General features: G+C 42.2%; 2 protein-coding genes and 1 long non-coding RNA gene across 6 annotated transcripts; all 3 read left to right on the plus strand.

The window, feature by feature from the left end:
- The first annotated feature begins 274 nt into the window (after nt 1-274).
- On the plus strand, nt 275-25,277 carry gareml (GRB2 associated, regulator of MAPK1-like). 3 transcript variants are annotated; one of them, XM_011492021.4, is made up of 7 exons: nt 275-3,239; nt 5,929-6,069; nt 14,983-15,113; nt 15,218-15,383; nt 16,223-17,073; nt 23,144-23,313; nt 24,227-25,277. In XM_011492021.4, exons 1-7 carry the CDS (start codon nt 3,128-3,130, stop codon nt 24,825-24,827), a joined length of 2,172 nt encoding a protein of 723 aa, XP_011490323.1. In that variant the 5' UTR covers nt 275-3,127; the 3' UTR covers nt 24,828-25,277. The 3 variants fall into 3 exon arrangements, with proteins under 3 accessions (XP_011490323.1, XP_004083940.1, XP_011490324.1); XM_004083892.5 differs by having other exon boundaries at nt 16,223-16,437; XM_011492022.4 differs by having other exon boundaries at nt 16,223-16,350.
- Nucleotides 25,278-28,337: 3,060 nt separating this feature from the next.
- Nucleotides 28,338-38,098, plus strand: hadhb (hydroxyacyl-CoA dehydrogenase trifunctional multienzyme complex subunit beta). 2 transcript variants are annotated; one of them, XM_023953103.2, is made up of 16 exons: nt 28,338-28,490; nt 29,992-30,055; nt 30,135-30,176; nt 30,252-30,348; nt 30,469-30,513; nt 31,560-31,659; nt 31,730-31,817; nt 31,890-32,077; nt 32,149-32,329; nt 32,953-33,074; nt 33,151-33,230; nt 33,307-33,354; nt 33,440-33,527; nt 33,625-33,699; nt 37,535-37,699; nt 37,770-38,098. In XM_023953103.2, exons 1-16 carry the CDS (start codon nt 28,353-28,355, stop codon nt 37,803-37,805), a joined length of 1,557 nt encoding a protein of 518 aa, XP_023808871.1. In that variant the 5' UTR covers nt 28,338-28,352; the 3' UTR covers nt 37,806-38,098. The 2 variants fall into 2 exon arrangements, with proteins under 2 accessions (XP_023808871.1, XP_023808872.1); XM_023953104.2 differs by having other exon boundaries at nt 28,382-28,490; nt 29,978-30,055.
- Nucleotides 38,099-45,928: 7,830 nt separating this feature from the next.
- LOC144990128 (uncharacterized) lies at nt 45,929-92,783 on the plus strand. Its single transcript, XR_013654086.1, has 4 exons — nt 45,929-46,144; nt 46,266-46,404; nt 82,352-82,478; nt 92,647-92,783. It is a non-coding gene; the product is annotated as an uncharacterized LOC144990128 (long non-coding RNA).
- Nucleotides 92,784-144,179: the final 51,396 nt, after the last annotated feature.

The raw sequence follows: 144,179 nt of genomic DNA on the forward strand, positions 1-144,179 counted from the left end.
CCTTAGCTTTAGTCAAAGGACTTCTGGATGCTCAACACACCAACAGATTTCTGGAGAGTTCTATACTTCCAAATGTTTTAACATGAAACAGCACAGGTCCATGAAGATTAGCTTGGTGGAGGGAGAATCATGATGTGGGGTTGTTTTTCAAGAGCTTAGTTCCAAGTGACACCAAAACACACAGAGATTTTGGAGCAGTGAACGTATCTTTTTTGGTTTCGTCTTGTGTTGAATTTTATTGCAACATTTCATTTTGATTTCTAGAAATTACTTTTCTTTTACAATTTTTTTTAAATATTTTTTTGTGGAAACATGAAAAGGTATATAGATATTATGGGATGTTGCTGATTGGATGAAATTTGTCTATAATTACACCCAAAAACTATGAAAATACTGGATAAAGTCTGTATTAATCATAAAACGTACAGTGCAGACCTAAAGTTTGGACACACATTCTCATTCAAAGAGTTTTATTTATTTTCTTGACTATAATAATTGTAGATTCACACTGAAGGCATCAAAACTGTGAATTAACACATGTGGAATTATATACATAACAAAAAAGTGTGAAACAACTGAAAATATGTCATATTGTTCTTCATAGTAGCCACCTTTTGATTTGATTACTGCTTTGCACACTCTTGGCATTGACTCTTGATGAGCTTCCAGAGGTCGTCACCTGAAATGGTCTTCCAACAGTCATGAAGGAGTTCCCAGAATGCTTAGCACTTGTTGGCCCTTTTGCCTTCACTCTGCGGTCCAGCTCACCCCAAACCATCTCCATTGGGTTCAGGTCCGGTGACTGTGGAGGCCAGGTCCTCTGGCGCAGCCCCCATCACTCTCCTTCTTGGTCAAATAGCCCTTACACAGCCTGGAAGTGGGTTTGGGGTCATTGTCCTGTTGAAATATAAATGATGGTCCAACTAAACGCAAACAGAATAGCATGCCACTGCAAGATGCTGTGGTAGCCATGCTGGTTCAGAATGCCTTCAATTTGGAATAAATCCCCAACAGTGTCACCAGCAAAGCACCCCCACACCATCACACCTCCTCCTCCATGCTTCACAGTTGGAAACAGGTATGTAGAGTCCATCCGTTCACCTTTTCTGCTCAAAGACGCGGTGGTTGGAACCAAACATCTCCAATTTGGACTCATCAGACCAAAGCACAGATTTCCATGGTCTCATGTCCATTCCTTGTGTTCTTTAGCCCAAACAAGTCTCTTCTGCTTGTTGCCTTTCTGTAGCAGTGGTTTCCTAGCAGATATTCTAGCATGAAGGCCTGATTCACACAGTCTCCTTTTAACAGTTGTTGTAGAGATGTGTCTGCTGCTAGAACTCTGTGTGCCATTGACCTGCTCTCTAATCTGAGCTGCTGTTAACCTGCCATTTCTGAGGCTGGTGACTCAGATGAACTTATCCTCCACAGCAGAGATGACTCTTGGTCTTCCTTTCCTGGGGCGGTCCACATGTGAGCCAGTTTCTTTGTAGCGCTTGATGGTTTTTGTGACACTTGGGGACACTTTCAAAGTTTTCCCAATGTTTTGGACTGACTGACCTTCATTTCTTAAAGTAATGATGGTCACTCGTTTTTCTGTACTTAGCTGCTTTTTTTCTTGCCGTAATACAAATTCTAACAGTCTAATCAGTAGGACTATCAGCTGTGTATCTACCTGACTTCTGCACAACACAACTGATGGTCCCAACCCCAATTATAAGACAAGAAATCACACTTATTAAAGCTGACAGGGCACACCTGTGAAGTGAAAAACATTTCAGGTGACTACCTCTAGAAGCTCATCAAGAGAATCCCAAGAGTGTGCAAAGCAGTAATCAAAACAAAAGGTGGCTACTATGAAGAGCCTACAATATGACATATTTTCAGTTGTTTCACACTTTTTTGTTATGTATATAACTCCACATGTGTTAATTCATAGTTTTGATGCAATTAGTGTGAATGTACAATTTTCATTGTCCAAACTTTTGGTCTGTACTGTACGTATTATAAGTAACGTAACAATAAGTATGGGGACATCAAAGACGTAAACGTCAAAACTCATCATCATCCAATCAACGACGTCCCTGTGGTACCTACCTTTTCCAAATTTTATTTTGATTTCTGGAAGTTGCTTTTGTTTTCCTAAACATTTCATTTTTATATTTTTTCGTTTTTTAATAGTGTTTTGGTTTCTGGAATTTTGATTCCTAAAAAGTAATGTTTTTATTTCAGTTATTTTTTTAAACAGTTGAGGTCTTTAAAATGTATTTTTGTGGAGTGATTTATTTGATGGTGTAATTTGTGTTTCAGGGCCACCGTAGAAAGAACCTCTTTAATATGTCAAAGGATTTTTGGAGCACTCCTCGCTGCAGATTGTTCCTAGATGACTGAGCATACTAAACAAAGTCCATGAAGATGAAGAATTTGGTGGGGGGAGAGTCATGGTATGGGAATGTTCTCAATAGCTGGACTTGACCCTTTTGTTTTTACTGACAGATTTTCTGGACCCTTTCACATTCCAGGAGATTTTTTGAGCATTCCATGCTTCAAACTGTTCCAAGTCCATGCAGATGAGCAGTTTGGGGTGGAAGACATGACTGACATGCTTCGGGATGAAGGAAGAGTGACTCCTGTGATCCAGACCTTCATGTCTGAGCTGCACATGAGCATTCAGAAGAAAAGAAAAAAAACACTTCAAACCTCTGGAAAGCCTTCCTAAAAGTCAATGTTGTTGCAGCTGCAATATTTTTGGAAATGTTTTGAATATTTTCTTCTCTATGTGTTTCTTTTCGTCTTTGTTGTTCAAAAAAATCGTTTTCATTGATCGATTTTCTTTTGTTACGATAAAACTAAATATTCTTTAAATATTTAACAATATTTCGGGTTTCTCATGTGTTCTACAAGACACTGAAAATGAACGTCTGGACTTTCTCCCCGGACTCACGTGCACGCGCGTGGATGTACAAAACCTGCTCGCGCTCCTCTCTGCGCGCTCGCACCGAACATGGCGAAAGTCTCCGCCGTCTTCATCCTCTTCATCATCAACCCGCCGCCGCCGTCACCCTCCTCTGCCCCTGCGTCCTCCTCCTCCTCCTCAGCGGTGTCCCCGCGAGCGTGATGCCCCGGCGGGATGGAGAAACTGCCCGCGTGCCTGTCGGAGATCAGCTGGAGCCACGCGGCGCTGCCGCTGGACGCGGTGGTCAGCAAGTTCCGTCTGCCCGCGCTGGTGCGGCTCGCGCACGGTAAGAGCCCAACTCTGCGCTGCAGAATCATGGACCGGAGAACTTTTTTATTACCGTGTCCTCCATTTAAACGCTTTATAATCCAACTCAGGTCAACAAGTGGCGTAAAATTATGTTTTAAAATCACTTTTTTGAAGAAACAATTAGGGAAAAGTTCATTCAGAGACATGTTTGTTGTTATTTATGTTTTTTAGGACATTTTTTGTGACTTCAAGTGCAGGAATTATTTTGACTACTATGTGAAGCGCTTTTTTTAAAATGTCAAAGCCGACAGGAAGTGAGAATTTCAAAATAAAATAACACTCCTTAACCCACATAACCAAAGTTTTGGGTAAGATTCTATTTTATTATGAATGTAGAAGCTTTACACACTTAAGTGGTCTTTCCCCTCAGTTGAAATGAGTCAGAGGTGATCACTTTTCTTTGATTAGGTCTCAAATTTTTTTTTTAAAGTGTTTCCATCACTGACATGTCTCAGACCAAAGCATTTAGGAGTGGTCTCCTCTGTTATGTGGTGTTTGAGTCCATATAACCTCTTTAAAGAACGAATTTCCTTTAGTGAAGACGGTGTAATAGTTGCAATCCTTGTAGGGATTAGGGGTCAGTTTGGCCCAAACATCACTCAAGGTTTAAGTGGAAAAAGAGGCAGTTATTTGGGGCTAATGAACCCATTCAGATCCTAGTGATAAAACATTAGTTTATCTGCAGTCTAGAAGAATATATGGAGCTTGTTTACATTTCTGTCAGTCGATGGGTTAGCTCTTCTCTCTCATCTGTTATGTATTTTCCTGACTTTTGCAGTATTGTAAATGAAAATGAATGGATTTGTTTTTGTGCTTTTATTTTGAAACCAGCCGTCCTCTGTTTCCTTTTATGGCATGAAAATTGTTCACAGCTATTGCATGTGCATCACATTCCCTAATACAAATAATTTAAAGACTTCCTAATGTCTGTCTTCGTGGGGTGCTCCCGTAGCCTCTCCTCTCCAGGTTCGGTGTTGTGTCCGAAGTCGTTCCCATCTAGAAAAACGGAGCCGGAAAGCCACAAAGTGTCTGTTGTTGCTGCTGAAGTGCTGCTCAATCCTTTCATATGTAAATGCTGTAATCTGTCGGTGAATGCAGGGAATACTAACAAGCAGCAGGCGGACCTCCAGTTCTGCCCTTCTGGACCGAAGCGCGCACCCACCCTCTCCAAAATCTGCACTTTTGGGGAGGTGTGTCACGCACACAAAGTAGCTGTGGGTGTTTATTAACTCCACTTTATCACCCCACACTCACTAATACATCCTACCAGCAGGAGGTCAGACTGTGCACTCAGCATCCAGCGCTCTTCTGCCCACATCTACACAGAAAGCATCAGGAGCTGCATGATGGGGACTTTCCTAAAACTCTCTAAATGCTCAGACTCTCTTTATCAGATTTGTTTGGTGGAAAACACAATTCCCCTGCCGCACATTTTGGCCCACAGCGTACGGGCAGCAGGCAGGGACACAGTTCACAGGGAAGACGGCTGATGTCAGAGTGTGGGAATTATTGGGAATAACTGGAATGCTGTTCCTTTACATGATACATGTTGGTTATATTGGAGCGTGTACATTCTGTGTTATTTTACCTATAACATGTCCTGTGTCTGCTCCTGATCTGGCCCTACTGTCACATTTTTGAAAAAGTGTGTTTACTTGTTCATCGGTTTTAAACCCGCAGATGCAAACCTGGATTTGGTTCTTTTCCACTCTGGGATCCTGGAACACAGCGGGCCCGTTGCCAGTTTGGCAGAGCTTCCAGGTCGCCTCATTGAAAGTCAGTTGAAAGCAGTCACAGACTGTAAATAGGAGAGACAGCCTGTGGTCATGTGATCAGCTTTTCAGCTGCATTTTGGCCAAGTCTTCCCTTTTAAGAAATGGACAAACGTTGAGGAGAAACATGACAGTGGGTTGGAACACTGAGGCAGTTCCGGACGATCTTCAACACAGTTTTTCTCCTGATTCTAAAATTAAAGAAATATGATAAAAATCTGTCACTATAATGCGCTTATCTTGGACATTTAATCTGCAGACAGAAGTGGAAATCAAACAGTTTGATTACTTAAAGTGAATGGAGACAGATTTGACTAGTGGTGACGTGATGAAGTGCATTAGCTCCACTTACCTTCTATTTTAATTGAGATTCAAAGTAGCTTTTTGTTCTTTTTCCTCAAATCCTTCTTGTTAGTTTGTATATTTTGTAGTTTTCTGCACTACTGTTAGATTAGCTTTAAGGCAGAGAAGTGTCTGAGCTGTCTTGACTTTAGTATTCAACAATGAACCAACAAAACCAGCTCTCCGGTCCTTAATGGTTCTTCCATGTGACTCAATGTTTACTGTGCTGCGCTTAGATTGCTGTTTAAATCTTGTGTGACATGTTCTCATTTGAATTCCGGCATCTATTAACACGTTAGCAGCTTCACGGCATTCTGACCAACGTCTGTGTCTAGGATTGAACTGTTCCACTGCAGAAATCAATGTCCTGGAGCTCCTGTGGAAGCTGCAGTGTGTGGTAATAGTAGTTTGCCAGCTGCAGCCCTGATGAGTATAGGTTAGGGGTGGTGAACCGTCACTAATGGTGGTAATTATAAACATCCCGTTACTGTGTCAGAGCACGGCGCTTCGGCGTGACCGTGAAGAGCTGACTTCCTGCTGCTTCTGTCACAGGTGAGTGTGTGGAGGGCCTCTCGGAGGAGGACGTGGTGCTGCTGCACTCCTGCCGCCAGTGGACCACAGTGACGGCCCACAGCTTGGAGGAGGGCCACTACGTCATCGGACCCAAGATCGACATTCCCCTGCAGTACCAGGGTGAGCGCACGCCGTCCCGGTTGTGGTTACTTATTGACACGCAGAGTAAATACGCACAAAACACACCAACGGCTACACCAAAACATACCAGAGTTCCCTTCAAAGACCCACTCCAGGCTCCCTGCTTTGCTCTATTCTGTCGCATCCACTTACTGACAGATACTGCAAGTACTCAGACTCACAAACAGCTGGACCATACAAATGCTTAACACCCTCAAATGACTCCACTGTAAATAGTCACAATTAGCACAAAAACTGCACACTTCACTTTAACCATATTTATTATTGTTTCCTGTTTTTTTATTGTTATGTCTATTGCATTTTATTTTTTCTAACTGCCTATCCCTTTTTTAATTATTATTTTTTTTACTTTGTATTGTCTTGTGCATGCTGTTGATGGACCACCCACAATTTAACTGCTGCTGACAGTTACAATACAGTCTATTCTATTCTGTTCCATTCTATTCTAAATAGATCCATGAAAGTCTTAGTTTTCCTCGTCTGAGCTGAAATCTGGATTTAAACTGCACGGCTGGATAGCTCTGATCAACATTTTGTTGCACCGCTAATGTTAGGTTGGGGTTGTGAGGGGCTGTAAACTAGCAGGAGAGCATGTAAACAGAAAGCTCTCACCAAAGGGAAAGGGCGAGGGGGGCAGGGTTGCTCTGCACCAACAGTCCACAACTCCGAGTTGAATTTTATATTGAACTCTTGCCCCTCTGCAGAAACGATGTCCTTGAAAAAGGTGCAGGTTTTTTCCCCAACTTTGTTTATTGAACATTTTCAAACATACATTCAAAAAACAATCAAAGAATCTCACCAAACCCCTTTAACCCTTTCTCCCTCCCAGTCTATCCATCCCCCATCCCAATCTACATAACCCAACCAGCCCTCCCATCTTCCCTTCCCAACACCCTTCCTTCTTTGCTTGGCCAAAAAAAAAAAACAATAAAATAAAGAAAATAAAATAGAACGGAAAAAACAATAATAATAATAATAATAATAATAAAATTGGTAAATTTGAGTAAAAGTATGAATTTGAAACTAACATGCCTTTTATACAATGACCATAATACCAGTGGAATCAGATGGATTATATTGAATGCATAAACACTTCAAACTGTAAAGTGTTGCATATCGGCATAAAGCTGCTTTACAGAATCCCCTGGAAAGGCTTTTATTGCATTAGCAATTAAAGAATTATGGTATTAGAAAGAACGTAAATACTGAAGCTAAAACTCTGATGTTAAAGGATTACAGACCAGCAGCAGAGATTTCTCTGTGGGAAATGTCTATGAAGACTCTCATTCATCCAGGTAGATTACATCATAGTAGTAGGTTTAAATGTTGTCATCTGGACTTGGTTTTTAAAGTTGAAGACGTTTCACCTCTTATCCAAAAGGGTTTGTCAATTCTGGTAGCTGGTAAAAGAGCTGGTATATATGTGCTCATGGAGGGGGGTTATCAGACCTGAAACTGGATAGTATTGTCTACATAGACTATATGGTTTCGGGTGCTTTGGAGTCGTTTGTCTTCAGCTGGGGTTGGGGAGCCAGTGACTCCCTCCCTAACCTGGTCATCTCTTTCAGTTGTTAACGACCAAGGTGGAACTGGTTCGGTTTGTTTGGGTTTCAGAACACTGCCGTTAGTGGATGGGAGAATAAACCTGAGACCACCATTCTTATTAAGAGAAGGTTTATCCTTCTTGAAAAAGATGGGCTTCTTTCACTTCTTGCTCAAACCATCCTTTCTCTCTGACTAAAATTTGGACTTCACTGTCCTCGTGGTTTGTGGCCTTCAGGTGGAGGTGCACTGCAGACTCAGGTCCACTTGGGTTGGCTCTGCGATGTTGGTAAAGCCGCTTATGTAGATGTTGTTTGGTTTCTCCTATGTACTGTTCATTGCAGTTCTCAGTGGATAGAGTACACAGTCCTTAGGATGAACCAGTTTTTGTCTGAGAGTATTAACAGGTTTGAGATGAACTGGGATGTTGTGTTGTCTGAAAATCCTTTTTAGTTTTTCAGTTCCTTATATCTCAGGCCCGTCTGAAATCTTTTGGATAAAAGGTGAAACATTTTCAACTTTAAAAATCAAGTCCAGGTGACCACCTTTAAACCTACTACTCTCAGTGGGATGTTCTTGTTTCACACCAGTGTCTCTAAAATGGGAAAGTTCATAAAGGTGGATGGTTGCTTCAGCATTTCAGTTACTTTGTTCTTGCTTAACAAGGCAGAACATTGGATAAATGTTTTTGGTCCAAACTGCTGAAGCAACTTTCCACAGAGCACTAGAAGCACAAATGCATTTTATTTTGTGTCATTGATTTAATTTAGACCATTTGCTTTGTAACTGTAGTTAGAAGTGCTGGGAATTCTGAGATCTGGTTTTTAATTGGGTTTGGTTGACGAAAAGGTTGTTCTTGGCTGATCAGTGATCTGGCTATGTGTTCACAGTTGTGCTAATAAGTTTACATTCCCTGAAATAAATGATGATTTCTTGGTCATTTTTCCGAAAATATGAATGATAACACACCCAAAAATTGTTTTTCCACTCACAGTTTGGGGTTGGGTGGAAATGATAATGACAACAGGAACTTCCCAGATGACCCTGTTGAAAGGTTTACATACCTCGATGACTCTGTTCTGAAAACACAATAGGGTTTGAATGGCAGCTAAAGGTAACCATCCTCACCTGTGACTTGTGTGTCTGTAATCAATGTGTGCACAAAAGGTCTTGGAGTTTCTGAGCTCCCATCATTCCTTCAACCAGTGCTACACTGACATGTCTGGATCCTGAGTCATGGGGAAAGCTAAAGAGCTGTCTAAAGATCTACGGGAAAAGGTAACTGAACTGTACCAAACAGGAAAGGGATATAAGAAGATATCCAAGGAACTGAGGATGCCAGTCAACAGTGTTCAAATGTGAGGGGTTCTGTTGACAGGGTTCTGTTCTTTTTGGCTACAACCATAAACGCTACATTTGCAGAGGAGTCAACAATGAAAAAGAACACTATTCCCACTGTGAAACACAGAGGTGGGTCACTGATGGTTTGGGATGTGTGAGCTACAAAGCCACAGTGATGGCAGATGAATGCAGCACATTATCAGAGGATACTGGAGGAAACCTGCACTTTTCAGCTCAGAGGCTGCACATGGGACACATTTGGACATTTCAACATGACAACAATCCAGAACACAAGCCCACCAAGCCCACCTGTCATTGGTTCCAACAGAATAAAGGAGAAGGTTCTGGAGCAGCCGTCTCAGTCTGCTGACCTCAATATTATTGAGCCACTCTGGGGAGATCTCAAACGGGCAAATAAAGGAAAACTCTCCACATTTGTCAAAATTCCCAGAACAGGTTTTGGTTCTGACCTGCACAAGACCCACTCCAATGAATATTGTGTTTTTGATGTTTTAACATGTTTTTTTTTTTTGTTGCATTTTTTAATGAATTTTTAAAGAAATTAAGATGTTTTCATGAATATGTTTTTATTTAAATCCAGAAGAATCAGGAGCTGATGAAAAAAATGCAGATAAAAAAGCTTGTTAAGTGTGATGTACAGGTTACTACGACAAGCCACAAGCTCCCTGCTCCATTCTGATCATCCACCTGCAGACAAATAAATCCATGAACGTCTTTCTTTTCCTCGTCTGAGCTCCACGACAACAGTCACACCCAAAACTTAAAACTGTAGGAGACTCACGTGTTGGTTGTGAAGAACTCAGTTGTTGAATTCTGCGATTATTGAATCAGTTAATTGGTCCTAGTAATGTAACTAAAATAGCTCTTTAAATTGGGGTTGAAAGATGTTCACAAATGGCATACAGATGCTTTTCTAGTGCTTTACAGTAACAGTTCCATTCTCATCATTCATATAGTGATGGTGGGCAGCTCTGCCGACCTCTCTACTGTTGCCAGTTGGCTGTTTGGTTTTACATTGTGGTCTAATTGGCTGCAGGTCAGTTGGTTGTTTGCTGGCCAATTTTTCTGGTTGGTTGAATCAGTTACAATGTTTTGTTTGAGTGACAAACAAACATGAGTTCAGGATTCATTCAGTTGAAACATAAAGCTCTGTCTGAACTCTTCATGTCCGTACATTTTACCATCGGTTGGAGGTCGACTGTGTTCAGCTGCAGCAAAGCACAGAGAAGGTCAGACTTACAGACGCACAACCTGGTTCAAAATCATCAACATCATCTAGTTCAGGCAGCAAAACACAGTTTAAGAGTGAGGAACAGGCGATTAAAATACATCTGTTCATATTTTACAAAAGTATCACTGCCAAACCACAAAATCTGTTTCATTAAGTTTTCAGTTAGATTCTCTTTCAGATTCCAGTGGATTCACATTTCCACCCTGAAGGCGGAACAACGTTAACATGACAAGTGATTTAAACGGAACTTTGAATAACAATAATAAATCCCTTTACAATCTAACAAAAAGGCTAAAATAATGTATAAAAAGTTGCTTTAAAAGAAAACAGGTTGATGGATTTCATGAATTGATACTGAATTTTCCAAATGAAGTTTGATTCAAATAATTTAATAAACCGATGTAAAGAATTTGCTTCTGTCCAGGTCATAGTTACTTAAAACATGTTTTTCATTTTAAAGACCAAGTGATCTTAGTAGCTTTGATCCTCTGAACAGATTGGTCCCTTCACAATAAAACAAACTACAACAACAAGAAAATAAAATGACGAGTTGTCGTACTGTCCCAGACTGCAACAGACACCCGCGGTTTTATGAAAGGAGAGTAAACTGTAGCTTTAGCATCCACACATCCCACCTGCTACCATGTGACCTTCATTGAGTCGTCCCCCCCCCCCCCCCCCCCCCCCCCCCCCCCGACTAGCGGTCTTCCGGCTGAATGAGTCCATTCAGCATGACCTCACCAGGGCTCATCTGCTCAACCGCACTGTCCTGCCTCCATTCAGCCTCATCCTTCACTCTGTAACTGGATCTTAATGCCTCCTGTCCGCTCGCTTCCTCCGCTGAGCGAGCGCTGATGTCATCTCGCACTCCTGTCGCCTTTCTGGCTCCTTATTTAGACGAAAACGCGTTTGTATGAAAGGGTGGGGGGGGGGCTGATGTCATAACTGTCAGAGATTCTAGTATTTTAGTTGGAACAGTAATGATTACATCTATATGTCACATAGAAAAACATGGTTGGAACGTATATGTACAGAATGAATAGACGGGGTCTTTTTTTCTCTCTATCCTTAGATTAAAGCAGAGTTTCATCCACACCCGGTCCAATTTGACCAAAATGTGGTTTGGTTTGGCCAAAGCCGCTTTAGTTTGATGTTAAAGCTTTCAGACTAATCTGGATGAGCCACATTTTCTTGTCTGCGGTTTGGGTTGTCCTTCTCAGAGTTGACCAAACCTGAAAGGTGTGCTGAATTTGTACAAACCACAGATGAAAGAGTATTCATGTATGAATGTGTTCAGGTTTAAACCCTGTGTGGTTCTGACAATCAAACAAAAAAGTTATTTACCTTGGCTGAGTGAAAAAAAACATTTGATGGTTTAAACTGTAATATCTAAAGGCTTCAGTTCTGTCTCCTTTTTGAAGCTGGTTTAAAACCAAAAGTGAAGCCCAAGCATTTCATCCTGCAACCACTAGGTGGCTTGTTACAATATTAAATCTGCCTGTTCACCACAAAGTAAAACAACGTAACCCTTTAACACTGGAGCTTTAGGTACAGTGTTGACATTCTTTCGACAACCATAACAGTTTACGCAATGAACGGAATTCCAGCCCATTCTGAAAAAGAGAAGTGTTACTTCGGTAAAGCCGATTTTTCTTTGCAACAGAATTACGTTAAATGTTGAAGTGTTACAACAGTCCAAAGAATATGTGTTATTTATTTGTTATTGGTGTACATCTCTGATAGTAAAGGGTTAAAAATTTGTCGTAATGAGCATGCGCACAGGTGGATATCGATTCCATTTTTTACTTTCTTTTTTGTGATCAAAAATGGAAGTTTTTTTATTTTTGATTGACAGGTTTTCAAATTACTTGCTAAAAGATGAAAAGTTACAGGCCATGCTCCAACTACTGACATGTACACTATATTACCAAAATGATTGGCTCCCCTTCCTTGACTCACATATGAACTGAAGTATCATCCCATCCTTGACCCATAGAGTTCAATATGATGTGGGTCCACCTTTTGCAGCTTTTACATCTTCAGCTCTTCTGAGAAGGCTGTCCACAACGTTCAGGAGTGTTTCTAGGAATTTTTTTACCATTCTTCCAAAAGCTCATTGGTGAACTCACACACTGATGTTGGTGAAAGGCCTGGCTCTCAGTCTCTGCTCTACTTTATCCCAAAGGTGTTCTATGGTGTTCAGGTCAGAGTCTGCGCAGACCAGAAGTTCATCCACACCAGACTCTGTCATCATTGTCTTCATGGACTTTGCTTTGTGCACTGGTGAACAGTCATGTTGGAGAAAGGGGCCCGCTCCAAACTGATCCCACAAGGTTGGGAGCATGGAACTGTCCAAAATGTTTTGGTATCCTGAAGCATTCAGAGTTCCTTTCACTGGAACTGGAACTCAAATGTGTCCATTTTGCATCCGATTACGGAGCCAGCTCTTCTGATTAGTTTGTTAAGTCTATTAGTGTCCCTGGCAGATATGCTGCCCCCCCAGCAGACCACCAAGAAGAACAGAGTGCTGGCCACAACAGACTGGTAGAAAATCTCAAGCATCCTTCTGCACACGTTAAAGGACATCCAACGCTTTGCATTGCACTTGGTGATTTGTGGCTTGGATGCAGCTGCTCGGCCATGGAAACCCGTTCCATGAAGCTCTCTGCGTTCTGTACTTGAGCTAATCTGAAGGTCACATGACGTTTGGAGCTCTGCAGCAATTGACTGTACAGAAAGACAGTGACCTCTTTGCACTCTGTGCTTCAGCATCCGCTGACCCCTCTCCATCATTTTACATGGTCTACCACTTGGTGGCTGAGTTGCCGTTGTTCCTAAACTCTTCTATTTTGTTCTGATAGAGCTGACAGTTGACCGTGGAATATTTAGGAGAACAGAAATTTCACCGCGTCAAAGACCCACATCAATCACCTTTTGATCTATTTTCCAAGAATTCACCTTTGAGTTGTGGGCTGGATTGTTTATGCAGAGCAATTGCTGAGAGCTCGATCTTCAGCTAGCTTACAGCCCCTCACACCTCCAACCTAACGTTAATGGTGCAGCAAAAATGGCGAGCAATGCTTGAGCTATCCAGTCCTACAGTTTAGATCCAGATTCCAGCTCAGGCGAGGAAAGCAAAGACGTACATGGATCTATTTTTCTGACATTGGATGCATCAAAATGGAGCGGAGCAGGATGCTTGTGGCCCGCCCAGCGTATTTTTTACGTCACAAATAAGATGTCCGTCAAACAGCATTTTTCCATCTGCTCCTGATTCCCTATAATTTGAATACACATTTATGCAGAAATGCAGTTTTTAGCTTATTATCTGTCCTCCATGATCAGAAAATGTCCACAAGAACATGTCAAAAACACCAAGAACACCAGTTTCCTCAGAGTGGGTCTTTATATTTACCAACTACAAAAACCTTTTGACTTTATTCTATAGATTATGGAGTTTCTCATTTTGGCCTCCCTTTGGTTTCATCCTTTTTCTTTTGTTTATTTTATTTTTTTTAAATAAACAACAAAGTTTTCTACAGATAAATCTCTTAGCAAACAGAGTGCTTTTACTTTTCATCTTAACGGACGAGGGGCACATCCCTGACATGTCTGTTGTACTGCATAACTCTGGTGAAGTAACAAAACCATGTTTTTAATTACACAAAGTGTTTCCATGCAGAGATGAGCTAATGTCTCTGGGATGACTTCATACAGGAAGTCTAAACAGGCTTAGGATGGGAGAGATATAGGTTGACTCCTTGGGATGGACAACAGGATGCATCCCTGTTTCTCATTCTGACTCTTCATCCTGCCTCACTGGGAGGAGTGTGAAGGTCGAAAAAGCTGAATGATAATGAAGGAAACCCACCCTGTACTGTGCTGTGGATTGTGAAGCTGAACTCCAATTTGTTGTCAAACTTTGTTTGCTTTTTAAAGCAGGGTGGGTGGGTTTTGGTTGAGCTGAAAGGTGGATCCTGTTTGGATTGGGAGGGGTTTGATATTCTGCCCTAAACACTTTGACAGTACAAGAAAAGACCGGCTTTTGTTGCAACTTGTGAACTTGGGTGAATCAATCCTTTTGTCAGGACTCGTTTGCGGTCGATAAAAGCCAACCATAATTAACAGCTTTGACAAAACAGTCTGAGCTTAAGGAAAAGTAAAGAGATGGTAAAAGAAGAGAGTTGAGGATGTGAGTGTCTCCATGGTGACAGGCCTCTGCTCAGCGTGAGAATAAAGGTCTTTTATTGGTTGCCATGCCAACTCTTTCGGCTGTCGATCGGCTAAGAGGCGTTGCCAGGTCAGAGGTCAAATAAGTGTCAGTGTTTTCACGTCCAAACTGTTTCCAATTAGTTGCTATTTTGAAAGACCCACTCCAAAGAAAATGGTCTTTTTAGTGTTTTAAAATGTTCTTGTAGCATTTTTCTGATGATGGAGGAAATATATTAGGAAAATTATGATTGAAATTGCCTTTCTGAGTATTTCTGTATTCTAATTGTTGTCAACCAGGAGCAGACAAAGAATGTTGTTTGAAAAAGCCTGTAAATGTGACATAAAAAATTATGCTGGGCGGGCCACAATCTCCCTATATGAGGCCCTCAGAATTATAAGGTGTGTTTTGGGGGGAAAAATGAAGGCCTTTTAGTGCAGCTTAGGTGGTAGAAAATACGGTAATTAAAAGACCACTGGAAAACTTTTAAAATGACTCAAAAGATGATCAGATTGGGTCTTTAAATTTTCGGTCTTCTTCTTTGCAGGCAAGTTCAAGCTGCTGGATGAAGACCGGGACGTCAGCGATCCTGTACAGTATTTCTCCAGCGTAGAGGAAGTTGCCGCCATCTTCCCCGACCGTGTCTTTGTCCTGGAGACGATCACTTTCAGCGTGAAGGTCAGTCGAATCCAAAAAAACGCTGACCAGCAGCAGGTTGATTTACGACATTTCCCTGAAAAGTCCTTCCGCAGTTCCACATCTCCCGTGTTCACGTTTTCCAGGTGGTTTCAGGAGAGTTCAGTGAGGACAGTGAGCCCTACAGTTTCACTCTGCAGGCTGGAGATGAGCTGTCACTCATGGGGAAGGCGGAGCTTCTTTGCGCCACTTCTCCAAAGGAAAAGATCGGATTGAGCATGCTTCTCCGACGTTTAGGCAAGACTCCCAGAAGTAGGTCGAAAATCCTCAGAAATTCTGTTATTTCCATGTCTTCTCTTAATATTTGAGTCTATAGGCCTCACAAACACACATATACACACTCTGGTGCTTTGTAACGTCTATTAAAACAACCATGGATATTATTTCAAATATAAGAACTCACACTGGCTACAATTTGTGGACGCTAACTTAATAATTTATGGGGTTCATGTATTTTTCTTCTCTTGATCCACATCCAACCTGCCACTAAACATTTGATGATTGAAACATTTTGTCCCATCCTTCTTCCTTCTCGTCAGTAGAAGCATTTCACAGTATTGTCTGCACTATAGAGCGCAGCTGGACCATAAGACGCATCGTCAATGAATGGTCTAACTTTGTCATGTGGCTCACCAAACTAAAAGGCGAATTAAGCGAGACAAAAGAGTCAGCCATAGGTCTGTCAGTCTTTATTAACTCTCAAACTTGTTTGCAATGTGCTACATGTTAGCCACATAAGTAGAATTAGCCTCGTTAGCATATTCCCACTACCATTACTCTCAAACTTGTTTGAAACCTGTATTAAAACAGTCTGAAACCACTAAAATAAACGTTCCTGACTTTGCTGACTCCCAACCTTCCTAGCAACATGTAAAAAAAACAGTCCGACAGCTAGCATTAGCATATTAACAATAACACCCAACCTTGTTTGACTGACAGACCGCCATGTACCAATTCAAAATCCCTTCTTCCTGATTGGAAGAAGGCATTTGCTGTAACAACAAACCATCCTTAAAAAATGTACCATTAATAATCTGGCATTACTGAAGGTTCAGTGTCCTAAAACGTTTGTTTGATTTTCGGAATTTCAGGTAAAACTCCCTGCCTGGTCTGCATGAACCATCGCACCAATCAGAGTGTCAGCTTGCCCTTTGGCTGCCGGGGACGCTTCTGCACACGTTCTCCCCTGGAGCAAGGCATGCTGGGAGGAGAGCACACAGTACGGAGCATCATAGAGAGAGTTCGCCTCCCAGTCAATGTCTCTGTTCCATCTCGACCACCACAGAACCCCTTTGATCGCCATGCGGTACGCGAGGGCCACCGCTACAAGCTACTAAACATTGTCAGCAAGACTGTGGTGATCTGTTTGGTACTTCGTCGGCAGGAAGTGTCCCCCTCCCACTTCCTTTTGCTGCGCTGCATGCCCTGTTTTAATGTGGCTGTGGCCTCTGTTCACACGGCGGCCCTGGAGAGCCTTCTGCTGCGTCATGCCTTCGATCCGGACGCCTACTCCCGAGCTGTCAGAGAAACCCGACCAGAGTTAGAGTGTATGACCGAGGAGTGTGTTAGCCCAAGACGTTCTCGCGTGTGCGTATCGGGTCAGGACACGCTAGCTCCGGCACTGCAACGCCTGTCAATGTGTGGGTACGTCGGTGGGGTTTCACAAAGCATTTCGGAGCGATGCCGAGACTCTTTTGGAGAGCGTCTAGAGGAGGTACCCGGTGAGGAGAGGGAGTATGTGACTCCAGAGTGGACCGAAAATGAAATGAGGACCAGCGATGAGATCCCTTACGAAGAACTTTGGACCAGTCAGAACACCGAGAGCTTAGGAAAGGAGCCCAATCTTATATCCTTCCATTCTTCATCTGCGATGGATGGTTCCATTGGTACCCTGGTCGCAAAAGTGTCCACCCCACCACCTGTACCTCCAAAATCTGATGCTGTAAGTTCAGGTTTAGAAAGTTATTCATCCATTTTTGTTCTTTTCTCCATAAAAAACTCCACTCCTTGGTTTGAATTATTCATTAGTTACCCACTCTCATACAAAATTAGTTTTTTTCTGCAAAAACAGTACCTATTTCCCCCGTACTTTCACCGTACTGCAAGACATATTGTAAGACAGTGTTCCACGAGGTTCTAGGTAACCAGTGTTTCATTGGAGCCGACGTTTTTAAAGAATTCTCACTGACACAGGGTCAGTTTAGCTTCAAAACGGATGCTAGCTCCAGACTTTTTTTAGCTAAAAAGCACCTTACCAAAATTAGTTCTCATTGCTTCTGCATCATATGGTGCCTAAAAGAACCCACAGAAAAAGAAAAACTTGTTAAAAATGCAAAGTGTACTCAAATGTGTGAGCATGAAGAAAAAACCCCACAAATATCACATTTTGGAGCTTTGGTTAATGTTTTTTTGAGGAAGACTACCCAGATTAAATAATAGAATATTGTTACAACAGGAATAAGCTGATTGTCAGAGGCAGGGCTTCAAGAATTAAATGGTTGCTTTTTTTTACATGGGAAGATTGAATTATAAATGAAAAGTCACCAGTTTATACGTTGAGTCCATAGAAAGGACTGAAGCCCAGTTCGTATTCATCTTGTCACAAAAGCACGAGGAGTACCAGGGATGGAGTGCGTTGCCGGTTCCCTGGGATTCATAGTTCTGTTTTTATATCTTTTGTTCCACAGAATATCATGCAGAAGGGAAAAGATCATCTCCCATTTAGGATTTAATAGTATGTTATATTATCCATATGCTTACATGGATGGGTAAGGTAGTGCTGGCTGATAAAGGAAAAGCTTGTTGTCTGGAATTGTATAGCTGAAGCGTGTCTGGAGCCGAGGTTTCGTTATTCAGAAATTCGGGTGGTAATATAAGTACTTTAAAGTCAATCAGAAATTTAACCAGTACCCAGTACTAGGACTTGAGACGAAGAGTGATGTGATCAGTTCTTCTCCAGGGAATGATGGCATTAATCAGTTTCTCCGAATCTTGTCTGGACATGAGATCTCTGTATCTTTATGACTTGGAGATGGGGAAAATAAACTCAAGCCATAGTCAAAACTGCCCTTATGGGTGGATGTAGGCTGCCTGTGGGAGAGAAATGGCTAACCTGTATGGGGCATACAGGTAATGTCAAGGTCGTAGACCACTCTGGGTATGTAGAGAAAAGAAAGGTTTGCAGATTTTTTTCTAGCATGTGAACAATTATACAACAAGCAAGTAAGGGTGAAGTAGGTGAGATGCAGGCATATCATGGATTTTCCATGTTTTCATGTTGTTCAAGTAGTATGTGCTTGCTCCTTGTGCACTCCTTGCCTGCAGCCTACCTGTTAAAAATGATGAAATACGACATTCAGTGTAATCCTACAGTATTTGCGTAAGGTTTTAAGGACCAATACTCGCACCTTATTAATGACTAGAGTGTGGTGTAAGGGCACTGTATGACAGCAACACACCGGCCACTCCTCTCTACAACCCTCCATGGGCCTGGACAAACAAAAAATCTGCAGCACCCGCACAGGTGCAGGTGACGGAGCTCTTTACACGAGTTTGAAACTCAAATCTGAGTCTATCGCGATGTGAAATGTGCATTTCCTAATAGGGTAGGGCGGTCGATCTCTGATCGGAAGATTGCAGGTTCGATTCCCGCCTTGCCTCTCCCTATGTAAAAGTGTCCTTGGGCAAGACACTGAACCCCACCTTGCCTCTGGTGGAAGGTTGGCGCCAGTGTTTGGCTGCGGAGCCGCCATCAGTGTGTGAAAGGTTGAATGGGACTGTAAAGCGCTTTGGGCCTTCAAGGAAGGTAAAGTGCAATACAAATATATGGCATTTACAATTTTTACCATTTACCATATGGTGTTCGCACAGGTTTGTCACTACCCGGTTCTAACGCATGTGCTCACAGTTAGAGGAGAGTTGGTGCGATATGTTGAAGCAGAATCTTGCTCCAGGCTTTTTCTTTCCCAGCTCTATTCCAATATATAAAAGACTTGGTATCATAGCAGTCCAGCTGAGCACAAATCGCAATCATTAATTTCTCCTTCATAATTAATTTTTAAACCGATTGCAGTACCATGTTTTGAAAAGGATGCTATCAAGACGTCACTTCCAAAGATTAGTCCCAGATTGGTCAAAGTTCAACTGGTTCAACCTTCAGTGCTCCTTCAATTGCCACGCTTTTATACGTAGAGCCCAAAAATAGACTTGAAAAGCGAAAGTTTTGAAAGCCCAAAATACGCCAATGTGTGTGTTTACTTAGACTTTTCATTGGAAGCAGCTCGAGCACGTGTTTCTGAGCCCTGTGTGTATGTAGCATCACATATCATACATGCATAAAGCAAAGTGTCATCTGCATAACTGGGATATCAAACACTATTGGTGTGCATGGTCTGACCCAGAGGGAGCAGGTTATACAGCAGAGATCCAAGAACCGTACCCTGAGGTACTCCCTTTACATTTTACTATCACTTATGGAAGTAAAACAACTGAATAAAGCCACTTGACTTTCCACAATGTCAAGGATTTAAACGTCCCCATTTCAATGGTTGCACTCAGATCAAGAAACCCTAAAATTGATTAGGTTTTTCAATGTCAATGTTGCTCAACACAAGAGTAGTTTTTAGTATGGGCTGCATGGTGGGGTAGTAGTTAGCTCTCTCACCTCTAAGGTAGAAGGCCTTGATTTAAATCCCAGCTGAGGTCCTTCTGTGTGGAGTTTGCATGTTCTCCTGGCACTTCCTTCCAGTCCAAAAATATGCGTCATAGGCTATTGGTGAATATGAATGTGTCCCTTTGGTGTGCATGTGTGAGTGTGTGTTGGTGTCTCTATGTGACCATGTGATGGATAGGTAAACTGTCCAGGGTGTGCTCTGTACAAAAGTAGATCATAGACCTCCTCTCTTTACTGTCCTCATGCACTGATATATATTTTAATAAAATATTCAAAGCAAGCTTATTAGCAGTGAGAAGATCATTCATCAAAAGAGCTTATTGCTTAGATATATTAAAAGAGACCAAATTTTCTGCTTAATCTAAAGATTGAGCAGGTTTCTGCCTTTCAGTCATTATTTCAGTCACTTTATTTATTTATTTATTTTTTACTATTTTCATAGTAATCATTATTACAATTGAAACATACTTTGTCGTTGTACAGCAGCTCTTTTAACGTCTCTTGTCCAGGCACTGAGGAAACAGAAACAAAGAACCTTTAGTGTAAAACAAAAATTTTGAACAGCTAAAATATGTTGGGCTTTTTAAACACAAGGCGTATAAACCCCTTCTGAGTTTGAAAATAATTCCACATCCTGTTGCATATTCAGTTTAGGTTTTAGACTATACTGAAGAGAGAGGGTGAGGGGCATTTAAGCAGATGGGGGGCACGGTTTACAGAAAAGGGAGGGATAAAACGGAGAAGGGGATCAGAGGAAAAACATTAAAAGACAAAACAGATTGGGGATTTAAAAAAGAAACAGCAGGATGAGCAATCTTCGATGTCCATAGTTTTAACATTAGTAAATATTTTGAAAAAAGAAGATTTTGGTGCACAAATACACACTTCCAGACACTCACACAAACAGCTAGGCAGAGCCCCCAAGGTCCCCCCATATGAGGAATCTGACCGGGGCACAACTGAGATTCTGTTTGTCTTTTAAGTCCCACTCTGATCATCTTTAGATCTATTGTCAAAGCGTTCGCAGTGGTCTTTTACTTATGATTATGCCGTTTTTAGCAAAAATCCCCAAACCTGAGTTGTTTTCTAGAACAGCCCCTCACACCCCAACCTTAATATTAGTGGTGAAACAAAAATTGTCGTACAGTTTGAACCAGATTCCAGTTCAGACAGAGAAAACAAAGAAGCACATGGTTCTATTTGTCTGCAATTGGATTAATCAGAATGGTGTGGAGCTGGGAGACTGTGGTCTGGCCAGCGTATTTCCTGCTTCGCAAATAAGATCTTTTTCAAACGGCATTCTTTTGTTAGCTTTTGTTGGAATAGGTCTTCAATCTTCTTTTAAATTCCTGTTAGTCTATAAAATACAGTCATTAATTCACTTTGGGATCATTTCACTGGTTTTTCTTTTCTTTGTTTTGGAAGGAAGTGCAAAGTGGCCAAATACTCCTTAATTTTTTTTTCTTTCCCTCCTCTCTTTGTTGTTGGTTCTCTAACAGAAAAAGTTTTTATTGCAAATTGTTAACAAATATTTTCTTAACCTCACGTTTATTCCAAGACCTTTGCACAACTCACGCCACACACATGAGGGGAACTGGGAACCACGGTCTGACACGATGTCCTGCGGTAGACCATAGTACACGAAAAAGTGGTCAATGAGAAAGAGTGTCCAGTTAGGGATGGTGTGATGGCCAAACCTGGGTGTCTGGCTACAGGCAAGTCATGCACAAGGTGACGAACTTGTTTCCGATGGGATGGAGGGATGTACACCCTGTCAGCCGGCCACGATGGAGCACCAGAGCCTCAGTAGCATTGAGTTCAGACAACTCTGTCGTTATGTTCCACTGTACCGGAGCCAGGATCCGCGACGTGGGCGCGATGGGTTTTGGTTCGACTGGTCCTTCCACAGAGGTTTCAAAGAGACGAAACAGTGCATCGGCCTTTCCATTCTTGCAGCCAGGGCAATATGTGACCTGGAACTGAAAGCATGAAAAGAACAGTGACCGATTGGCTGACTTGATAAATTCCAGGTTCTTTAGAACCAGGAAGGGCTGAGCCAACCCTTTGAGCCAGTGCTTCGACTCAGAGAACACCTCCTTCATTGCTTGCAGTTCCCGGTCGCCACATAGTAATTCCACTCTGCGTAGTTAAGCTTTTATGAAAAGTAGACGCACTGGAAAGTCTTGGCTGGCTGACCATGCTATTGAGAGAGCACGGCTCCAACCCCTGTGTTAGAGGCATCCACCTCCACAATAAACTGACTGGCTTGGTCCAGGTGATGGAGGATGGGCACCTGGGTAAAGCATTGCTTTAGTGTCCAGAATGCCCCCATGGCTGCCGAGTCCAGAGCAGACATTTGGGAGCGCCCTTCAGCAGAAAGGTGAGAGGGGCTGCCACTGTGCTGAAGCCATGGATGAAACGCTGGTAGAAGTTGGCAAACCTGAGGAATCGCTGCGTCTCTGTTACTGTGGTTGGTTGGGGCCACTGCAGCACCGCCTCCACCTTGCCCTGGTCCATCGCCACGCCCCCCGCACTGATCACATGACCCAGAAAAGAAACAGAGGTTTTATGGAATTCACACTTCTCTCACTTGGCGTACATGGATCAGCCGTTGTAACACCTGCCGAACATGTGCAACGTGCTCCTCCAATGTGTCAGAGTAGATCAGAATGTCGTCTATGTAGACGACAACGAAGTGTTATAGCATGTCTTGAAGGATGCCATTAACAAAACCCTGGAACACCAAGGCGGCATTACAGAGACCAAAGGGCATGACCAGATATTTATAGTGTCCGGTGGTGGTTGAAAATTAAAATTCAAAGGAACACTTTAAAATAGTTTTTTGTATGTTTAGTTGTTTTAAGATCAAGCTGAGATGAATGTTTTTTAAACTTTTCTCCTCCAATTTTGTAATCCCTTCAGTGTTCCACTGTTTGAGTTGAAGACACAGGATTAAAAATAAAGAAAATATCTCAGAAAAAAAACTTTAAAAACATACGTGGAGCCATGTTTTTGTGACTTTAGTGCATGAGTTGCCCACGTTTGAAATATTTAGTTGTTCCCCAGCATTAGTGTCAGTGTGTTTAAAGGGTTCATTAACAAGCTTTTGTTGTGTTTGCATAACTCTTTGTGTGGGTGTGACACCAGCTGAACGGCTGGATTATGGCCTGTCACACAGTCTTCTCCTTTTCCTGATATTTAGCCCGCCAACACACACTGCTGGATATGTGATGCTTGTTCGCTTTGACATGTAACAAACACATCAGGCGCTCAGAGAAAGCCTCCCAGGAATGGAGACTCGGCCAACCCTGTTGATGCCTTTGTTTTATTTTTTTTATAGGTGAGAGAGGAATGTCGGTACTTGATTGCTCCTCCTGTGCCTCCTCGCTGCTCCAAAGGTGGCTCCATCTCCAGTCCGGCCCCAAGCCCTCCGGTTCCTCCTCGATTCCCCAAAACCTCTGCCTCCCCAAGACCAAACCTCTCCTTTTACTCCTCTGGACTGCATGATAGGTACCATCATTTCTTCTCTTTTTTTGGATCAAATTTCATTGACCTTTTTAGTCAATTAACCAAAATAAACATAAATAAGAAAAAGCATAAAGCAGTCTAAGCTAAGACGAATACAAGTAAAATGGTTTTAGTGCATAAACTCCATTTTGAGGAAATGAAATGAAATACTTCACACATTTGTCGTTGTTTACCATCCTTACATTTTTTAAATAATGCTTAAATAACACAAACTGGTATTGATGTGATTGAAGCAATCCCCAAATGAAGTGTGTGCCATGAATAATTCAGCACCATCATTTCTTTGCAGAATGTTTAATAAATGTAATATTTATTATTAACTTTGACATTTGCCAACATTTATTAATGTTCCTTTATTTTGTTAATGTTACCAATGATCTTAATATGACACTTTCACAGCAAATGTAACATCTGGTCATTTATTTTAGTGTTTTTTTTAATGGAAATATTTTTAATTGATTTTTCTTGGTCAGCTGATCTCATTTTTGGCAGAGATTTAACTATTTTTTTTAAATCTTTTCATTTGGTTTCAATAATTCTTTTGACATATTATAATTTTGCCTTTTTTACCTTAATTTTCAACTTTAAAAAGTGCAAACTTAAAAACTGAATGACTAAAGGTGCTGTCTTAAATTCCAAGCTTGACAAAAACAAATCTAACTCTTAAATTGATGCACGCTTCCCAGCATCACTTCCTTTTTTGAAGTAAGAAAATTAGTAGTTCTATTTAAATATTTTCCTTAGAATCAAACTGATTTCCAAACCTTTATGAAAAATGTTTAATACGTTTGGAACAGCTTTTTTGTCAAATTGTGATTTCGCTAAAGTGGATTGATCCTTTTTAAACACCGTCCAAATTTAAATGATGATGTCACTTCCTTCTGTTGTCCCCCAGCTGCTCGCCCTCCCCAGACGCCACCATCTACTGTTATCCCTGCTCTTGGGGTGACTGTCCTGCTCCGAATCCGGCTAGTCCTGAGCCTGCATCCTCCATCCCTGCAGAAAGCTCCACCAATCCCAAGCCGGCGCAGGCCACCTGGGCGGAGCCATGGGCGGACTCCTTCCCCTCCTCCGTACCCAGACTCAGACCTCCACCTCCACAGAGTCGATTCGCTCCTTTTGGTGCCTTGAACCCCTTCAACCGTCAGTCCCCCTGCCCTTCACCTGAGCCGGCGGTCAGCCCCGCAACAGATTTTTCCAGAGGTGCTGAGGGGGGTGGGACACCCTCCGGGGTCACGGAGGGACCGTCCCTGCCGCCTGACCCCACCTGGCGGCCGCCGGCCGACCTTTCCGCTTTGTCCCTGGAGGAGGTCTCTGCGTGCTTGCGGTTCATCGGCCTTCCCGAGGCAGCGGTGGGCGTTTTCCAGAGGGAGCGGATTGACGGCAGCCTGCTGGTTCAGCTGACGGAGGACATCCTGTCGCACGATTTCCACCTGAGCCGACTTCACGTGACCAAAATCACACAGTTCATCCAGGGCTGGAGGCCCAAAATCTGAAAGCCCTGCTTAATGTGCCTTCTACTGTGACCCACTGACTGCTGAGCCCCAAACAAAGGGAAAGAACGCCCCCTTGTGGGCAAACAAAAGAAGTGACTCTTGACTCCCAGACTGGAAAAAAAAAAGCATCTTAGTCAGATTTTACACACAATTTTAAGTTTTTTAATTTCCTATTATTTGCACCTCAGTAGATGTTCATTTATTTCAAATTAAATAAAGTTATAATGTGAGTTTGACGGGCATTTAAAACACGCAGTGCTGTTTATTTAAGCCATTCTGTGCTTTGGAGCAGAGTTTTTATCAGAGCCCCCTTTTATGGGTTTTAGGTATCCAATACACTAAAACGCTGACATGAAGTAACACATAGATTTCTCCGGATGTACCTCAGACAGCTTGTTCAGAAATACTTGATTTAGGAATGCATAAAAATAAATGTAATCCAACTGAAAACAGTCTTCTTTCCTCGGTTTTTTTCTTCATTTATTTTTATTTCATACACTAAATAATAAACGGGTTTATAAAAAAAATCTCTCCAAAATAGAGAAAGAATCAATAAAAAATTGCTAACCATTTAAAAAAGTGTTTAGACACTTATGATCATGTAGTTTGTTCTTTAAGTCTCTCACACTGTGAGTGTAAGTGTTCCCAGTGGTCTTTTTAATCATGATGGTGTCGTTTTTAGCCAAAAAGAAAGGAGGACGTCGTTTCTGGACATAGTTTTTGATATTTCTAGCACTGTCTGGTTTCATCAACCCCACTTCCTTTGAGTGTGGAATGTATTAGTACCCGGCCATTAACATTTATTCACTTCCTCTGTTTATGTCTCTGCTTTGGAACATCTTTGCCTTGTGATGTTAATGTGTGAAACCCGACTGGACCCAACAGGTCTGACATTAGGAGAAGATAATCCCTTGGTTCCTTTGTTTCTTTGTTTCTATACTGAAGGAAAACATGTTAATGCCAAGCGGTGCCCACCCAAGCCTAATTTGAAATCAACACTCCTCAATTCTCCCAAAGGAACCTGGACTCAAAGATCCGAGCGAAACATAAAAACGAGTTTTTTAGATGGCTGAAGGCTGAAATCCCTCCACTTTTTGTCCAATAGCTAAACATCACTGCTTCTTTCAAAAAAGCAGAACGTGAATAAGATCATAGCCAGAGGGTGCACCAGCTGTTGTTGGAGCCACCATCTTGACTTCATGTTGACATTATCAGCTCATGAAAGCCCAGAAATGACTGTCTTGACCTTCTTATACTCAACTGAAGCTTGGCAGCCACTTGCTAAAGACTGTAGGGGTTTCACGCCTTTGTGTTAGGCCCTGATTAGTAATAGAGAGCATGTCCGCACCATTTCAAACAGTCTCTGAGACTTACCTGCTCCAGGCAGCAAGACCTCAGGTGCGGAGGTCACATGCTGGACACCATCCTTCCAAACTAAGGAGTGCTGCTGGAACCACCTCCTGAACGTCTGAGGAAGAATGCGGCTTGGTCTCTGTGAAACGAGCTCTGCAGTCCTTCCTGCATATTCAAAGATGAAAGCTGTCGCGCGATCACGAAAGCAGTGGGTGGGAGGAGCTCGCCAGGTGGGTCACAGGTTCAAATCCCACAGAGATTGTGTCCTTCATCAAGATACATTACCCATTATGCCAGTTGACTGTAAGCAACTTGAAAAGTTACTGTAAAAATATATCAAAAAAGTAAGTAAAAAGCAGACACGATTTAAAGTGTGCAGAGGTTTGGACGCATCCAACCCTCAGATCAACCAGAGGCTTTCATGTTTGGACCAAAAGCCTTGGTCAACTGAACTCATATATATATATATATATATATATATATATATATATATATATATATATATATATATATATATATATAAACATAAACATATAACAAAACCCCACGGCTTTTGTACAGGTCAGCCCCATATGAGTTCAGTTGACCAAGGCTTTTGGTCCAAACATGAAAGCCTCTGGTTGATCTGAGGGTTGGATGCGTCCAAACCTCTGCACACTTTAAATCGTGTCTGCTTTTTACTTACTTTTTTGATATATTTTTACAGTAACTTTTCAAGTTGCTTACAGTCAACTGGCATAATGGGTAATGTATCTTGATGAAGGACACAATCTCTGTATATATATATATATATATATATATATATATATATATATATATATATATATATATATTCATAGATTTCCTTTTACATGATATGTTGAAATTATATTCTTGGATTGTTTCCTAACTCCAGTTTTTCTTTTCTTTTCTTACATTTAAAAACAGCTGATTTGAATAAAACAACAACCCAAAAACTACTTTTGTCATCATCATTTCCAGCAGGCTCTGCTGCATCCACTCGGAAACATGCTCGCATTCTGATTAATCACAGGTGTCAGCGTGAAGGCTGAGACAAGCAGTCAGGGCTGTCATAAACATAATGTGTGACGCCCCGTTTGTGCATACGTCTCCCACAAACACACACTTTTGGCAGCTGGAGTCCTACAACTGCCACATCATCCTGAGCCAGCAGCTGACGGGAGTTCTGGCTGGATGGAGAGAGGGGTAAAAAAATGGAAGAGTCAGTCTGTCAGAAGGCCAGAGATGTGGCTGGTTTATGCTGATTTCGGCTGGTTTAACGCCGTCCCCAGAGAATGTAAACACCATGGCACAACTGCACTTTAAAGTGAGGAAAGGTCTTCCCTTTCTCTGAGCTTAAGAGCAGAAAATATGATCGCTTGAAGGAAAAAACAACAGAAAAACATGTTTTCACTGCACAAAAATAAAAGTAACATTTGAGTTTCCTTCATAATCTGACTCGGACAATCAGCAAAATGCATTTATCATAACTTATTACATTTTGATTTATAATAAGCAGATGAATAAGAGTAGTCTAAAAGTGTTCTTCAAAATAAAATAGGCATAACTAAACATCACATTTCAAGAAAAGATTAAATCAATTATAATAATAATAGTTATTATTATTATTACAGTAGTAATGTGGAGTTTGCATGTTCTCCCCGTGTATGTGTGGCTTTTCTCTGGGGGCTCCGTCTTCCTCCCACCGTCCTAAAACATGCTAGGTTCATTGGTTACTCTATGGGTGTGTGATTGTGGCCCTGTGACAGACTGGCCATCTGACCAGGGCGTCCCCTGCCTTCCCCCGCAAGTGGCAGGGATAGACTTCGGCCGCCCTGTGACCCCAAAAGGGATAAAAATGGATTAGAAGATGAATTATTTTTTTTAAATCATTTTTAAGCAAAAAACATTAGACGACTCAAAACATTTGTACAACGCTTTTTGCAAGTAGTGTTGAAATACAGCTAAGTTATATTTTAAAAATACGTTTTTGGTAATTTAAGAATAAGAGTTGTTTAATATTTTTATCCCCATAGAAAATTGTTATAATAATATTATGATTTTTTTAAATATTATTATTATTATTAGTAGTAGTAGTAGTAGTGGTAGTAACAGCAGAAGTAGTATACAAGTCATGGGTATTTACTTTTTTATAGTATTTTTTGATCAGACATGTATTTAAGCAGATATGGATTTCTGTTCAGGCACATGTTTGGACAGCTTAGGCATTGGTTGGGTCCTGTTCAGGAGTGTAGTCCTCTTGGATCACCGACAGGGAAGCAGAAGCTCCGTCATTCAGCACAAATAAAGGTAAGCGTAAAAGCAGCAGACTCTTTTAGCGTTTAAACTGAATAAAGCAACAATTTGAATTATTTTATCGTTTTACTTTTCTAAGTTTTCCGTTACCGAACCTGCCTGACACATACTTTAGCCACTATGCTAGCCTCCATCATGCAGCACACAACGACACCGCCGTCTATTTTATTTCACCAAAATATTTACATTTGGGTTAAAATGGCTGCTTCAGTCAATAAAGGTATCATAACTATTGATTGCGGTCGTATTTTTGGTCATTTTTGCAGCTGTCATTCCACAGGAGAGCAAAGTGGGTGAAGGGTCACAGTATGAAAGGGTGACCGTCAGACTGATGCGACGTTCACTTACATCAGGAAAATAAACTTTATACATTTCTTTTAGAAATAATCAGATTGTAATGTTTGATACTTACTGTACTGTGATCTAGTCCTCTACTTTGATCAGTTAACCAATATTGACTCATCAGCTATCATTTTTATGATTTAAGGTGGAAAGTTCTGGCTACCTTTCGTTAATTAGCTCTGAACGCAGCAGTGGCCGTGAACGCACCACAAACAATAGTTCACATAGGGGTTCTAGCATTTTTGGGGGGTAAGCTTGAGCTTTATGGGTCAAAGGAGAACAGAGCAGAGATTCAGAAGGAGACTAACTACTTTCTTTAACACAATAAATAGATAAATATGACTTTTCAACGAATATGTCAAAAATGATCTACAAAAATCACTGCGGAAACTCTGCCATAAAAAACATGTAGATAAATTATCTTAATACTAATAATCTAACATACTGGAATCCTAATTCAGCTATGATTACCGGATATATTAACATCTGCTAAATTCACCCCCAGAATGATGGTGGATTGTTAATCAGGTTTTTCTAGCATCAAGTCCAACGTTTGTTATTTCAATGTCATCGGCGACATCTATGGTGTTTAAAGGTTAGCAACAAAAGCAAATTATTTTTATGAACTTTATTCCTTTAATTCGGTTTAAATGCTGCCCATAACAATTTCTCCAAATTCTCTGATATCTGCAATCAGCTCCTGAAAATTTGAGTACAAATATTTATGTCCATTGATTTTCAATCTTTATTACTAGAGTACAGTGTAGCCAAATGCAGTTCAGGAAATGTAAATGTTACCCTAAAATTGCAGAATAATATAGGATTTTATTGGATAAACTAATCTGTGTACGCTACTGTCACAGGAAGTAAATAGATTTTCAAAGTAAAGTATCGTTGAAGGTCCTCATTTTTAAAGTACATCTATCAAGTGTTTTTCATAACGGTGATGTTTACATTCTGAAGTTAATCTGGAAGTTGACAGAAAAATCTTTGATTTTGTCATATTTGGAATTGACAGTTACCGTTTCTAGTATAATACGTTGAATTTAAAATCCGTTTTCAATAAAGTCCAAAAATCGGAGAGTTCCCGAAAACCCAGATGAGTCCGAACTTCTCCGTTGTTTCCTTCACGGCTGCAGGTTTTTCCTTTCAGAGTAAAATGGCTTCCATGCTGCTGCGGCCCACTGCCGCCGCCTCCTCCTGGGCGTCGCGACTCGGTGAGTTTTGTCACAGCCTGGTGATCGGGTCTTCTTGCTCTGGTTTCTCCTTAAATCTGTGAATCACCGTGTCTCCCAGGAGCCCGCCCCCTCAGTGTGACGGCCCCTCTTCAGGCTCAGGGTAAACATATTCACACTACTGAATGTGACTGTCCCTTGGTTGGATCTGAAGTCGCACTTGTTCATTTGTTTTTAGCCCAGACAAAGAGCAAGAAAACCCTGGCCCGTCCCGGAGTGAAGAACATCGTTCTGGTGGAAGGAGTCCGAACGCCGTTCCTCTTGTCTGGAACCACGTACGTTCCTTCTTCAGGATGAAGCTCTTTACCCTGCAGATAACATTGCTTTCACGATGTGTTCAACGTTTTTCAAAACGATATTCATCAGGTTTGAAAAACATTGTCTTTTGTTTCCAGGTATGCTGACATGATGCCTCATGACCTGGCCAGAGCCGCTCTGCAGTAAGTTCCTGCTTAGGTTTAGGCTTTTCCTGGTATCAAGAAGCTAGGTTGGGTAGTTCGGTTTTAATGTATTTTGAATCAGAAACACCCTAAAGATTAGTTTTACATAATAATATATAATCATGATTGCAAATGAGCTTTCATTTTTTATTTGGGAACAAACAAACTTCTTCCAGGTCTTACAAACTTGTCAGAAACGATTGAATGACTGGACTGTTTCCTGCGATGTTACGATCGTGTTCACCTCTGGGAATATCCCTTCAGGGGTCGCCACAGCCAATCAGCTTTCACAGACTCGGACCGGTGGTTTGGCTGAGAGTTTCTACGCCAGATACCCTTCCTGACACAACCCTGTATTTTCAAGGCACAGGGAGACCCAGATAGGCAGAAGCATGAAGGATCTTGTCTAAGGACCCACACTGGATTTTTTTTTAGCTCATTGCACGCCCCGGGAAGTAAACCCAGGTTTCCTGCGTGCCAGCCAATTGCCCCAAAAATACCATCCAGGCCGAGATGTTACGATTAGAATATAGAATTATATGTACTGAAATACCTATAAGTAATAAACTAAACACACTTGTATGTCAGTCAATGTTATCAGGGAACAAATGAAATCCTGGAAAGGAAAAACAGGTTGCTAAGGAAAAGTTTCCGAATGAAAATCCCTTCAGATCTTCATCAGACCCAGACATTAAAAAACCACTACGGTTGCTATGGTGAACCACTTTCATAGAAGTTGCCAAGCTGAATCAAAGTTGACCTTATCTCTCATTGTGTCGTACAGAGATTGAACAAAGTTTGTTTTTTATGTCGCTTGATTTTTTTTTGGGTTGTGATGCTGTATGTTACCATGGAAACCACTCAGAGTTAGACTTGTCAGTGTATGTAAAGTTAGTAATGGAAAAATCAGAGCGTTTTTTTCTTAGAGACCAAGTACCTGTTAGTTTTTAGACGAAACATTTCGAGGAATGATGGGTAATGATGGTATAAGAAGACAGACGTTTAAATAATGACCGAATAAATGGAGAACTTTTTTTTGGTTTCAGGGGTCTGCTGAACAGAACCGGGATCCCCAAAGACGCCGTGGATTACATCATTTATGGAACGGTCATTCAGGAAGTGAAAACCAGCAACGTGGCCAGAGAGGTAGGACACTTCCATGCGGGCGTCAGCTGCTCGCCGTTTTTCCTTTGACCATTTTTGCCGTTTCCTGCAGGCAGCTCTGGGGGCAGGCTTCTCGGACAAGATTCCAGCTCACACCGTCACCATGGCCTGCATCTCCTCCAACCAGGCCATGACTTCAGGTGAGCTCCAGGTCAGCGGGAGAGCCGCTGTCGTTGGGATTCAGCGGGACTTGAACCTTTTTTTCTGTGCAGCTGTCGGGCTGATTGCTGCAGGTCAGTGTGACGCCGTCGTCGCAGGCGGGGTGGAGTTCATGTCCGATGTTCCCATCCGGCACAGCCGCAAGATGAGGAAGACCATGCTGTCCCTGAACAAGGCCAAAACTCTGGGGCAGCGGCTTAGCCTGATCGGCAGCATCCGACTGGCTCACCTGTCCCCTGAGGTAAACCCAGCTCTGACTCTGCAAATCTCACCTGCGACTCTTCCTAAACCCGGAATCTCCCCCGTTTGCAGCTTCCCGCCGTGGCGGAATTCTCCACGGCAGAAACCATGGGCCACAGCGCTGACCGGCTGGCCGCTGCGTTCGGCGTCACTAGGCTGGAGCAGGACGAGTTCGCTCTGCGCTCCCACAGCCTGGCCCAAAAGGCTCAGGACGGCGGGCTGCTGGAGGACGTGGTCTCCTTCAAAGTACCAGGTGAAGCTGAGCTGTTGGGAATGTGTTTACTTGAAACACTCAAAAGATTTAGGAAAAACATCTGAACTTTGGATTTATTTGTTTATTTTTAAGGTAATTTCCAGTACTTATTAGTGATAATAAATAAATAGATAAAAATGTAATAAGATAAATGAGACTATATTTTTTAGCTTTAACATTAAAGCTTTATCTTTCATAAGTGTTCCTCCCAGTGGTCTTTTCATTATTGCCATTTTGACCCAAAATCCAAAAACCTGACTTGTTTTCTAGGCCATCGTTCCTGCAGAGCAGCAGGAGTTCATTAGACCATTCCCCTTTGAGTTGTGGGCGGGACCAGTTTTTCTTTATATATTTCCTCCATCATCAGAAAATTAGCACACAAACGTGATAAAAACACAAAATTTTCATCGGAGAGGGTCTATAAGCTTTTGTCTGACATAAATGGCTTGTAGGTCTTTTTTTTTTCCTCCCATTTATTCACTTTCTCCTCTATTTTTAAAATTCTTTTAAAAATGAATGAAAATCTTAACAACTAGAATCTTTATTTGTGTCATCTAACCGTTGTTGATCGTGTGGATCATTTGGTCAAAGGTTACGTCTGTAAACGGGCTTTCCTCCTCCAGGTCGGGACATCGTTTCAAAGGACAACGGCATCCGGCCGTCCTCCATGGAGCAACTGGGAAAACTGAAGCCAGCCTTCATCAAGCCTCACGGCACAGTCACCGCTGCCAACTCCTCCTTCCTGGTAACAGCTTCATCTGAAGGATTTCATTTGATTGTCCTCCTCATCCTCACCTGTCCATGTATGTGCTGGTCGGCAGACGGACGGGGCCTCCGCTGTGCTCATCATGTCTGAGGAGAAAGCCTTGGCCATGGGCTTCAAGCCCAAAGCCTACCTCAGGTACCCGAGTCCTCTCAGTGAAGCAGAGCAGCAGGACCGCTTCAGAACCACCGACTCACAGCGTTGTGTTTTTCAGAGACTTCGTCTACGTCTCCCAGGACCCCAAAGATCAGCTGCTACTGGGGTGAGTGAGTGTGTCACCGTCTCCACTCACGGCTGGACAGTTTGTTTGTTTGTGTGGAGTCCATAAGGATCTGTTTGACTTACAGGCCGACCTACGCCACGCCAAAAGTTCTTGAGCGGTCCGGCTTGTCATTGAGCGACATCGACGTGTTTGAGTTTCACGAAGCATTCGCCGTAAGATTTTTGTCTAGATCCAAACTTTTCAGTTTTTCTTTTAGGTAGTTTCTTTTTCAGCCTGGTTTCTATAGCAACATCCTTGTTTGTTCCTCAGGGTCAGATCATGGCGAATTTGAAGGCGATGGACTCTGACTGGTTTGCTCAGACGTACATGGGCAGGAAGTCAAAGGTGAAAATTTATGTGGTGCTTTTATTTTTTGTTCAAGAAAACATTTTCTAAACATTTTAGGTGAGGATTAGTTTCAAATTTTTTATTCAAAATGTAAAATATTCTCTTTTGGTGGCTTTTATTGAATAACTTCTATATTTTCACAAGTAAAAAAGAGAATTTTTGCGATGATAAGGGAGAAAATCACTTTTCAAAATGAAGACAGAATGTCAAAAAAGACTTCTTTTGTCCTTTTTTGTTTAGGCATTAACATATTTCTAAATGAAAATTTTACTGATGAAGACTTGGGACTAGATGAGTTACAGCTGTAGACTTGGGACTAGACATGAAGTTATAGCTGGAGATTAGGGACAAGACGAGTTACAGCTGGAGACATGGGACTAGACATGATCTTATAGCTGTAGACTTGGGACTAGACATGAAGTTATAGCTGTAGACTTGGGACTAGACATGAGGTTATAGCTGTAGAAATGGGACTATAAATGATGTTATAGCTGCAGACATGGGACTAGGCATGAGGTTACATCTGTATACTTGGGACTAGACATGAAGTTATAGCTGTAGACTTGGGACTAGACGAGTTGCAGCTGTAGACTTGGGACTAGACATAAGGTTATAGCTGTATACTTGGGACTAGACATGACGTTATAACTGTAAACTTGGGACTAGACGAGTTACAGCTGTAGACTTGGGACTAGACATGAGGTTATAGCTGGAGACTTGGGAGTAGACATGACGTTATAGCTGTAGATTTGGGACTAGACATGAAGTTATAGCTGTAGACTTGGGACTAGACATGAAGTTATAGCTGTAGACTTGGGACTAGACATGAGGTTAAAGCTGTAGACCTGGGACTAGACATGAGGTTATAGCTGTAGAAATGGGACTATAAATGATGTTATAGCTGCAGACTTGGGACTAGACATGAGGTTATAGCTGGAGACTTGGGAGTAGACATGACGTTATAGCTGGAGACTTGGGACTAGACATGAAGTTATAGCTGTAGACTTGGGACTAGACATGAAGTTATAGCTGGAGACTTGGGACTAGACATGAGGTTATAGTTGTAGACCTGGGACTAGACATGAGGTTATAGTTGTAGACCTGGGACTAGACATGAGGTTATAGCTGTAGAAATGGGACTATAAATGATGTTATAGCTGCAGACTTGGGACTAGGCATGAGGTTACATCTGTATACTTGGGACTAGACATGAAGTTATAGCTGGAGACTTCGGACTAGACGAGTTGCAGCTGTAGACTTGGGACTAGACATAAGGTTATAGCTGTAGACATGGGACTAGACATGACGTTATAACTGTAAACTTGGGACTAGACGAGTTACAGCTGTAGACTTGGGACTAGACATGAGGTTATAGCTGGAGATTTGGGACTAGACATGACGTTATAGCTGGAGACTTGGGACTAGACATGACGTTATAGCTGGAGACTTGGGACTAGATATGAGGTTATAGCTGTAGACTTGGGACTAAACGTAAAGTTATAGCCATAGACTTGGGACTAGAAATGAAATTATAGCTGGAGACTTGGGACTAGATCAGTTACAGCTGTAGACTTGTAACTAGACATGAAGTTAAAGCTGTAGACTTGGGACTAGACATGAAGTTATAGCTGGAGATTAGGGACAAGACGAGTTATAGCTGGAGACTTGGGACTAGATCAGTTACAGCTGTAGACTTGTAACTAGACATGATCTTATAGCTGTAGACTTGGGACTAGACATGAGGTCATAGCTGTAGACTTGGGACTAGATATGAGGTTATAGCTGTAGAAATTGGACTATAAATGATGTTATAGCTGCAGACGTGGGACTAGGCATGAGGTTACATCTGTATACTTGGGACTAGACATGAAGTTATAGCTGGAGACTTGGGACTAGACGAGTTGCAGCTGTAGACTTGGGACTAGACATAAGGTTATAGCTGTAGACTTGGGACTAGACATGACGTTATAACTGTCAACTTGGGACTAGACGAGTTACAGCTGTAGACTTGGGACTAGACATGAGGTTATAGCTGTCGAAATGGGATTTTAAATGAAATTATAGCTGTAGACTTGGGACTAAACGTAAAGTTATAGCCATAGACTTGGGACTAGAAATGAAATTATAGCTGGAGACTTGGGACTAGATCAGTTACAGCTGTAGACTTGTAACTAGACATGATCTTATAGCTGTAGACTTGGGACTAGACATGAGGTCATAGCTGTAGACTTGGGACTAGATATGAGGTTATAGCTGTAGAAATTGGACTATAAATGATGTTATAGCTGCAGACGTGGGACTAGGCATGAGGTTACATCTGTATACTTGGGACTAGACATGAAGTTATAGCTGGAGACTTGGGACTAGACGAGTTGCAGCTGTAGACTTGGGACTAGACATAAGGTTATAGCTGTAGACTTGGGACTAGACATGACGTTATAACTGTCAACTTGGGACTAGACGAGTTACAGCTGTAGACTTGGGACTAGACATGAGGTTATAGCTGTCGAAATGGGATTTTAAATGAAATTATAGCTGTAGACTTGGGACTAGACAGGAAATTGCCTTACCTTAATCCAGTGCTTCTCAATTATTTTTTGCCAGGCCCCCCCTAGGAAAAGAAAATGTTTCGCGCCCCCCCTGACCCCCCCCCCCCCCCATAACCCCCCCCCCCACACACACACACAGACACACTCGCGCGGTGACAATACATCAGGTCAGTATCTATAAAATTTGTATACCTAAAATTGTATCTTTTAACACTAACAAAAGAAAAAAGCAAAATAAATCCACTTTCAACAAATATTAACTTTATTTAGCCACAGAAACCCTGTTCTAGTCTAAAACAGAAAAGAAGCTGAAAGTACCTGAAATAAAAAAAATCTGTCATTCCTTATTTAAACTAGAAACATTTTGACCAACTGAACCATTTGATGCTGAAAAAAATAATTCAATCAATAAATAATATTAAATCTAAATTGATCTGAAACATTAACACAGCAGCACCAATATATTTAACGTTTTTAGTCTGAAGAAATAGGTAAAAACGTGCTGATTTTTTTTTTCTAAATGACGGATTGTTTATTTCTGATCTCATAAAAGTGCAGCTGTTTTCCTGCATTACCTGCTGTCTTTATGTCTGTCTGACACTAACTAAACCACAGGCAGACAAAGAAAACATGGATGGAAAATAAAGACACGTCATCAAAATGTCTACAATAGTTCATAAAGAATGACATTGTTAGCATGAGCTTAGGAATCTAAGGGCAGCGGTGATCTTGGGCAACAGGCAGCGGTAGCAGTGGTCCGCGTGCCCCGATTCCCCTGGCAGACAGGGCCCACACCACCCCTCCCCTTTCGTTCTCACTCGCGCAGCCGCGGACAGACAGAACAGACAATAGGAACCGAATAGTGGACCAGATTATTTTCCAAGCACTGAGCCGCTGTCACCGCTGCCCCCACGTTAAATTTGCGCACCGGACAAACCTGTGCCTAAAACCGCCACCACCGCGCGCCCCCCCTGGCATCGCTTCGTGCCCCCCCCTGGGGGCGCGCCCCACTATTTGAGAAGCACTGCCTTAATCGGACGGGGATGTAGAAGGATGTGAATGTTTGTAAATGAAGTGCTGTAGACTTGGGACTAGACATGAAGTCACACCTTAAGACTTGACCAGAGCTTTAGAAAAGGGGACTTGTGAGCATCTGCCAGCAGAACAGAAGAAGTCTTTTTTATTTTTATTTCCATGCCTCTAAGTCTGATTGTCAGAAATCAAGACACTTTCTAATGTTAAATCCTCATCTCGGTCTGATGTCTGTGTCTTGGTGTTTGCAGGTTGGGGCTCCTCCCATGGAGAAGTTCAACACGTGGGGGGGCTCTCTGTCTCTGGGACACCCCTTCGGTGCCACCGGCTGCAGGCTGGTGACCACAGTGGCTCATCGACTGAAGAGGGAGGGGGGGCAGTACGGGCTGGTGGCAGCCTGTGCCGCAGGAGGACAGGTAACTAGGAAACACCTTCTTTTTTTCTTAAGCTTCAGGATGTCTGTCTCACGTCTTTCTTGGATTTCAGGGTCACGCCATGGTGGTGGAGGCTTATCCACAATAACTCTGTTAGATCTTCATCCTCGTCACGCCTGCAGTCCATGCTGACTAACATGTTTGTAGACGCTGGAGGGTCCACAAACGCACCGCCTTGCCTTGATCGGACGGGGATGTAGAAGGATGTGAATGTTTGTAAATGAAATGCTGTTAGGAGGTTGAAGAAAGTGCAGAAGATTGACTTGATGAACTTCCTGTCTGCAGTTTAATATTACCATGGTGACTCTAATGTTTATAAATGCTGTAATATTTTTTTTTGTTACAAATGAAATGGTGTCAAAATAAAAATAATTGGAACAACGTTTCTGGATCTGCTGCCTTTATACTTCTTTCAGAATTTTCTCGGTCCTCCACTTGCTACCAGTATGAAAGCCACCTGTCCACATCCTTAAAGAGTGTGTAACCTCTCCACCAAGGCCAAAGAGCTGTCAAAGGATACTAAGGAGGATTACACTGCATTCCAAATTATTATGCGAATTGTATTGTCAAAATAACAAAATTCTTTAATTAAACTCACGGATAATTTTTTGTCTCTGGGCTCTTTGGGTCACTGACAACAGACACCTGTCATAATTAGCTTGTCAGGTGAGTTTAATTCAAAGAAAAACAACTAAAGTAAGACGTTCCACATTAAGCAATTTGGGAAAGAAAAAGTGTGAAACAGCTAAATGCCTTGGACAAGGTATAAAAAAAAAACTTGGATATTTCACAAAACCTTAACCGTGATCATTATACTATTACGAGGTTTGTGGCTGATTCAGAGCACACATGGGTTTGTGCAGATTGAGGCAGAATGAGGAAGGCTTCTGCCAGACAAATACATCAGATTAAAAGATCAACCGCTATATAATATTTATAATATAATTATTTTATAAATAACTCAGTTACTCCAAGACATGTTTAATTAAAAAGTCCAATTAGTATCTGGACACTGACTGACAATTTGACATGTTTTTGTGCAAGTGGAATAGACAACAGGTGGAAATAACAGGCGATCAGCACAACACCGCCAATAATGGTTCTGCTAGTGGGTACCACAGACAACGTCTCCGTCCTGATGTTTTCTGGCTGATTTTTGGTGACTTTTGAATGCTGACAGAGCTCTCACTACAGTGGTACCTTGAGACACAAGACACAAGTGGTCCAGGTAGTGGAACTCATCCAGGACGGCACATCAATGTGAGCTTTGGCAAGGTATACTGTGTCTGTCAGCGTAGTGTCCATAGCATGGAGGCGCTACCAGGAGACAGGCCAGTACACCGGAGGATGTAGAAGGGCAGCAACCCTGCATCAGGACCACTAGCTCCTCCTTTGTGGAAGGAGAATCAGGAGGACTGCCAGAGCCCTGTCAAAGGACCTCCAGCAGGCCACACATGTGCATGTATCTGCTCAGATAGAAACAGACTCCATGAGGGGGTACGAGGGTCAGAAATTCATAGGTGGGATGAAACAGATGAAAGCAGGATCACACTGAGCAGGTTTGACAGATGTGACAGAGTCTGGAGACGCCGTGGAGAATGTTCTGCTGCCTGAAACACGATTGGTTTGACACTGGGTCAAGGATGGTTTGGGGTGGCATTTCTTTTGAGCTCTCCATGTGCTCACCAGAGGTAGTCTGACTGCCATTAGGCACTGAGATGAGATTCTCAGACTCCTTTTGAGACTGTTTGCTGGTGCGACTGGGCCTGGGTTTTCTCCTACTGTTAGGCAATGCTAGACCTCATGTTGCTGTAGTGTGTCAGCAGTTTCTGATAGACAAAAGTATTGATGGAATGGACCGGCCCACGAATTCTCCAGGCCTGAATCCAACTGAGCACATCTAGGACATCCTGTCTCAGTCCATCCAACAACATCAGGCAGCACCACAGACTGTCCAGGAGTTGGCGGATGCTTTGGTCCAGGTGTTGGAGGAGATCCTCCAGGAAACCATCCCCCGCCACCGCCTGTCTGCTGTAGGTTTTTGATTGTATGTCCTGCCTCATTTTGAAAGAATCAGGGTTTGATGAAGTTCTTATTGAACGTACCAGTATTGAAACCATGAAATATCTGACCAGTACTTGTTTACTTATTGCTGATTTTCTCTGTAGACCACAGGCTCATTGGGGATTTAAATATCAAAGTTTTATATTTGTAACAGCTTTTCTCCTGTAACAAAGTACTCTTGTTTTGATTTGACAGATACTATGAACACGTTTTACACCTTTGTATTTTTGATTGATATTTCCTAGAAAAAATCTCGGCCCAGGAATTAAATAAACATGAAGAAACCCAGCCAGGTCCTCCAACAAGACAATCTCCAGCCGTGAAAAAACACCTTATGGTCCAGACCAAACAGCCCAGTGTGAAAGTGCCCTAAGACAGTGACTTAGTGGTCTCAAGTTCAAAACCCAAAGAAAAAGTCAATGAAATGTAGCTAAATTTGTCAATCCAAGTCTTTAGCTTTGATTTCCACGGTGGCCCTGAAGGTCAAATCACTCCATGCAAAAACCTATTTAAAATCACATCAACAATTAAAAAAGCTAAATAAATAGATTAAATAAAATAACATTACATTTTAGAAATTAAAACAAAATTCCAAAAAACAAAACACAAAAGTACAATTCCAAAGATAGAAGAGAAAAAAAATTCCAAAAAACAATAACTCTTCCATCACTGATTGGATGTTGACGTTTGTTTGCCTTATCAACTGGAAGTTATTTGGCATGAAGCTTCTCAAACAAATTATGAACGAATGAATGAATGAATGAATGAATGAAGGAATGAATGAATGAATGAATGAATGAATGAATGAAGGAATGAATGAATGAATGAATGAATGAATGAATGAAGGAATGAATGAATGAATGAATGAATGAATGAATGAATGAATGAATGAAGGAAGGAATGAAGGAATGAATGAATGTTACTGGTGCATAGCTGCGCCTATTTTTCTGCTGTCTTTATTCTTCAAAACTCTAACGTCATCATCCAATCAGTAACGTCACATAATGCCTACCGTGTTTTTCTAACCATTATTTAAAATCCTTGAAGCCCCACTCTGACCATATATTTTGAAAGGGTTCCCAATGGTCTTTTATTTAGGATTATGCTGTTTTTTACTCAAATGTGTCTGTTGTTTTCTAGAACATAGTTTCTGCAGGTTTATTATTGTCCAGATATTGTGAATACGCCAACACAGCTAATGTGGCTTATGTGTAGGGAGTTACTGTGAGCACAGTTAAGAAACACTGACAGATGGATTTACAGTATCTTTGACTCTTTTGTCTTGCTTATTGCATCTTACAGTTCGGTGCAACTTTTATATGACATCGTTTCGAAAATAGACCGTTCATTGACAGTGTACGCTGTAATGTGGAAAATACTGAACCTTTTCCCACATTTTGTTTCACTTTTTTAACATTTCATTTTGATTTCTGAAAATGGCTTTTTATATATTTTGGTTTTATGCAATTCTGTTTTCATTTCTAAAAAGTAATGTTTTACTTTTTTCCTTTCCTAATTGTCCTGATCTTTTGTACGGTTTTGCGTTGAGTGATTTGTTGATGGGATTTACACTTCAGGGCCACCGGCCGTAGTTTCCATGCTAGTAAACTAAGAGAAAATCCAAATGCGTAGTTTTTTTTATCTTCTTTAAACTCAAAAAAGTTTGTGTTTTAAACAAGAAACCCAAACTCGTGTAGTCTTTAACCTGCAACAAACCGAGGAACGCGGCGGGATGGAACATTTAAACAGCGATGAAGTGTAGATTGGTGCATCTGCGTGTAAATTCTCTGTTTCCTGTAATAAAGCTTCAGCGAATGTGCAATCACATCACCATCTTGTGTAGCTACAGAGTTGAAAGGCTCCACAGCCTTCGCTGATGGAAGGGCCTTGATGCATGGACAACTTCAAGCACCGTTGATGGTCCATGTTTTATTCAGCAGGGGTGGAAACTTCTTGGAAGAAGAAAAGAAAGATCAATGTATGGAAAAGCTTTATGCCACAAGAAGAAGAAAAAAACACAAAAAAATGGGAGTTTAGGGAGGGAAGATGTGGAGTCTACTGTTAAAAGTGTAAACACCTTCCCAAATTTGCATTGCCAAATGTTTTTTGTCACATTTGCATCCAGTCCTTGCGTGGAGATGTGTCAGCTGCAAAGCTGATGGTGAGGAATGGCGTCTGCGTCTGATGTTAATGAGCCGGTAAAGAGGGATGCTCGGGCTTCCCAGTGATTTAAAACAACATGAATATGGAAAGCCGAGAGTGTGACTGGCAGCCGGCTTAAAGTTCACACTGCCTCTCATGTCTGAGCTGGAAAAGCCGAACTTTTACTCTCGCTAAAAGGTTTGTCTAATTGACAGCGGATGTGTAAATTTTTATCAACACATCCCCTCTTTTTTGGGCTTTTGGTGTGCGCATCCCTTCAGCGCTCTCCGGGGAACATCTTCTCAACATGAACCCTACTCCGTTCCTCTTTTATTCGGATGGAAGGGGAGGGGGGGGGGGGTGTTGTTAGCTTCAGTCAGACACACCCTTTTTAAATGTATTTAAAGATTTAATTCTTCCAGTTTAACAAACCCTTGACTGGGAGCGCGAGACACTGATTAATGCAGCCGAGGCTGTCACGCGGGCTGCGGGCGGAGGGAATAAAACCAATGTTTTACAGCCGAGGCAAAACGGAGCTCAAATGTAAATAGCGAGGAGACAGACAGAGAAGGTTTCTGTGTTTATAAAGCTTCAAAACCCGCCTCAACCCTGCGAGACGCCAGAGACACGCAGACACACGCCGACACGGCAAGCCGCCTCCCCTGCCTCAGCGGGCCTTTGATCAGGCGGAACCTTTTATGGGGAATGACTAGCGAGCGCACCCGCTGCTGTCACTACAAATCTGCCTCACCGCGCGCGCGGGGAGGGAGGGAGGAGCAGGATGCGGGGTTTTTGTTCGGAGTGTTCACACGCAGGAGGTGAAGGAAAGCGGCGGCTTTTATCTCCTCCTAGCCGGCTCACGTGGGGCGGCACCTGCTGAAAGCTGCACTTGACTCACGCTTACTGTGTGTGTTTGCGTGTGTGTGTGGAAGAATGTGCACTGAAAGCCGTAATGAGGCTTTATTATCGTCTCAGTTTCACCCCACACCAGTTAAGAGCCACAGATCATTTAGAGAAAACATCTGCCTATAAGTACAATTAACAGCTTTGCTGTAGTAATAAAAAAATTCAACTAAACACAGTTTCTGTTTTCTTAACCCTTGTGCTATCTTGTGGGGTCCAGATGACCCCACCCTTACATTGACGTGTTCTTCCTACCATGACAGAGGTGGATAAAGGTGAAGGGGGATTTCATGTAATCCATGGACACCAGTGAAGATCACAAATCATTAAAGAAAAAAGCTTCAGCGCACTGTCTGGTGGGGTCCAGATGACCCCTCAACGTGCCCGTTAGGAGCCTTGGAGGCACAATAACGTTGGAAGTGGGGTCCTCTGGACCCCACAAGATAGCACAAGGGTTAAGGTATGTACACGCCAGGCATGTGATGGTATTCAAAAATCCAGACCGACATTCTTAAACATGCTTTAAGCATATGGTGTTTGCACTAGACTGTCGCTTCTTGATACATTGGCCGATGTTAGCACATGTACCTACGTTTGGAAGAGTCTTGGTGCAAAATGTCAAAGCGGTGTAGATCTGGTGGATCTTGCTCCAGGCTTTTTCTTTCACAGCTATTCCGATTTATGTAAGACTCCATGTCACAGAATTCCAGCTGGGTACAAACCGCAAGTAACAATTTTTCCTTCGTGATCAATTTTCAAACATTTGGCACTCGAATTAAAAAGGACACCATCCGTACCTCACTACCAACTACGAGTCCCTGATTGGCTAAAGTTCAACCAGTACTCTCAACATGCGTTCAATGGCGGAGCGTCTCATACGTAGAAGCCAAAAACGTGCACATTTATGCGCGTTTACATAGACTTTTTAATTGGAAGTGGTCACTTGAATGCACATTGCCGAGTTCAGTGTGAATTACAAAGAGAATGTTGTCACTGAAAATTAACATTATGCGTATTAATATACATTTCACTCCCATAAAAAAGGCCTAATATGTCTGAAAGTTGTAGGGTTTAATCACAATGTTCTTTGAATTTCAACTGTTTTTGTTAAAGGTCCCGGCCACAAGGTCAATACCAACCTGCAGTATCTCTAGGGACCATTTCCTGCAAACGTTAACTCTTCAACACTGGAGATTTTACCTACGACACACATAAAACACACTTTTTGACACACTGTAACTGTTAATGCAATCAACGGAATCTGACACAGAGAGAAGCAGCTTTTCATATTGGCTTAGCATGGAAATGCAATGCTTGAGGTTATTGAAGTGTTGCGTAACAGTGTAAAGCCACATTTCTCAGTGACAGAATCAGCTGAATTACGCTAAACACGTCACTTCCGTAAAGTGTTGCAAATCAGCACAAAGCTGCTTTTCTCTAATTCAGAATCTGCTGAATTACGGCAATTTAAAGAATGTTAACCCTTCAACACCAGAGATGTTGCCCGCTCTTTGAACTATGTTTGAACTCTTTGACCATCTACAGAATTAACCATTGACATAGATGGACAAAGCGCCTGTGACGTCATGCAATGAAAATGCCTCCCCTCCAGTTCCAACAAAATCAAATCAATTCACGCACCATTTTTTCAGACAAAACTAATAAGCAGGAATTGGTCCGAGTCGGTCTGAGTCATAATTCGTATGACAACCACTTTTGCTAGTCTGGAGTGAGCTTGTTGGTAAGCCACACCCCTTCCAATGAAAGCAGGCTCGGGAGAATCTGTCAATCTTTGTCCTCATGAGTGGCTGCTCTGCAAATCTGAAGAAAAGAATTGAAATGTTTGTGTAGCTAAATGGTTTTAGGTGTTTCCTTCCTCTCCTTATTAGATTTTCTTTATCAGTCAGCACTTTGGGAACCCAGTTTAAGGAGAAATCTAGATGTTTTTGCCTTCCATATTGTATTAATAGTATTTTTTCTTTTTATGCCAAAGCTAATGTAGGTTGAGGTTGATGTTTACCTCACTGCCGGCCCTAAATAAGCTAAATATCATCTTTCTATTACATTTGTCTGAAGCTCAGACAAAACAAGAACTAGATGATAATGGTTTGGAGGTTGGTTGACCACAGGCGCACTTAGGTCATACTTGTCTGTCATATATGAGTCTTTTCTGGAAAAGGACTGAATGTGATTCACGCTTCGGAGAATAAAGACGGATGTCGCTGGTGAAACTGATGCTGGCTGGAGACGTCGAACAGATTCTTCCAGGTGAGCTGTGGAAAACTCTCACAGCTGATAGGATTCTGGGCTCGTTCTGGAGGGAACTTTGCAACAAACCAACACACACACACTGTGTATGTGTTTGTGTGTGTGGAGCAAGTGGATTATGAGCAGCGGTAATTGGCTGTCCAGAGAAGGTACCCTGGAAGTGTGTGTGTGAGTTTGTGAGTTCATCATGTTCTGCTAACGGTCAGTTAGGTCTTGTCCGCGAGCCTCAATCTCCTGTCGGGATTGTAAATGTTATTGATCAGACGCACACGAGACGCCTCGCACACACAGGTGGTTAGAGGCCACACACACTATTTACACGGATCCTCGTTAATGGCGCCTCGCCACACACCTTTTCCTGCCTCGCACACACACACACACACACACACACACGTTCTCCAGCACTGATTCAGGGGCATGAGGGAAGAGTCAAGGTGTGTGTTTGTGACATTTGTGTTGGCGTGCGGCGTGCACGCGCCCGTGCACTCCGGTGTCTCGTGTCAGGGCGAGAGGCAAGACATTAACGACTTCTGTCATTCTGCTGACAAAATGGTGGCAGAAGATTTCCCATGGTGCCCTGATGACTGCTGGCGTTTGTCAACAAGCCCTGTCACCGCAGCGATGAGGGGGAGGGGGGCGGTTGGTGACAGGCCCCGGACCCGTTCCCATGAGCACAGGGGAAACAGGCGAGGGGGGGGGGGGGGGGGGGGGTAGAGAGTGGGAAAGTTGGGAAGGCAAGAGGAGGGAGCTTTCATATAGAAACTGTGAAGAAAAAAACCAAAATGAGCTGTCACTGCAATTCCCAGGATGCCTTGCTGTTTAGCATGAGCATTCTGTGTGTGTGTGTGGGCCGGGGAGCTGATAAGCTAACTCACACACTCTAAGATAATTAAGCAGAGCAGAAGCTCCCCCTGACGCCAGGCAGAGCTCATCTGCATTTTGGCCTCCGGCACGCAGTTAGGAGCAACGCCTGATGGAGGGAGGAGGAGAGGGCAAGAGAGGGAGGGATGCAGGGAGGCAGAGAGAGACAGAATGGTGAAGAGAGAGAGGGTAAGGAGCCAATTAGCCAGCCGGATGGATGAGTGAGTGACAGCGCTCTCGAAACGCTCTGCTTCCTCCCATTCTCTCCATCTTTCCATCCATCCATCTCTCTCTCTCTCTCCCTCTGCAGCCTCTTGCTCTGCCGGTGTCTCTGGCTGAGTCTCAGACTCCTAATGTCCCGCGACTTTGTCCAATGAGAGGGCTCTGGCAGAAATCGGAAATCGGAGTCAGAGGTTGCTGTCTTCCCGTTGTGAAAACTCCTCTGAGAGGTAAAGTTGCGTCAACACTCCAACCCTGCTGGTTCTTTGAGTGGATCTTTGCAGTGAAATGGAGAAGGATTCTGGGTTGTTCCTTGAACGTTGCCTTTGGAAGATGACATTCAACCGACCGGCTTTGTGCGTTAGCATTCCTCAAATGGTGCTGCATTCCCACCATTATGCCATTCACACATCCGGCATCTGTTGCAAGTTCAAGAACACACTGGATGCAGGTTCTAAATGGGTTTTTAGTATATTGTGTTCTGTCGCTACCTGATACTAGAGCAGGTACCTACAGTTGGAATAGGCTTGGTGTGAAATGTCAGTGGGTTGCAGATCTCCTGAATCTTGCTCCAGGCTTTTTCTTTCACAGTTCTATTCCGATAAATGAAAGAGCTGGTGTCACAGAATTCCAGGCGGACACAAACAGCTGTTTTTAATTTTTCCTCCATGTTCAGTTTTCAAATGGTTGGCACCTCTGTGAGAAGGAAAAAGTATGCCATCCAAATGTCACTACCAAATCCGAGTCTGGTTTGGTCAAAGTTCAAGGGTTTTACTTTCAACATGTGTTTCATGGCCGCAGAGCCCAAAACTGGACTTAAAAAACATGCGTTTCAACATGTTAACACCTGAGTTTTGAACGTGGAAGCCCGAAACAGACATTTAATCACGTTTACAGAGACGTTTCATTGGAATTGGATTGCTTGAACGTGCTTTGCCCGATGCTGGTGTGAACGTAGTGTGAGGTGCGTCTGCCAGTTATTGACTAATATCCTGTCTGCTAAACTTCTTCACAACTTAAAAACAACATTTAAGATCGCTCACTTTAACAGTAACCATAAACTCAGGCAGCGCAGGAACAAACAGGAATGACCTGTTAGCCGAATGCTAACACACGTTAACATGCTTGGTAATGCACAATTAGCACAAAATAAAAGTGTGGTGTCCAACCCAGTGACCCCAAAAGGGATATAGTGGGTTAAGAAAATGTATGCATGGATGGATGTGACCAAACTATTGACTGTATATGAGCACTGGACTGAGTCATCCCTCCCCCAAACATTCCAAACAGGAAGTACCTGCTGGTTCCAAGAAGCCAAAATCCCATAGACTTCTATAGAGAAATAAACTGCTATAACTCAGCCATTCTATTGGTCAGAATAACTATTCTTGCTCTGCTACCTTTAAAACATGGTCTTGATAATCTTCTTTTTTCCTATTTTTTCTTTTTCACAAGTTATTTAAGTTATAAACTGACCAATCAGGCACCTTCACAATAGTACAATGGAAATCCCTCAACGCAAAAACATATTAAATATCACAATAAAAAATAAACAAAAACACAGACACAAAAAATGAAACAAAATATAAATGAAATGTTTCAGAAAGCAATTTCCAGAAATCAAAATGAAATGTTAATTGAAAAACTAGAAAAGGCTGGTACTATGGGACATCGTTGATGTTTTTGCGCTTAGTGATTTGTTGATTTGATTTGCACTTCAGGGCCACCGTACAAGAAAGACAAAGATGTTACTGCAGCAGCTGAGGTGGAGGTCGAGGATTCTTTCACTTTACGTCTGTGGTTTTCCTAATTTCATTTCATTTTGTTGAACCAAACCGGTCTAAAGTTTAAGCTTTCATTGCTCTTGTTTTCCCTAAAGTGAACCCATTTTAAAGTCCTCTTCAGTTTTCACATTTATTTGGGTCGGAACCAGACTAAAACATGCAGCGATTGTCAGAGAGTGGTTTCCCAGCGTCCGTGTTTTAAGAACTTCATTATTTCAAAGTAAAAGCATTTCAGAGACTTAAATCCATGAGAACAATAAAAAACTGGATGAAGTCTAACAACAGCCACCCCACAGGGGAATGCATGTAGGCAGTTGTAAACGAGTGATCAGAACTTCTATATGGTTGAGATGTCATAACTCTACAGACATCGCCCAGAGCCGTGCCCCCAGCAATGCTGCCAATGTGGAGACTTCGCTAGATTTCACTGCTTTCAGACCTTTTCTGGCTGCGTTGTTTAATAAAATAAAATAAAAACTCTATAACAAACATAATGACTTTTCAGACAATCTTGGTTTTCGTGTTTGTTGAGTCGCAGGAACTCCTCTTCGGTCTTTTCGACAGGTGACAGGGAGCGTGACGGGTTTTCAGGTGACGGCGAGGAGCTGCATGTGTGAGGCTTGAAACCCAGAGGCTCTTCTAGAAAAAAGGTAAAAAGAGGGCTACGTCTCTTAACCCTTGTGCTATCTTGTGGGTCCAGATGACCCCACAAGATAGCACAGGGGTAACCCTTGTGCTATCCTAGGCACTTTAACGTTGGGAGTTGGGTCATCTAGACCCTCTAGACAGTGCTCTGAACCTTTTTTCTTCAATGATTTGTGATCTTCACTGGTGTCCATGGATTACATGAAATCTTTCCACCTTTATCCACCTTTGTCATGGTAGGGAGAACACATCAATGTAAGGGGGGGGGGTTAAAGTGTGGCCACTTAACCTTAAGAGTTTAATTGGCCACACTTTAACACTAAAACAAAGCACCTTTACTGCCCTTGAACACAAAGCTACTAGACTCCAGCTGCTTTGCTCAGAGACACGGTTCGCTTGTGTGGAGCAGCAGGTTCATTCTAAAAGCCACAGATCTTTTTACAAAGTGGGTTGTGGCAAAATCTCTCTATAAACATGACAAAGAATAATGTCAGACACAGCTTATGAAGGAAAATAACTTTAAGTTACAAAAGGAAACGTGAAATGAAAATATGTAGAGCCCGAGCAGATCTCCACGCCACGTAGATGGCCAAGTTGGGTTTCCGTAGTGTGACGCTATCCTCAGTCGAAAGAAACCCGAACGCTTATGCAGGCCGAATGGTTCTGGTACCTACAGGATGGGGAGGCAGCTGCTCAGGCTTCCTGAATCTGATTGTGTTTTTCTTATTTTTGAGACAACAATAAAAAAATCATCTAATTCCTCAAGCTAATCTCACAGTCAATCACAGATCAAGACCATACCTCCCCGACCAGCCCGCCTCCCCTAGGCTCACCCTTTTATTTTATCTTTTTCACTTTTCAAATCTGGGCTGAGAGTGGAGTCAGCCTCCAACTGTCCTGTTGTGTTACCGTTTGAAAAATGGTGCCAATTGATCTCCATGGAAACCAAATGTCCATGTTTGGATTTTTACCTGCTGTCTCCAGGTGGCGACCCTCGCTTTTGCATCATTTCTTTTTTTTTTCTCTGCTGTAGATCCGATGTGCTTTAAATTCTTAAGTCAGTGACGTCCAGGATACATAGTCCAGCCCCGATCATTGACACTCCACCACCGTGCTTGACAATGGAGATGAACTTTTAACATGTCAAAGACAAAACGTTTCTGCTTTAGTTTGGAAAATTGTCGCATAAACTCCTTTAGTTGATGTGCAAAAACTGTTGCTTGTATAGAAAGGTTGCATCTGTAATTTTTCTTCTCGATGTTTAGGTTGAAACGTCAGTTAGTTGTAACCATAACGCTAGTATCTGTTTTCATCTCAGAGCCTGAAAGTAACCATATGTTTACTGAAATTAACTGTAATCTCAAGGAACCCCATCTCACCAGTTTCTAGGGTTACACTTCGGAACTTGACATGTTTCAAACCTGTTGTATTGGTCTAATATTAATACGTTCTTTTATCATTTCTCCTGTGAAAAGTTTTAGTCACATCCTGTTTTCGGTGACTCTAATGACAACAGACCAGATAAAGATGCAGTTTTCAGTTTCTGTTCAAACAAATCCCACAAATAAGTGACAGACAGCCAACAGGAGATACGATTCTGTTTCTGCAAACTGTGTACATTTTTATTTTATAATGACACCAAACAGCAAGAAGCAGATGCTGGAGGAGTGTGGGTGGAAGGGAGTGTTTGGGAGCGGGAGGAACTGCTGTTGAGAGACAGGAACAGGAGCATGAGTGGAAAAATGCTGGAGTTTCCTGACAGAAGGAGAAGCAGGTGGAGGCTGAAGCAAAGAGAGTTCATTTGTCATTAACCTCAAGGAACCGATGCTCCATGAACTTTACATTTAGGCTCACTTTTTTCCTGAAATACCTAATATATTACTGTAACCCTGTAACGCCCACTACATACAAGAAAATTCATATTTTGGAGAATTGAGATGTTTGTTGAACCCTTCAATAAAATCCATTTCTTTTGAGATAGTATCAGTTAAGCCACTGTCAATGAATTTTATCAGCTTTTTATAAATAAAGAAATAAGTTGAGCACCTGAATTGAGTATTGCATGGAATATTGCCTTTCTTCGTTGGTGAGTGAGGTCAGATGCACAAATGCTTTTTTGACCCTAAATCTGACCACAAAAACATTTTTTGATTGTCAATGTGACACTTGTTATCAGATTGAGGGGAAAACGCCTCCTTTTCCTCCTTGGTTCTGGTTTTATTACAAAAAAACTGAAGCCAGGTTAAAAACTCAGCTAACTATTACCTAGCTTGTAAAACGAGCAAGTCAGTTCCCATCATTGACTGTACATGAGATGTGGACTGAGTGAGTGTGATGGTCTACTTTGGGCTCCAACCAAATCAAGTCAACTCAGTTGCCATTTTTTTGCAATACAGACGTCGCCATGTTGGACACCAGAAAGCAGTGACCGGTCAGAGTTAGTCTGAGTCAATGTGTCTATGGTAAACATTCTCCCCAATCAGGAATGAGCTTGATGGAAGGCCACACCCCTACCACTTGAAAGTGGGCTGAGGATAGTCTGTCCCGTTTCCAACGTGGGATATAAGACCGCCTACTTTTATTGAGGCGTCTGATTGGTTAGTTTATAACTTGAATAACCTGGAATACAGTAAAAATGTCATTAAAATAGAAGGTTAGTTATTCTGACCAATAAAATGACTGAGTAACAGCTGTTTATTTCTCTATGGAAGTCTATGGGATTTTGGCTTCTCGGAAACAGCGGCTACTTCCTGTTGGAATGCAAGGGGGGGAGGGGTCACTCACTCCAGTTCCCATATACAGCCAATGGTTCCCATTCACTCCAAACTACAACAAATGTATCCCTTCTGCTATCCTAGGCACTTTAACGTTGGGAGTTGGGTCATCTAGACCCACTAGACAGTGCTCTGAACCTTTTTTCTTCAATGATTTGTGATCTTCACTGGTGTCCATGGATTACATGAAATCTTTCCACCTTTATCCACCTTTGTCATGGTAGGGAGAACACGTCAATGGAAGGGTGGGGTCATCTAAGATAGCAGAAGGGATAAATCAGTGGCACAGCTCTTTGGTCATCATGTTGCAGTAGTGACAAAAAGTCATGTTGCACCAAAAGGAAATCCATCCTTTAATCTGTGGCACCAAAACATTTTTTCTTCAACGGATTAGGATTTAAAATCCAAAACATTTCAGTTTGCATTTTATTTCTCAATTAAAACAAAAAAAAAGTTGAGATTGAAATGGGGTTCTTGTTTTTGGATTAGCCTGCCAAAACTGCAACAATGCACTTACAATGCACAACTACAGGTTTGTCCAACCTGTAGTTGGGAATACTAAACCACCTGATGGTTTCTTGGTGAAGGACCTGCCTTAATTTAATTGGTCTCACTCTAATCATCTTTTGATCTGTTGTCAAAGTGTTCCCAGTGGTCTTTTAACTACTGTATGGTTATGTTATGGTTATGGTTTTTATCCAAATGTAAAGAAACCTGTGCCATTTTCCAGAACACTTTCTGCATCAGGAGTTCATTAGAAATTCACCTCTACGTTGTGGGCGGAACTGTTGGCGGACTAAGACTGCCGCCCCCCCCCCCTCCTTCCTGCCACCCATAACTGAGAACTCTCTGTTTATCCTAACATTAGTGGCTAGAAATATCTGCCGTTTGGTTCCAGCTCGGACGAAGAAAACAAAGACCTTCTCGGATCTATATGTCCAACAGTGGATGATCAGAATAGAGCAGAGCACGAAGACTGTGAGCAGCCCAGCGTGTTTTTCTATCACAAATGAGATCTTTATGAAATGGCATTTTTTCCATCTGCCCCGGATTTAAAACAAATTAAATACAGAAGTACTCATTTTCAACTATTTGATATAAGGCAACAAGAACAAACAGAAAAACCCAAATGAGTTCTTTTAACGTCATCTTCATGATGATCTACAAAACAGTTGTGTTTGTCTTGTAGCTGCTTGAATATGATGATAATTCTTCAACTTTTTTTCAGTTTCCTATTCAGACAGAGAGTTTAAAACTTTACTTTAAAAAAAAAAACCCCGAGCACTCTTCAGTCGGTGTTTGAGGAGCTTCATTTATCTGGTCTGGAGATGAAACTGGAGGACAAGAGGATGGCAGGCGGGTGGTGGAGGAAGTGTGTGTGTGTGTGTGTGTGTGTGTGTGTGTGGGGGGGGGGGGGGGTTGGACAGGGAATGAGGTGGTGATGGAAGGTGTAAATCCTTTTCTTCATCATTACCTCGTCTCTGCCACTGCCCTCACCTTAATTAGTCTCAGAGCAGCTCGGCCGGCCAGAATCTGCCTCTTCCCTCCATCACCCCCTGCCCCTCTTCAAGCCCTTCACCTCCTCTCCTCCTCTCACTCCTTTCTCCCCCAGCACATTTCCCTCTCTTCCTCCTCATTCTCGTCTCGGTGGAAATTGACTGAAATACCAAACACCCCCCATTTCCTCCCCCAACACAATATCAACAGCTGTGCAGCACAAAGATGTGCTTAATGTTGGTAAATACCGCTCGTGCACGCGCGCCGCCGTGCGCACGGCTGCTCCAGGCTCGGCTGCTATAAATACAGAGAGGAGGAAAGTCAGTTAAAAAGTTAAGCGAGGGAAAAAAAGCGGCACGCCAAGATTGACACCCCGACGCCTCAGCTCTCTGGAGGCTAAATTAGGAGATCTGCAAATCCACGCACACCGAGCCCTCAGTCACACCGTCGTACGTGCGTGAGGGCGCGTTCCTGACACAGACACCGAAGGCCTCTCTGCCGCCAACCGGCATGCGCCTGCTGCATGCTGATGGCCGATGGGACGGCGCAGAGGGGCAACGCTGCTGCACAGGACTCCATGCATTATTCTGCACTGTTACTGCAGCGTCAAATGAAAGCAAAAGAAGACAAATGAGAGCAGATGATGGAGTTTTTCCTTGTCGTTTGTAAAGTGGACTCGACCAACAATCAGGTTTTTCCTCCTGAGACGCTTTTGCCACGAGTTGGGTTCTACCTCTGACTCATGTAGTATAGTTCACACTGGACCAGAAGGGAGGGGCTTCTTCTTCCTCCTGTTTACTAGCAAATGTTCACCACCCACAGTTGGAAGAGGTTGGTGTGAAATGCCAAAGCGGTGCAAATCTGGTAAATGTTGCTCCAGGCTTTTTCTTTCACAGCTCTATTCTGATTTATGAGAGACTTGGTGTCATAGAATATCGTTTTTCCATGATCAATTTTGAAACAGTTGGCGCTCCCGCCAATTTAAAGGAACGCCATCAATACGTCACCATCAAACCTGAGACCCTGATTGTTTGACCTGGTTAAACTTTCAACACGCATTCAATGGCCGGCGTTTTGTACAACGAGCACGAAAAAAGTCCTGAACGTGAGAGTTTTGAACGCAGAAGCCTGAAACATGCATGTATGCGCGTTTACAAAGACTTTTCAATGGAAGTGGTCGCTTTTTACATTCCATCATCCACCCCAGAAGAACATAAATACTCACTGGAGCACAGGTGCTATCTCACCTTTGAACAAACAGTTTGCGTGACTGAATGAAATGTTTCACATGTGTTGGTCTGAATGCATAAGTAGGCGTGTGTGAATGTTAGTGGTAGTATGTCCAGGTAGACTTGTTTGTGTGTGAACACTTTAGGAGCCAACAGGTGTGTTTGTAACGTTTGAGTGTGTGTGTGGACAGGCCCCGCCCATTTTAGTTTTCATGCATCTTAACCTGTCAGTTATGATTATAAAGCTCCAGCAACTTGTCGCTTTCTGACGCTTCATGATCTTACCCTCGCATCCCCCCCCCCCCCATCTGTCATCTCTCTCTCTTCTTCCCTCCTTTTCTTTTCAGTCCGGTCCAACAAAAAATATTTACAAAAATAATTAACATGAATAAAGTTTAGCTGAAATTACAAAGGGGTTTATTTAAATATGCATCTGGTGTATCATAAGATTCATAACCCCTGTTGTTAAAGTAACATATGTCCAACACAAAAGGCTTTCAGCTCTCATCTGTCTGCTTAGCTGTTGGACAGGACAGGTTTGAAGAAAAAAATGTTAATGATGAATGTAAAGGATTTTGCTTTTTTTGTGGTTTGGATGGGAAGTTTCAATAAAAAAAAGTTTTGTTCACTAAAATGCAACTCGTCCTTCCATTTCTTTGTAAAGTTGCATTGACAAAATTTAGCGACCCATCTGCTGGCCTGGATTTATTGTAGGGGAACAACAGTCAAAATCTACAGGGGAGTTTGAAGAAATTAAGCCACACATGTCACAATTACGTTTTTTTTTATGATTATAAAATATTTAGATATTTTTTGTGTGTTTTTAAACTGATTTTAATAGTTGATTTACAGTAGACAGTCAAATTAAACGTATAGATTTGAATCAATAAAATGAAAAAATACGGTGAAACGTTCCTCCTTGGAGGCTTAATATTTCAAAATAAAAAAAGTTCTAGCTGAAGACAAACAAAGACATCAGCAGTTTGAATCCAGCGGAGCATTTCTGGCTTCAGCCTGCAGGGGGTGCTGTTGACATAGAAGTGGCACATCAGTGACCTCTGCTCCTGTTGCTTGGTGACCTCTCTGTGCCTGGCCTCCTGCTGCAGCCGCTAGATGGCATTGGGGCTCCTGCTTGCGTTCAGCCCAGCTCGTGGAGGTAAATCTGCGTCGTGGAGCTGTGGCGTCAGTCTGCACTCGGCTCTGCACTCGTCCGGCTTCACTGCAGATTAAGAAATGTATCATGTGCAACAGAAACTTCAATCTGTTATATAAAAAATGCTCATAAAACTATTTTTTCAAAGTTATTTTCACAGGAAGTGATAGAATTTTAAAAGTTCAGCTTTGAGTTTGGTTGTTTTATTTTTAGGTGAAGCTAAGAAAACATGTTTTTTTTTGAAAATCTGTCAATCATTTTTCTGTATTGCAATGTCCGGGTTTCAACAGGGAAGCACACGCCCACATTGACACACACTCCTGCAGACAGAGACAGAAACGGTTCAGCCTATTCTTGCGTAAATCACTTGGCCTCGGGGCTCTTTTAACCCTTTCTCTGTGTGAGTGGGTGTGTGCTTGTGTGTGCTGGCATGTGTGTGTGAGGTATTAGATGTCCCTTTGAAAACTGTAATGTTGGTGGACTGCACGACCGCTTGTTCTGCTGATGCTGCACAGAGAATCCGCGTGGAGTTTAACGCTCCATTTGAGCAGTTTAGGCAAATATGTGAAACTCTGAGGGGAAGAGCGGCGGCAGGAACACTCGCTTTGCCGCATGAAGTCGCCTCGCAGTGACCTTTATCATGTGACCTTTTTAGTCATGGAAACAGAATAATCTGTCCACTAATGGGAAAACCTGTTATAATAGAAGTTCATTTTGAGCAAAGATGCTTTAAAAAATTATTTTTTTATCCTCAGAATACAATTCCCTCACTTTAGTGACATTACCACATTAGCCACATTACCATTCAACATTACTATTTTAAATTATAGGTCATTTTATGTTAAACTACGTGAGGATTCTGTCATTGTGTGTGTTTTAAATTAAAAGGTCTTTCATTTGTTTTTTTAAGTTTAAAAGATATTTTTATTCTGTGACTTTGTGTTGTAATGAATGTTTAAAAAAGCTTTATGAATAAAGTTTGATTTGATTTTGAAGGGGTTACATTTATACCATACATTTTTATTATTTTGAAGTAAAAGCTACAGAAATACATTCATATAAAAAGAAAGATTATAACGTTGGTAAATCCAGTTGTCTGCTTGTAAAGTTAATTTTCTACAAAATAATGTAAAGAAAACCCAAAGAATTTATGGAAGGCTGTGTAAAACTAAACTTTTTAAAACAATAAAATAAAATAAAATGCTAAATGAAGATGGATAAACTCAATTTGTTAAAAGCTACAACGTCAGTTTTAATTGTTTACTGAGAATCAGTCAATAAATCGGCAGGTTAACAAAAAACGTTTACTGAACAATGCTGAATATCAAAAATGACGTGAAATGAAAAATTATTTTGTTATTCTTAATGTTAATTTACTTGTTGAAAGAAAAATGTAAAAAAAATGAAGCATAAAAATACAGAATACCTGCTAAAACCCACATTTTCTGTGGGTGGTAGTGTCAATCAATTAAACTAATCAGTGCTAAAATTACTAGATAATTTTTCCAAATTCTAAACTATCTTTTACATGTTTGAAGTAATTTAAAGTAGAAAACATGAAACAAAAAACATATCAACATGTTTGTCCAAATGCTAGCTTAAAGAATGCTAACATCAATGAAAAGGAGCTAATTAATCAAGCTACAAAAAAAATCTTAAATATCTTCTTAACAGTAAAATGATTTTAAAAGAGACTTTCCTTCCTTATTGTGTACTGGAAATGCTTTAGTACGTAAATGAGATGTAAACATGTATTTTCTTGTGATGCACTAATCACAACGAGGTTACAGGGAAAAAGGTCACAGAAAGAGTTCTCAATGTGCTGCCATTTATAAAAGAAACGTATATTAAAGCAAAGCTTTACCATAAGAAAAAGATCATATTTTTTCCCATTTCCTCTTGTCCACAGGTGGAATCTGGTGTTAACTCATTTAAATGAATCAAATATAATAAGTCATCCTTATTGTTCTGTATTGACATTTTAAACATTTTTAATCAAAGAGATCTTGATTTAAGCTCCCCAAATCTTATCTTTTGTGTCTTTAGTGTTTAGGATGCTTCTCCATCACCAAGAGTGCTTTATTGCATGGAGCATGATTTGATGTGAGCTTCGGTTAATGACCTGTTTATGTTGAATGCACCGGATCTTATAGAAGGTTTTTGTTCAGCAACAACGCGCACATTAGAGCCGGCTTCCGTCTGAGATCTGAAACGTCTGCTGTCAAGTTGGGGAAGATGAAACCTCCAACCACGACGTTTTCATTCATTGTCTGTGCAGGAGGGAAAACCCGTCTGGCTCTCAGCTCGGCGTCGTGTGTCATATGTTGCAGGAGGTTTTGATAAAAAAAGGAAGCGCCGCTGTTCCAAGCGCTCACACAGACCTCACCGGCAGCGAGTTGTCTCCGGCTCGCACAGCTCCAGTAATGCTCCTATTAGCAGCTTCAGTTAAAATGGCATTTCATCAGGCAGATGACAAGTGAATTATGGCTCCTTTTTTCCTCCTGTTTCCCTCCCTCTTTCCCTCTCTCTCCTTCTGTCTGCCTGCCTTGGTCTCCCACTCTCCCCCCGGCTCGGTGACAGTAGCCTTAGGCCTGAGATAAAGAGGAGGCGCGGCGCTCGGCGCTCTCACACACACTCGGCAGAACTGAAGTGACATCCTGTCAAAACAATAGTTTACTAAAACAGGAACTTGTGTGTTCTGTCAGACAGAGGCTGAACTTCAACTTTGGGATATATGGATTCCTCTTTCATATCGATCCCTCCTGCCCCTCCCTGAGCGTGTGCGCGCCGGCACGTGCTTCGTTTGGGCCTCGAATCAGAGTGATTGTGCTCCTAAAAAACTCAGAGGACAGTTTAGATCCTGTAGAGCCCCGGGGAGGAGTTGCCATCATCCACAAATCTCCTCCGCAGCTGGCGAAGATTTATCCGTCATTTCTTTTCTGAGTTTCTGAGAGAGAGAAAAAGATTCTGCGTTTCTGCAGTGAAGCTGCAGGCTGCACACGCGGGCTCTAACTCTCCCGCCACATGTTGCGCACCAACTTTCAAACCCGAGGCGGACGCGATCAGGGATGTAGAGACAGCCGCAAAAAACGACAATATTTCTGTCCGTCTGATGGCAAACGGGGAGATTTACGCAGGAAAGTCACGTCCTAAATCCAGAACTATTGGCGTTGTGAAACTGACAGGTTCAATGCTGCTGTTGTCTAAAACAGGGCTGATAAAGATGGGGTGAATATCTGCTTTTGCTGCACTCGTCTTGTGTTGATCAGTCAAAAACGTGTCTGGCCTGTGTCTCTTTTGGTCTGGAAAAGGGTTTTGAGTGGCTCTCAAGGCCAAATCCTGCAGATGAAGCAGCAGGAGGGAGTTAGTCAGTTACTTTTTGGTTTGTAGGTCTTTAGTTTGGGTCAAAGGTCAGTTCTATTCAACACTCAGAAACATTGCCCCTTTCGATTGCGGGTAGTAATTTTTGCTCTTTTGTTCTGTTCAAGATTTCTTTTCTGTGTTCTGCTTGTTCCGAGTTGTGTTACGGTTGGTTGTTGCTCTGTTCACCGTTGTGAATCTGATGTTAGGTTGTGTGCTTGCACCACTAATGACTGAGTTCCTGTGACATTGTAATTGCCGGTACATTGTTGTGTTGGCATATACAGTACGTCTAAAACACATTATAGAACGTGTGCGCTAAAGATTTGGCCATATTGTTCCACCCTATTTTGTGACTGCTTAGGAGCCTTGAGGTGTTGGCATGGGTCAGCACAAAACCCTGCCTTGTAGAGTGGTTAAGCCGGGGGAATGTAGGGGGGCACAGGAAACATCGAAAATGTAGACCAGGGCTGGGAAACACTCAGGGCACACTGTCCTGCATTTTTTCAATCCAACCCTATTAAACCCTTGTGCTATCCTAGGCACTTTAACATTGGGAGTTGGGTCATCTAGACCCACTAGACAGTGCTCTGAACCTTTTTTCTTCAATGATTTGGGATCTTCACTGGTGTCCATGGATTACATGAAATCTTTCCACCTTTATCCACCTTTGTCATGGTGGGGAGAACACGTCAATGTAAGGGGGGGGTCATTTATGATAGCACAAGGGTTAAACACACCTCCCTTTGATGAATGTCACACAGAGCCTGACGATGAGCTGAATCAGGTGTGCATAAGCGGGTTAACATGGAAAACATGCAGCACAGTGTGGCACAAGGACCAGGGTTGGGCAACACTGATGTAAACCAATCGATAAGCCTGTTGGGCAAAATTCTTAATGCACATATTTCCTGCGGGTGACGGGTTGTAGTGTGCACTTAGACAACACGTAAGGGTAAAGTAGGTGAGACGCAGGCACATGGTACATATTTTTCTCTGTTGGTGCTGTTCACGTGACAGGGTCAGTGCTTCTTGCGTTAAGCTTGACTGGTAGAAATGAGGAAATTAGACAATGAAAATGTAGTTTGGCGCTTGCAGCATTTGCGGTCAGTAAGGCAGCAGTGCGCTAAGGCTCAACCCTTGTGCTATGGGATCCAGATAACCCGATCCTTACATTGACGTGTTCTCCCTGCCATGATAGCGGTGGATTAAGGTGAAGAGGATTTCATGTAATCCATGGACACCAGTGAAGATCACAAATCATTGAAGAAGAAAGGTTTAGCGGACTGTCTAGTGGGTCTAGATGACCCAACTCCCAATGTTAAAGTGCCTAGGATAGCACAAGGGTTACGTTGAGCTCTGCTCCATCCCATTAACGCCTGTCCAGCCACAGCAGCCATGACAGTACTACCTAAACCTAATCCCTTTCTGGCTTTAAACTGAACTTGTTGGAGCAACAGAAGTTACTTAAATGTATTATTTGAAGAAGTATTAGGTAGAAGAATTAGGTAGCTCCTATCTTTAAAATTCCAGTTGAGACGACCCAAGAAGATCCAGTCAGGCCTCAATTTGGTTTTTTATATGTACCTATATAAATCAGTGGCACAGGTCTTTGGTCATCATGTTGCCATAGTGCCAAAAATTCATGTTGCACCAAAGGAAATCCATCCTTTATCTACCACAAGGGTGGACAAAGTTTTTGACTAGTGGGCCACAGAGGGTTCTAAAATTTGACCCAAGAGTTGGACCAGGAGCAGATGTGTGGAGCGTTTTGGTTGTCCACCTCATCAGTGAAAGAAATAACATGGAATCTGGATGAAAACATGCTTGAACGGATGAAAAATTGATGTATATATTTTAAAAGTGAACATTTTGGATTTTGTTTTCATTTTAGAGCCAATTGCACCGATGGATTGACGTTGCTCAGGGAAAACGCAAAATTAGAGAAATGCTGCGTTCATGTGCGGATGGAATGATCAGAAACATCAGGAAAACAACAAATCTTCCAACACCACGTACGTGCTGATTAACTTTGTACATCTAAGCAAAGGTCACTTTATTTGCAGTGCATCATTTATGAGTGGACTCCAGAATTAAAGGGAAAATAAAGCCTTTATAAGGATTATCATTATAATTTTTTTCCAGTTTGGCGGGCCAGATAAAATCATTTAACATGTGGCCCCCGGGCCGGTGTTTGCCCACCCCGGATCTACCATATAAGTACAAATAGTAAAATGATAATCAGTAATGCAAATGAATTTGTTTTTTTCAGCAAATAAAACACATTAGGCCTTTTAAATTGTGTTCTTTTTATGAAAGCAGAAGCTTCTTTTTTCCAAAAAACTTTAAAAAACTAGTTTTAGGATATCAAACACAGAAAATTATGTTTATTCTTCCAGATGAGACATTGAGAATGTGAGCGATAAATGCTTCACTATTGCCCTCCTGCCTGAAAGGTTCAGACTGCAGCCAGCAGGGGGAGCTGAAGAGCGGCGTGCAGAAGGGGGCACCTTTCTCACATGAATGCAGGAGAGGGGGAATCTGCAAGACAATTATTTTGGCCAAAGAACTTTTAATTTATGGCAGGAAGTTGATATTTCCACTGATGGCCTTCCTTCAAAATAAGAGTCTAGAGTGTTTTTTTTAGGCAGGAGTGTGAATCAGATGAGAGGCAAGCGTGGCTCCGGACCCGAGCTGCACCTTTCACAACAATGAGTTGTGCAGTATTGTGCAACTCTCGGTTTACAGTTGCACAATCTGATGAAATCGCACAAAGAGATCCTCCCCCCACACGGACAGACACGAGCAGACAGAGAGACGGACACATGGATCCATATATAATATATTCCTGTGTGTCTGCGCGCCGGTGTGTGTCTGCGTGGAGTGTGTGTTTGTGTGCGATACCTGGCCAGCAGTGGTAACAGGCTCTGAGGCCTTTAATGGGATTTAGCCCGAGGCTGTTTTATTAAGATGTCGGCTTTCCCTGCTGCCTCTGCAGCTGACACCATTCCCCACTGATGCCCCCCCCCCCCCCCCCAACACACACACAACACCTTCCAACCAGCCCCCGCCCGCACACCAGCCTCCAAGCTGCACCCTCCGCATCAACTGTCACCCCCGCCGTCCTCGCGCACCCTCCCTTCCACACCCTGGGATGACCCCGCCCCTCGTGCGCCTCTCGCGCGTTCCCTCCTGCTGTTTTGATTCATCTTATTTCTGATGTGAGGAGGAATGATCAGTAATTATCAGGGGGTAAAAAAAAAAGCCCCTAAAAAAGAAAAAAAGAAAAACTCCCTCGGTTCGTCCGTGTTTACCTCTGCTGCTGATGTAACGCGCGCGGGGCCTTGAGAGCAGCCGCGAGGCGCGGATCGAAGCGCGCGCGGCTGACCCGGACGGCGCACGCGGACTTCCAAATGTCCGAAAAGTCAGGTTTCCGTCCTAATGTTTACCTGGAACCTAGTCCGGATCCAGCAGAAAAACGCCTCCAGTAAGTTAGTGACAATAAAAACTCTATTGTTAAAATGTCTTTTCAATATTTAAAAAAAAATATAAATATACATATCTCTGTAAATAAAGTGTTTCTCCTAAGAGTTTATTCAAGGTCACCAAACACAAGGACATTAGAGCAACAATTTGTCCTAATTTGATAAATTATGACAAATTCCTGATGTAATCAAATGTAGCCTATATTAAGGCTGACATTTGTAATTTGTTTAAAATAAAAAAGGGAAACTAGGGTTTACTGCAAAACTGAACAAAACTTTTCCTTCACAGATGAGAGCTCAGCAGGTGACAAAAGAAGGAAAAAATAAATAAAAAATCAACCCACAAAGTAATCAAATTTGGTTAATAAATAGATTTATATATAGTAAATTTGCCTATTCAAAAGGCAAAAGAAATATTTTAAACAGAAAAACATTTATTTAGCTGAATAAAATAATCATGCTAATGAAAACAATCATTTTTACACTAAAACTACTTTTTTCTTTTCTGTGGGTTTGTCTAATATCCCAATACGGCAAATTGAAACAAAATAAAATACTTTAAATTAAAATATTGTATTTGATTAACTGCATTTACTTTTCTGAAAAATATGTTAAATACACTATTTAAAAAATATAGTCTGAGCTTTTTTTTGGAGAAAATAATTTTATACAAGCACTTCTTAGACTATTTTAGAGTAAAAATGTGTTTTTTTTGTTTACTTGTTATTTTGGTTTCCGTTTTTATAAAAAAAGAAAGTTTGAATCGTAAAATGAAACGGATAAAACAACAAAACGTTTCTGGAAAAAATGTAAAACAAATGAAGGAACATGAACATTTGGAGGTTTAATAGAGACAGTTTATAATGTAGTTGGCTGATCCCCCCCCCCCCCACACACACACACACAGACATATTTTGCAAAAAGCCCTCTAAGAATATATGTGTGTGTGTGGGGGGGGCAATGCCTGGTGAAAAACAGAAAGTCTTCATTTTTTTTGTGTTCTCCATCATTAAAACCCTCCTAACTACACTCCTACCCCCCTACCAAACTGAGCCCCCAGCGGCCAACGTGTCTAATCCTGGACCTGTAGGCGCTTCCCCTGCCTGCCGCCCCCCCCAGGTGCCTACTTCCTGTGTTCGGCCCCCCCGGCTCCCACCTGCAGCAGACGCCGTCTAGGTGCTAATATTCTGAGGACAGGCTGGCGGATGGGACAGTGTGTGTTTGTGCGTTTTCCTTCTTGAGTGCTTCTGCTGCAGATCCCCGGCAGGCTGCTCTGATTGGCCGGCCCCGGGGAGAGAACATATCATGTTTCGCCCCAAACCAACATGCATCCCTCATCCACCATGCTCAGTGGCGGCGGCGGCGGCGGCGCGGTGGTGGCAGCAGAGTCAGAGGGAGGTCTGCGCTTTCAGGCGACCGCACTCTCTGGTCCGTCTAAAGTGCTCCTCGTCTGCTGCTGGACGGCTGATGAGGGACGACATCGCAGCACTTTGTTTTATCTTTTAAAGATGAGCGGGGAGGCCTTCACATCCCCTTAATGAGGCCGAGGTGCTCCTCAGCCAACAGGAAGTATGTGCGCCCCGCGCAGATCGCGCTCTGTGGGGCTTTTTTGGCTTTCTGCACCCATTTTACCCATAACCCCTGGCGTTTCCTGTCCTGGAGCCATTTGTCAGACCTCATCGGCTTCAATAACACCTTCCTTGCTCGGCTTCCGCCAGCGTTTCCAGCCACAGCGCTCCTGTGGTGGTTGTGGGGTTTTTGGCGGTTTGTGTTTATTTGTTCCTTTATCAGACTTGCACTGAAACATTTCTTAACCAACGAGCAAAAGGTAGATGGAAAAAAACAGAAACAACGCACAGCAAAATAGCCAAAAACAAACACTCAGAAAAAACAAACAAATCACAACAACCCAAAAAGAAGACAACAACTCTGTTATGTCTTTGGCCTGTTGTTTGTGTCTTGTTGTTTTGTAAAGTTTGTGTTTACGCTGTATGTTTTCTAGATGTTTTTTTTTGGGATGTTTTTAAAGAGTGTTTTTTTCTAAATCACCGATCTCATTGATGTCTTTTGATCTCATGTTTGTTTCATAAATGTTTTGTGTTTTTGCAAAAGTCTCTGTTTTGTGGTTGTTTCTACGTGTGTTGTTGTTTCCTTCAAAGACGTTGTGTCTCATTTGTCCGTTTGTCTTTTTGTTGCTCTTTTGTTACGGTTGTGTTTGCGGTTGTGTCTGCTGTTTTTCTTTTCCCTAAATGTTTAAAAAGTTAATTTCAGTGCAACCGCATAACACAGGGACTGAAAAATGTTATTCCACCCTTTTTTTTGGTGGATTTCACTGATGGAACTTTAAATTTGAAGGAAAATCTTCCAAAATACAGATTAAAAAAGGATTTTATTCAAAAAAAGGAAAACAAAATCTGATTAAATTGGCTCGATTCCACAAATGAAAAGCATTACTGTTACAATTAAACCTTTTTTAAGCGTTCATTTAATTTTATATGAAGATTTTGTGCATTTCATGTTTTTTTTCTAACCACATTTTACCCTGAAAACTTTAGAAAAACCTTCCAATTATTCTTAACCCGAGGGACAACAGCATCAGTGACCAAACTGTGACATCCTGGCAACCAAAGGACGGAAAATCTGCTGCTGGCTGGCAGAGATGCACACTCCAAACTCGGCCCGTTCCTAATCCTCATGGGAAGCTGCAGCTTGCTGGCTTCCCTGATGTGTGTGCCATGTTGCCAGACGTGGCCGTGGCTGGCCAACGCGGCTGTGTTTGCGATTATCCTGTGTTAGCTGTCATTAGCCTCCCTGCACCAACGCAGCAGCGGACTCCAATTAACCCGCTAATCCGGCTAATCCGGCTAATCCACTAATAGAGCTAATCTGATGAAGTGGAGAAAGGCTTCTCGGCGGGCTTTCTCCGGGAGTGCACGTATGCATGCACGCAGAAGTGCTGGTTCTCTCGCGGTGTCTAGCGCAAAGCCATGGACAGTGCGGGTTAAATCCAGCATGTCCACCAGCAGTGAATTAGAAGAACAGATCCGTTCCCAGGACATCTCGCCCAGAGCCATTAACCAGCCCGAGGCCTCTGGAACTCTGCTGCTCCAGCTAGAGCCCAGTGTGTAACAAGAGCTGAGCCTCCCAGGACAAATGTAGACTGAAATATTATGGGATTTAAATCACAGGTTGTGTGAAAAGATCTTCGTATACTAAAGTCTATTCACGCTGCAACAATTTGACCAATTAGACTCATCAAATTTTTGAGAAATCTGCCATTTTTGTCATATTAATTCAAATATCTCACCAAGTTTGCTGATTACAACAAAACTGTATAATACTTAAGTATTTTTTCTTATTTTTAAGGGACATGGTATTTACTATCTATAGAGATTAATATCAATCTAATTTCCTCCCCCCATGTTTGAAGCTTAGACTCTTTCCCCTCCTTGGGGAAAGTTTGCTGAAACTTTATCTTCCAGCTTTTTAAAAAAAATCTCACTGACGTTTAATCAGACGTATGGCTCATGGTCTGTCCCCTTGTTTATTCCGAAAAGTTTTCTTTTTGAGGTTAAACTGATGTGGTGTGTAGATGAGGTTCCTCTGCCATGGAAGCCCATTCCACGGAGATCTCTAAGTGATTATTCAGCTAAAATCAAGCATCCTGATGCAACACCTGATGAAACACCTGATTAAACACCTGCTGAGACATATAATGTAACACCTGATGAAACACCTGTTGAAACACCTGATAAAACACCTGTTGAGACACACAATGTAACACCTGATGAAACACCTGCCGAAACCCCTGAGGAAGCACCTGCAGAAACACCTGCTAAACCCCTGAAGAAACACCTGCTAAAACACCTGAAGAAACACCTGATGAAATACCCGATTAAACACCCGATGAAACACCTGCTGAATCAAAATATGAAACACCTGCCGAAACACCTGCTGAAACACCTGCTAAAACACCTGCTAAAACACCTGCTGAAACACATGAAGAAACACCCGATGAAAGACCCAAGGAAACACCTGAAGAAACAACTGAAAAAACACCTGCTAAAACACCTGATGAAACATCTCAAGAAACACCTGCTGAAACACCTGAAGAAACACCTGCTTAAACAGTTGCTAAAACACCTGCTGAAACACATAATGAAATACCTTCTGAAACACCTGCTAAAACACTTGATGAAACACCTGATGAAATACCTGCTGAAACACACAATATAACACCTGAAGAAACACCTGCTGAAACACATAATAAAAGACCTGATAAAACATCTGATGAAACAGCTGATGAAAGACATGGAGAAACACCTGCTTAAAATACCTGCTGCAACACCTGATGAAACACCTGAAGAAACACCCGATGAAACTGCTGGTGAAACGCCTGAAGAAACACCTGCTAAAACACCTGATAAAACACATAATGAAACACTTGATGAAACACCTGCTGAACACCTGCTGAAATACCTGCTGAAACACCTGCTAAAACATCTGATGAAACACCTGCTGAAAAACATTGTGAAACACCAGCTGAAACACCTGATGAAAAACATAATGCAATACCTGGTGAAACACCTGCTGAAACACATAATGAAACACCTGATGAAACACCTGCTTAAACACCTGATGAAACATCTGAAGAAACACCTGCTGAAACACCTGCTGAACCACCTGCTGAAACACATAATGAAAGCCCTAATAAAACATCTGATGAAACGCCTGCTAAAACACCTGATGAAACACCTGCTAAAACACCTGATGAAACATCTGAAGAAACACCTGCTGAAACACATAATGAAAGACCTGATAAAACATCTGATGAAACGCATGATGAAACACCTGAAGAAACATCTGAAAAAACACCTCCTGAAACACCTGCTGAAACACATGATAAAACACCTGAAGAAACACCTGCTGAAACACATAATAAAACACCTGCTGAAACACCTGCTAAAACACTAATGAAGTACCTGCTGAAACACTTGCTGAAACACTAATGAAGTACCTGCTGAAACACTTGCTGAAACACCTGATGAAACACCTGCTAAAATGCCTGCTGACATACCTGCTGATACACCTGCTAAAACACCCGATGAAACATCTGAAGAAACACCTGCTGAAACACATAATGAAAGACCTGATAAAACATCTGATGAAACGCATGATGAAACACCTGAAGAAACATCTGAAAAAACACCTCCTGAAACACCTGCTGAAACACATGATAAAACACCTGCTAAAACACTAATGAAGTACCTGCTGAAACACTTGCTGAAACACTAATGAAGTACCTGCTGAAACACTTGCTGAAACACTAATGAAGTACCTGCTGAAACACTTGCTGAAACACCTGATGAAACACCTGCTAAAATGCCTGCTGACATACCTGCTGATACACCTGCTAAAACACCTGATGAAACATCTGAAAAAACACCTCTTGAAACATCTGCTGAAACACATGATAAAACACCTGCTAAAACACATAATGAAAGACGTGATAAAACATCTGATAAAACACCCCATGAAACAGCTGGTGAAACGCCTGAAGAAACACCTGCTAAAACAGCTGCTGAAACACATGAAGAAACACCCGATGAAACGCCAGAGGAAACACCTGAAGAAAGAACTGAAAAAACACCTGCTAAAACACCTGATGAAACACCTGAAGAAACACCCGATGAAACACCTGTTTTGGTGGCCAAAAAAAGATCATTCTCAAGCAGTAGATTTACCTGCACTTATTTTAAGGGTCCTGCAGCAAAAGATAAGTACATGAGCTTTAAACCTAATCTAATACGAAACAGTTCTGACAATAGATGTATTCACTTTACTTAATCATCTGACATGTGTATTTTGGAGGACTGATAAAACACATAACGCCTCTTAATTTAGTGTCATGTCAGGAGTGGTGAAAAACACATTTTATTTTACTATTTTAAGATCATCTCATTTAAAAAAAACCTTAAACTCAGTGACAAAATGTATGGTCACACCGGTGCGCTCAGGCATTCTGAGAAGAAAAAAAACAGAAACATCATCTCAGCAACGTTTGTGTGTGGATGGAGGTGGGAGGCGGGACATCTCCAGCATCCAGAAGCTCATTGGCTACCGAATAACTCAGAGTCTTACGTTAACATACCATCAGAAGGTGCTGGTAAGTTTATCATGTTTTTCAAATCTTTTATTATATTAAACAATCAAACATGTACTTTATGTAACTGGTGGACGCCTGCACAGTCAGATAAGCTCCACCAGTAGCTGCTAGTGAAAAAAAGATGTTAGAAAGTAAGATGTTGCATGAAAAACTATCATCATTGTTCTCCTGTGTTAGCCATGCTAGCTAGCTCAATGCTAGCGGGGTTTCCAGCTCATTTCAGGACTTTTACGGATTAAACAAAGTCCATTTTGGACGACAGTGTCAGGGTCGGTCATGTCAAACCTGGGAACAATTACCAGTGAATTTTCACTAGGATTAACCAAATATGATGCGCAATACTTTAGGCACTGAATTGACACCATACTCCACCTCTGCATGTCACCAGTCTCGCTTTTTCTTTCACAGCTCTTTTCCATATATAAGAAAGACTTGGTGTTCTATAATTCCAGCCAGACTCAAACCGCAATTCTTAATTTCTCCTTCAGAATCAATTCTTAAATGGTTGACATTTCCTTGAATAAAAAAGGACATCACCCATATGACTCTACCACATCAGAGTCCCTGATTGGTCAACTAGTTTAACTGTCAACAATTCAGTGGCTTCACGTTTTGAACGTAGAGCTGGAAAATGGACTCAAAACTTGCACAGTGATGCCTGGACGCAAGAGTTTTGATCGTGGAATCCCAAAAAAGAATAGAAGGTGTTCGCTTGAATGCGTGTTGCTGATGCCGGTGTGAACGTAGCATAAGGGGAGACTGAGGTGCAAACAACACAGAGCAGTGGAGGTTGGTCAACAGAAATCTGGTGCATAACACAACTTGAAGAATTTAAAATGATGAGGTGAAACAAATGCTGAAAGGAAACTCAGCTGAACTTACGAATCGTCTCAATAAAAATGGGTTTCAGGCTCCCTAAAAAAAGAAGGACTTTATGATATTTTTTGGACAGGATCAACACCAAAAATATCCAACAGTCCTGTGTCATCTGTGTGTTTACGCTCCACATAAGATTTGCCATATTACTAAACTATAAATGACAGAACAAAGAGGAAGCTTGTAAGTGCCATGGCAGCAGCTTCCACCTGTGTGTTTGTTCCTTTTTCACACAATAGAAATAACCTGCACACATAGACATTTCATGACTCCTGGCTTTATTTTTATCCACTCTTACATGTGTGTGTGTCAGAAAAGCTCTGTTTAACAAAGTCAACAAAATAGTGAGGTGAAAAAATACTCAAAAACTAGATTGAAGGTGCGAATAAATTCATATTTAGAGAAACTAAATGAAGAATTCATAAAATATGAAACATGCACCATGATTGTTTTTAAATGACTGACTTGCATAAATTGAAGTCAACAGAAATCCATACATTTTTGTTGAGGATAAAACAACTCAATGGTTACTTTCAATTCTTTCTTACAAAAGTCATTATATAACTAAGAAAAAGCAACCATTTCCTAAAGTGATCATTTCAAGCAGTTTCTCTTTTTTTTTTTTTTTTTTTTTTAACTTGTCCTGTCCAACAGCTGGGCAGACAGGCGAGAGCTGAGGGCCTCTTGTGTTGGACATATTTTGCTTTAACAAGAGGGGTTATTAATCTTCTGACAAACCAAAGGTATGTCTGAATAAACCCCTTTTGTAATTGAGGCCAAACTTTATTAATTTCAATCATGTCTGAAAATCTTTGGTGTTGGACCGGACGGAAAAGGAAAGAGGGGAAGAAGAGAGACGGACGCTAGAGAGAGGGGGGGGGTAGGGGGTGATAATAGGAGGGGAAGGGGGATAAGACCATGAAGCAGTATAAAGCAACAAGTTTACTGGTTGTTAATCATTATGGTAAGGTTCAAATGCAGTACAAAAAGGGCGGGGCCCGTCCACACACACACTCAAATGTTATAAACACACCTGCTAGCTGCAAAAATGTCCACCTGTCGACATGTACACAAAACAGATAGTGTTCACACACGCATACTTATGCCTTAAAACCAACTAGTGTGAAATTTTTCGGTCATTCAGTCATGCAAGCTATTAGTGCAAAGGTGAACTAACACCAGTGCTCAGGTGAGGTTTTATGTTCTTCTAAAATTGATGGTGGAACGTGAAAAGAAGGAGGGAGAGTGCCCAGCCATCCCCACCCCAAGACCCCCACCGCAGCAGCAGCGGCAGCCGGAATCCCCCCAACGCCACACGGGAACCGGCAGGGAACAACCGCCGCCCGGGCGACCAAGCCCGCCACCCAGGCCAGGGCCAGCAGGGCCGCCGCAAGGCCCCCAGAGCCAGAGGCCAGTGAAGCACGGAGGGAAAGAGAGCGCCGCCCCAGCCCAACCAGGAGAGCAGCCCCCCCGCCGCGCCGGGAGAACCCAACGCAGAGCCCCACCGGAGAAGGACGCCCACAGCCCCAAACGAGCACCCCACCACCACCCAGGAGTTCCGGGCATCCCCCCGCCCCAACCCCAGGTACGAGCCAGGACCCCCCAAGGGAGACCCGCTCCGCACTCCAGGCAGCCATCCGCCCGGCCCACGGTTGGTCCAGGGAGGAGCGAGGCAGGGGGCCCGCCGCCCCCGCCCAGGAGGGGGGAACCCCGGGGAAAAAAAGAGGGCCCACAAGGGGTGTTATAAATATGGCCCGACCAGGCTCGGCCACAGTTGGAAATTTGGCGGGGCCCAGCACTCAGGAGCAAGGACCAGAACCCACCCCCCAGGGACCAGACACCCCCGGCTCAGATGTAATGTGAACTCCCCCACCGTGCGGAGAGAGCACCGCCGGGCCCAGGAAGCCGGCACCCCGGGGACACGGCCGCCGTTGCAAAGGGGCCCGCACCCCCCACCAGGGAAGAGGCAGGGGACAGACGGACCCAGGTCCCACCTTCCTTGCAAATTGTGTGTGCGTGTATGTGTGTTTGAGATGGTGTGTGTGTGCATGTGTGTGTGTTTATGTTGGGATGTATATATTGAGGGGGGAGGGGTGTGTGTACTAAGGGGGGTGCAGTTAAAATTGGCGGGTAGGGCACTAAGGGGACATCTCCTTATTACTCACAGTGACGTCCCCTCACCCTCCCCACCAAGGGGCCCTAAATGTCTAAGGTGCGGTTAAAATTGGCGGGTAGGGTGCTAGGAGGACATCCGCTGCTTGCTGGCAGTGATGTCCAAGCACCCCCCCTACCAAGGGCCCTACATGACTAAGGTGCAAATAAAACCGAAAGAGGGGGGGCCCACTCCATACGGCAACCATAGGAGGGGGGCCACTGCCTAGTAAACCCCCCCCCAAGGCTCATCGCAGGCTAAGCCCCCCACCCCCTCACCCTATTATGAGGTTATATGAGGAAGGGGGTAAGTTTCTCCTTTTTTAATGATCACAAGGCAAAGCCATTTTGGTTTTACATAGTTGTTGCTTTACGTTTTTTTGGGGTCATCCACCACCTGCTCCTGACAATATAAAACATTGGATGCTGTTAGTTCTATTACTAGGGTTCTTTCTGCTTTTAGTTAGTTACTTTAAGTTACTTCTATATAGATAAGGAAAAAGAAAGCAATAATTCGGGATAGAGAACCAAACCCGGATCACTTGGGTTTTTGAAAGACTGCTGTTATAGTCAATAAAACTGGTGATGTTTTAATTCAATCCCATGATTTTGAGCATTTTAGTTCTATATTCATAAAAAACTGATAAAAACCTGAAGACTCTGGTCAGTGAGTTGGAGGGAGCTAAGTTCATCTCCCCAGGGCGGTGTCTAGGAGGCATCCTGACTGGATGCTTGAGCTACTTCGGCTGGTTCCTCCTAATGTAGAGAAGCTGTGGCTTTACTTTGAGTTCTCTCTGGTTGACCGAGCTCCTCACTCTCTTTAAGGGAGCGCTCAGCCATCCTGTGGAGGAAACTCCTTCTGACTGCTTGTATTTGGGACCTTGTAGACCAATGTTATTGTATTGGAACAACGATCGTCCACTTAACTGAGAGATTTGCTTTCTGACTCAGTTCTCTTTCAATCTGAAAACAGCAGAGGGCACCACACCAACCTGTTGAGCTCACACGGCAATCAAAGTCAAAGTCAAAGTCAACTTTATTGTCAATTCTTCACATGTGCATCACATACAATGAATCGAAAATCCGTTTCTTACTCTCTCGTGTCTGTTCAGGGGAAGAAAAATAAAAACAAAGTATACGTTTAAAATAAAATAAATAAGTAAAAAGAAAGAAAAAGATACAATTTACAATATACAACATAGGCAATTTGCTATAAAAGTGCGAGTGCACTTAAGGCAGTGTCTCAAGGCAGCGGGGGGGGGGGGGGGGGGGGGGGTTCGTTTGAGCACTGTTCATGGGGGGATATGGGTGGTGGGTAGGTGGAGAGGGGAGAGGGTGTTTAGCATCCTGATGGCCTGGTGTGTGAAACTGTTTCTGAGTCTAGTGGTCCGGGAGCAGAGGCTCCTGTACCTCCTCCCTGAGGGCAGAAGGCTGAACAGGTTGTGTGCAGGGTGGTGTGCATCCTTGATTATTGTTAGTGTTTTGCGGGTGAGGCGGGTGGTGTATAAGTCCTGCAGGGAGAGGAGTGGTGTTCCAATGATTCTCCTGGCTGTGTTGACTATGCGCTGCAGGGCTTTCTTTCCTCACTTCTGAAAAAGTCCCAATGAAACTTACAATTCTCCACCTGGGGCAGGAGCCCACACAATGAGGACAAACTGCCTTTCTCCAGTTGAGCACCATGGCCTCAAACTTGGTTGTATTGACCCGCATCCCGGCTCCATCACACTTGGCTAGGAACTGCCAAAGAACCCTCTAAAGGACACAACAGGGGTGAAACATTTAACCACCCACTCCAAATTCACATCAACACATTTGGGTTGAGTAAGTGAACTCCCACTAACCTGGAAGGACCTTATGGAAAATTTAAAACTGGTCCACTGTTCCACAATAGAAACTGGACTGTAGTTTCTTAATCCGAGGTTGGACTACAGGCCAAATTCTTCTCTCCAGTGGCCTGGAATAGCTTTTCCCAGGGAGGCTGAGGAGTGTGATTCCCAAGTAGATAGAATACACCTGCCAATACCCCATCTGAAAAATGGGTACTCACAACCTCAGTCCGGCAATCCAGTGGGACTGTCCCCAACTACAACGCAATGCTGCAGAGACGTGTCAAGACAGGCCCACAGCCTCTAAAGACTGGAGGGACCCAAGGCAGATTTAATCCAACATAGCACCTTACCATCGAGAAGCTCCTTGACTACCTTGGTGACCTCTGCCTGGGTGATGGACAGCTCCACCCCAGCTTCTGCTTCCTTGACCAGCCACCATGCCACCATTTTTAAGGAAATCCTTGAAGTATTCCCTTACCTGTCTGACAATGTCTCCAGTTGAAGTCAACAGCTCCCCAAATGGTGTTAGCAGAAAATTGCTTCGGGGCCTGGGTGGTTTTCCATAATCTCTTCAAGGCTGTCAAGGGCTCACCAAACTCCTCCCAGTTTTTGGCTCCACAACAACTTTGGCTGGAACTTGTTCCAACTGCTGGGACCTATCAGCTGCCCCAGCAGTCCCACAACCCAGCCAGGCTTGATAGGACTTCTTCATCTTGACGACCTCTCTTACTTCTGGTGTTCACCACCAAGTTTGGAGATTGGCACTTAGCCACCAGAAATGTTAAAGCCACAGCTTTAAACAGCCTCAGAGACAATCAAGGTGGAGAACTTGACTCACTTGGACTCAATACCCCCAGCCTTCCCTGTTACCTGTTGGAAGTTTTTCAAGATGTGGGAGTTAAAGACCTCTCTGATGAAAGGCTCAGTTAGACATTCCCAGTAACCCTTCATAGTACGCTTAGGCCTTCGAAGTCTTGGCCTCTTCCCCCACCAGCAGATTAAACTCACCAACAGCTCTATCCCTTTCTTAATCAAAGAGTCCAAGACCCAGGGCTGAAGGTCACCTAAAATGACCGCAATGTTGATCATTGATCTCCTACCTAGAGTGTTATGGTCTCACTTGGACTGACGGACACCTTTTTGATTGAAGATTGTGTTCCTTATGAACAAACTATGTGGAGCACAGAAGTCCAACAACAGAACACAAGTTGGGCTCTGATCAAGGAGGCCTTTCCACCAAATCCCACCCGTCTAGGTGCAACATGGACATTAAAGTCAATTCAATTCAATTCCATTTTATTTATAAAGCCCAATATTTACAACAATAGTCATCTCAATGGGCTTCATACTGGTAATTGTATAATTACCATGAATCATAAAGAACATAAAGTCATAGAATTCAGCAGCTGATTGCTAAACTAAACTAAACAGACTAAAATAAACGGGGCATCCCTGCCCTTAAACCCTCCTTCGCGGCAAGGAAAAACTCCTAAAAAAACAACCTTGTCCTTTGAGATGTCAACAGAGTCTTCTGTTGGGGCGATTTTTAGTACCTGAAAAGGCACAAAGACAGGGTGACTCCAAACTACTGTAGGCGCAAACCAGAGTCAGACATTGATACCCCACCTGAGGGCGCAAGGACACTATCCTCTCATCCACTGACGTAAACCCTAACATTAGGGGGCCGAGCTAAGGGCTCTTGAGGAAGCCTATCCAAGCCTGCCACCTCTTACCTTGAGAAACATCGGAATGGTAGAGTCCAACCTACCTCAAAGGATTGAGTTTCAAAGCCGTAGATCATGTGCAGAAGTGAGCCCAACCATATCTGGCTGGTATCTCTCAATGCCAAATGAAAAGAATTACAGTACAGCAGGAAAGATAGCGCAAATAAATAGTTCAAAAACAACCAAAAACACAGTTTTTACGGATAGTCTAAAACAGGGGTCGGGAACCTTTTTGGCCAAGAGAGCCATAAACGCCACATATTTTGAAATGTAATTTCGAAAGAGCCATACAATAATGTAGTGTCCCTTTCCCACACTGAGGCACGGAGACTTAACCTCTTTTAAGGTTCTTTATTCGGGTTACTGCAGACCGCGACAAACGCCGAACAATTAATTCAGCAACTCCTGAGTCTCTCCCGCCGAGACGAGACGAGAGCGCGTCTCCCAACTTTATATTCCCCTGCTCCCGCTGCAGCCCTCCCATTTCCCTTATTCGGCCCATAGCTGAACCCCATTGGTCCAAACTACCCAACAACAGGCTGAGCGACAGAACTGAGAGCCAATCAGCTCTCTGCTTGATGCGGTCAATGAACTCCAGAACTTTTAACGCGGCCCAACAGCCACCCAACTCAGTCCGCGACAATATGTTTAAAACTAAAATACAAGTGAATGTGTGCATTTGATGTAATTTCAACCTTTTTAAAGTACAATAAGTCTGTGGATTCTTTTTAATAACATTGTTATGCTGTTTCTAATAAATGATGAGTATTTCTCGTGGTAGTTTTGCTGATGGTCTAGTCTGGTTTACGTGGTGAGTTTCTGCTTCATGCAGGCGTTGAGACTTTAAACGTGATCTTAGGTTGGTATGAATGTTTTGTAGATGTGAGACAGACTGCTCACATGCGGACCTGGAGCCAAACACACACTCACACGCTGCAGTGAGTGACAGGCAGTGGGTTTTACCTATTTACAATCCCTGCGCGATTCACCTGCTGCCTGTCCCCACAACACCTCAGCCCCACCCTCTGCTTTCTCCCTCACACATCCCGTCCCCGCAACTGCGCGCTCTTTCTCAGAGACGGGAGCGCGCAGTTTTAGGCACGGCAATTCACAGGTTTCCGGGTGGTACAAACTCTGTGAATTAATAGACAATTTTAAACTTATACTAGTGCTGGCGCAGATTTGTCTCTCTAAGCACCGCTACTACTGCGCGCCTCTGCCATCGCATCGCGCACGAGAAGGACTGGTCTAATGAAGAAAAAAAATTTGAATTAAAGATTTGTCTGCGAGCCACATGTGACCATCAAAAGAGCCATATATGGCTCGCGAGCCTTAGGTTCCCGACCCCTGGTCTAAAACATGCATAATTTACAAGCATCTAATGTTGTCCCAAGCCAGGCAGAAAACAGCATTGTTTTTCTCTACTAAACATTTGTAAAAGCAGCATTCAATCATCTTCCAGAAGTATTGCAATATGTCCTCTTGTCGGCTGCCACTAATTTCAGTATATTCGTTTATTTTTGCTGTGGGCTTTTCCCACTTTGTTTGGTGAGTTTTTTGTTAAATGTTTTTTGAGACTCTCATGCTTTCCATAACCTGAGACAACAATTAGCATCCAAGTGGTTTCATCATAATAGAGCTTCACATCAAATGCTGTGATCACTATCTTTAAAGTCAACAAAAAGAAACGAACAATTAAACATTTTCCACCTTCATTAATTTTTAAACATGAGTGGAAGTTTTAGGAATCCAGATAGCAATTGAGATTGAACTTTTTTTTGCAAAAAAAAAAGTTTCTACAAAAGCTCCCAATGTTCCTTTCAGTGTGATAACATCTAACTCTGCAGATCCTCTCTGTCATGTTAATTACAATACCCATGGTTTGTTCAGTAGAAGTGACAGAAATGCAGCAAACTTTTTATCAAACACAAAGTAATTTGAATTTTACAGGAAATACCTGCACAGATTAATTTGCTAATCCGAGTGCTGTTTTCCTTACGAAAGGGGGGAGTAAGGAAGAGATTTTAACATTGAAGGAGGACGTCTGTCTCTGGCTTCAAACACTGACCTTGACTGCTGGCAGTGCTTATCCTGCTAACTGCGCTAATGACAGCCCTGCGTGTGAGTGAGACTGTGTCAAAGCAAAAGATTTTTTTTTTTTTAAATGTGGGAAAAGCCAGACAGCTGCAATAATGGAGTGTGTGCATGTGCACGTGGATGAGTGAGTGCATGAAGATAGCATTAATAAGTATCATAATCAGAGCTGCTAACACTAATGAGCTGGGCCTTTGAAGAGAACCGCCCGGCGAGGGCTCCACTCATGCCAACTCATTAGCTGACCTGAGGAGGGCCCGATTAGAATGCTTTTGATGTAATTTTCAAGGATTTTCCTTAAAAAAAATGAAAAAAGGAGAAAACTTAAAAATATTAAGAAGTGAGATAAATATTGCACTAGACTTTTTTTTTCTTCCAGATGATGCTGGGGGTTGCAGTTGGTGGGGAAAGTGGGAGGTCATTCACAAAGAAGACTTCAAAGAATCCTCTGAAGAGCTCTGGATGAGATTGATTTGCTGTTTTTATTGCCCATGAAATGTAAAAATATGTTTAATGGGAGGAGAGAGCAGGAGAATGTTTCCTTTCGCTCTTCAAACTCCCACGCGTCATGGCTGTCTCTCCCTCAAACAGGGCTGTGCACACGCATCCGTCATGCACACGCCTGCCCGCCTCTGCAGAAGTCAGCAGCTCCTTTGGTGAAGTATGCAAGTGTCACCGACATGTGAGGCAGTGCTGGTAAATTAGTTTTCTGCTGAAAGCGAACAGGACAGGTTGCTAAAGCTCAGACACAACCTGCACAAACAGAGAACAACGACGCCGTCGCGTTGCCTTTCACTTCACAGCGTGAGCGAAGAGTCGGGATCAAAGTGAGAACATGTCAGGCCTTCACGCAACAACAAGGAGAGTGATCTTTTGAGTGTTTCAGTCAAAGGAGAGCTACACACTCAGACTTTGGTTTTCTTGACCATTTTTTATTAGCTGATTATGTTCTCTTTACTTTTAATTTCAGGAATAAAACGGTTGCACTTGAAGATCTTGCACAGATGCGCTTGAGAGAGCATCATCAGATTTTTAGGATTTAGTCTCCAAAGCTGCAGATAGAGCGTCAGCTCATTGTTCCTCTCATTCTAGAAAAGCGTTTTTGCATCCCTAATGGGGACCTTCTACTAATGCCATAGTCACAACTGCCCTTACAAGTGGATACGGCCCGTCTGCATGCGAAAAATTGGAACATTTGTATGGAGCATGCAGATGGCTTTCACGAAATTTCAAGGTCGTAGTCCACTCAGTAAGTCCGTAGAGCGAAAATGTTCATTTACATTTTTGTCCACGGCAGGTTGTAGCGAGCACTTATACAACAAGTAAGTGTGAAATAGATGAGATACAGGAATGTTGTACAGAATTTTCATTTCTTCAAAACGCGAAATCCTGCGCACTGAACAAGAATTCACAAAAGACCAGTGGCCTCATTGATAAAAACTTTGCATTGGATTTGCGTCAGAAGTGGCGTACGGATGAAACATAGGACGTGCGTACGCACAGAAATATTCGGATTTATAAAACCGTGCGCACGCACATCCTACGGATTTTTCCCTTAATAAATAACAACCAATTCTAAATGTAGCGCAGCTTTTGCAACTTCATGACACGCCCATAGTCCGGCACGTCGTGGTTCCTCCGAGTCCTCCTCTGTAACGCCGGGCCCAAAAGCTCGCAGAGGTCCAACAGGACGGCTCGAGGGAGTCGGAACCGGCTCATAAGCCACTCGTCCTCGTTTGCCAGCAAGTCTTGTTGCTGTCTAAAGATGCGTTCACTCTGAATTCTTCCATTTGCCACATCTTCTAAGAGCACAAGATCAGCCATTGTGCGTCATTACGCATTGTGATGGGGAATTTTATTTCCATCCATTTAATTACATCTGACAAGCTACAGATGTCGGGAATAATCGACGTGGAAATGGGAAATTGTTCAGCGCAAATGTAATTTCTTGTTGCTTTCTGAATGGTTGAGACATACGCCATACATTGTTTTATCAAAAATAAAACAAACTAAAGGCATATGCATGAATACCATAATTCCATAGCTTATGAAGAAATGTTTTACTATGAAAACAACTTTCCCCAGTGGACAATTAATACATCTATCCATCCATCCATCCATCCATCCATCCATCCATCCATCCATCCATCCATCCATCCATCCATCCATCCATCCATCCATCCATCCATCCATCCATCCATCCATCCATCCATCCATCTATCTATCTATCTATCTATCTATCTATCTATCTATCTATCTATCTATCTATCTATCTATCTATCTATCTATCTATCTATCTATCTATCTATCTATCTATCTATCTATCTATCTATCTATCTATCTATCTATCTATCTATCTATCTATCTATCTATCTATCCATCCATCCATCCATCCATCCATCCATCCATCCATCCATCCATCCATCCATCCATCCATCCATCCATCCATCCATCCATCTGTCTGTCTGTCTCTAATTGCACCTATATCTGCTCCGCCAGACAGACATCTGCCGACGCTGTCGCCATTTCTCATTTCACTCGTTTTTGTGCGTACGTCTGGGTCAGAGCTTGCATGAAGGACCGCACATTTTCCCGTCAAGTTTGCTTTTTATAAATATCAATTATTGCTTAGAGAGTGGCGTACGCCTTCTTTTGTGCGTACGTTTATAAATGTGGCCCCAGAGCTTTAGCTCCGGTGATTCAATTTCTAAATCCTGAAATTATTTCTGAACTCATCAAAAATAGGGAATAAAAATAATGTTTTTGCCAAATACGTTGTTGCCACTAAAATTTCTGCTTCATTAGAAAAGCAGGAGCCTTTCAACTATGTTGAGTTGTAAAAATCTAACTGAAAAACTGAGGAATGATTAGGAAAATCTGCTGTCATGGCCTGCAGGACAGCAGCCGGTTATGACTTTTACTAAATGATGAGGCTTTTTTTCCCTCCCTATCAGGTTGTAAACAGTGTTTTTTTTTTTTTTTGTAAACACCCAGTGGTCTCCTTAATAATTTCCCATCTGAAGTCTAAAGGAGACAGCAGGATGTTTGAGTGCAGGTAGAAACTTCCCCAGAACTTCTGCAGGCTAACGCTAAGGTGCTGCGATTTTCCGCGTGTTTTCCATCCTTGTTTGTGCATGAGCTGCGTGTTTGTCTGTGTGTTTCTTCTTCCCTTTGAGCTGCAGTGGTTGAGGCAGGCAGAGAGCTGCGTCTCTCAGAGTGAATTTGGACAGACTGGAGTCTGAGAGGCAGTTCAAAGACCACAGGCCCACAGGCAAAAGCCAACCCTGGGACCACTGTGTGCGTGTGCGAGAAAACGGAGAGTATGTTGTGGTTTGTGGGTGCATGCACTTGTCCAGACGTGCACCCTTTTTTTTTTTCTCTGAACATATCTGAGCTCTAAATCCTAATGTTCTTTTATTTTGAAAGAGCCTCACATATTGCATTTGCATTGGCGACAGCCTCTGCAGCTGTCCTGGGCTTTGACCCTGCTCTGAGTCACGCGGCACCACAGAAACAGCAAATAATTAATTATATAAAAACACTTCCTGCTAATTGTTGGGCTGTAATTAATGAGCTAACCTTTGGAGAGCAGAGGAAGAAGGTGGAGAGGGAGATTATTCATGTCATGTTTGCATAAATGAATATGCAAAAGATAATTATTCCCTCCGAGGAGAGACTGAAAATAGCCAAACGTCTCTATCCGAACCTCTTTTTCTGTCACACACAAACACACTCACCTCTTTCCTTTATCCTCCCATCAGCCACCGCTGCTTTCTCTTTGTCTGTCACTCTCCATATCCCCCCGTCTTTATCCTTCAACGCAATGTGGTCTGATGATAGGTGGCTCTGAGCGATGCATCGTGTTAAATGGATGAGTTTTCCTTTCAGTGAGCCTGGATATAACCTCTGGCTAATTGCTACTGGAAATGGTTTCGATTTGTCAAGAGTTTATCCCAACAGTGTGGGGGCTGACATGTTTCACGCACTGACAAGCAGGTCAGTGTCAAAAAAATGGGATTTGATGAGCAACTTGTTTGCTCTGAACTTGTTGGGGAGTAACAAGATTTTATTTTGCCTCAGATGTGCAATAAAAGACACTGAAGTACAGTTGTATTTTTTTTAAAATATGTTATGAACTAGTTTACTCTATAAAAGAAAAAAGTAGGACTGGTCCCTTCTGGCACCAAACAAAAGCTTAAATAATGTTTACTGTTGACCTTTTTAAACACTGTAGCCTTTGACATTTTCATTTGAATTAGCTATTGGTTTGTAATCGTTACATCTCCATGCTCTTCATGTAAAGCTTTCCACAGATGCAAAGAGGATATAACTTCATTTAAGTATAAAAAATAAGAGTACAATTCTATTTTTTAGTTTACCTTATAGTTTGGAAGTTTCTTTTTTACTTTAATTACAATGATTTAAGATTACTTCTATGAACTCTGATCCACTTTCTAAACTTTTCTGATTGACATTTGTGCAATAAAAGATGATTAGGATGGATTACAAATCCTCTAATGAATGTTTAACATTATAACATGGTAGCAATCATAGCATTGATTTAGAATTTCTTTCTTTTAACCCCTTCAGGATAAGCATCACGGCTGAAGTTTTTTTCAGTTTTCTCAGAAATCCAAAGTATAAAATGTTTGGAGTTGGTTTATTTTTAAGGAAACAAAACAAAAAACTAAAGAATACCAACAAAAGAACATAAACTCATTGAACACTTTTTTAGGCATATCCAGCTGCTCATTAACAGAAAAGTTCTTATCAGCCTATCAAGTGGGAGCAACCAAACATCAGAATGGAAAAGAAAGGTCAGAGGAGAATGACCAGACTGGTTCCAGCTGATAGAAAGACAACAGGAACTCAAAGAACCACTGGTTCCAACTGAGGTCTGCAGAAGAACATCTCTGAAAACACAACACGTCCAACCTTGATGCAGATGGACTACAGCAGCAGAAGACCGCACCGGGTGTCATTCCTGTCAGCTAAGAACAAGAAACTGTCCACCCCTTGTATCAGTGGTTCAGGCTGGTGGTGGTGGTGTCATGGTGTGGGGGATTTTTTCTTGGCACACTTAGGACCCTTTAGTACCAATACAGCATGGTTCCAATGCCACAGCCTATCCCATGTCCATCCTTTTATGACCACAGTGTACCATCTTCTGATGGTACTTCCAGCAGGATAATGTTCCATGTCATAAAGCTAGAATCATCTCAGACTGGTTTCTAGAACATGACGGTGAGTTCTGGACTCAAATGGTCTCCACAGTCACCAGATCTCAACCCAATAGAGAACCTTTGGGATGTGGTGGAACAGGAGAGGGAAGAGCACACTATAGATGTTGAATGTATGGATGTCGCCTGTTCTAAGCACGACTTCTGCTCTGCTACTGTCCTGGATTTAGCCGGAGTAAAAGAAAAAGAGCTGAACCAGCAAGGTTTTGGAGTCAAATGGAGAAGACGGCATCAGCAACAAGATTCCTTTGGAGCGGTTTGCTTCCTCTGATGATGACATCAGGCTTTTTACACAAGGTAAGCCATGAATCTGTAAGTGTTTCATTAAACAGAACCACAAACCATTAGCCATTGGCTCGCTCTGGGTGAATGTATGGTATGTGTTTTAGCTCTGGGGAGTAGAAGCTTTCAAGATCCAGAAAAGTTAAGAAAAGAGAAAAACAGGAGTTGAACCTTTAGACAGACTGAAGCAGTCCGACGTCAAAACTGAGGGAGCATGACTTTGTCTGACACGCTGAAGATGCAGCGAAGAACCTGTCCCTGAAATGTCATGAAGGTTTCGCCGGCTTCCTCTCTGCTCTTTGTCTGCACAGACCGGCGGCGGGAGCATGCGTGCTGCTGCCGGCCTCAGCCCCGCAGCTTCCTTTACCCATTCCAGTCACAGCCTCACCACTCCCCATGTGTGTGTGTGTGTGTATTTGTTTGTTTGTGAGTCAGAAAACAAACTGTGCATATCATATCCAGTGGCCACATTGATTCTTTAGGTTGGATGAGGAATATAGCAGCTAATTGAATAGATGAATAAAATATTTCTGAATACTAAATGAATGTTTTGTTCTGTTGCCTCTCAGCACAAGAAAGAAATGACCTCTCAAGTGGGATGAACTATGCTTGTGTGTGCGGTCTCATTAGCTTTAATGAATTACCATACAAAACAGATAAGGTGCTCTGTGATCAATGTGTATTGATGAGCGGCAGACTGGCGGGCGCATCGATCTCCCACATTGTTCTCTGGTCTTGCAGCTACAAAACCCGGCACATCCAGATGAAAGCTCCGGTGCCTTTAGGCGTCCTAACCGATCTAAATGAGCGCGTACGGTCTTCAGAACGCCTTCGTCTGCTGCCGAACCTCCTTCCTTCCTCCCCCTTCCCTTTTGCGGTGCTGCCACCTCACCGCAAACTCTGCCCACCCACTGCAAACCTCTCATCAATAAGACATCGACCAGCATACCTCACTGACCTCGACTCGCTGCCTCTCCATGCATGAACACCGCGCCCACGTACACACAACACCAGCAGCCATTGTTGTGGAGGCACCCATCCCAGGTGGGGTTGATTAAGTTTTCATGGATGTCCTCGGGGCGAAACACTTAAGGGTTAACCAGCTTCCTCCAGCAGAATTAAAAGAGTTAAAAGTCTGGCCTTTTTCGTTTCCACGCACCCCATCTATGCAGGGTCCTGGTCAGAAACAAAGTAATAGAAAGACTCCCACGCAGAACATACATCACAGAAGCTTTGTATGTTAAATAACATGAAAACTCATTTGACATGAACATTTGTGCTTCTTAGGAGTCTTCTATGGTTGACATAGTGATCAGGTTAAGATTGATAGGAAGGTATTCTGATTGTCCGCCATCTTACTGAGGTAATGATGAGAATAAAACTGCAAAGCCTCCCATCTGTGTTTCAACTGTTTTGCCACATATTGTACTATTTTGTATTGTTTACGATAAAATAACTAACGTTTTAATTGGTTTGATCATTTTAGAAAATGGTGTGAAACGCATTTTAATTTGGTCATCTAAAGTTTAAAGTTAGCCAAATTCCTTCGTGTTTGCTCAAGCTGCACAGTGTCTGTCTATCGTACGACAGCCCCAAATATCAGGAATAAATAAAAAAAAAAAAGTATAATAAAACTGAAATGATGTTATTTGAAAAACTGCAACTATTGGAAAAAAAGAAAATATATTAAAGCAGTTAGATTTGTGTTGATATGCAGCAGTAAGTTGCTGTTCTCTACTGCTGAATCTGTTGGAATTACGTCATTAATCCTTGAAAGTTCCCCTATGATCATCTTTTGATTTATTTTCAAAGCATTTCCAGTTGTTCTTTTCATTATGATTGGGCCATTTTCAGACAGAATCCACAAACCTCTGTCCTTTTCTACGACATCGTCAGCAGGAATTCAACAAAAATTCCCCTCTTAGTTGTGGGCGGGGCTGTTGGTGCAGACCAATCTCTCGCATGCTTTCCCGCAAGCTTACAGCCCCTCCAAAACGTTACTCCTTACTATCCACAGTCGCTTCATTTGATTAACAGAAATCTTTAAAAAAAAAAAAAAAACAGCTTCCACATGTTGTTGATGGTAAGAATTTTTGCATGGTTAATATATGTTACTATGAAAATTACTTTGAAATTAAGACCATAAAAAAAAAATCTCAATGGTTGCTATGGACCAACACCTTAATCAAAGGCTACCATGTACCATTTACCTGTTAGTTGTTCTTCCTTTATTGTTTAGGGAAACATCACATTCAACAGTTTTCTTTGAGAGTCTGCTCTAATAAAACCAAACGTTTGGGCTTTGTGTGTGGTGATTCTGGCCTTGGAATTTTTGAGATATTTCTGTTTTACCTGTTAGTATCATTCGGTTAAGGTTGATCATCCACAGCTGTCTTCCTTTAACTAAATAACCCTAAGTGTATTTTAGTATCTGGCATTCATCTGTTCTGCTTTGCTAAAATTTGGTTTCTCCATGTTGTTTTTGGTCATATTTCAGTTTATTTATGAAACGCTTTAGTTTCTGCCACCACGCCTGGTCTCCTGCATTTTGGGTCCACCACCAGTTCCTGACATTGTTGGACATGAGCAGCAAAGACATGGGTTGTGTCTGAATTCTCTCACTACTCCCTAACCCCCAAAAGACTATCCAGTGTCCTGAATTTTATCACAATTTGGACACATGATTGCTTTTTTTTTAACAGACGCCAAATATTTCATACATTTGCTGAAGTAAAAGCCTAATAAAAATGAGCATTTTACAAAGACTATTAAGAATCCACTCTGTTCTGATGATGAAAACAAAGTAAATTTAAATTTTCAAATGAAAAAAATCCTTTAAGCAGTGCAGTGTGGTCTATTTTTGCCAATTGAGTGAGCATTCATGCCCACTGGTTTCTCATAGAGACTTTTGGGAAATTTCTAGGGCATTAGATTTTACAATTGTACATTTGGACGGCACAGCAAATAGTGAACGCCCCATACAGTGCACTAACCAGGAAGCAGTGAGGGAATTCAGACACAACTTTCAACAAACCTTAAGGTCTTACTGAACATATTTATATTTATAAAAGAGCTATTTTAGAAGCTTTGGTTTGGGTTTTAATTTCATTTGAGGTCAGTTACAACATTTTTTTCCTGTTTTGGAAATAAAGCCAGTTACATCTAAAATTGTCAGAAATCTATTAGATGTCAAAAACTGTCATTAAATCACTCCAACATTGTCCTTTCTGCTGGTTTTTTCTGTGTTTCTTTTGGTGAAATTACCTGAACAGCAAAGCCGTTTAAAAACTGCTTAAGAGAGTGCCGCTTTCTTTTGAGAGATTTCACATCCAGAGCTTGTCAGGGGGAGGCTGACAGCGGCGTGTCGGAGGTGACAGGGCTGGGTTTCGAGGGCCGATTTGGAGTTAACACATCTGTCAGTTGTGGGAAACCTCCTCGCTCTGCGTTGACGTGCCGAATACAGCCAGACATGCCAGGCAGATGGCAGCAGACACACAGCCGCAACCTCACATCAGTCATCTGCTGCCGACGATGAAAACAGGCCAGTGTCTGTCAACGCGATGATATTTTTAATTCAAGCTGTCCAAACACTGAGGAGACTCTCTCATGTCTGCAAATAAACACACGTGCATAAAGCCTCAGCCTGTGATGTTTTTATCCCTAAGAGCAGCAGACACACAATAACATTTACTAATGGTTTTTATCATCTAATGGCAGCAACTGGTGGTGTTTGTTGGTTTTTCAGCAACTCCCTTAATTCAAATAAACCTCAAATAATTTATGTTTTTTGTTTTATACATATGACCTGTAATACTTACAAAAAAAAAGGAAATTCCATCTTTATAAGGCGCATATATACAGTATATATTTATATAAAGGAGTTGACCTGAAGGGTGAAGAACGCTCCCACCCACCCAACCCGCAGTGGTGACAGTTGCGACAGAGGCAGCAAACCCCAGAGACGAGCACCTGAGAGATGTCAGTCAGGCTCGGGTTCCTGAATGCAAAACATTTCTGAGCCCTAATCAGTCAAAAAAAGTCAGCTGTTGGAGGAGCAAGCGTGGACGGCAGCTTCGGTGAAAACAAAACACCCAGAAGTGCTTTGCCATCGGTGACGATTTTTCTTCCATGCCTGGTTTGGGTTTTGGGGGTCGGGAGATTCTTCTGGCTTGAAGGTTTTTGTGCTTTAAGCTTTTTATTGTCAAACTAAAGAAATGTGTTGTCTTTGGATAATGATTCATTGTCTGTCGTTAATATTGTTATTTGAAAACCAGGTCATTTCCTTCATACTTTGTAGGAAATGTTTATAACAGCATTAGTGCATTTACAATAACACACAACCAAACATTTTGACCTCTCAGTTCATCAGTAAACACAACCAGATTGAATCCATATAAAAGGTGCTCTGGATTATAAAACACACTGTTGTTTTTTGAAAAAAAAATAAGGATTTTCAGGGCAGAAAATACAGTTAAGGATTAAATCAGAATGAATTTAAAATTTAAAAATTAATATCCGTCTTCACATTCCCCTGAGTCTCTTTCAACCCAGCTACTGTTGGGAGGAGACGCCGTGAACATGTCGCCATTCAGTCGTAGAGCTTAAAACAACAAAACAAATACAAAAAAAAAAAAAAAGGATTAGAAAAATAATAATAGAAATTTGCAGACACGTTTGGACACCAAAATCATTCCAGACTGAAAGAAATTAAACAAAAGTAGCATTTTGTTTAAAAAATAAAGTAAAGCCTGGATTAGAGGTCCTTCCTGCTGTAGTGTAGAAGCCAGTGCTTTTGGGATGAAATCAGAATAACCGGATTTCCATCCATCCATCCATCCATCCATCCATCCATCCATCCATCCATCCATTTTTTAAACCCACGTTGTCCTGGTTCGGGTCATGAGGTTTCTAGAACCCAACCAGCAACCTCATGACCCAAACCAGTCATGAGTTTGGGTCTTTTCAGAAAAATGTCATTCCCCCAAAAAATAAAGAAGAGGAAAAATGATAAAATGAGAAAAGATGCCACCAAAATAGTGTGAGGTAATTGACTGATGAAAGTACCAGTCAATAGGTTGGTTAACATTTAATTCAAGCTGATGAAGTAGCTTCATCCTTTGTTTTAATCGACAAATTTCAGAATTACACCCTAAAGCAAATATTAACTGAATAAACATGATCACATCCAGATTCTTTCAAAAAACACTTTTTAATTGCACCGCTGCCCCCCCCCCCATCAGTCCCCGGAAATGAGTGAGATGGGCGATCATGGCTGCCTGAGCGATGAGGGGAAGCAGAGAGACACAATGTGGCATGGCAGCTTTTAGCAGCTGACAAAAAGCAGGACTGACACACACACACACACAAAATGGACAAGGCACAGAAAACACTGACTGTGCAGCGCATACACACACACACTCACACACACACACATGCAATGACACAGACACGTACTGACAGCCTCTCTCCTCTGGCTGGGAGTGGCAGGCCTGAAGCCCTCCAGGCGATGCTGCTGCTGCCGAAGTCACAAAATAAAGCCCTCCCTGCCCCCCCATGAGCTCACGTCCCTCTACCTGTCCGCTGACCCACTCCGCTCTCTTCTCCAACCCCCCATATTTAAGATCTGTGCTCGGCTTCTGCTGGAATGACGCTAAATGGACGATGACTTATGCCTCTGAGGCTGCATGTGTCTGCTGTCAGCTGCACTTCTGGCATCCTGTGCGCATTTGTGTGTTGGGGGGGGGGTCAGAGGAGCTGGTCAAAGGCCCGAGGCGAACGTCCCCAACACTCGCTGGAGGGAAGTCAATAATTATTAGTTTTCCAGGTGAACGGTGCTGCAAGCATGAACTGTTGAGCTCTGCCGAGCCTTCATGGTTCTGTGTGCTGCCCTGTTTACTGAGGAGCAACAGCTCTGCAGACCTTCAGGACGCGCACAGAAGACTATTATGGTTGATAGATAAGCTGTTTTCAAGGATCCTTTTGCTTTTGTTCACTGGAGCAGCTTGATGATGAAGCTTTAGGTCTTGTGATTGTCTTTCTTTCAGAAGCTTTTATCCTCATGAAAATGATTCCATGATCTCAGCAGTTTGATCAGTTATTCTTCTTCACATGAGGAACATGTGTATTTACTTTGGAATTAAGCAAGAACACAGGAGCACTCATTCTGAGTCGTAAATCGATTTACGCGTTTTTCATAATTATTTTTTTAATTGTAGTTTCTTATTTTTGAGCTTCGTAAACTTTTATCGAAGAGCTCCAGGATGAGCTGAAATATCTGCTGAAAAACTCAGTTTGAGTTGTTGTACAAGTACATAAATGAATCTAAGGGTTTTGGACCAGTGAGGATTTTCCAAGTATAAGGTTTAGTGACATCACTGCTGCCAGACAAAACAAACAGCTGTTGCTGGAACAGCTATACTCCAGGCTCCAATAAATATGATTTGTGTTCCATTTGCACCTATCTGCTGAATGGTGTGTCTGATGCTAAGGACACACCAGGCATGTTTGGCGTTTTTCAGAATGTGCTGAACAGGGACGTGCACAGGGTTTTAGAGGGGTAGGGGCTCAAAGTCGGAAAAAGAGCAGCAAAAAATACGTTTTTTTTGTCCTTTATACAATATGGGAGTTAAGTCAAATAAAAAAAAACTACTAATAAATAACTACCTACAACTATGCAACCCTTGTAGGTGAAAGTGTCATTTCTTTTATGTAAACAAATTGTCGTCAACACGGGTTCATTGACTTTATCAAAGACGGTGGAAACCCACACATGCACAGGGAGAACATGCAAACTCCACACAGAAAGGCCCCCCATTGGTGTTCTGTTTCAGATCCCCCAGCCGGGACTTGAACTGGGGGCATTCTTGCTGTGAGACAAGAGCGCTAACCACTGCTCCGCTCTGCAGATTTATTAGTATTAATACAAAAAAACAGAGGGCACTGGGGCACTTATTAAGGGCAGGTGATCAAGCACCCATAGGGCCCTATGGGCTGTGGTACAGCGGCAGGACGGTCAACCCATGATCATATTATTGCAGGTTCAATTCCCGCCTTGCACACCCATGTGTCGAAGTGTCCTTGGGCAAGACACTGAACCCCACCTTGCCTCTGATGGGAGGTTGGCGCCAGTGTTTGGCAGCGGAGCCGCCATCAATGTGTGAATTTGTGTGTGCATGGGTGAATGGGTCTGTGACTGTAAAGCACTTTGGGCCTTCGAAAGAGGGTAAAAAGCGCTATATAAGTATACTTCATTTACCCTTTACCATGTGTCCAGCACTGAATGTGGGTTTTGATGTCCCTACCAAATCATAGTCTCTGAGTGATTGAAGTTCAAGTCATTTAACTGTCAGCGCGCGGACCTCTAATCCAAAAAATGGTCTTGAAAACTTGAGTAGCGAGGCATGAACGCGGAAGCCCCAAAAGCCGATATGTACGTCTACGTTGACTTTTCATCGGGAGCAGTCGCTCAAATGCACGTTTCCAAGCCTTGTGTGAATGTAGCATGAGGGATGCACACCTGGCTGTACCCATAAACTCCAGGTAAAAAGGTCCACACATCTCACTGGTGCAAAACAGTCTGGTTTAGCGAGTGAGTCTGTGGGTAAAAAAATGCTTAAACCTGTAGGGGGCAGGAAGGTCGTGAACCTGTAAAGTAAAAATGTTTATGGACAAAATGTTTCTACGGACATGCTGCAAGTGACAGGTCATGGAGAACACTACTACCACACGTATGGGTAAGTAAGGCTAAAAAAGGTGAGACACAGGCGTGTTGTACGGATTTCTCAGTTTTTCAATCACTCCAAATCCTGCACACTGCGCAAGAAACCAGTTAGTGGCGTTCAACAGATAAGTGTGTGTTTCTTGTGAAAATTAGGGTGTAGTTTGTGTGGACATCCTACAGACACTTACATATGATTAGATTAGATTAGATTAGATTCAACTTTATTGTCACTGCTCATGTAGGTACAAGGCAACGAAATGCAGTTAGCATCTAACCAGAAGTGCAATAAGCAGTATGTACAGAATAAAGGTCTATAGTATGTACAATAACTATACAGGTAAGTATTATGGACATAATTTACAGATATTAATACTATAAGCACGATATACAGATAGGTGTACTATGAACATACTATTCAGATGAGCTATGTAAGAGTGTATGAACACTATAGGCAGAACTATGAACATAATTTACATTATTGCAATGGACAGTAAAGTGCATAGAAAATATCACAATGTGCAGATGGATTATACAGTGTTCCCGGATGAACAGACAGTAGTGCAAGTAATAACAAGTTACTGTTTTTGCTTGTTGTGAATAAATAAATAATTCGGAATGTTGAAGAGGGGGGAGGAGTCTATGGTGGTGTGGGGGGTGTTTTAGGTGTGTCAGAGGGAAGAGTTCAGCAAGAAGACAGCTTTAGGGAAAAAGCTGTTCCTGAATCTTGTGGTCCTTGTCCGGAGGCTCCTGAAACGCATTCCGGAGGGGAGGAGGTTAAACAGTCCGTGGTCAGGGTGAGAGGAGTCCTTGAGAATGCTGCGATCTCGACGTAGACAGCGTTTCCTCTGGATGTCCTCAAGAGGAGGAAGTGGTGTCCCTGTGATGCGCTGCGCAGTTTTCACCACCCTCTGCAGTGCCTTGCGGTCAGCCACTGAGCAGTTCCCATACTAGACTGAGATGCAACTCGTTAGGATGCTCTCGATCGCACACCGGTAGAAGTTCACCAGGATGGATGAAGACAGCTGGTTCTTCTTCAGTGTCCTGAGGAAGAAAAGGCGCTGGTGAGCCTTCTTGACCAGGTTGGAGGTGTTTGTGGCCCAGGACAGTTCCTCCGAGATGGTGGTTCCCAGGAACTTGAAGCTGGAAACACGTTCAACAACCATCCCGTTAATGTGGATGGGGTCATGAGTGCTTCCATTCTTCTTCCTGAAGTCCACAATGAGCTCCTTGGTCTTGTTGGTGTTAAGGAGCAGGTTATTGTCAGCGCACCATGTGGCCAGGTGGTGTACCTCTTCCCTGTAGGCAGTCTCATCGTTGTCACTGATGAGGCCAATCACCGTGGTGTCATCTGCAAACTTAATGATGGAGTTGGATCCATGCACGGGCTTGCAGTCATGGGTGTAAAGGGAGTAGAAAAATGGGCTCAGCACACAGCCCTGTGGTACGCCAGTATTAAGTGTGATGGTGGTGGAGTGGGTGTGACCTGACCGAACATGCTGAGGCCTGTTTGTCAGAAAGTCCATAATCCAGTTGCAGAGGGAGGTGTTGATTTCCAGGTCTCCAAGTTTTGTGGTCAGCTTGGAGCGAATGATGGTGTTAAATGCTGAGCTGAAGCGAACAAACAACATCCTAACATATGTGTTGTTATTGTCCAGGTGTGTGAGTGCAGAGTGCAGCACATACTGCATCCTCTGTGCTCCTATTTCTATGATTTCTATTATGACGTGCACAACTTGTGCATGCAGCATTTGTGTGTGGTCGGTAAGGAGCAAGCACTAACTAACGACTCTAGTGTGACATCAGGACATCGCACAACAGCATCACTTGTATAACACAAGTCGTTTTGACTTCCATTAGCCTAACAGATGGTTCATGATACACTTACTACACAACAATGGTACGTTCCATTTTGGCTCCACGAGCTACAGGGGAACTACAAGACAAGAACTGCGCTCCTCTTGAGATGCAGCGGCTCCTCGACAATCCTCCACAGGCCCGGACACCCAAAACCCTGCAGCACCTATACGGGTCAACCCTTCTTATGGGTGACTGTGACTAGGATTAAGGTGAATGCAGGCGTGTCTTGCAGTTCTCTTAAGAAAGTACAAACCTTCTTTTGCCATATTTTGTCGTTTGATGTGTGTTTTGTTTTTGTTTTGCTGATAATGAAGGGCTTTGACAGCAGCGGTCCTCACGTTCAAACGGCTTGTGTTGAAAGAACTGTGGTGATTGTGACATGGTGCCTCTGTCAATTACCTGCCCCCTCCCCCTTCCTGCTCTGCATTGGAGGGGACCAGCTGGTTCCACTCACCTCATCTTCCTCCCCGCCTACTTAGGAGATCCAGGACCTGTTTTCAACGCCAGTTCGTTGTTCCTCCCACGGTGCTTATGTCTGGCCAGCTCATGCTTTGTACCTTGTCTAAGTTCAGCCTCGCTAACTGTTCCTCTCTGCTCCGCTCTCAGGAATCATCATCATCATCACGAGTGAACCTCGGGTCGCAGTCCTCCGCTCTCGCTCCTCATCCATCTCCTCGGATTCAGCCGAAGCCACGCTCTCTGGTTCATCCTGCCACAAACCTCCAGTCAGCCGCCACGCCGCATCACGAATCCTGTTCTATACTCACCTTCTGTGAATTAAATCATCTAAACTCACCTTACGTCTCCAAGTGTTCTTCTGGGTTCCAGCGTTTGGGTCGGTCTGCAAATCCCGCGAGATCATGACAGATTGTGCATTATCCTGCTGGCCTTTGCTTCACTTCCACCTTAAGCAGGAACATTGACTTTCCGTCTTTGGCAAACAAATGATGTACAGTTAAAAAAGCTTAAGGGGGACATATTAAATCCTTCCTCCTTTATTCCCAAATGTTTTTTTTCTTTGGTCCTTCTCAAGGTGTAATTTACTGCTCGCCGCAACCGCCACCTTTAATCAACAGGCCGCCGCGACTTGGCGCCCGTGTTCTGCTTCCAGAATGAAGCATTTGAGGCTTGAATGGGAGTTGGAGAGCGGCTGGCGTGCGGGTGGGCCCGGGTGTGTGTGGGTAAATGTCCATGAGAGTATGAGGTTGATTAGTTCAGGTTTTAATGTGGTGTGGTCGGCATCGCCTCGGGTCATGCAACAGGCCTATTGTGGGAGGCAGAGGAGAGGAAGAACAAGGATGAGGCAAGAGGGTGAAGAGGAGTGTGTGTGCTGGATATGTGTGTGTGTGTGTGTATGTTAATGTGTCTAATTAGAGGAGTAGGGGATCATACTCTGGCTCTGAGCTCGAGCAGCCGCCTGACGCAGATATGACCTCAGGCCATGGTCTAACTTGCACTGACATAGCTGGGCTCACAAACCTGCTGGAGCAGCAACACACTGCTAACCCACACATTAACACACAAGTGTCACCACTTTAACACAAAGCTGCAACGACAAAACCAAACGGTTGAGGTTATGAGCAACTTGGCTTTATTGCTGGTTGGTTTTAATGCCGTCAAAAGCAAAAGCAGCTTTTTCAGCTAAAACTGCACTAAACATGAACTAAAAGATAATTATAAATAAATCCGTTTTTTCCGGACATTCTAGGTTTTTCCAATCCACTTTGATCTAGATTTTTCTAGCGAGATTAGATTGTTTTAGTTGTATTATAACATTGAAGGGATCAAGAGATTATATTGAGGGATTTGTGGCACAATCCTGTACGGAGAAGGCAGAAGGTGACTGTGGGAAGAAATCTTCCAGCAGAACCAGACTCAGGACGGTGGAACCACCAGCCTGGATGGTTTGGAGGATGACAAAGGAACATTCAACAGTTAGTAAACGTCATTTTTAACTGTCTTGGTTGGATGACCGACAATCATTACAAAGATATACATGACTGTTTTTCCTAGTTTAAACAAAAAAATAGTAAAATAGAACATTTCGATTTTTTTTTTACAAGAACGTCATACGATTTATAGTATTGTTACTGTATATTACAGTTTTTTCCATCCTTATTAAAGAGGATGCTGGAGCAAACCCACCATGAAGAACATGTAAACTCTACGAAGATTGGACCCATCCAGGATTCAGACCAGGGCCTTCTTGCTGTGAGGTGAGACTGCTAACCACTACACCACCACGCAGCCCTTTTCAACAAAGACTGTAAAATGTGTTTTAGAGGACAGAATGGTAAATGGGGTATACTTATATAGCGCTTTTCTACCTACAAGGCCCAAAGCGCTTTACAGTCACACACACATTCACACACTGGTGGCCACTCCGCTGCCAAACACAGGCGCCTGCCTACCACCAGAGGCAAGGTGGGGTTCAGTGTCTTGCCCAAGGACACATCGACTCATGGGCGTGCAAGGCGGGAATCGAACCTGCAATCTCACGATCGTCATTTTGCAGTTACCTGAACTGAGAACAGCTTCAAACCGCTCAAATGTTCAACTGTGTCTGTCTCCTGTTGTTATAATGCTAAAGGACACAATACAAGAGGGGAGAAAGCATGGCCGGATCTAGCCAGCCCCTGTTGGGGGAGCAGGCAGAATATTAAGGAAAGTGTGTGTGTGTGTGTGTGGGGGGGGGGGGGGGTGTTTGGGTATACTGAGAGGTTGGAGTGTAGAATCCTTCCAAGGCCCTAAAATGCATAAAAGCTATGCTTACTGTGATGTGACTGTTGTCTTCTGTGTTCCACCTGACTTTTCTTCAAGGTTTATGTAGGGTGAGTGAGAGAGTGATTGATTTATTTATCAGTTTAATTTTTTTAACATTTTATTTATTATTACATACATGTGTCACTTTTATTTATTTATTTTTAAGTTTATCTTTGATTTAGTTTTTTTGTCTTTTTCATTTATTTATATGTATTTTTGGTCACCTTTTTAAACTTATACTAAAGTCTGTCAATAGGTTTACCTATTTATTCTTTTCAGATTTTAGTCTTTTATTTCTCTATTTTTTGGTCACTTTAGTTTATTTAGTTGTGAACACACAGCATGGCTTCTGTCAGTCCTTCCAGCATTAGTCGTCTGTTTTTTGTGTGCAGAAGTCGTAATAAATAAATCCATATCCGGGCTTCTTGTTCTGTCTTCTCATGAGCTAAAATAACCACATGTTGTTTTCTTTCATGTAGAACGGTGCAGCAGAAGAGGCTAAGAACTGGAGACAAAGTGCAGAAAGAGCTTTCACGTATGCAGATGATGCACCAATCACAATGGAGGTCACATCCATACGATGGAACTGAGGAAAGACATTCTTATACCCATGTAGATGTTTGCAAACAGTGCTGAAGTCTATAAACTCAACAATGCCGTCAGTCTTTTTGAACTCTTTTTCCAACATTATTAATATTTTTAACATGGCAACATCCAGAAAAGAGGGAGAGTGTCATTGTCCCCAAAAGAGGGATGTGGTGTCACATCTGGGGGGGGCAGTCCTGGCATTTGGGGGGGGGGGGGGGGGGGTGCATTGCCCTCCTTGCTCATGCCTAGATCCGGGCCCGGGACAAAGTGACCCTTAGAATCAAGATGTGGGACTAAAGAAAACGTTAAACACTGATGGCATTGGCGGAAGACTTTCTCCCACCGTTTTTCCTCTCAAACCCGATGAAGGAACTACTTTCCGAGTTGGAAACAGCTAAAGCGCACAGGCTGAGTGGGAGTCGGGAACAAGATCCGGCGTGACAGTCTGCAGTGCAGCGTGGGTTTTTAGCGCGCTCACCGTCTGGAAGATGGTGTTGGAAGGGCTGGGTGAGCGGGGAGCGAGGAGGGAAGGAGGGAAAATATGGGTGTCAGGGTGCTAGCAGTCTGTCGCCCCAGGCTGTGACATTACTGCACTTCTGCTCCGCTTCAAAAAAACCAAATCTAACTGACGACTGCTGTGATGGCTTTGTGTGTGTGTGTGTGTAAGCAGTACATACTGTATGCGTGCATCTAAATCGTGCTCGCTGTGATCTGAAATTGGGATAATGTGCTGTGACACTCTGCTGAGTAGAAGACTTGAGACAGTGTTACTCCACCAAACCAGCACCCAGGGCCGCGTGTGTGTGTTTCAGTGTGTGTGTCTCAGGCCCAGCATGGACTGATGGATCAGATTGACAGGCAAATATCGAAACCATGATTAGTTTCTGCATCGAGTTTTCAGTCTGCCTAAGCCGAGCACTTTTCTGTGTCAATCGACGAGCTGAGCGCTATTGAGCGCCCTGAATCAGTCTGCAGCTCAACTAATGGAAAACCTATACAGCCCATAATAACTGGTGGGAGAGCTGTTTAGCTGGGGTAATACTCCGGCTCTTATGACTGTCGATATACACAATACAAGCACTAAAAACAGATCACAAATACACTTGCCTAAGACATACATATAACCCGGCAATAACAAGTACAATATATGTTTGTTGTGTGTTTTAAAACACATTTCTTCTTTTTCTATTTGAGGAAAATTTCACTTTTTAAAGCATGAATGACGATGCTTTTTGACCACAACAGGTTTTCAATTGTACAAACCAATAAGTCCCATCACCACAGAGTTTTACTTAGATATTAGGTCAAAGTCTTTCCATTAGAACCAAGGAGAAAACTGGGCCAACTTCCTGTTGGAAGCTGGTTTAGAAACAAAAGTAACTCAAATCAGGTTAGTTTCAGTGTTTAAGGGTTAAAGCCAAGACTATTCAACGGTGGGTGAGTTAAGCTTAATTGAGGTTTTAAATTGCTCTTCTCTCAAAAAGGGGGTGTGGCCCAATAATAAACAGATGCCCAATGAATCCCCTGCTTCAGACAGTCTTGTGCTATCTTGTGGTGTCCAGATGACCCCACCCATACATTGAGGTGTTCTCCCTACCATGACAAAGGTGGATAAAGGTGGAAAGATTTCATGTAATCCATGGACACCAGTGAAGATCACAAATCATTGAAGAAAAAAGGTTTATCAACTCCCAATGTTAAAGTGCCTAGGATAGCACAAGGGCTACACTAACGACGCTAACACAGCTAACATGTAGTGGTATCTGACCATTTTATATAACATGTCCCCAACCAAGTTGGGAGTTGGCGTAGTTACAGTAATGCTTGTTTTAGGTGTGCAAAGTAGAGAGAAGAATGATCATACTGGTTCCAGCTGTTAGAAAGACAAATAACTAATTGATACAACTGAGGTCTGCAGAAGAAAATCTCTGAAGACACAACACGTCCAACCTTAAGACAGATGGGCTACAGCAGCAGAAAATCACACCGGGTGCAGCTCCTGTCAGCTAAGAAAAAGAAACCGGGGCTAAAATTCACACAGACTTACCAAAACTGGACAATAGAAGATTGGAAAAACATTCTCTCGTCTGATAAGTCTCCATTTCTGCCACATTCAGACGGTAGTGTCAGAATTTGGCGTCAACACCATGAAACCTTGGATCCATCCTGCCTTGTCTCAACCGTTCAGGCTGGTGGTGGTGGTGTAATGGTGTGGGGATATTTTCTTGGTACACTCTGGGCCCCTTAGTACCAATAAAGTATGGTTCCAACACCACAGCCTACCGGAGGATTGTTGCTGACCATCTCCATCCCCTTCTGACCACCGTGTACCATCTTCTGATGGGACTTCCAACAGGACAATGTCATCACAGACTGGTTTTTAGAACATGACAATGATTTTACTGGACTCAAATGTTCTCCACAGTCACCAGATCTCAACCCAAAAGAGAACCTTTGGGATGTGGTGGAACTGGAGATCAGCATCATGGACGTACAGCTGACAAATCTGCACCAACTGTGTGAAGCTGTCATGTCGGTATTGACCAAACTCTACACAGAGGAATGTTTCCAGAACCTTGTTGAATCTAAGCCACCAAGGATTAAGGCAGTTCTGAAGGCAAAAGGGGGTCCAACCCGCTACTAGCAAGGTGGACCTAGAAAAATGGCTGATGAGTTTTTATCATCTCACTAATCATCAAACCTGCGCCTAAATTACAATTTTAACATCCACTCTTCCTTGTGATGGTTGACTAGGAGGCAACTTGATAAAAGATACGTAAAAACAACAGCACTAAATCTACAATCTATAGAAATCTAAAATCCTAAAGGGCCCATATCATGCTATTCTTAAGCCTTACAGAGTAAACCACATCCATGTATATATTAAAATATGTTACCTTTAGCACACTAAAGAACTATTTTTAAATGCACTATGAATTATTTTCTCAGCTCATTTTCCTACTCTTAAGTAAGATGACTCAATCACTGAGGCTCCACCTTTTACGCCTTGTGGGTGCCGCCCAAATGTTTTGTCAATCACAACTAGCTCCATGGAGAAAGTGTGCGTGTGTGTGTGTGTTAGCCTGGGGGCGGTGCTGGCAGTGCTGACTTTTCCTGAAAGGGGCTGTTCTTCACTCTGTGACGTCACAATGTGAGGACCCACGCGTTTTCATTGGGAGGGGCTGATGCTCAGGCAGCAGGATTTAATACTCAGAAATGTATGAATGGATCCAAATACTGCTTTGGGGTTGTTTTTAACATTAAAATACAGTTAAAAGCTCCAAATTATGATTTAGCATTATGACGGCCATCTAAAATGACTTTATTAATAGATAGACAGTACAAGTGTTTAGTCCAAGTGATCTTTATAACTTGAACAGTTGTTTTTTTAATAATGTCTCTTTGTATAATGAATTCAGCTTCAAACTCAAAGTATTTTAGAAAATATGAATGGAATATTAGTAACAACAAAATAAAAGAATTTGAGCAAAGTGATCAAAAGTCACATTTAACAAAAAACTAAAGCTGTTTATTTCCTCAGATTTTTAAAAATATTTATTGAAAAAATAATATATATTTTTTAAATATACAATGTTTTTTTCTCTAGATAAAAGTAAACTTAATTTTGGCAATTTTTGTGTAAAATGAACTCTGTAATTCATTGTTCAAGTGTTACAGCTGATTTTGCACAAACATGGAATCAATATATTTTAAAATAAAATACTGTTTAAAATGGAATGTCGACATTGCTGTGTCTGTCTTGTGAGGGTCACACAAAAAAATTGCACTTAAATAAATCTGAAATATAAAAAATGCTTTAAACACAATCTCCTAGACACTTTAGTTCAAAATACTATGAAAAAATATTACAGTTAAAGTTTTAAAAACGACTGCAACTTCAGGCTTTTTGTGTTGCAACAATCATAAGAAAAGCTGCAGATCCTGGTAGTACTGGATAGTAAACAGTAAGGAGCCCAAACCACATTGTTGGTTTGATGTAGGAGTTATGTTAACAAACTGTTTTTTTTCCTGAATTTTTTTATTTAAAATTTAACAAAAAGTTTTTTTGGCTTTTTTTCTGTTAGCCATTACAGCTGAAATGCCCCCCCTTTAGACAGAGAAGGGGCAGTAGTGCAAAACCTGAGCGGATTGTGTCCTTGTGAGTTTAATAAGCCCAGAACAGCAGCCAATGGATTTATTCATGCGTTTTTTTTCTTTAAACGGACACCGCAAACCTCTGCTGTTCTGTCTTTATTTTCTACATCAGCCAAGAAAAAAAAAGGTTTGCTGTCAACAAAGATATTCAACATATCGGGGAGTCCAAAAAAGCCTTGGCACACACAAACACGCAGAGAAGCAGTGGCAGCACTATTAGCACTTCTGAGGAAGTTGCATGTCACTCCACCACGATGCCGCTATCAGCCGTGACGGCTCTGCGCGTGCTGTCATCACACGTGTGCTTGTCTGTTAAGATGTACGGTTGGTGGAGGCGGAGAAGCCCAGGTTTGGTTTTGTGTGTGAGAGTGTGTGTGTAATCATGAAAGAGTGGTAATTTCACGCGTGGTCAGATGGTTGCATTTCAGCTTTCGCCTGGAGTGTAGCAGGAACTCCTTAACTGTTCAATGACTTTAGCTTGAGGCAAGGTCCGCCTACACACACACACTTATGAAATTACATCCGTCTACTGGTTCTGCACACAAACACACACACACACAGGCTTTTGTTGCTGTAAGCTGGATGTAGTCTCTTTACGCCGGAAGGGAAGATCACGGCGTTGTCTGTTTGATAAAGCTGCAACGTCCACATCCTTCAAAGAGTGTTGCGCTGATCTGACGTGAGGTGAGGCCGTTGATGGATCTCGCCGCCCAGGGCGCCGAGCGAGAATCACTGATGGTGTCTCGCTGTAAACCAGGAACCACAAAAGGAACTTGATTACACGAGTTGAAAGGTGAGGACCGTCCTATCAAGGAAATCCACACCTGCTGACACGATTTCCTCACAAAACATGACGCCTTGCCAGTGAGATCGTTCCCTTTTGAAGCACATTATCAGTCATTTAAAAGAAATATGTGCATTAAAGCTTAAAATCTTCAAAAAATAAGGCATAGGATTGGGATTTGTGCTTCAAAATAATGGGTCGAAAGAGCCACTAGCCACTCCTCAAGTTTGAATTTCAAAATAAAATAGTACTAGATGTTTAAATCTGTTGAGTTGGCCTACATATTAAAAGATTATGTCAGTAAAATAAATATTGGAGCTTTATTTTTAAATGAGGTTTCACGTTTAAACAGCAAAAAATAGTTCAAATTTGCATTTCTGGAGACCTTAAATAAGGAAATAAATTCCCACGAAACCTCTATTATTGTGCTTCACTCTTCACTCCGACACCTCCATCGCAGCTCTATCCTCCCGTCCAACTAATCACTTGTCCTGCCTCCAAATCTGTCCCCTCAATCACCGCCGCTACACTTGTCAGTCATTTTGACGAGCTGTCTGATCGACACAGTGGCACAAACCCTAGAATGGGCAGACGATGGTGCAGATTCAAATTAGTCTCAAACCTCTCACTTTTTCCTTTTTTTCTACTTCCGGGGGCATCATTAACAGTCACAGACCAAAATACCTCAGGATGCAGTTGGACAATCCTCCAGCCAATGGGAGCGCTGAGCATTGAACCTCAGTGATGCTCTGCTGTACAGTCTGGAGGCGTTTTACTGGCTCTTCATTAAAAAAAAAAATACTGTTGGAGTTACGCCTCTCAGAGCTGCTGTTAAAGTTAGTAAGAAAAGCTTTTTAGACCTTTTGGAACCAAAACATTTTACTTCCCTTCTTTTTGCTTTAAAAATCTTCAAATTATTTCTGAAAAGAAAAAAAATGAATAATAATTTTGAAATAATTCTATTTGACCTTTTTAAACAGTACGGAGTACCTCAGGATTTGGTTTTGGGCCTTCTACCATTTTCTCTTTCTCTTTAAGTTTTTATTTTTATTGTTGAATAAAAAGTTTTGACCTTAGCTGAGACAAGTGATCCATTCCGGCCTTCATGGAGTCTTGCATGTTTTTTACGGCCTCCTGGAGGAGTTGTTGTTCAGTCTAACCCTTGTGCTATCCTAGGCACTTTAACATTGGGAGTTGGGTCATCTAGACCCACTAGACAGTGCTCTGAACCTTTTTTCTTCAATGATTTGTGATCTTCACTGGTGTCCATGGATTACATGAAATCTTTCCACCTTTGTCCACCTTTGTCATGGTAGGGAGAACACGTCAATGTAAGGCTGGGGTCATCTAAGATAGCACAAGGGTTAAGCATTAGTCACATGCCCCCACACAGCATTTTTTGGGTTTCCTCGGCCCATGGAGGGTCTTAGAGGGGAGTGGCCTCATCTACACCTGTAATATGTTGTGAGGGCCACCAGCGTGACCGTAGAGGTTTGTCCAAAATTCACCCGCAGACAGCTCGTATCCACCCATAAGGGCAGTTGTGACTTAGGCCTCATGGAATCTTGTTTGGTCTGTCACCCTCTGAAAAGTACTCCTCCCCTCTAAGTTTTCTTATGTTTGGATGTTGGTTCTCCAACAAATGTCTGTGGGAACTCCTTCACAATGACACATACTTCTGTTTTTTGACTTACGTTAGACATGCTTCACTCCTTGCATTCCTTCAGCTGCCCAACTTTGTCCGCCAGATTCTTGAGGTCAAAACTTGACAGCTTTTGTGGCTGAAATTTCTAACCCTGTGAGTTTGAGGATCTGAGTTATTTAGTTGTGACAGATTAGCTAAAGAAAACAGGCAAACACATCATGTATGCACTGTAAACCCCGTTCACGGAGAACAAAGAATCCTCTGGACGGCACTACGGCGACGCTGAAGCTCTCTGCTTGTAGGAACCTGAGACGCCGCTAATGAATGTCAGACGGCATCACATGGGGTTTTGCAACCGTCTGAGATAAAGATACAAATAGCTGCAGATTCTGCCACATTTCTTAAGTCCAGTATAAGTTAATTCCAGAGCTACATCCTGTGCATGACAAGCTGTCGTACATTTGCTAAGCTGTAAAGACTGTCAGCGAGTCTGCAGACGGCCCCAGCACTACTTAGCTGGAGGAAGAGGAGCCCATCTGATCTCCAAGGATTACAGTATGTGTGTGTGTGAGAGTTCAGGCCCTGGATAGATGGCTTAAGATGGACTGTATATTAGAGTGGAATGTTAAGAGTCTCTGGAGCTCCACACCTTCCTCCCCTCTATAACGCAGCCGGCTAATGAGAGAGGGAGAGATGTGAAGGAGGCGAAAGAGTACGAGATGGAAAACACAGACAGCCTGTCTCCCCATCTCTCAGGTATTGACATGCAGGCCATGTACGTATGTGTGTGTGTGTGTGTGTGTGTGTGGTGTGTGCGTGAAAATGGGAGTGCATTTGTGCAGCAGTAGGCTGCTGGGTTAGAGGATAATTGCCAAACCGTTGGGACCTGAGCTCTGCCCGGCCTGTCAAAGCAGGCGTGACAAAACCTCCAATCAACCCTGCAGCAACCAGAGAGGGAGAGAAAGATCATGATAAAAAGAGAGAAGGAAAGATAGAGGGACGAAGACAGCAACAGGGAAGCCTCTTTTTACTATTTTTCTTTTTCGTGAAGTAAAATAATTCACATTTCCTGCATATTTGAGTTTATATGCAGATGAAGGCAGCGTCTCGCTGCGGCGCTCTCCTCCAGGCTGTCCGCCTGTCTGACCTTGTCCGGCAGTTTAAGACCTTTCCACCAATTTCTTGACTGTGTGTGTCCGTCAATTTGCTGGACTGACAGAAACAAGGCTATAGATTTGAGCAGGGATTGGTTCAACTGTGCAGGAATCCTTGCATGCAAGCAAAAGAAAATGCAGATTTATTTTGCATGATTCCAAGAGGGGAAAAAAACATAAAGTGCATTACAGGAAGTAGGCAAATGCACATCCACACACAGACAGGGATATTTAGCCTGTGGTAGTGAGTGAACGCTGTGGTTATTACTGTACTGCCGCTAGGCTGATGGTTTAGGGCTAGCCACAGCTTTCTCTACTGGGTGTGTGTGTGTTTGTGTGTAGGTGGGTATGTACACGGTCTACACACACACACAGGGTGTAAATGTCACCCGCTCTCCAGAGACTCAGGCAAATCGCCCGATGCGGTGTTTCTGCAGAGTGCTGCAGGGGAAACCTAAAGACAGAAAGTTTAGGAGCTGCTGTTGTCGGATTGTTACGATGAAATTTAATTTGGCTCGTTTCATCAAAGTTGCATTCATTTACAAAGTTTGTTTTGTGCATCACAGTGCAACAGTTACAGTGAAAGTAGGTTAGGTGCAGAAAGTGTCAACAAAAAAAAGAGAAGCTTTGGACTGCAAGTTCAAAACATCTTACTGCCATCTACAGTTAAATGCTGCAATTACAGTGTTTTTTAGTTTTTTAATTGTTGTAAAGGACCATGAACAGACAAACCACACTAATCTGAATTCTCTCTCGACTCCTTAACCTCTCAAAGACAATATCGTGCGGGACAATCTAGTGTCCTGGATTTTATTGCAATTTGTACAAATACTAACCACTTTTTTGTAAATGTCAAATAGGAAATCACCCATTTGCCAAAGCAAAAACCTAATAAATATGAAGATTTCACAAAGACTATTTATGAATCCAATGGGTTCTGATGGTGAATTTTGGACGGTTTATAAAAAATGAATGCACATAAATTTGTTCAAATGACAAATCCTTCAGTTGTGGTGTATGTTCGCCCATCTAGTAAGCATCAATGCACGCTAATTTTGGCAGTGACTTTTGGGAAATTTCCTGGGCACTGGATTTTGTGATTTTAGATTCAGACACCCCAGCAAATACGCAAATAATGCTAAATATAATGCTTTAACTTAATCAGGGAGTAGTGAGGGAATTCAGACACAACCATGGACATCCATACATTAACCCTTGTGCTATCTTAGATGACCCCACCCTTACTTTGACGTGTTCTCCCTACCATGACAAAGGTGGATAAAGGTGGAAAGATTTCATGTAATCCATGGACACCAGTGAAGATCACAATATATTGAAGAAAAAAGGTTCAGCGCACTGTCTAGTGGGTCTAGACGCCACCAAACTGTTTACATACTGGAAACATTTGAAGGGCTACCATGTTTCCAGTTAGATAATTCGCATCATTAAAGAATTAAGCAGGGAGTCGTGTGCATAACTCATTACAGCATTGATATTCAAAATCTGCCGTTTATAAATGCAAGATAACAAGAAGAGGTTCAGTCCCCAAAACCCTTCAATGCAAAATTTCTGTTTGTTCGTCCAAATCTAACCCGGTGCTCCACCTTAATTTCATTTATAAAGCCTTTTGATCATTTCGTTTCATGATAGAAATCATGTTTCACCTGGAAATCTCATGTTAGAACAATATCAAGGTGGATTCTAAAAAATAGAAAGAGCAGATTCATTTGTGGCTTGAAACACGTGTGCGACTTTGGTGAGTGTGTCTTTGTTGGCTGGTTGGTGGTGCCAGTGTGCGTGTTTGGACCGAGGTCACCTTCTCCTCCTCTCACCCTGGGAGTGAGTGTTCACAGGGTGTCTGTGCTGAGGGGATCTGAGGTGAATACAGAGTGGAGCCTCTCTGGGAATAAGCTGTCAGATGAAACACAGAGGAACTACTAAGAGACCCAAAAAGACAGGAGTGTGCGTGTCTATGTGTGTGCCTGATCAGGTGCGTAGCCATAAGTACCAGTATCCCACATGTGTGCTTATCCTTTTGTGTGCGTGAGCTCATCCCCCGTGTGTTTGTGTGTGCTTTTGTCCATATATGTGTACATCCGTGTGTGCGGTGTCCAGGACAGCTTTAATTGAAAGTGAGAACCCTCAACCGCTGCAGACGGACTTACGACTATCTCTGCTTTCCAGAGAGTTCACCCAGTCTTGGTCCGTGCACACACATTCGTCTAACATCTATCTCGTAATCATCTGTCTCTCACGCATTTTTCGCTTCTCTGGCTGAGCCGTGAACTCCTGAACCCTGTTACTTCCAACTTTCAGTTGTGAAACGGTTGGATGACGTGTTCAGTCCCAAACATGTGAAAAATAATCTGAGGAAGAGGAGGGGGGCTGAAACGAAGCCATGCTCATCCCATCTGTGTTGTTGTCTGCAATTCCACAAAGTTTTCTGTTAAGATTAAGCTGAAGAACACCCAGGATGGGTTACCAGTCCATCACAAGGCGTCCTTTAATATTCAACAGATAAGATTCCTTAATTACATTTACAGAGATTTATTTATTGTCTAATATTGTTTATCAGTAAGAGTAAATGCTGGGTTTCATCCATCCTTTGTCTAGTCTCGCTCTCTCCTCAGCAGGGTCACGAGGATGAAGGTGGGGTTACATCCCAGACAGTTCTCCAGTCCAGGCAGGGCCACATACAACCAAGGAGCATGTTAAAATCACCAATGTTCACGCCATGTTTTTGGACTGTGAGCTGAAACCACACATGCACGAGAAGAGCACGCAAACTCTTTTTGTGTAAGAGTGATTGCTACACCCCCCAGCTGCCTTAATTGTGATTTCAGTAAGAAACAATGGGGCTTCCTTAACCTTCCCTTTAAGTGTCTGTTTAGAAAGTGCACAAACTCTTTGAATCCGCAGTTCTCCACTGCTGCCATGCACGCAATCTTTTCTTTCTTTATTGGGGGGGTAATTTGGTTTAGCAAAAAAAATGCACAAGCTTTACATCAAGAAATCAAACCATCAGTCACTCTTTCTATGATGGAATGACTTGTGTTGGTTGTCTGTAACGAGCACAAAGGTTATTCTAGGTTCTTTAATTTTCCTGGATTTCGAAGCGTCTTTCATTCTGGTCGTACTTTTTAAACTTTGTTGGTATTTCTTTTTTATCGCAGCAATAAAAAGCAACACATTGATTTTACAAGGTGACCTTGACGCAGAAGTAGAGCGTTTGACTTCTGACCGCAGGTTCGGTTCCCGCCTTACTCAGCCATATGTCGAAGTGAACGCCACATTGCTCCTGGTGGGTGAGGTTGTTCATCAGTGTGTGAATGTAGGACTGTGACTGTCACCCTACATTCAGGCATGCGATGCATTCAAGAACACGCTGAACGTAGGCTCCTAAATGCGCTTTGAGCACACAGTGTTGATACTGGACTGTTGCTACCCTATACTACCCCATGGATCTACAGTTGGAAGAGGTTTGGTGTGAATCGTTGAAGTGGTTCAAATCTTTTTCTTTTCTAAACTCTTCTGGCATATGAAAAAAACTCCGGCTGGACACAAACCGCAATCATATATTTTCTCCTTCATGATCAATTTTCTAATGGCTAGTACATTAGTGTTTGGAAAAGAATGCTACTCACACATCACTACCAAATCTGAGTCCCTGATTGGTCAAAGCTCAACTGGTTTAACTTTCAATGAACTTTCAGTGGCGGCGCGCTCAGAGCTTGAAAATGGACGTAAAAACTTGCAAACGTGAGAGTTTTGAATGCAGACCCCCAAAACACGCATCCACATCCTGTTTTTACAGTTTTTACTCATATTCAAGAGACTTAAAGGTAACACAAGTTAATCCGTTTGAAAAGTTTTGTTTGTCTTTTCACCGAAATGTAAAAACTTAAGGTTGAAGCAGATCTGTAGGCTGACGGTAAAAAAGTATATTCCGTCCTGTATAGATGTGGTTTTAAGCTCCTGCAGGTCTCAGAGCTTATAATTCATTTATTTGAACCTGTTTTTATTTTTGGGAAAAAGCAGCAGCACACACACATCAGTGTTGCAGAAATCAAACGTTCGCTTCCTGACTCACTTTTATTTTTAATCATCTTCTTTTTTACTCCTCATTTTTGAGGCCGACTTTCACATTTCAGCAAACATATATCACATCATTTATCTGATTTCAAAGCGTTCTCGGGACGAACGCTGGGAGTGATGAATTTGGAAGAAAACTGAAAATCGGATCACAAAATATGTCTACGGTCCGTCCCTAATGTGCTGCACGGACAGAGATGAAAGAAGGCTTTCATGTTTCCGGCCGCAGCCACTTGAGATACATGTAACACAAAAAAAAGAATGTGATGTCTTTGGCAGATGACATTTTTTTCCCATCAGCAATTAGTAATTAAGTTTTATTAAGTAATTTCTTTCTATTTCGGAATCTGTTGAGATGCTTCCTCTGATTTATTTTGTCCTCGGCTGCAAAAAACAATGCCTTCACTTTTTTTTTTGTGCTTTTTTACGTGGCAATGTATGGTAAGTTTGAAAAATCAAGCTGAATGTTCAGGAACTTCTCCACGCCGTTGAAACGTGGGAAACTACAAAAAAAAAAAAGAAAGAAGAAGAAGAAGAAGCAGGGAAATGGCGCCAAGATGAGAAAACGTGTGAATGCGTCCCTCAGGTAAAAACAGGGGAACATGGAATCAAATCCGAGCCAACATCCTGAGATTGTTCCTGTTGTTAAATTGATATCATTAAAAATAAATGCGGAGCGTTTCATTCCTGACGCCGCGGGCTTGGAGCGCCGAAGAGGAACGCTTTGAATCCAAGGCAGGAAATTTCCCCCAAATCATCAAATCTGACAACAAAGGAAAACTCAAATAGACTGCCTTAATGAGTTAAACACACATGCACACACGTGTGCGTGCACACACTCACGTGTTCTTGATCTAATGAGTCTTTTACCAACACACACTTTCTGCCTGATCAATCCACATCAAACAGGAACTCATTTAAATATTCATCTAGGTGTTGGAAGACGGTTGACCGGTCTCTCCCTCTTTCTCCTGGCTGCTCTTTCTCTCTGCAGGTGTATTAATAATTCCCCCTGTCTATCCACCACACAGAGTTGGAGCTTTTTCCCTTCAGACAAAGTTTCTAGAAGTTTCTATAAATTAATAAGAGTGTGTTCTCTGTGAAGCCGGCAGCTTTGAACCCAGCGTATTGATCTCGCAGGTGAGTCGACTGTGCCCGATCACGACTTCAAACAGAATCCGAGGCTCCTGTGGAGAGGCCAGCCCGGCCCGGAACAATACCCGCACTGATGACCGGTCCGATGACCGGTCCGGTGTGTGTGGGGGGAGGGGGGGGGACAGGAAGTACGGCCATGTGCTGAAGATCCGGCAATGAAGCTGGGAAGGAAGATTAGTCGGATGGGATCCTGAATTATTTGTGGAACTTCCTGAAAACTGGCTGATGAAGAGTTTTTTTCTCTGCTAGTGAAAAAAAGAAGAAGAAAAACTTTTTGTTTTTATTTAACATATTTAACAGCTTCAAATGAAACCTCAGTCACCCACCAATGAGTTCTGTTTAAACATTCCAACAAGCTTTAAAAGATTAGGGAAGCAGCAGTAAGCACTTTGGGGAAGAAAAGTTAATTTTTCTTATAAAAATATATAAATAATACACTGTGTTGGTAATATATTCTTATAACTTTAAATCAACTATTTAAAAACTATGAACATCTATTTTCTATTTTATATGCCTTACAAATATAATATAAGGATTTTAACCACCAAAACTGACTTTCTTTTCTTTATTCCATGGCTTCAGACCATATAATATTTAAATATTTTGTTTTTCAATAGCATATTTGACACAAATAAGTGTATCTACTCACTTATTACCCAAACTCTACGGTTAAATACATTTCTTTTCACAAAAACCTTCTTCTTTTTGGGGGGGCTTTTCCCCCCTTTGATACATTTTTATAAGTAAAAATCGAATAACCTTTTTAGCATTTTAGTTGATTTCATTTTAGATCAACCTTTTTTTAGGCATGATGTCATTTTAGTTGATTTTGAAATCACAGTATTAAAGATCTCTAGGACGTGAAATAAAATAAAGTAAATAAGTACAAATGTAAGTAAAAATTTAGTTTTTTTTTTATAAATCCAAGCCTTGAACAAAAATAGAAAATAAATGATGTACATTCAGTGAATTTAATTGTATTCATTTCTATTGTTGACCACAGCACTTGGTTTAAATTAATAATAAAACACATTTTATCTGAACTTTGTCATTTACAGTTTTCTGTCTAAACCAGTTGAAATTTTTAATAGCCAGTATAAATTATAAAGCTTGCTGAAATGCTTTGATGTTGTGGGAAAAAAAGACTTACTGCTATGCAGGTTCGTAAATGCAAACACATGAGTGGGGCAGTTGTTGGGCCATGCCTCGTAAAATGGAACTCCAAGTATCTGTAATCGCTCCTGGCCATGCCTCCTGCAAGACTACCTGCAGATCACACCACTGCAGGAATTCACACTGAAAAATTATGGTTTGATTCTAAATGTCAGCCACCTCAAAGATGGAAAGCCCACAGCAACCATTTAAATTTGTTGATAACTTGTCTCTGCTAGTTTATCAACTTTTCTTATGAACCTCTCTTTAAGCTCCTCATTAATTCATTTCAGATGAGTAAAACATCAAAATGTTTTGACTGCAAGATTTTCATTTTGTGTCGTTTCATGTTGAGAGAAAAGGAGCAGCGCTGGTTTCTTGGTACAGCAGGAAGGCCAGTTACAAGGATGCTACAGTTGGACCTCTTAGGTCACTCGAGAGTTTGTCACAATTATTTTATACTCTTTGTCTGTAGATTAGCATAAAAACTCAAGGCTACTTTTCTCTTTCTGGTGTCACCAACCGCTGGAATTTTCATTCAAGCGACCACTTTCAGTGAAAAGGCCCATCAAACCGTGTTTTGGGCATCCGCCCTCACATCCACGCATCGCTACGCACGTTTTTAAGTCCGTTCTCGGGCTCTGCAAACAAACCGGGGGTTCACTGAACGCACATTGAAGGTTTAAACAGTTGAACTGTGACTATAGGACTTTCATACATCAGAATAAAGTGGAGATGTGCTAGTGAACAGTAGTAAAACAAGAGAAGAAGGCCATCCTTGCTTATCCGGGGAGAACACCATGGGATAAATCCACATTCATGAAACTGCTTAGCAGGTTTTTGAACCTGGTGTGAATGTGGCATTAAAGAGTTAAAGGACACCGGCATCTATTTGTAGGGATGGCTCTTCAAATCCTGTAACAAGAAGAGACAAGACACTGCTAGAAGATATACGATACGTCGGGTTAAATGTCACGCCTGAAAAAGGTTTGGGGGGCCTTCCATCTCAAATTATTGGGGTAGTTTCAGATTGTATCAACATCAGGAACCACCGTTTGGATTGAAACATGGAAGGTTAATTTACTATAACGTAGAAACAACCAAATCCCATCACAGAGGATAACACACCTGTGATGACAGCAAAAACTGAAAACAACAGTGGACTGAACTGTAGGAAACTAACACGTGAATGGATTTGACATTCATTCTAGTTTACTCATTTGTTGGACACATATTTATTTACATTTGATGATTTGGAAGAAATCCAAGAATCTGGAAAACTTCACTGTTCAGTTGCAGGTATTTCTCTCTGAGTCTCACTGGTTGAATTTAAAAATTAGCCAAAATCGCCAATGAATTGTATGAGCAACCACAAATGATGATATGAATGATATCATTGTTAAAATGAATTGTTACTTTTAGTGCAAATTTGAAGTCAAACTGCAGAAACAAATATGACCCAATATGGTCTCTTTGCCCACTGTGCCCATTGGGCTTGGGCCATGACTAAAGTGTGGCTTCCATTCAAAACTTAGTCAATATGTTTTTTTAACTTGTAGATAAAAATCGTTGCATGATTGTTTGACTAAATTGAACCTAAAGTTGATTTATTGACCCCTTTTACACAGAATCAATAGCTCCAGTGTTTACTTTTCAGCCGTTGATGCATTTGATGTAATTCTGAAGCAGAGAAAAGCAGCTTTGCGCTGATATGCAACACTGCACAGCAAGGAAGTACCTGTGATATCGATGTAAATCAGCTGATTGTGTCATAGAGAAAAGTGGCTTTGCGTCATTGTGCAACACTTTATGTGAGTTATGTATTGCGTTGCAGTATAATGTGTTGCATATTGGTGGAAAGCCAACATAGCTGCTTCAGAATCCGCTGGAATTACATTGTTTGAGTAACAGTCAAAGAGTTACAGCAGGTCAAAGAGCATGTGGTTATTCTGGTGTTAAAGGGTTGTGCATCAATTTACAATCAAGAAAGCTTCAAAGCACCGCAGAACAGAAACTGTTTGAAAAAATCCGGTTTAAATTTAATTTGGTCAATGAGTCCAATAAGGCCATATTTTTATCTTAACTATATATGAATAATAGCTTGCGTTGGTGAGCAACAGATGGTTATTTGTTGATTTCCCACAAGCAGAACCAGACGACGTGAGAACCAGACCGTGTGCCCTGAATGGTTCAAGGTCAAAGTTTGATCTATGTTTTTTACGTTGCACCATGTTTATGTCAAACATTTCTCCTAAACACAAATATGTAACGACACAGCAGGAGCTTCATGCAGACTCAGAGTTGGCTCTCCAGTCCCGTGTGTGCGTCTGTTTGTGCGAGTCAGACACAGGCTGTGTGAGTGCTGATTAGCGATTAGCAGGTCTTGAGGCTGACAGCGGAGCTGATCAGTATTTCCTTTCTGTCAGAGCTTTAGGGAACAAATCCCAACATTAACCCGGCTCTCATCTGCCTGCCGGAGCGCTGGCAGCAGCCCGCCAGCCACAGGCCGAACATCCAGCTACATCCTGGAGCTACGGCGCGTGAATCCTTCCCAGACGCCGACTCATTGTTGTCTTACTTCAAATCAAAACCCTTTTTGATCATAACAGGCTTTCTAACGCTGCTCACAGCATCAAAGTTGATGGGCTGTGACATGCGATGTTGAATAGGAAGTCTATAAGTTTGTCAAAATGTGCTTGACAAAAATGACATTTAAGTTGTACCCCTAGAGGGAGTAGATTCCTGTAGTTCTGTGAAAAAAGTAATCCCCTGGAAGAGCAAAGAATGGATCAAAAATGTTTCTTTAGAGCTAGTCTGCGTTTTATTAGAAGACACTGGAGGAATAGTTACTTACTTTCACAATCATTCACAGTGAGCAGAAAACCACTGAACATCAGGGGCTGTGAAAGCACCAAAGGTCCAAAACCAGGCCCGAAACCCCAAGGACTCACATATCAAACTACAATTCGTACTGATTATTTTTGAATGGTTGCTGCATGTACAGGACAGACCAAAGGTTTAGACACACTTTCTCATTCAAATGAATGGGAAGGTGTGTCCAAGCCATTGGTCTGTCCTGTATGTCTTTTTACTGGATGTATTAAAAAGTAAAATAACATTTATTCAAACCATCACTTCCACCGTTATTTAGAACAGGAGATCAGAATCAATAAAACAAGAGATAGGAACATAGATTTAGAAAGAAATAGTGTTTATCACTTTAAACAATGTCAACTTTCATGTTAACTTCCTGGTTACCTTCAGCATTAAACAAAATTTATACCATGGTCCGGTTGAATACTCGTTTCTGATTGGCTGCTGGGTGTGCATTAAAAGCTGATAACCGCACGGTGAAAAAAGAAGTTCGGTCACCTAGCTTAAATGTTTTGTATCACTGCGCCGGCTTCTTTAAAACAACCTTTAGCTTCATCATCTGGACAAAAACAAGCGGTAAGAGGTGAACTTTCTCTCTGAACTGATGCTTTATTCAAGCCATCGGGACGATCAACATATATATATCGGCGAAACTTGACTGCAGCGGTGGTGCTTCGCGTCGGACGGTTCAGGCTTCCACGGCGTGCGTTAAATAGTAATAACACGTAGGGTCCTTGGTAGGGGGGGGTGCTTGGACATCACTGCAAGCAAGCAGCAGATGTCCTCCTGGCACCCTACCCGCCAATTTTAACCGCACCTTAGACATTCAGGGCCCCTTGGTGTGGAGGGTGTGGGGACATCACTGTGAGTAATCAGGAGATGTCCCCTTAGTGCCCTACTCGCCAATTTTAACTGCACCCCCCTTAGTACACACACCCCTCCCCCTTCAATATATACATTCAAACATAAACACACAGACATGCACACAAACACCCTCTCAAACACCCATACACGCACACACATTTTACAAGGAAGGTGGGACCTGGGTCCATCTGTCCCCTACCCCTTCCCTGGTGGGGGGTGCGGGCCCCTTGGCGATGGCGGCCGTGTCCCTTGGGTGCCGGCTCCCTGGGCCCGGCGGTGCTCTCTCCGCACGGTGGGGGGGTTCATATTACACCTGAGCCGGGGGTGTTCGTGTCCCTGGGGGGTGGGTCCTGGTCCTTGCCCCTGGGCGCTGGGCCCCGCCAAACTTCCAACATGGCCGAGCCTGGTCGGGCCATATTTATAACATCCCTTGTGGGCCGCCCTTTTTTCCCCGGGGTTCCCCCCTCCTGGGCGGGGGCGGCGGGCCCCTGCCTTGCTCCTACCTGGACCAACCGTGGGCCGGGTGGGTGGCTGCCTGGAGTGCGGAGCGGGTCTCCCTTGGGGGGTCCTGGCTCGTACCTGGGGTCGGGGCGGGGGGATGCCCGGAACTCCTGGGTGGTGGTGGGGTGCTCGTCTGGGGCTGTGGGCGTCCCTCTCCGGTGGGGCCCTGCGTTGGGCTCTTCCGGCGCGGCGGGGGGCTGCTTTCCTGGCTGGGCTGGGGCGGCGCTCTCTTTCCCTCTGCGCCTCCCTGCTCTATGGCTCTGGGGGCCTCGCGGCGGTCCTGCTGGCCCTGGCCTGGGTGGCGGTCTTGGTCGCCCGGGGGGCGGTTGTTCCCTGCCTGTTCCCGTGTGGCGTTGGGGGAATTCCGGCTGCCGCTGCTGCTGCGGCGGGGGTATGGGTGTGGGGGTGGCTGGGCGCTCTCCCTCCTTCTTGTCACGTTCCACCATCCATTTTAGAAGAACATAAACACTCACCTGAGCACAGGTGTTAGCTCACCTTTGCACTAATAGTTTGCATGATTGAATGAATGAAAGATTTCACACTAGTTGGTTTAAAGGCATAGGTATGCGTTCGTGAACACTATCTGTTTTGTGTGCATGTTGACATGTGGACATTTCTGCGGCTAGCAGGTGTGTTGATAATATTTGAGTGTGTGTGAACAGGCCCCGCCCTTTTTGTACTACATTTGAACCGTACCGTAACGATAAACAACCAGTAAACCTGTCTGCTCTATGCTGCTTCATGGTCTTATCCCCCTTCCCCTCCTATTATCACCCTCCTACCCCCCCCCCTCTCTCTAACGTCCCTCTCTCTTCTTCCCCTCTTTCCTTTTCCGTCCGGTCCAACACCAAAGATTTTCAAACATGATTGAAATTAATAAAGTTTGGCCTCAATTACAAAAGGGGTTTATTCAGACATACCTTTGGTTTGTCTGAAGATGAATAACCCCTCTTGTTAAAATAAAATATGTCCAACACAAGAGGCCCTCAGCTCTCATCTGTTTGCCTAGCTGTTGGACAGGACAAGTTAAAAAAAAAAAAAAGTAATAACACACACTTCGTCGGCCATTAACCCTTACGTAAACATTGTTGTTGCTTTGGATCATTTAACAATATATGCTGAAAATGTTCCTTTTTTATCTTCAAAGTTTAGCCGTTTGCAGTTCCAGAAGATAAGAATGAGGCAAAGCCTCAATTAAAATGTAACCATGAGAAAACACTGACAGTCCTAAACTGACAACAGTAATTCCAACGAACATGTTTTATAAACTATTTTTTTTTCTTTAATGAGAAAACCAAAAATCGTCCCCACTTCAGATTAACCTTTTACAGATGCATTCAGACACAGTGTCTCAACCATGCTGTCACAGTCATATGACATCACAGGTTTGATCACAAGAACTTTGTAATATTCTTACTGTCATGTCATGTAAATGGAACATTAGTTTCTCTTTTTTCATCTACAAAGACACTTGATACTTTTACTTTACCAGACAGTGGACCATACAGATGTTATCAGCAAATCTTCTTAATGAAAAAGCAAATTAGATGAATCCCACAAAGAGATGACTGGTTTGAGCAGCTTCTTTGTCTGAGATCTTAATCCACTTGGAGTAAACTATAAGAATACTAAGTGACAAATTACATTTTAATCAGAGCTCCTGGAAGAAAAAAAAATAAAAAAGGATAGTGACACTTATTTCCATTTCTGAAACTTTGTTGAAGAAAAAAGTGGAGTCTGAGTACTTTAAAGAAAGCTCCATAGATAAAATTATGGTCAGATGAGGGTTTTAAATTAAGGATTTTTGGTCTCTACAGTTTTATTAGAGAGATGGCCGCCACCTTTAACCCATAATTCTCTACAGGGAAACCTGCTGGATAAAGGTGAAAGGATGTCCATTGTGTTCATTAGGTTGCATTTCTTTTTCCAGAAAATGACAGTCCACCTTATAATCCGGAGTGGCTTGTATATGAATCAATTCTTGTTGTGTTTACTGATGTCAATGTCGAAGCAATTTTGAAAGGAACACAGCTCTCTGTCAAACTGTTTGGTTGGGTGTTACATGCAGACACACCATGTTGGACCATTTTTTAACTCTTGTGCTATATTAGATGACCCCCCACCCCCCCCTTCCATTGACGTGTTCTCCCTACCATGACAAAGGTGGATAAAGGTGGAAAGATTTCCTGTAATCCCTGGACACCAGTGAAGATCACAAATCATTGAAGAAAAAAGGTTCAGAGCACTGTCTAGTGGGTCTAGATGACCCAACTCCCTATGTTAAAGTGCCTAGGATAACACAAGGGTTACATGTTAGTAACAAGGTTGGGAGTCACAAAAAGTCACAGTAACTTTTGTTTTGTCCATAGGACGCCAGCAGGATGACGACACAAACGACTCTGATCGACGAATTTGTTCATTTCTAACAGGGAGGTTGTGCACCAGGACCACGCTCTTATCGCATGAACAGCACTAACAGGCTCCTTCTACAGTGTGCAGGGTTAGAAGGAGGTTAAAAAAAAGGAAAATCTGTATGAGGTGTCTGCGTCTCACCTATTTACCCATGCGTGTTGTGAAAATGTTATGGGTTCACAGAGCAGTCTATGATTTTTTTAGGTCCAGCTAGGGGGGGCTATATCTAGTCTTAAGGGCATTAGTGACTAAGGCTTGAACTGAAAAGAACAAAGCGTAAAAACAGGATAACCACGCCCATTAACAAATAATATGAATACAAAAGAGACTAAAGGACTGAAGGTTGACTTGAGACAATTGTTATTGAAGGCTGTACTAAACCAGGTGCCAGGAAGAGGACATGCCCGCTGCATCCAAATGGAGTGTGTGCAAGAAGAAACTTTCACACAATCTTGCACCGATTTGACTTTGCCTCATTTATAGTTTAGCGTTCTACAGGTAACAAGAAACACCTTCTAAATCCTCTGGGTATTGTCTTATTTATAGATTAACAAGCACCAGCTGTTCGTCAACAAACTAATTTAACTTTTGTACTTTAAATGTTATAATTTTCTTCAGATACATCAAATGTCCTTTTTAGGAATAGGAATTGTTTTTAACATAAAAGAAAATCTTTTGACTTTTTTACTGTCTGCAATGTTTCTTCCACTTCAGGAGCTTCTTGGATTTTTGAGGTCTTTAACTTTGAGAAGGCAACTGTGAAGATCTGTTTCTTTGGTGAACTTTTCTTGGAGTTCTCTGTTGGTTGTTTGATTTGTGTGGTGTTTTGACTCAGTCAGGGATAACAGACAGAGGCAAAGGCAGAGACACGGTCAGGAACTTAGCTGGGTCAGAAGCATGAACTTGAGGAACGCAACGTGCCAATAAGAGGCAGGAATGGTGGAGTCTATATGCAGAAGAACAGAGAGGAAGGAACTTGATAGTGATTAAAGATGAGATAGGAAGAAACAGCGGAACAGTAAGGATGGAGTTGTAGATGCGCACGAGACCTCTGGTGTTCTGCATTGAAGCTTTCAAAAACCTGTCATTGTACATTAGAACGAGAACTGAGCATATTAAGTGGTATGGTGTCAAATACATAGCGCGTTAGATTGTTCTTTAACCCTTGTTCTATCTTAGATGACCCCACCCTTACATTGACGTGTTCTCCCTACCATGACAAAGGTGGAAAGATTTCATGTAATCCATGGACACCAGTGAAGATCACACCTCATTGAAGAAAAAAGGTTCAGAGCACTGTCTAGTGGGTCTAGATGACCCAACTCCCAATGGTAGCCCTTGTGCTATCCTAGGCACTTTACCATTGGGAGTTGAAGTTGAAAACTTCTTCTTTAATAAGTTACTGTAATGTTGGAACAGAACATTTTTTTGCTGTTTTTGTTTCATATTTTTCTTGGATTCTGCTTATTCCTGCATGTTTTCGAATGCAACCCTTACATTTGATTGGATCATTTTTTCCCTCCTTTTTTTGATATCTGCTTGGTTTGACAGCCCGAGACTTGCCAGCTATGACACGCTTCTGTCTTCACCTAAGGCCCCGCCCACCGTGGTCCATCCAAGCAAAGCGAGATGAGCTGCTGTCAGCCGCTCATCATCCAGTCTTTTTCATGTTTGCCTTTTTTCTGGACAAGAAAAAAGAGAGCGCGCACACACCAAAGAGTTTTACTCGTCTTAAAGCTCCTCTGCACATGTTTTTTTTTCTCCTCCCTCTGTGCACGTGTGCACGAGTGTCTGACTTCCACACATCCACACCAAACCCTCCACCAACCCCTGTGTTGTCAGCCAGGAGGGCAACATCAAAGAGCCAGTAGCTGTGGGCATGAGGAGCCTGGAGACAAGAGTGGTCCAGCAGAGGCGGCTGGAAAGCCGAGCGGCCACGGGGAGTCTGGAGAAGGAGGTGGGTCTGCAGAACAAGGAAGGCTTGGAGAACAAGGTGAGCCTGGGGAGCGCTGCACAGTTTGCTTTGGAGAGAGGTGCAGGTCCATAAAAGCAGGTCGAAGGTGGTCCTGGAGAGCATGCAAGGCCTGAGGAGCAGGGCGGGGATTCATTAAAAGAGGATGAAGGTGGTCCTGAAGATGGATCTCAGCCCCGGAGAGCCTGATGGAGGAGAAAAGCAGAATTAAAAAGGGGAAAGGGGGGAAGCTGCGTTACACAGAATTACAGTCACATTTAGCAGAAAAACCAGCTTCCTGTCATGCAAACAATCCTGATCCTCAATGAGGTTTATCGACTGCTGACAATTAAATAGAGAAAGGCCTGCAGACGGTGGAGGGAGGCAGGCAGGACAGCAGGATAGGATGGTGGGAGGTGGGCAGGAGAACACAGGACTGCTGCTGTTGCCTCAGAGGCAGAGGTTGGCTTTCTGCTCTCATCTGCCCGTCAGAGCCCTCCTCTAAGCTGCCAATCAAAGTGACGGATGGACGCTTTCAGATGAAGGAGAGCATGAGTGAAAAAAAAAACACAACTCAACAATGAGAAAGCGAATAAAACCCACTCATATGTAAAAGTCAAACATTTTTTTCAGTTTGAAAAGCCTCCACCAGCTTTAATTTTTCTAAATTGGTCATCATCCTCTGAATCTTACAGACATTTTCTTTAAACAAACCATTTTTCCTTTATTTTTTTTTCCTTTTTGTTAAAGAACTTCCTCTTATCTGGACTCCCTTAATCAACAAATAACATAATAACACAAAGAGAAGGTAGAAAAAAAACGCCCGAGGCGGCTAGAATTCATTTCTTAAGTAGAGAAAATCTATTTTATGTTACTTTTGCACTTTCTGCCTCTGAACAAGGCTGCACTGACCTCAAAGTGCTGTGAAGTCACCTTGAATTATTCACCGAACTGCTGATTAGACAGGTTTAACCAATAATTTATTGAAAATAAACAAATAAATATGAAGCCGCAATGTCAAACGCAAAAGCCTCTGGACGTATAGATTTCCGCTAGAATGTGAACCTTGTGTTTCTGCATTAAACTGCAACAACGAAACCTCAGGCAACAACAGAAAAACTGCTTTTATTTTGAAGGTTTGTCAACTCAGGACAAAATCAAAAGAAATAGGAGATAAACACCTTCACACCTTTTTAGTGAAATATGTCCTTTTTTTTAGATGACATAATTTGATGCATAAGCTGGGACGTATTAACATCTGGTTCTGTTTTAGGGGTGATAAAGGCGGCAACAATAAATAAAATAAAAGCTCACTGCTTTTTCTACTGATGATTTTTGAGTGCAAAATACTGCATTAGCTATGGAAATAACAGCTGAAAACAAGCTGAAAGTGAATGAGGTCATGGTCTGTTCCCTAAAGACCCACTCCAATGAAAATAATGTTTTTTGGGGAGTTTCTCATGATCAAGGACATATATGAAGAAAATTATGATAAAATTGTGTTTATTCAAATCGTTGTGAATCAAAAGCAGATGCCATTTGAAAAATATCATATTTGTAACGTTTACGTATGACGTATGGGCTAGGAAGGCCACAAGCTTCCTGCTCTGAGTTTGCAGCAATGGGGAGGAGAAGGGAGGTGGAGTTACTCCACACCAACAGTCCTGACCACAACTCAGAGGCAAATTTCCAATTAACTTCTGCCGCTCAGCAGAAACTATGTCTTACCAAACAACACAGTGTGACGGTTTGAGTTCTTTGCTTTTGTTTTTTTGGTTCTATTATGGTTCTGTTTTCTGTTTTATTTTGAAAGGTTTCCTGTTTGTGTTTTGCATCATGGTTTTGAGTTTTACCTTTGGTCCCTCACTGCCCTCATTGTTGTCACCTGTGTCTCGTCTTGTCTTAATGTATTTAAGTCCTGTCTTTCTCTTCCTCCTGTGCTGCTCCCAAGTTTTGATGTTTCACCTTTTGAGTTTTTGAGTTTCGAGTTGTTTGGTTTTTTTATTTTTGACCTTTGAATCAAAGACCCTGTTCACCTTGAACTCCTGCCTCCTCTTCTCTGCATCTGGGTACTCCCTCCTCCCCTCTGTGACACACAGGTTTTATCATTTAGGCTAATAACAGCATGATCACAATTAAAAGACCACTGGAAATGCTTTATAAATCAAAAAACGGTTGGAGTGGAACTTTAACTAGTATCAATAAATAGAATCTGGGCTTTATTTATCTATGATCCAAGTTTATCCTACACACACAAGACGTCATCAACCAAAAAATCTAATCGCCAAAGACTACGGACGTCTTTCATCACAAATAAATAGTTCTTGAATATAACTTCAAACCATGATATTCACAGTTCTGATAAGATTTTTAGTTCAAAGTCCTTTAGCAGCCATCTCTTTAGAAACATTCTTGAGTTTGGTGGTAGGATCTACTTTTGACATTGCCTCATCCTTTTTCTTTTAGGGATAGATACAGAGTTGTTCCTAAAATGCTCCAGTAAGATTTCTGCCTTTCAGAAATAGTCTGGGCCAAAAGTCAAACTGGATAAAATCCCGGCATCGGGACTGAACTGAAATCCATTATGTCTTGATGATTCAGAGATACTTTAGTAAACTCAGTAAAATCCCACTTTTCCGGTGCTAAGTGCAGCAGTTCGTTCAATCTCACTCATGTTACTTAAAACATCTCTGACTTCTGACCTGACCTCTAAAATCATCTGAGTTTCCAGTTCCCGGTTACACAGCTGTAACCGGGAACAACTATCTTCAAATTACTTAAAAAGATGATTTTCTCCAAAAAAGAGAGCTGACCATGCCCCAGAACAGGGGTCGGGAACCTTTTTGGCCAAGAGAGCCATAAATGCCACATATTTTGAAATGTAATTTCGAAAGAGCCATACAATAATGTAGTGTCCCTTCCCCACACTGAGGCACGGAGACTTAACCTCTTTTAAAGTTCTTTATTCCGATTACTGCAGACCGCAACAAACGCCGTTCAATTAATTCAGCAACTCCTGAATCTCTCCCGCCGACACGAGAGCGCTTCTCCCAACTTTATATTCCCCTGCTCCCGCTGCAGCCCTCCCATTTCCCTTATTCGGCCCATAGCTGAACCCCATTCGTCCAAACACCCTAACAACAGGCTGAGCGACAGAACTGAGGGCCAATCAGATCTCTGCTTGACGCGTTCAATGAACTCCAGTACTTTTAAAGCGGCCCAACAGCCATCCAACTCAGTCCGCGACAATTTGTTTAAAACTAAATATACAAATGAATGTGTGCATTTGATTTAATTTCAACATTTTTAAAGTACAATAAGTCTGTGGATTCTTTTTTAATAACATTGTTATTCTGTTGCTAATAAATGATGAGTATTTCTCGTGGTAGTTTTGCTGATGGTCTAGTCTGGTTGATACGTGGTGAGTTTCTGCTTCGTTCAGGCGTTGAGACTTTAAACGTCATCGTAGGTCTTAATGTTCTGTAGATGTGACAAAGACTGCTCACATGCAGACCTGGAGCCAAACACACACTCACACGCTGCAGTTAGTGACGGGAAGCGGGTTTTACGTTTTTACAATCCCTGCGCAATTCACCTGCTGCCTGTCCCCACAACACCTCAGAACCACCCTCTGCTTTCTTCCTCACACATCCCATCCCCGCATCTGCGCGCTCTTTCTCAGAGACGGGAGCGCGCAATTTTAGGCACGTCAATTCACAGGTTTCCAGCTGGTACAAACTCTGTGAAATAATAGATAATAGTAACTGATAGCGCTGGCGCAGATTTCTCTCTCTAAGCACTGCTACTACTGCGCGCCTCTGGCATCGCATCGCGCCCGAGAAGGACTGGTCTAATGAAAAAAAAAAACTATAATTAAAGATTTGTCTGCGAGCCACATGTGACCATCAAAAGAGCCATATATGGCTCGCGAGCCATAGGTTCCCGACCCCTGCCCCAGAAGAAACCCCAGGAATACGAAGACCTCAAAAAGTCTCTTGACATTATTCAAGAAACGCTGAAAAGTTTTATGGAACAAGTGTCGGCTAAGCTAACGCCACTTTGGGAAATGATGGAAGAGTTCCGAAGATTTCGGGCTCAAAACGAGCAGCGAGAAAACCGGGTCGAGATTCTGGAGAAAAGACTGGATGATGTGGAACAGCAAGTAAGGATGAATAATGTCATTCTCACTGGATTACCAATCAAGTCTCGAGCGAAGCTGAATGCAGCAGGAGCCAGCACTGCTAATGCTAGCGCTAGCGTAGATAGCAGTGCTAATATGGAGATCGGTACAGTGTCTTTGGAGCAGCAAATACATTCATTTCTCACATCTAAAGGGATTTCCCTGGATCTCAATACCATCGAGACCTGCTACCTGCTCCCCAGGAGAAAGGAGACGGATAAACCAGCGATCCTCATCAGGTTTGTGAATCACAAACACAAGCTAGCTTTGATGACCCAAAGGAAACAACTGAAAGGTTCTGCTGCTTATCTGAACGACCATCTGACCAGAAGGAATGCTGAAATCTCAAAACATGCACGGCATCTCAGGAAGCATAAGCAGATAGAGAACACTTGGGTTAAAGGCTGCAGGATTTACGTCAAACCGCTCGGTCCAGAGGACCGGTCCAAGGTTCTGGTTGTGAACACAATGAAAGACTTTGAAAAGTGTTTAATCACGGTCGTCTGAAACAACATGGAGTAATAAACCAAAGAGCCAAATAATTTCAAGAAATATGACACGTGGATTCATCACTTTACGTAACCTGAATAACAGCAGAGTTCTGACCTGCAGAAAACTTGACCTCAACTTTCACCGTCGCTGATATCAGCTGAAGAAGGATATGGACCTGAATCTAATGTCTGCAGTCATAACATCGAAGAGAACAAACTCTGTTCAAACCCAGAAGATCAGCTGTTATCAGTAAAAGAAGAAATACCAACCTTGGACAATCGACAGTAATGGACCCTTTTTATTTTTCCCCTACAGCATTACTTTATTATAAGAAAAAAAAATACAAAAAAATATTTGAAAAAAGTAAAACAAATGATTAATCACTTATTGAAAATTGTTAAATTGATTGACTTTTAATGATATTACTTCACTTGCTCCAAAAATTGATAAATTGATTCAAAAATCTTTCCTAATGTAGCATAATTTTGCACATGTTTTTAACTTTTGATACTTGATGAAATTTTGCTATGAAAATTCCTGAAACAGTGTTGTGTCTACTTAACTGATATAGTATTATGTTTTATTCATATGAATGGCTTTTATAAGTAACATAATCTGCATATATTTCAGATGACTGATCTGCATTTGCCATGTTGATTTCTAAAATAGTTATTTTTGACGTAATACTTAAGTAATTCATCTTTGTCATGTGCTTTATCGATATCTTATGATTTTTAATTCTGTCTGATAAAAACTGGGAACCGGATATTGATAAATCATGTAATAAAATGGTTATAGTATAACGGGGTGGGATTATATAAGTTCGCTTCCTTCCACTCCCTTTCAAGCAATATTTATTAATATGTCTAATTATCCTAAGTTTGATTAGTTACTGTATGAATGACTGATGATTATATTGCTGTTGTGTATTATTTCTACCTAATTGCTTGAAATAAACCATTTCCAATAAAAAATAAAAAAGTTTGTGGCCCACCCTCAAACTCCCAAAACTTTATGAACTAACCCCAAAGTACCAAATCTTACAGTTCCTCAAAAGAGCAGAAGAGGCTAATTTCAGAGAATAACCATTTCCCATTGACTCCAGCTTTGTGTGTTGTTAGCGGCGTGATTTTTGACTGGTCAATTTTTGACATTTTGTAGAACTGGGCAGAGTCAATAGTCTGGTGTCTTTACACCAGACTCTAGTTGTTAGGAAGGTACACGTTCTGGCTCTTTACTGGGTGCGGGTGAATTCTGCAGGTACGGGGCGTGTGCAGCTGAAATGGAGGTGCCTGTAGGATGTCCACACATGCTACAATCTGATCATCGGATTTCCTAATTTCTAACAGTCAGGCTGCATCCGAAGAGTGCACACTTTTCACTTGAACAGGCTCCTTGAGAGGTCCGCAGGATTTGGTAGGATTTAAAAATTGGACTGAACTGGTAGATGTGACCACGTCTTGTCTACTTCACCCTTAATTCACCGTTGTGTGTTGTATTAGTGTTCACTATGACTTGTTGCCAGCAATATGCCATTAGAATAAAATGTGAGTGAACATTATTTCTCTACGGGTTTATAGAGTGGTCCACGACTTTGATATTTTCCGCAGGGCCACCTACATCCCCTGTTCAGATATGATGTTTTCACCGGCAGACAGTCTGTATCCATCCGTGAGGGAAGTTGAGAATAAGGCATAACATCGGAGATCATCTGTGCAATACATACTTTTTTATACATGTAGTCCAGCAAACAAAGTCTGGAATAAAAACGTAAAAAACCATCGTTGCTCCTTCACTGTAAAACAGGACCGAATCACATCACGATTGTTTAAACCAGGTTTCAGCTGGTTTTCTCTTTTTCCCTCACACATATTGCCTAGTGGGATTATTGACTCTCAAGATCTCCAAAGTAGGTCAAGTTACATTGAATGAGTTTCTTGATTTGGTGGGACCACAGACCGCTGGCCTGGTCTGCTCTGTGCACGTAGATCCAGGTAGACAGAGACAAATGCCTCTTTTTCACAGAGCAGTCTGGATCGGTCCAGACCAGTCCGGTATTTTGAGGGTGTCCATTATTAACTTAAGTGTGACCCATTAAGCTAGACCAAACTGTACCATTTTTGGGCCCCAGTTGGTTGTAGGTCCATAGAAAAATGGAATGGACCGGTTAGGTTGAAGCAACTGTCGTCACACGATGAAAACTGCTGATTGGCGGAAGGTCGTTACAACAATAGAAAGCGCCTAATTAGCGCCAACGTTTTTGGCTGTATTTATCTTTGCCACCCACAATCTTCTCTCAAACAACATTAAATGTATGTAAGAACAACCAAAAACCAAGCAAAAAAAAAAAAAGAGCTGCTGGATGACCTCCACTGTGATTGTCGATAGCTTAGCTTTTGCTGTAGCCCCACTATGATGCCAACCCACGCCATCGGTCTACAACCCGCATGCGCCGTGATGGTCCAAGTCTGAGTGTAAACACTCACCTGAGTTTAATGGATTATTCTAAACAGGACCGGACCGGACCGGACCGGACCGTACCGCTAAGTGGAAACAAGGCTGACACTGAAATCACACTGTCTTTAGTGGTTTGTGGATTATTAGCACAAATTCCTCTTCCCGTTCTTTACTGTTTGCCAAATTCTATTTGTTGGACTGTTACTATTCCTCTATTTTTCCATCTTTTCTGTCTTTTTTTGCTCGGTAAAAACAGTACTGAAGAAGAAGCAGTCATGAGACGAGATCTCATTTAATAAAGTATCCATTAAGAATAACTTAAAGAGTGGAATTGATCCTGTTTTTAATCCGGATCCTGAAATGTATTCACACGCTCTGTTTAATATGGAGTTCTCTTTGTTGAAATCCAATGGAGGATGCTGCGATTAAAGAGAAAAATGAAAATGTGTGTCCTGTGTGTGGCTGAAAGTGTGTGTGTGTGTGCGTGGCATCAGGAGTCTAATGAGGACACACAAAGAAGTTCAGAGCTTCCAGCCAGTTGAGCAGAGTCAGATAGTTGGGGGGTTTGGGAGGGCTCAGGCTGGTGGCAGTCACCGCCTCAGGCAGGGTTTTGGGGTCAGCCCCCCTCTCCGACAGTTATACCAGATTCTCCTTGGGTCCCAGGAGGCGGGGGGCACACCAGGACCATACTGGCCAAGGGAGGGGCTCATAATTAGGGCACTTCAGAAGACAGAGCCACCTGATACTGATACACCTCAACCATCCTCCTGTTAACCCTAGTCAGTGGACTTTCTGCTGATCAGGTCTAACTATGAAAGAGTTGCTCTTATTTTTATATTTGTTTCGTTATTATTAATTTTTGTTTATTCTGGAAACTGATAGTTTCCAGAATTTCTAGAATATGGATCAAAACCAGAGACTTAATTTGATTTTTTTTCAACTCACTGAATTTTAAAGTAGAATAGAATATAACGTATTGAACCCAAATTAATCTAAGTAAATACGTAAAAAAATAAATAATAATAATAATGAATATTCAATACTAGACATAAAAAAAAATTCAAATGTTTTTTCACAATTTAACATAAAAAAATGTCTTTGTATTTACGAAAAGCTCACTATTCAACAGTTTATTATGGAGAGAAATTAGACTCAGTCGGATTTGTGCGTGCGTAATTCTTGATTTGTGCGTAAATTAGGATTTGTGTATGCATATTCTTGCTTTGTGCGTGCTTAAATTAGGATTTGTGCATAAATTTGGATTTGTGCTTGAATTGTTACTCACATAATACGTTTTGTGTATAAGTTAAAAAAAATATAAAATGAAAAAAATACAAAATGCAATTTCCGTGGGCACAAATTAAGATTACAACAGCTTGAAACTACTTACACACACACATCTTTAAAAAACACGCACGAATCCCTTGTTATGCACACACGAAGCCAAAGTTACGCACGGATCTACCGTGAGACTGTTTTGACGTCTCACAAATTCGTCCTTAAGTGCTGCGTTTAAATATGAGTGGAATGCTCGGTCATTAGAATTTTCCTATCAGCCTTCCCTTCTAAACGTATCCAGACAATGACTCAATCAATACATGAAGACAGTAGATGTTAGTGTTGAACATAGAGGCTTCTTACTTCGGGGCGCTGACCACCGAGATGGGTCGCCATTCTTCCCGTGACTCTCTCAGTCTGACTGCCTTTGATTTTTCCGGAAGAAAAAAACCAGTGCCCCCTACTGATCGTTCCTGTTACGCATTTTGTATCAATTCGGAGTCTCTGAGAATAGTATACTTTTAATATATATATTAGCCTTTAAAAGTGAACGTCATATTCTCAGATAATGATTTTTATTTTCCTTTAAAGTTTTTTTAAGCCCTGCCACACCCACTGAAGGAAATACGTTTTGAAGGGAAGGCTCATAAAATATTCAGATCGAAGACTTCTTGTTGAGCCCATAGAGCAAAAATTTTTGTGCACGTATTGTTCTACAAGCATGCTGCTGGCCGCAGGTCGAAGTGAACATGTATACAACACATATAAGTATGGATATTTCATTGTTTTAACCTCCCTTAAACCTGTGCAAGGAGCCTGTTAGTTCTGTTTATGCCCTGTCGCGCTCAGACAGTTAGAAATTATAAAATTTGACAACCAGTGTAGCTGAGTGGGTTTTACTACAAGCACTTACATATCACGTGCACATCCCATGCATGCGGCATTTGTGCACTGTTAGTGAGAGTGACGTAAGGGCACAGTATTACCTGTGCGTCATAAGTATGTGGAACTTTCATTACTCTTCTAAATACTTCATGGTACACTAACCACACGCATGACAATGGTATGTTCCATTGAGATGTTCCTTGAGATGTCTGTACGAGCCTCAAGGTAACTGCAAGACACACCCCCTTAAGATGCAACCGCTCGTCTCTATGACTCTCTGTGGGCCCGAACTCCTGCAGGTGTGTAATAGTAGGAGAAACACTTATTCAAATGCGGATTTTTTCTCTGTAAGAAAAATAAGCAATACCTATTGGTGAAAATGTAAAAAAACTGACAGTGTAGACGATTACTTAATGATATACCTAAATCTAAATACTGTGCCAATATGATGCTGCACCTCTAAATTAAAGCCTTAGTTTATCCCAACAGAGATGTTCCTCTCTTTTCAAAAAGGCCAAACTGTACATGGCCCACATGGAAAGTTGGAACCATCATTTCAGGCCCAGTTTGGGTGTCATATTTTAAGTCGCTCTGAAATATAAAGATGTATTCAGACACATTTGGTTTGCTTAAAGTGAACCAGAGTGAACATTCAGTCTGATTACACCCAAGTGGACTCTGCTCCGGATCCAGGAAGTGAACCTTCTTAGCTGTTGTCTAACCTAGGAATGTATTCATTTTATTCATTCTGTCCAACTGTTTAGTTGTTGAAACGTTTATTTTAACACAGCTGAAAACGCTTCATACATGCTTTTCTGTGGCACACGCTGCTGTGACGTCATCCAATAAGCTACCTTGAAGTTTCCTTAACAGAATTCGCTTAAAAACAATGCCATAACACCAAAACGATGATTTTGATTTTTGATTTGAAATGGCTTATTTTAAGCAATTAAGTAGAAATAATACACAACAGCAATATAATCATCAGTCATTCATACAGTAACTAATCAAACTTAGGATAATTAGACATATTAATAAATATTCCTTGAAAGGGAGTGGAAGGAAGCGAACTTATATAATCCCACCCCGTTATACTATAACCATTTTATTACATAATTTATCAATATCCGGTTCCCAGTTTTTATCAGACAGAATTAAAAATCATAAGATATCGATAAAGCACATGACAAAGATGAATTACTTAAGTATTACGTCAAAAATAACTATTTTAGAAATCAACATGGCAAATGCAGATCAGTCATCTAAAATATATGCAGATCATGTTACTTATAAAAGCCATTCATATGAATAAAACATAATACTATATCAGTAAAGTAGACACAACACTGTTTCAGAGATTTTCATAGCAAAATTTCATCAAGTATCAAAAGTTAAAAACATGTGCAAAATTATGCTACATTAGGAAAGATTTTTGAATCAATTTATCAATTTTTGGAGAAAGTGAAGTAATATCATTAAAAGTCAATCAATTTAACAATTTTCAATAAGTGATTAATCATTTGTTTTACTTTTTTTAAATATTTTTTTTGTATTTTTATTATTTTTTTTTATAATAAAGTAATGCTGTAGGGGGAAAGTAAAAAGGGTCCATAACTTTCGATTGTCCAAGGTTGGTATTTCTTCTTTTACTGATAATTGCCATTCTTTTGGGTTCAAAATAGAGTTAATAGTTCTCTTCGATGTTATGACTGCAGACATTAGATTCAGGTCCATATCCTTCTTCAGCTGATATCAGCGACGGTGAAAGTTGAGGTCAAGTTGTCTGCAGGTCAGAACTCTGCTGTTATTCAGGTGACTTCAGACATACAGAGAAAGTGATGAATCCACGTGTCATATTTCTTGAACTTATTTGGCTCTTTGGTTTATTACTCCATGTTGTTTCAGACGACCGTGAAAAGACACTTCTCAAAGTCTTTCATGGTGTTCACAACCAGAACCTTGGCCCGGTCCTCTGGACCGAGCGGTTTGACATAAATCCTGCAGCCTTTAACCCAAGTGTTCTTAATCTGCTAACGCTTCCTGAGAAGCCGTGCATGTTTTGAGATTTCAGCATTGGTTTATTTTACTTCAGATAACCAGCCAAACCTTTCAGTTGTTTCCTTTGGGTCATCAAAGCTAGCTTGTGTTTGTGATTCACAAACCTGATGAGGATCGCTGGTTTATCCGTCTCCTTCCTCCTGGGGAGCAGGTGGCAGGTCTCGATGGTATTGAGATCCAGGGAAATCCCTTTAGATGTGAGAAATTAATGTATTAGCTGTTCCAAAGACACTGCACCGATCTCCGTATTGGCACTGCTAGCTACGCTAGCGCTAGCATTAGCAGTGCTTGCTCCTGCTGCATTCAGCTTCGCTCGAGACTTGATTGGTACTCCAGTGAGAATGACATTATTCATCCTTACTTGCTGTTCCACGTCGTCCAGTCTTTTCTCCAGAATCTCGACTCGGTTTTCTCGCTGCTCGTTTTGAGCCCGAAATCTTCGGAACTCTTCCATCATTTCCCAAAGTGGCGTTAGCTTAGCCGACACTTGTTCCATAAAACTTTTCAGCGTTTCTTGAATAATGTCAAGAGACTTTTTGAGGTCTTCGTATTCCTGGGGTTTCTTCTGGGGCATGGTCAGCTCTCTTTTTTGGAGAAAATAAACCTTTTAAGTAATTTGAAGATAGTTGTATTCGCAGAGAGGGACGCCACACGACTCCAACTCATTGAAATGTGGTCGGATGAATGCAAGTTCTTTAAAGCAACTTTTAATGTGACACATTGCTTCTCTTTCTTTACCCGACAATCCAAATGTCATAAACACTCATCAGCATACATTCATACCCGACGTCTCCTCATCATTGCAGTTGTAGCATCCTCTGAGTTGAAGCACATACGTCTCTTTGTCAGCAACCGCCTTGCAGCATAAACCACTGTACCAAAGTAACAAGTAAAAAGTGTTGTTCTTGACGTTCCAAACTGGTCATGGAAATATAACTTTTTAATAAGTTAACTGACCCGATAAGAATTGTAATGTGCAGCACGTCCGTCTTTCTGTTGTTATTTTGACCCGCCCTCGTAGTTCCTGGCCAATGACTGTAGAGATCTTTAGTCACGTGGTTTTGTTTACCAGCTTTGGTCCATTACAAAATGGTCCACTTGATGCCGGTTTGAATACAGACCAAACGCAAGGTTCAGGACTCGATCCAGAGCAAATTAAGCGGACTTGATCCAGAAACAAAGGATTTTTCTACTCTGAATACACGCTTACCAGTAGTCACACTTTTAGGGGAAAAGTCTAAAGAAGGTTGAGGATCACTTGTCTTTGTGCCAAACGTTTCAGAGTTTTTCTTTCACTAATTCTTTACTTAATCATTTAGGAATGAAACAAATAAGCAGCAAATATCAGTTTGTTTTTCTCAGAGAACTTATCTATTCAGACGGTGGAAGCATCATTGAGGGGTCTTACGTTGGGCCTCATCCAGGCGTTCCTTGTTGATGTTGCAGGAGATTTTGAGCAATTAATTGGTTCTTCTGGGGGTCAATTGGTTTCATCTCATTTCAGTCACCTTGTTGGTCAGCAGCCATGTGTGCACCTGTTTCCTGCTCTCAGCAGCTGCCAAATGAGCCTCCCAAACGACTATTGATCCCATCAGATCGTGCACACCCTCGCATGCACACATTCGTTTAAAATGCTCGATTTGGAGCAGCTAATTAAATTTGCCAGGGCCAGGCCTGAATGTCAAAGAAGTTACATCACTTTTTTTTAACCTCATCTGGAGGAAAATCAGCCTTCAGAAACATGTTTACATCCTGTTGGAAAAGGCAGAAGAAGAATGCAAAAGAAAGAAGAGACTTTTCTTAGTTAAGAATTGTTTAATATCTTTAACAAAGCAATACACATTCTTTTAGCAACATATAATATATAATAGGATGATAATGTCTTCAAAAAAGAGAGAAAAATGATTTATTTGTCAAATTTCTTAAAGAGTTGTTGTTACTCTTTTGGCTTTTCCCATCAGGGGTTGCCACAGCGAACGAATCGCATGGTAAACTTGGCAATGTTTTACGCCGGATGCCCTTCCTGACGCAACCCCCTCAAAGCAACCGGGCTTGGGACTGGCTCAGAAGTAGAGAAAGGAACAGGGAGCAGCCCGGAGTCGAACCCAGGTTTCACGGACGGAAGGCGCCGCATACCAGCACGAGCTAAACCGGCTCCCTAAATTTCTTAAAGAGTCATTCCGATAAAAAAACAAAAATTGTGTGTTTTCCTGAAGGCGAGGCAGTACAAAAGTTAGAGGTGAACATGAACATTTGGACAAAACTAGACGAAAGACCAGGTTATGCACCATCAGGGGCAACAAACTGGCGATGAATGCTGGTTCTGGATCTCCTTAAGTAGGTCTGGTCGGTGATGAGGTGAGTGGACACAGCTGGGAAGCATCAGGAGCCAAGCAGAGAGGGGAGGGGGAGGAAAGCTGACAGAGGCACCATGACAACAACATCCCAAATTTTGCAAAGATGGATGTGCATATTGTGCTTATGAAAGGAAAGTGTTTTTGCCAATCACCGCTAGCTCTGCTGAGAAAGTGTGTGTGTGTGTGTGTGTGTGTGTGTGTGTGTGTGTGTATGTGTATGTATGTATGTTAGCCTGGAGGTGGTGACGGCAGAACAGAGTCTTCCTGGAAGGGGTTGTTCCTCACTTTGTGATGTCACAATGTGAGAAAAAAATCAATAAAATACAATTAACCTTTTTACTTTGTGATTAATACAATAGAACCTAATAATTCCAAAAACAATTATTTTAGTTTTTTAGGAATCGGGCAATGAAGCAAAAGACAAAAATTGTTTTTTTTACATCTTTTACAACTCAATCTTTAGAAGAACCCATCCTCTATCATGTCAGAACTCGAAACCATCTCCTTTTTGTAGGAAATGATTGACATTCTTCTGAAGTAGGTTTACGATTCTGTATTCTGTAACCTATTCTGTGTATCATCAAGAACAGATCATAAGCGAAAAAGATAATTTTATACTAGAAATTTTCTTTTTTTCACTTTTTTTGACTTTTGAAATGGGAAGGGGGTCAGCTCCACCAAGCTTTCAGTTGGAGGGACAGGTTGGCTCATAATGGATAAAATACAATCTGAACTTTCAGAAAACCAGTTTCAAAGAAACGTTAATTTTGTTTATTAGGATTGCTTTACTTTGCTTGTAACCAAAAAGTGATGAGAATAAGGCACGGCTAAACAGAATCCAGTCTGAACAGGACTTCTGTGACCGAGTCTGACCTTTTTCTGGCTCCAAACGGGTCTGAAAAAGTTTGAGGAGTGACGTCAGGAACATTTTGAAAGAGAAAAAAGCTTTCCCAAGTTCATGTCTTTTTCACATGTTCTCTGAACACAGCGCCAGCTGACCCCCTTTTAGTTTTTGAAAAGAAGCCTTTGTTGACCCGCAACAAAGAGCTTTGCTTAAAAGGTTAGAGGTTAAGAAAAGGCCACTTCCGAGTCAAAGTCCGGTTCCCTGCGGCTTCCAGTCATTTCTTCAGGGGATGTGAAGTGTGAAGAACTCGTGAGCCCTCAGCGGATCATTTTCTGATTCTTATACGTTTTAGGGAATTGAACAACACAACTGTAGGCAACTCAAAAGCACTAAAACTCAATGTTCAGTCCTTATTTTTATGTCTTTAGATTGTTAAAAAATAATCTTGCATTTTAATACAGCAACAAAAACATTGTTGGGAATGATTCCGGATGTAGAAATAAAGCCATCATGAGCAGAAATAAAATCTTTACTGCCAAAACCCCTAAATTTAATGGTAAGACATCCTTTTCTTGATGATATGGAGTTCAAACAAATTTCTTAAAGACTCACTGATGAAAAATGTGTTTTTAGTCCTTTTAACATGTCCTTGTGGCATTTTGCTGATGATGGAGGACAGATATAAATAACATTAGGATCAACATTGGATTTATGAGTATTTCTGGTTTCAAATAGTTGTGAATCAGGAGCAGAAGAAAAAATGCAGATCCAGTTTGTGTTTGTGACGTCGAATATACGCTGAGTGGGCCACAAGCTCCCTGCTCTTCAACAGTCTGATGGGAGTGTAACGATTAACTTTAAAGATTCGATTCATATTGTAATTTGTGGTTGTTGATACGATTCGTTGTTGATTTTTGTTCATTTTAAACAATCCGATTCACTGACCTAAAACCTTTAGCCAAAACTTCAACCAGTGTGACTCAGAGATAAATACCTGGGTATTGAACAGTTTTCCAGATTCCTTGTATTTCTTGCAAGATAATCAAGTGTACACAAAATATCCATTAGTAAAATAAACCAACCATGTCTTAATCCAAATGGTATTTATTATTTGGGGCATCCTTCACCCTAATTCTTGACAGATAAAGGTCGATTTGATTACATTTGATTTACAACTTGTCTCAGACAAATCAATCTGGTTGGATAAATTGATTTGGCAATTAATCGCTACTGCCCTAACGCCGATGCATCCACTTGCAGACAAATAAATCCATGTTGGTTTTGTTTTCCTCGTCTGAGCTGGAATCTGGTTCTAAACTGTACGACTGGATAGCTACTATACTGCTCACCATTTTTGTTTCACCGCTAATGTTAAGCTGGGAGAGCTAGGGGCTGTAAGCTAGCATGTGAAGTGAGTGTGAAGTTAGTGAGACTTTGGTAGACTATGAGACTGCATCGCTTGATGGATTGTTGAAGCATTATGGGTACTGTAGTCAAGAACCTGGTGGATGGATACGTTATGTACTGCAACATAATTGAAGCAAAAAAGTGAGACAATTGTTTTGTATTTGGTGTTACAATTAAATGATGTTGAGAATTATTGTCAATAAAGTTTTCATTTTTCTGTCTACCTTTTCTCTCTGCAAAGGTCGATGATTGCAGATAAAAGAGCATGAAGAACCACACAATTTACTAAAGGAACATCCGATCAATCCCTCTGACCAATCACCTGCCTTTTACCCCTAATAGGCATTCTGGGTAGTGTAGTTACATTACATAATCTGACGGTCCCAAAAATAAATAGTTTTCAATGCTTTTATCCCATCAGTACATGACTTCCTAACTCTATCGGTAAAGCTGCACTTACTAGATTCTAGGGGTTTACGATACATGTAGTTGAACCCTTTCTGTACGGCAGCCCCCCCCCCATAATCCACACGCCCTCAAACTGCCTCAGAGAGAGTAGACAGAGAAATAGATGCTCCATCTCCTTTCCGGCATTAAACCCATTTATTACGAACAAACACAAACAGCGTAACAACATGAGCCCTCACTTCTCTTCACAGCTCTCTCAGTCATGGTGAAGGATTCAACACACAAGATTTCACACTTCTCATGAGTCTTAGTGGCTGTAGGCGGGGCTAACCCCCAGGTCACCACTGTATTAACTTTGCGCCGAGGTGGAAGTAATGTTAGCCGTGAGTTTCCTCCAAGACGCTATTAGGTGACGGACAGTTAGCATGTCAACATGTGGCTAATGCAGACGCCAGACCAGAGATGAGGACCCCCCCCCCCCCCCATCTCCTTATGCTCTCCTGTGTGGGAACACTTTGGCTTTGTTGTCAGCATCCATGAAGGGGAAATACAATTGGATAGGTCGAATGCTGTGTGTTGACATTGTTACACAAAGATAGTGTATGCCACAGTAACACATCTAATCTGTTAACAAACTTAAAACGGCATCTCCGACTGGAACAATCGGGTCTACAAGAAAAAAAATGTGCAAGTTCAAATGTTTTTTTCAGGACATTGTTAAGTATCCAAAGTTTTTGGTTCCTGGACGCAAAAAGTTTTTCTTATTTTATAAAGCAGATCACCTACATAGGTCAGTTTGATTTATTGTTATGTAAAACCAATGAATTCATTTTGTAAGTCATTTTTTTCTGCCTAAGTTTTTTGTACCAAAAAAATACCTAAATTAGATAGATAGATAAAAACTTTATTAATCTCCCAAGGGAGAAATTCAGGTGTCCAACAGCAAAACACATACAATAAATAACAATAAATAGCAATAATAGTTCATAAAATAGCAGTTAGTGTCAGGCAGATTTGTTAAACAGCAGTACCGAACCGAAATGTACTGAACCGAGCCCTGTGAAACTCTGAACCGAACTGAATTGAGATTTTAGCGTATCGTCACACCCCTACTCCCGCCACCACCACCACCATCATCTCTCCAGACTTTCTGGAAATGGCAGCATAATGTGCTCAAATTAGAGCAAACTTGTAAATAGACTCAACTCAACTCAACTTTATTTATATAGCACTTTCATACAACAGTAGTTGAGACTGTGCTGAACACAATAGTAAACAACTTACTTAGAACTTACTATAATGGCTCACAGAAGAGGATTTGTGACATTCCATCCATCTTCTAAACTCGTTGACTACCTTTCTAGGTCACAGAGTTGCTGGAGCCTATCCCATCTACTTTCAGGCAAAAGCGCGGTACACCCTGGATGGGAGGTTAGTCCATCGCAAGAAGCTTAGTGACCAATCAAAAACAATCATGGATCTGAAAAGGAGCCCAATACAACCAATTGGTCACATGACCACTTTCATAAATTCAGCTGGCAAATCAGAAATGCTGATGAACCTTACCAAGGAATTTTGAAAGATGAGAAGTACACAAAAAAATCCCAGCTGAAAATATTGTGGCTCTGCGATGGATCAGTGAACTGTCCAGGGTGTACCCCACCTTCACCCGACAGTCTCTGGGATAGGCACCAGCAACCCAGTGACCATGAAAGGGATTACGCATGTTTGGAAACTGGATAAAGAAAAATATGAGGTAACAATTTTAGTTTACAATAACATTTCAATGATCAGCTTCAGAGCCTCAATCTGTGTTTCAAAACTGGTTTGACTGAACTGTGGTCTCCATCCAAAATATTGTATATCTACTTTTAGATTAGAAAAGTCTCATAATTATCTTATTGGCTCATCCAGAGCACCCTGCATGTCAGCTTAGCCGCAAAGCATTCTGGGTTTCTGTCTTTCTGGGAACAAGCTCTTAAATTAGAGATTGCCAGGAGTAATGCACACATACACACACATGCAGGCATGTAAAACATTGTGACGCGTTTTAAAGCTCATCTGCAAACGGATTCTGTCAGGGAGACTTAGTGACGTGCGGCTGCCTCGTACAGCTTTCCTCCATAACGACGCCGGTCGGCAGCAGCGCTGTGCTGCCCACCAGGGAGAAACAGAGGCGGCGGGCTCTAAATAGAGCCTCCCTCTGTTAAATATTAACACTCGCCTTCCTCTGACAGAGAGCAGCCCGCCGTGTCGCCTTCCATCTGCACCACCAGGGAGATGCAACACAGCATAGCACTCAAGCACAGACGGAAACACACGGACACAACACAGAAGTACGGACAAAACACATTCCGTGAAATGAAGTTATGCTCAGGCTCTAAATTACTGATGCTGTTCCCAACATTATGGGGAACTTTTGAATGCTCCTCAACTCAAAAGAGCATGTAAATCGCAACTTTTTAACTTTATGTACTAGTTTAGCCTAGGATATCTTTTTTCACAAAATTGTACATTTTGAAGTGAATTGCTTTTTTTGTTTTTAATCTGTTTTTCATTTAAATATCTTGCTTTATTTTGAAAATGTGCTCTTTTTAAATGAGTTTCCCTTCCTGTTTGTGTGTTGTGGCTTGTTAGCTGTCATGGCTAACAGCATGTTAGAAAAAAGCCAAAATGGTGTCCATTTGTAAAGACGGCAGACCCACACTCAACTGTTCAAAAACATTCAATGTCTATTTTCCCCAATCTCAACAATATGGGCTGTTTATGCTCAAACTGCAGTCTTTAAACTTGAGGGGTACATATAAAATACTATTATATGTACATTACATGTATTTCTCGTGGCAAACATGCTTTTCTGAAAGAGGTGAGGTACATCCATGCCAACTTTGGTGCTTCTCCAACAAAACATGCATGATTATTTTAACACCCGGTTACACTATTATCCTTGTTGTATACGATGTCGCTACAACCTGTCACTCGCAGCCTGCCCGTAGAAAAATGTACACGAACATTTTCACTCAGCAGGTTCATTGGGTGGTCTATGACCTGGATATTTTTTGCAGGCCACATGCGTGCCCCGTACAGGTTTGCTCATTTTACGCCTGCAGACAGCCAGTGCGGACAGTTGTGATTAAAGACCTTACATTAGTAAAGTGCTGCAAAACTATGCCAATATGAAAACTTGCTATTTTCCACGTCAGAATGAGCTGGTTCACAGTGATCAAGTAAACAATTGAAGGGGACATCTCTGGTGTTAAAGGCTAAAGCTATGCCTTTGAATTTTTTATATTTGTCAGACTAAACTGATTAGCGGTATCAAAGATCTTTTGGCTGATAAGTGAACACAGATGTTCCTGTGTCAGTATCTCTGTGGTTTAATTGTACAACCAGATATAAAGTCAGCTTCCAAAAAATACTCAGACAACTCGTAAGATCTATCAAACAGCGTAAAACGTCCAGTGAGGTATGGACTGGACACACATTTCATTATGTTTCATTTGCAAGGCTTTACTTTCTGATCATCAACATGAAAGGAGGAGTTTTGCCTGGAGAGACAAACAAAAATGGCTGAACTCATCAATAAAGCTGACAACAACAGTCTGTCTGTTTTGCAGGTACAGGCATGCAGAGGAGGCACAAACGCCACACTTCATAAGGACACTTTACTTCAGCGTCGCTTCCTGAAATCTTATCGAATCTGTTGTATCTGGATGCTTCCGCTCTTTCATGTGGCACTTGTGATTATGTTATTCTGCTCCGCCCGAGGGAAAAACACGCCAAATGAAAACATTTCCAAAGCAGTGAAGAGAAAACAAAAACCAAGGCTCAGACGTGGAGTTTAATCTTCATGTTTAGTGTCTAAAATCTAAAAAGCAGTTCTTGATCAAAAACTCTTTTTCAATGCTCATATTATGTTTCTATGTGTGTGTGTGCGTTAACCAAATTAAATAGTTTACCATAGGACATTAGAGTATAAAATGTATGTGTTGCACTTTTATAGTATGTATTTGTCCATTCCATTACATACTTTTACTTTGTCTCATATTTGTTTAAAAATGTTGTTTTGAGTGATTTTGCTTAGTAAAGCCACATCACCCGTACAGGAGTGGCTCCGTTTGGGTTCTGTAGGTTTATTGGTTGTTTGGGGCCATAGAGCTTTCCCAACCCTGGTGCTCGGGACACACTGTCCTGCATGTTTTCAATGTTGTCCTGCTTATGTACACCTGATTCAGCTCATCATCAGGCTCTGCAGAAGCCTGACACTCATCAAAGGCAGGACAGTTTTTGTCAAGGACCAGGGTTGAGAAACACTTCCATAGAGGAGCGGCTGAATCTTAAAACCCTTGTATTATCCTATGGGGTCCAGATGACCCCACCCTTACATTGACTTGTTATCCCTACCATGACAAAGGTGGATAAAGGTGGAGAGGATTTCTTGTAATCCATGGACACCAGTGAAGATCACAAATCATTGCAGAAAAAAGGTTCAGAGCACTGTCTAGTGGGTCTAGATGACCCAACTCCCAATGTTAAAGTGCCTTGGCTAGCACAAGGGTTACAGGGAGCACAGTTGCGTCTGCAGTTCTCTTGAGGCTCGTGCAACCACCTCATGAAATTGGAAAGTGCCATTGCCATGCGTGTGTTAAGTGTATCGTGAAGTATTTGTAAGGATAATGGAAGTTACAGTCACTTATGATACACAGTACAGACCAAAATGTCATGATCTCGCGAGACTTAACAGACCCAAATGCTGGAACCCGAAAGGAGACTCAGGGAAACAGTAAGGTAAGTAAAAAGGTTTTAATTCACTGTTCCAAGTAGGATTATGGGCGAAGAGGGATTCCGGAGTTCTAGAGACTGCAAGACAGTGAGGCTGGAGGGTCTTGATGGCAGCAACCGTGAGACAGAGTCTGAGCATGATGCACAGCGAAGGCGAGGAGCACGGAGAATGGCAACCAGGTGAGCACTCGTGGGGTGAATTCCGGAAGTCGGGCAAACAGACATGGGATTAGCGAGAGGCAAAGCAGGCATGAACAAAAACTTGAGGAGGCCAGACTAAGCACCATAGGAGTACAACGAACTGGCGTCGAATACTGGTCCTGGATCTCCTTAAGAGGCTGCAGGCTGATGAGGTGAGTAGCTTCAGCTGGCTGCGTCAGGTGAGGAGAATAGGAGGAGGGGGAGGAGTCTGACAGAGGCACCATGACACAAAAGTTTGGTCTGTACTGTATGAGTGAAGATGTTGTACATTGCCCTTACGCCACACTCTAGTCGTTACTAAGATGCGAGTACTGGCTTCTTACGGATCAGTCCTTACAAATGTTGCTTATACGGGGTGTGCAAGGATAGCTGGGAGTAGAACTGTCATGCAGGTTTTGTATCTCTGCATCTGTCTGCCAAACCACCTGTGAAAATAAAATTAAAAAGCCAAAAGGTGAACAAAATTGGATGTGCAGGTGATACGCAAGGTTGTAGGATGTCCACACAAACTACACTCTGATTGTAAAATTTCCCTATTTCTAACAAACAGGCAGCAAGCAGCGCTATACTTTAACAGCACTAACGGGCTCCATGCACAATTCAAGAAATGAAATCTCACCTAATTCACTCTTATTTACCATTATATGTTGTATAGAAGTTCGCTACAACCTGCCACAAGCTTGTAGAATAAAATGTGCCTGAACATTTTCTCTCTACGGGTTTATGACCTTGATATTTTGTGTGGACCACCTGCGGGCCTCGTACAGGTTTGACCATTCTCACCTGGGGACAGCCCATATCCACCTGTAAGGGCAGTTTTGACTAAGGCATAACAGTTACTTATTAACCTCCCCTACACACACCATTGTTGTTCACTGACAATAGTCTGAGTAATCCTCCTCCCATTTCCCATCAAGTCTTTGTTTACACTCTTTCCCACTAGTTTACAGCCCCTCACACCCCCAACCTGATCTTATCGGTGGAACAAAAATGGTGAGCAGTATTGGAGCTATCTAGCTCTACAGTTTTGATCCAGATTCTAGACAAGGAAAACACAGACGAACATGGATCTACTTGTCCGCAGAGAGATTGTGGACTGCCGATTCCAGTTTGGAAGCAACAAATACAAGCTTTTTTAAAGGTCAATTTCTTTATATCAATAAGAAATAGTCAGAAACGCAGTTTCAATCTCATATCTTTTTATAGCCAATATCTCCTCTATCATCAGAAAAATACTACAAGAACATGTTAAGAACACCAAAAACACAATTTTCATCGGAGTGGGTCTTTAACCTAATTTATTATTTTGAACCCGCTCCTTCATTGCATTCAATCTATATGTTTACAATAAATATAAATATGTTCCTGACTAAATGAATAGGCTTAATATGCGCACAGGCATGAGTTTTCCAAACTGTTTTAAGATTTTTTTTTTTACTGTATCCATTTGTGTTGTAAAGCACCGTTTTTTGCTCAAATCTTCTGGAATAAAGTATAATGCTAAAGCGTGAGCGTCATATAGGGGCATTTATGGTGGACTTTACTTTTTTCTTGCTTTGCATAAAAGGACATAAGTGGGGAGTTTTAGCTTGATTTATAGGTTTTTTATACTGAATATTTTTTCATTATATTGAGGGGCAGTCTGTATTTGGTATCCAAGCTACAGTTTTGGAATTTCTTAACTACAAGCTATCAGGTTGAGTCATGGTGCAAGCTTCTTGGTGGGTTCATCTGGCTGCTTGTGGGGCCTGCTTGTGTCCGTGGCTGTGATGGTGAAGTTGTTAAAAGTTAATCAGGGAGTGGGGAGGAATTGCTTCTGTCAGTGGCCCTGGGCACAGGAAATCAAACCAGAGAGCGGGAGGCAGCCATGGAGACAGAAAAACACAACGAAGCAGACAGGCTGCAAGAGGGAGGGAGAGGTCCTCATCCTAATAAACCATCACTTCCACGTCTCCCAATCCCAACATCTGTACCACCAAACCGAGCCTCATTATGACATCCTGCAACTAACCCCAACCCACTGTTGCCGCAAAGCCCGCACACACCCAGAACGATGGTGGGAAAGTCACTATAGTTGTCACATCATATCTACAGCACGACGGCCGCGGGCATATGCATGTGTGTGAACTTGTGTGTGTGTAATGGGGGGGGTTCTAGGTCTGGGGCTGTGCCTGAGGGCCTCGCCTGCGCTACAAAAGACTCCACTCAACTCTGGTTAGTCGCCCTCGCCAGCATATCGGCACTGACGGACCACACGCATGTGTAAATACTTGCACATCGCAGTCCCGCGCATTAACTGCTCTCTCCCCTTTATTATTATCAGCCGTTTTAGCGCCGACACCACAACTGGTACACAAATGCTGCCTGCAAAACTAAACTTTCCTGTTTTGTTTTTGTGTATGTGTTAAACATGTGTGTGTGTGTGTGTGTGTGTGTTAGCGTGCGATCACTCTCTTGCTAGGGGTGACAGGTTGGTTGGGGACTAATGCAGCGCGACGGAACTGAATGTGGCCTGGAGCAAAGCAGCTGCCTGCAGCCAGTCCTCATCTGAGCTGTCAGACACACAAACACACACTCCAGCAGCCATTACAATAGAGAGCCGGGGAGAGTTTAGGATGCACATGCACCGTAAACACACTCGTGAGCATTATAACCTCCGTCACCCCCACTTTTCTGCCTGTGTGGCTTCCATATGATAATGGATAAGGTTGTGGATGCAGTCTATGTTACAAAAACCAATGCAGATTTGTCACCATGGACAATTTTTACATCAGAACTTGATTTAAAGTACTCAACTTGAGTTACATTTAATATAATGGAATCAAATTTTGAAAAACTGAATTTCCACTGTGTGGTGTGTCTTTTTGTCCTAAATAGGTTTTTAACTCAATGTTCATTCAAGGATCCATCCAAACACATCCCAGCATCACAACAGAGCCTGAAAGTCAATCAGTTATAAAACGTTTTCATCACTGTAGCATTAGTTATGTTCCAACCTTTAATTCAATACTTGAATTAAATTCAATACTTGAATTAAAGGGGCGGCTGTGGAGCACTAGTAGGGTGGTCGACCTCCAAATTAATGCGGGTTCAATTCCCGCCTTGCTCGCCCATGTGTCAAAGTGTCCTCTGCCTCTGGTGGAAGGTTGGCGCCAGTGTTCGGCAGCGGAGCCGCCACCAGTGTGTGAATGGATGTGAATGTGTGAATGTGACTGTAAGGCACTTTGGGCCTTTGAGGAAGGTAGAAAAGGGCTTCACAAATATACGCCACTTACCATTTTACACCGGGGGTTTCCAGTTTTGTTGATATTCTCTCAACTACTGTAACTCTTCTACCATTTTTTTATTCATTCATTCATTTTCTATTCCGTTTTTTTCCCTTTCGGGGTCACTGGGCTGCCGGAGACTATTCCGGCCACTTGTGGGCGAAGGCAGGGGATGCCCTGGACAGGTCGCCAGTCTGTCGCAGGGTAGAATATCCACAATCACACACCTAATCATTCTCACACTCACAACTATGGACAATTTAGAGTTGCCAATTAACCTATGAAGCATGTTTTTGGATGGTGGGAGGAAGCTGGAGACCCCAGAGAGAACCCACACATGCACGAGAACATGAAAACCCCACACAGAAAGGTCCCCCATTGATGTTCTGGTTCAGGTCCCCCAGCCGGGACTTGAACTGGGGGCCTTCTTGCTGTGAGGCAAGAGCGCTAACTACTGCGCCATCGTGCAGCCCTCTACCATTTATGCATTTACCTATTTTTACTCTATAAGGTGCACTTAAAAGCTTTGACTTAAAAAAACTGAACAAAAGTGCAACTTATATATGGATTGATTCTGGTTGTTCTTACTGATATTATAGGGATTTCGAGAGTTAAATGGCGTTGTGTCAAAATGTTTGGTTGCATAGTATTGTAAATGTGTTAACGTTGCTATTATGTAGCAGTACTCACAGTTACATTTGTTTGAGCAGTATCTGTCTGTGTTTTTGTTTAGGTGTTGCCCATAAGGTTGGGAGTTATAGGTATTGTGAATATGTGAACATGTCTAGCACGGTTGACGTGTAGCGCGTTACAAACGAGTTCTAGAGTTGCAGTGAACGCATTTATTAAAGTCTGACTGACTGACAGACATATCCCTGATTCGTTTGTCCTTATATATGAATTAAATTAGAAAATAAACCATTCTTGACAGTGCGGCCTACAGTGCAATAAAATACAGTGATATATTTCCAGCAGAATCTGTCGTGGAGTAAAGTGGCTTTACGTTAGTGAAGTGCTGCATAATGATGCAAAACCAATATGAAAAGCCACTGTTCTCCGCGTCAGAATGGGCTGATTCACATTGACAAACGGTCGAAGAGTTACGGTGTGTCAAAGAGTGTGTTTTTTAGGAGTCACCTGCGACATCTCCAGTTTTAAATGGTTACAGTACCACCCCTGATGAAGGACGTTGTGATGAGGTGGGATCCCACCTTCATAACGCGTACAGCGTCTCGCTGGTTCAACTCAAACATTAAGTGTGTTCCGTTGTATGGAGCTGAAACATGGAGCAGAACTAAAACCACCATCAAGACATTAAAAACGTTTATCATATCCTGTCTGAGAGGAATCCTCAAGAACCATCAGGAACAAAGAGAATCCAGCACCATCTTTCAGGCTCTGAAAAGAGAGAATGAAGAAAAACCGAGGAACATG

This window comes from Oryzias latipes, chromosome 24 (genome assembly GCF_053564925.1).
Source record: "Oryzias latipes strain Hd-rR chromosome 24, Olatipes_Hd-rR_3.1".
Classification (NCBI taxonomy): domain Eukaryota; kingdom Metazoa; phylum Chordata; class Actinopteri; order Beloniformes; family Adrianichthyidae; genus Oryzias; species Oryzias latipes.

What these genes read in the sequence shown, in the direction of transcription:
- gareml (XM_011492021.4), top strand. Translation starts at nt 3,128, where the DNA reads ATGGAGAAACTGCCCGCGTGCCTGTCGGAGATCAGCTGGAGCCACGCG. An exon ending in GCTGGTGCGGCTCGCGCACG is followed by an intron (nt 3,240 to 5,928) that starts GTAAGAGCCCAA and finishes CTTCTGTCACAG; the next exon opens with GTGAGTGTGTGGAGGGCCTC. An exon ending in CGATCACTTTCAGCGTGAAG is followed by an intron (nt 15,114 to 15,217) that starts GTCAGTCGAATC and finishes CACGTTTTCCAG; the next exon opens with GTGGTTTCAGGAGAGTTCAG.
- hadhb (XM_023953103.2), top strand. Translation starts at nt 28,353, where the DNA reads ATGTATTTAAGCAGATATGGATTTCTGTTCAGGCACATGTTTGGACAG. An exon ending in CTCCTGGGCGTCGCGACTCG is followed by an intron (nt 30,056 to 30,134) that starts GTGAGTTTTGTC and finishes CGTGTCTCCCAG; the next exon opens with GAGCCCGCCCCCTCAGTGTG. An exon ending in GGCCCCTCTTCAGGCTCAGG is followed by an intron (nt 30,177 to 30,251) that starts GTAAACATATTC and finishes ATTTGTTTTTAG; the next exon opens with CCCAGACAAAGAGCAAGAAA.